Source organism: Furipterus horrens, unplaced genomic scaffold (assembly GCF_987537825.1).
Source record: "Furipterus horrens unplaced genomic scaffold, mFurHor1.1.pri manual_scaffold_5, whole genome shotgun sequence".
NCBI lineage: Eukaryota > Metazoa > Chordata > Mammalia > Chiroptera > Furipteridae > Furipterus > Furipterus horrens.
In genome coordinates this window covers 121134121-121274908 of record NW_028327175.1, presented here as the reverse complement: position 1 = coordinate 121274908, position 140788 = coordinate 121134121, and the positions used below count along the sequence as shown (strand labels likewise).

Sequence of the window (140788 nt, the reverse complement as noted above, 5' to 3'; positions counted from 1 at the left end):
CTTGGTGGTTAAAGATTTTGAGAGTTGACAGATTAAGCAGGGATTTGCCAACGGTATTAATTACAAACTTTGAAATCCTGGTCAGCAAAAGTTCATCACAGCATCTTGCAAATATGATCAAAGTCTTTTCAGTACTAATTTGATGGTGCTTAACCACAGTAGACAAAGGATGGTTTTTCATTAGCTCTGGCTGGTGTGGCTCAGTGTATTGAGTGCTGGTCTGTGGTCTGAAAGGTTAAAGGTTGCAGGTTGGATTCCCAGTCAGGACACATGCATGGGTTGCAGGCCAGTTCCTCAGTTGGGGGCCTGTGAGAAGCAACTGAGGTCTCTCGCACATCAATGTTTCTCTCCCTCTTTCTTCCCACTTTCCACTCTCTAAAAATAAATAAAATCTTTTAAAATGGTTTTCATTAGAAATTACTGATGTAATAGAGTACATTTGAAAGGAAAAAGTATTGTTGGACTATTAAAACTCATTATCTTCCCCCATGTCAGCCCCACCCACATTTTGTGGACCACCTCCCCACTGTCTCTGGACACCTGAAATGGGATTTTTCGACGGCTGCAAAGGAACAATGGTCATAACAGCATTAATGTAGCCCAGGGATGACCACTCCCATGAGGGCAAAGGTGTGGCTGGTTAAGTGATGTGTTTAAAACCATAAATGTAAACCATGAAAACCTGGGTGAACTGTAATTTGGTGAGTGAAAGAAATTTACAGCTGACTGAAAACTTGAAAAATGGAGGAGTATAGTGTGTAGCTGGTCATTGGAAAGGAGAGCAATCCTTCCTTTGGTCCTTGTTGAGTTTTAGAAAAACGATTTATTTTTGGTAGCTTTTTTTCTGGGAGTAAAAAAAAAATGCACTGGCCTCAAAACCATGAAAAATGAAATAAAATACACCCAATGCAGCACCTCCAAAATAACTGGCCTGCATCTTCTCCTCCCTTCTGCCAGGATGTCTTATTCTGCCTTCCAAAGGTTGTGAGAATACACGGGAGGCATCGGCGGTGTTCCCTGCTGTCAGTAGTAGGTGGTGGATTTCCAGCAGTAGCCAAGTGGAAGATGAAGTTGCCAATTCCACTTCCCCCTCCGCCGCTCGAAGAGTCGCACCACCGTTAAGTTAAGCATTTCAGGAGCGGTGGCCTGCTTTCAGCCTGGGGGCGGGGGGCGGGGGGCGGGTGGAGGAATGGGCCTGGAGGGGGTGGCGTAGGGTCGGGGAAGGGTGAGGGTGGAGGGATGGGGGGCGGGGAGCGCTGCTGGGGAGAACCCGGCAGGTCTCCACAGTTCACTTGCTCCGAAGTTCTGCCACTTCACTTGCTTGTGCGCACCAGAAGGTGGCACCCTAGGCTCCACGGAGGGGACAGTAGAAAGGGAGAGGGCTGCGGAGGAGAAGGGGGAAGTTAAAATTCTCAGGCTTCGGTCCGTAGCTGACAGCTGTTTTGGAACCCATCCCCGCCCCAACCCCTTTACAGAATAAGGGAGCTTCTCCCAGAGTGAATGTTACCGAGTTGGAATTTTCTAAGATGAAAAAAGGCTTGCGAGGGTTATTCGAGATCGAAGATGTTGACCCTCCTGGTCTCAGGAAATCCCGCCACTGGGTGTGGTGGTACTTGGGGGGGTGGGCGTCCAGCCACTGTGAGTGAGCCAGCATCTGATCTGTGCCTTTAAGTAGGGTTTTGCACTTGCTGGATTGTGTGACTCGGTGATGGATGATGCCCTGAGGGTGATCTCTGCCTTTAGCATTCCGCACACCTGCCTGCACGCGCGGATCGCCGGAATCACCAGCCCACTGGCCACCTGAGTCTTCTACGCGCCGCGGCAGCCCAGTGCCCTGCAAAGGACGCGCTCTCCGCGGCCCGAGCCCGGAGCCCAGTTGTAGCGGGTTTGACTGCAGGGTGGTGGTCCGCCCTCAGCCGCCACCTGTCGCGTCTCTGCTGCTGGAGCTGGAGAGGAGGCTGGGCCGGCAAGCACGGCTCCACGGAGGGAGGGTCCCGCCGAGGCCGAAGTAGTGGCGCGGGCGGGCGGCTTACAGGGACGTGGCCCAGCGCGGCGTGCGCTCCTTAGCGACAGCACGGCTCGCGCCTCACCAGCCTGAGTGGGCCCCCTGCGAGCGCGCCCCACGGCCTGGTATCACCCAAGTTCTCCCACTGACAGCAGTGATTCAGATTCCCAGTGCTTTTGAAAAAATGTGGTGCTGAGTGAAAAAAAAAATCAATGCACAGAAATCGAACACTTGCCGGCAGAGGTTCAGCTCAGGGAGCCTACGCTGGGGGCTGGTTCCGCAAAGCACCAGCTCGGTGATCCTCTCAAGACCCGCGGTGCCACGGCTGCAGGCCAGAGCGCGGAAAACATTTTCACCGTTCGCAACTGCACTCTCTTCTCTGGAAGAGCAGATGCCACGTTTAATAAAGAAATGAAGCGAGGCGAAGGCTCGCCCGAGGGTGGGGAGGCAGGCCGGGCAATACACAGCAGCACTCAGTTTAGGAACTCGAAGAGACCACACCAACTACGCCAGTGAGCCTGGCGAGTGCACTGTGTCAGAGATCCTGGTGGCCCTTTCCATCCCAGCCAGCCTTCCCGCCCTCTCCACACGTCGGGAGGAGGCACCTCTCCTCTCCGGGGGTGTCCGTAAGGGCGCCCTCTGTGACCCCAGGGGAGACCTCTTGCCCAACGCCCTTCTCACGCTACCACCCTCTGGTTTCCGGACGGTTCGGGAGGACCCCAGGAGGCTGCCAGATTGGATGGGAAGGGCTGGCGGTCGCTTGGTCTAAGCTCCCAGTGTGAGAAACGCTCACAAATAAAACACCGGGACACACGACTTCAGTAGTAACCCAGGCAGTTGTTTATTCACAGATCTGCAGCTCCTGGCGCAGCCAAATCAAAGGTGCGGGCGGGCACCCGGAGCAGGCTGGTTTTATCCTAAGGAGAGTAAACCCCCCACTTTCCCCCTCACCCTCCTCCTCCTCCTCCGTTTTTCCATGCTGGATACTCCGGAGTTACAATCTAATGCAATTAACTAAATTAACTGGGGATGATAATTAACTAAGGGTGATCTGGATATAGGTCTGTCTCCACCTCTTCTTAGAAATTTCCCTATCTTGTCTGCTGGGCTATCTAGCTACATTTTCCCATTTCCCTGTGTTTGGTGATGAATATCTTTCCCCTTTGATCTCAGAGGCATTTGTGCTGAGGTGCGGAATTCCCCTTCTTGACTTGTAAGTGGGCTAATACTGTTAACTCTGGCTCGAAGACCCCCTAATTCAAGATCACTTTTGTCCTTTGCTGCTAATTATTTCCTACTGGTTTGAGAGTCACCAGTTTCTTTGTCCCTTACACCAGCACAGCCTGGGTGGCGTAAACAGCCCCCTTCAGGCAGACCTCCTGGTTGCTTGCCAAATAGGAGCGCTTGACCGATTGCTTTCGTCAAAGCCTTTGTTTTTCAGTAATCACCAGGTAGCTAGAGCAGACCACAGCTACGGGGCGGGAGCTGCAGGGGAGCAAATGACACCATCTGGGCTTCCTTCTGCGCATTTCTGTTCTGGCCCCTCCCTGCCTCACTCAGTCCCACCGAGAGTGCGGAGCACCAGGGTGTGCGGGCAGGTTGGGGCTCCCAGAGGGCACAGCCAGTTCCATGGCTGGTTCCTGGCGCCGCACCTGAGCGGCTACTGCTCAGAGTTCACCTGTGGCCACTTCCCTTCAATCCCCAGTGGACGTTCCAAGCCACTGTCAGGATAGACCTCCAGCCTCTGCATCCAGGCCCCTGTCCTTTCACTCGGGCAGTGAATTCCCCCCGCTACCTTCCACCCCACAAGGTACACCAGGCCGTTTGCTCAGGACTCAAGGAAGATGAGCTGAGACTTTAATCTGAGGCTGTGCTGTCACGTCGCCCTTTTATATCTGCTTACAAACAAAAGCTGTCCAGACGGCCGGACAGCACCGAGTGGAACCAGAGGTGTTGGCAATGAAATTGGACCATGGTTCTTGAGTTCGGCAAAGAAAGATTTCAGAGCAAGAACTCAAATTATGAGAAAGTTTAGTTAGAAAATTACAGAGGTAGGAGAAGTGAGCCAACAGGGCTGCACAGGAAACAAGTTAACAGAAGCAAAAGAAAGCTCTTGGGGCCCTGACTGGGCTGCTCACTTGGTTAGAGCACCAGCCTCGTAAGGCCAGGTTGCAGTTGGACCCCTGTGATGGCTCATACAAAAATCAACCAGTGAATACATAAATAAGTGGGAAAAGTTGATATCTTTCTCTCTGAAATTGAAACTGGAAAAGCTGGTGTTCATGCTGCCTGTCACCTACTGGACCCCATAGCAGAGACAAGGAGTGAATCGTTGTATTCAGATGGTCAGCAATCTGAGAAGACAGTGGCTTTGTACCCTACCAAACTGTCTTAAATTCCATCATAATCCATCATAAACGGGCCCTTTTTATAAGGAGGAGAAAAGTAGGTAAAGGGTTTGGAAGTTCTGGAAAAAGTTAATCAGATAAAAGCTGCGGCATTCTCTCATCTGTGTCCTGGGCTGTGACCTTTGAGTCCTGGGTGGTGGTCATCTCACCCTGGAGTACAATGGCTCAGATGCCACCTTGATTGCTTGCAGTCCTCCTGAGGCACAGAGGTGCAACTGCTTATGGTGTCCTGGAGTCAAGGTGGGTTATACCTCCAGTTCCTGAACAAATAGCTTTGTTGGAAACTTTTGTTTTGAGTAACAGCTAATGAGCTTAGTAATCAATGTATGTAAAAAGCTATTGTCTCTGAAACTGGAGGTACGACCCACCTTGACTCCAGGACACGGTAAGCAGTTGCACCTCTGTGCCTCAGGAGGACTGCAAGCAATCAAGGTGGCATCTGAGCCATTGTACTCCAGGGTGACCGCTGCCCAGGACGCAAAGACCACTGCCCAGGACATAGGTGAAAGGACACTGCAGCTTTTATCCAATTAACGTTTTCCCTGAATTCCAACCCCCTTACCTACTCTTTTCCTTATAAAAGGGCCCATTTTATACTGGAATTTAAGACAGTCTATTAGGGTACAAACCCACTGTCTTCTCAGATCGCCGACCATCTGAATAAAGCGCCCACAAAGATTCAATCCCTTTCTTTGCATATTGGGTCTGGTAGATGACAGGCAGCATGAGCACCGGCTTTTCTGGTTTCACCATCATTCCCCCACTGTTAGTTTGAACTGTCTTATTTCTATAAGATAAATTTCATTTGGAAGTACTCATTTTGTTGTTGAGCAGGTACCTTAGCATTAGGAATACATTTAATAGCAGATCCACATAAGGGGGAACACTGTACACAACAACACACTATGATAAAGCACAAAACAGTTTTTAGCACGTTTGACAAAAGGTGCACACTCTCCAGCTGGGGCTACATTAGTGACTTTTGAGAAAAACATTTCCCTGTCTTTTACACTTACCACAGATTCCCAATTATAAATATCAGAGTAGGTTATTTAAGCAAATAAAATATAGTTTTGAAGGCTTTCCAGGGGAGTACAAACACCCATAAAACACGTAGTGAAAGTCTGTTCAACATAAGTTCATCTTGCAAGAAAAATTCAGAGATGTTTAGAACATTTTTGCTAAATATACCCAAATATTTTCATCTCATTTGAAAGGAGCAAGTTCCCCATAACATGGTGTTACAGAAACAGGGGAGTCCAAAAATCCCCAGAGTTTGCGGCTGGGGGATGGGGAGAAGGAAGCAGCTTTCAGAATGCCTCCACATGCCTGAGGCTAGTAGCTAGTGTCTTTTTTATGCAAAATGGCTTTAATGCATCCAAAGCCTCAGGTAGATGGGAGGGGTCTTGGACCAGGGGACGGTATGGAAAGCGCACAGAACCTGCGTGAGGTTCTGTGAATGGTCAGAACTGATTGCAACACCCACTGCGTCAGAGGACGTAGTCAGGGATATATAAGCAGCTGCAGACATTTTAGCGCTCTCTCTCTCTCTCTCTCTCTCTCTCTCTCTCTCTCTCTCTCTCTCTCTCTGTGTCTCTGTCTCTGTCTCTGTCTCTCTCTCTCTCTCTGTCTCTGTCTCTGTCTCTCTCTGTCTCTGTGTCTGTATGTCTCTCTCTCTCGCTCTCTCTGTCTCGCACTCTTGCTCTCTCGCTCTCTCGCCCCCTCCATGCGGCTCGGTGAAGGGGCCTTCTCCGTGCTGAATAAAGAAGCTAAGTTTTCCATGTGGCTTGGAGAAGGGGTCTCCAGGCTGCTTTAAGAGGCTCTCACCATGCGGTTTTGAGGAGAGGAGATCCATGCGGTTTGCAGGAAGAAGGCAGTTTGCAAGGAGGCTGAGAATCCAGGCGGTTCTGCATTAAGAGCTGGAGGGCATCACAGCACAGAAAGGACCTCCCCAATCAGAACTGAGTGATTGGCAGCTGCTGGTAAAGCTGAACTGTGTTTGGAAAGTAGGGAAACGGTGTTTCTGACCTTCCTAAAACTGGCTAGGTTTGGTAGGGGGGGAGGCAAGGATATGTGTTTATGGGTGTTTTAAACAATATAAGACTTAACAACAGAAATCCGCAGATAACTAAATCTATATAACTGTTAAATGAACAATTCTTTTTCTTTTCACTAAACTCTGGTATTGAGAGTTATAATTTTGGCGGCGGGCAATCGGGCCCCTGACTAAAGAGCCCGTGTGTTTCTGTTTCAATTGTAGCAGCCCAGGGGTTCTATAACAATGGGGTTAAACAAAAAGTAACAAAAAGAATGTAAGTTATTGTTTTTGAAAGATGATTTTCAGATCTTCTTGAAGTTCCATGGTCCCTTGCTCCTCTGGTGCTTTCTTTACTCTGGTGAGATGAATCCAGGGTTTTATGTCTGCCAACTTCACCACAGTTGACGTGGTGAGGAGTACATCCCAAGTCCAGTTGCTTTTCTTCTAGTTGGCTCTCTGGAAATCCTACCTTCCAGGTCTTGAGTAGCACCTTATCTCCAGGCCCAAAGATATGTAGCAAACCAGTAGAGGAGAGGCCTTTAATATAAGCAAGGTCATTAATTACAGCTAAGGTCTGACTTAAATGTTGTACATTTTCTTTACCTTCACTTCTTGATTTAAATACGTATCTCCCACCCCATTCATAGCCTGAAATGGTCATTTGTACACAATTTTATAAGGACTTAATTGAGTCCCACTTTGAGGAGTCATCCTTATCCTGAGCAGGGCAATATGTAAAGCTTTATCCCAGTGAAGATGAGCTTCTTGGCACGGCTTGGCTATTTTTCTTCAAGGTGTGATTCATCTTCTTTACCTTCCCAGAAGCCTGAGGTTTCCATGTTGTGTGGGTCTCCACTTGATTCCTAAAAATTTACTAACCTTCCGTGTAATTTCTGAAACAAAAGCAGGTCCATTTCCACTCTGTGTGCTACCAGGAAGACCAAAGCAAGCGATTGTTTAAGGTTTTCATCACCGCCAAGGATTTCCCAGTTCTAGCAGGATAGGCTTCTACCCATCCTGAAAAGGTGTCAACAAAGACTAGCAAATATTTCCATCCTCGGACCCTTGGCATCTGGGTAAAGTCTGCTTGCCAGTCCTCAAGTGGACACTGCCCTTGGTATTGTTTCCCTTTGTTTTGAGGGGGATCTGTCTTGGGGTTGTTCTTCTGGCACACAGCACATCTAGCATCTATTTTTCATATGGCTTTAGAAATTCCGGGACTTGTGAGCCACAGTTTAATATACGTGGTTAATGAATCTCTTACACAGTGAGTGGCCATATGCAAATGCTTCATGACTGACTCTATTAAATGTTCAGGAAGCAGTATAACTCCTTTCTTATTCCTTCTTCATCCACTATCAGCTCCTTCTTCATCAAAACCCCAGCTCTCAGCTTTCTCTAAGTCTGCAGTCTAATATTCAGGATCAAATTGTGACAAGTCCAAAACAGGTAGCAAAGGCATTATAAATGTTCCTTTAGCAGACTCTTTTGCTGCTTGATCAGCCAGATTGTTTCCCCTAGCCGCTTCGTATCCTCTTTCTGATGCCTGAGCAGTGCATAACTGCCACCTATAAAGGTACTGTAACAGCTTCTAATAATTTTAAATTTTCTGCTGCATGCTTAATCTCCATTTTATTGAGATTAACAATTCTTTTTCCTTTCAAATGGAACCAAATGATTGCAAAATTAGGAAAGTTTACCTTGAGACAATACACACATCCACTTTCTTTTGTGCGACAACTTCAATGCCCTCGTCAATGCAATCAGTTCAGCTTCCTGAGCAGAGGTTCCCAATGGCAAAGCCTTGGCCTCTACTACTCCTTCAAGAGTTACAACTGCATGCCCAGCCTTTTTGTTTCCTTCATCCATATAACCACTTCCATCTGCATATAGAGTCCAGTCTGCCACTTCTAGGGGATGGTCCTGTAAATCAATTCTGCTAGGATAAACGTCATCAATCATCTCAGCACAGTCATGTATTAGCACAGCCAGGTCAGGCCCCAGGAGAAGAAAAGCAGGATTTAACTTACAGAGAGACGTTGTGATGGTTGAGAAGAAAGGCATGGTATCTGCACACTCTTCCAACAGTGAGCCACAAATTTATTTCCCTTTTGCTCCAGCAGGCTCAACCGTTGGCAGGGTGCATAAATGGTGATTGCCTGTCCCCAGGAAGATTATCAGCTTCGGGAAGATTTAAGAGCTTGCAGGTGGTTGTGTGAGAAATGCTCACAATAAAAACCAGGACACAGGACTTGAGCAGCAAAGCAAGGCGTTTATTCATGAGCCTGCAGAGTCAGGCGCACCCTCAGCCAGGAGAATGTGCGCACCAAGTAGATGAAGAAAACTGGTTTTATAGTAAAATGCCCCGCCCTAAAGTGAAATTGATTGGCTCCCCCACCCTTCTCCCCTGTTTCTCCATTAATGGTTACTCCAGAGTTACAATCTAATGCGATTATCTAAATACCTCTATTATGATTTGTAAATATGCTAATGCTGTCAACTCCCTTCTCAGAGATCCTCTAATTACATTTGCTCCTGAGACCCTTTAATTACATTTGCCCTTTGTTACTACAGATTTTCTACTGGTTTGGGAGTCACTATTTCCTTGTTTCCTACAGTTGACACAACTCTCAAGCAGGCTGGCCATCCCTAGACAGTATGATTTAGTTTCTTTGACAGATAAACGATGGACTGCAAAATGTCACTAAGCATTTGGGTGGGAAATCCTAAGACAATGCTCTGACTTTCATGAAGGTATAACAGAGGGCTTTAGTAGGTTTGGAAGCCCTAAGGCTATTATAGAAGCCAGGTGTGCCTTCAGGAATTCAGAAGCCTGTATACACTCCTTTGTCCATTCTAAAGGGATATAGTCTGGTCCTTTTAGAGTTTTTTCCAGTTTAACAGATTTGATTTACAAAATGGAGTATGTGACCAATAATACCCAGAAGGCTGCCCTCTGGCCCTACTCCTACTGGAGGTTTTGGCAAAGGGTATTGCCCTGCCCTGGTAGGGGCTTTTCCTCCACCGAATTTGGTTCCCTGAAGGATTTGAGACCAGTTCAGGCTCACTTTCCCCAGTTCCCTCAACTGAGTAAGGAGGAAGGTCACCCAGGGCTGGAGGGGCCATGGGAACCCTGACCATGCTCTCAGCAGCCATAATATCTAGATCTTCCTGGTCCCTCTCCTCTGAGCTTCTGCTATCTGAATTTCCTATTCTCTGTACCATTAACTTATTTCTCTTTAATCCTGCATATTTATTATGTAAACTCATTAAAGTTTCTAGGTAAGACTTTTGTCCAACTTCCCCGATGTTTGACAAAACAATTCTAGTTACAGCATAATACAGCAATCTAAAGACCTTCATTCAGCAGCCAGTGCTCTCCTTAGTCTCAACTATACAATACATAAGCCGAACAATATTACAACAAAAAAGCATTTTCTTTTTAGTCATAGGTTTATAAACATAGGTTGACTGATCAGTCAAAATTTACCCAAAAGGGCTGCTCCCTGGAACAGAGGCCTTTCCCCTGTTCTACCAGACAGAACTCTGTAATATCACAAAAATCAGAAGGCACCTTTTAACCAGACAGCACCTTAAGGCACCTAACCCAGAAGACGCCTTCTTGTTACAGAAACAGGGGTGTCCAAAAAGAAACCCCAGAGTTTGCGACTGGGGGATGGGGAAAAGGAAGCAGCTTTTAAGACACCTTTATGTGCCTGGGGCTAGTTGCTAGTGTCTTTGTTATGCAAAATGGCTTTGATACTTCCGAGGCCCAAGAAGATGGGAGGAGTCTTGAACTGCGGGATGGTATGGAAGAAGCCTTCAGAGCCTGTGTAGGGTTCTGTGAATGATCAGAACTGGTTGCAACACCCACTGTGTCAGGACGCAGTGAGGGATATATAAGCAGCTGTGGACATTTTGTCGGGGTCTCACGCTTTCTCTGGCTCTCTCAGTCTCTCGCTCTCCCTCCATGTGTTTTGGAGGAAGGGGCTCTCCAAGCTGCTTTCTCTCTTGCTCGCTCTCGCCACGTGGTTTGCAGGAAGAAGGCAGTTTACAAGGAGGCTGAGAATCCAGGTGGTTCTGCATTAAAAGCTGGAGGGCACCACAGCACAGAAAGGACCTCCCCAATCAGATTGAGTGATTGGCAGCTGCTGGTAAAGCTGAACTGTGCCTAAGAAGTAGGGAAATGGTGTTTCTGACTTTGCTAACACTGGCCAGGTCTGGGAGGGGGAGGCAGAACTATGTGTTTGTGGGTATTTTAAAGAACATAAGACTCAACAGCAGAAATCTGCAAATAATCTAAATCTATTTAACTGTTAAATAAACAGTTCTTTTTCTTTTCACTGAACTCTACTACCGAGAGTTGTAATTCTGACGGCAGGCAATTGGGCCCCTAACTAAATGGCCTGTGGGTTCTGTTTCAATCGGAGCAGACCAGAGGTTCTGTTACATTCTTACCTAACAATCTTAGTTGTGACCAGGGATTGTAACCTGAACCAGAAAGCGCAGCAATTCAATCAAAACCAATCAAAGATGAAGATGACGGGAGGTGCTGAGAGTCGGAGGAGGAGAGTCCCTAAGTGAAATCACTTGGCAGCTGCTAGGGAATCTTCAAATCCACACCCCGGGGCCCCCAGTCCAGGCAGCCAATGGGACTCCCTGCCAAATACCCAGACATACTGGAGAGTCCCAAAGTCTGTCCCACCAGAGTCACCAAAATATGAAACTGGAAAAGCCAGTGTCTGTGCTACCTGCCATCTACCAGGCCCAATAAGCAAAGACAGGGACTGAATCTTTATGGGCACTTTATTCAGATGGTGGACGATTTGAGAAGACACTGGGTTTGTACCCTAACACACTGTCTTAAATTTCATTATAAATGGACCCTTTTTATAAGGAGAAGAAAAGTGTAGGTAAGAGGTTTGCAATTCAGAGAAAAGGTTAATCAGATAAAAGCTGCAGCATTCCTTCATCTGTGTCCTAGGCTGTGATCCTGTGCCCTGAGAGGTCATCTTTGTGTCCTGGGCTGTGGTCATCTCGCCCTGGAGTACAATGATTCAGATACTATCTTGATTTCTTGCAGTCCTCCTGAGGCACAAAGGTTACCTGGGTCAAGGCGGGTCATACCTTCAATATCTGAAACAATAGCTTTTTACATACATTGATTACTAAGCTTATTAGCTGTTACCTGAAACTAAAATTTCCCAACATTTAAGTGCCCTATCAAAATCAAATACTTTTTAAAAGACCCTTGGAGCTTAGGAGAGGGAAAAACAAAGGTAATGCACCTTGGGGAAAGAGGTGGGGCATGGGAAAGCCTCCTACTTGCTCTCCAGAGGGACAGAGGGCTAAGTTCTTCCTCCTGAGGCTTTTAAAAGCTGGGAGTCTAGGGGTGGTCTTAGGCGAGACCTCAATAGAATATTGATCAGCTTTATGCTGATGCGCCAAAATGATATTTATTCCCCTGACTTCATTAGTGCCTGAGTGTGGTTGGCACAAATGGCACTAATTGCATTTTCATTATCTGTCTCCTTGAGTGGGGTGATTTAAGCTATTTACCCTCTGGTTGGGGGGAAGTGTAAACCATTTACTCTTAAGTGTCCTTGGTTAGGGAAGATGAGATTTTGCGATTTACTAGATGGCTATAAAGTGGTTGGCAGTTTAACAATCTGTCTGTTTCTATATTCCACTTATCCTGATTTACTGGCCTGTCTCACAAGGACCCTCCCTTCCTTTAACCTTTGGCATTTTAATTATGATGTGTCTTGGTGTGGGCTTCTTTATGTTCATCTTGTTTGGGACTCTCTACACTTCCTGGACTTGTATGTCTATTTTCTTCACCAAGTTAGAGAAGTTTTCTGTTGTTTTTTTCAAATAGGTTTCCAATTTTTAGCTCTCTCTTGTAACTGGGCAGCCTGAGGTCCATGTACTAGCATAACACGAAGATTTGTGGGGAAGGAAAGAGGTTTTTATTAACAGGGTATCCAATGGGGGGTGGTGAGAGCATCTCTGTCTTAAGCCAAACTTTCTCACAAAGCATAGAAATTTCCATGTTCCCAAAAGGACTGAAATTCAAATCCATTTCCTAATGTTTCCCACTATTGTTTTTATGCCCTTTTGGACTTCACGGTGGCTTCACAAATGGGTCTTCATTTTTAGGCTTTCTCTTTTTTGAGTGTGTATATGTGGGTTCCAGAGTTGCCATTGTCCCACAGCAGCTTTTTCTCTCCCTCGGGGATTGGGGTATGCTGCCAGATTAATCCACGTGTAGGGGAAGCTCCACTTGTGGGGCCCCGGCACCCAAGGCTGCCTGTGCTCCTAGGGTCAAGGAACATTCCCAGCTCACACCTCCGTGTGCTGCTCTCAAGGTGAGAGAATGGAAGCAGTCCAAGACCCATGTGGTGTGTTGCCCAGTGTCTCAAGGGCGGGTGCCCAGCAAGGCACACATCCCAGCGTGGGACTTCACCTCTGTGAGATGGCTCCTGCCCATGCAAGGCCTAAGCCCGCAGTGGGCCCAGCATCTGCTGGTCCCACGAGCACTCCTATGAATGCTCCCCAATTAAGGGGACGAGTCAAGGAAAAGCATGGCTTCTGTGCATGTTCTGTTTTTTAAAGTCTCCTCCCCAAATCCCATGCACTGTGGGAGTGTCCATCTATTCAACCAATGTGGGCCAATATTGGCCATGTTTGTCACAGTTGTCTTTGCCCCTGCCCCTGGCCGCCACTGTGTGAAAGGGGGAAGAAGTTTCCCAGTCGTCCATAGGCACACAAGCGTCTAGTCCCCAGGTGGGGTGTCTGGTCCCTGCTGTGGCTTGCTGACCACCAACAAACACATGTGTTTTTACCTTTTTGGCCCCATGCAGCCTCAGTACAAGCTCCCCTGGCTAGGTCATGAGCTGCTCCACTGCCAGGGCTCCCAGGGCTTTACATGCTGACAGTTTACTGTTGTCTCAGGAAGCAGTCTCCTGCAACCCCTTCCCTGCTGGGTCACTCTGCTTGGTTTGGGGGCAACACTTGCTGGTTTGTTTACAGTTGCCTCAGGCAGCCTGCTTTGAGGTGGCCCCTCCCTTCTCTGGTTGCTGTTTCAATCCTCCACCTTGGGGTTTCTCTTGGCCCTGGTAGGAGAAGGCAGCCTCTTATGTCAGATTGGGGTCCCTCTCTGCTCCCCAGCGATTTGACCAGAACCCCCTGTTACATTCTCATTCTCTTCTCCTTCTAGCACCACCATGATGAGAATATTGATACATTTGAAGTTGTCCTAGAGGCTCCTTACACAAGCCTCATTTTTTGGATTCTTTTTTCTTCTTGCTGTTTAATTGTTTTTGTTTTTGCTTCCTTATGTTCCAAATCATTGCTTTGATTGGCTTCATCTACTCTACTGTTGATTCCCTGTAAATTGTTTGTTATTTTAATTAGTGCATCCTTCATTTTTGACAGGACCTTCTATGCTATTGAGGTTCTCACTAAGTTACTTGAGCAACATTAGAACCATTGTTTTGAACTCTGTATCTACCATGTTTCCCCAATAATAAGACAGTTTCTTATATTAATTTTTGCTCCTAAAGACACACTAGGTCTTATTTTCAGGGGCTGTCTTATTTTTCCATGAACAAGAATTCACATTTATTGTTGAACAAAAAATAAACATTTATTAATATACTGTAGTCATATCATCACAAACATCAGCATAACCAGCTAAACTCTGAATTCCATCAAGAATTTCTTGTGACTCTATTTCCATGTATAGCAAATGTGGCGGCTGCAGTGGCGGACCTCTTCCAGCTCACCCGTGCGCAACGGTCCTCGGAGCAGCGGCTGCAGTGTTCTCCCTCTCATGTTCTCCGGGCAGCAGATGCCTCCCACACAAGGTAAGACCTATCTAAATGATCTGCTAACGCTAATGTATGGCGTGGGGGGAGCTGTAGCAATGATCGCCACTATGTCTTATTTTCAGGGGAGGCCTTATATTTCTAAGCTTGAAAAAAAATTGTACTAGGTCTTATTTTGGGGGATGTCTTATTTTGGGGGAAACAGGGTAGTAGCTTGCATATCTCTACTTTGTTTAGTTCTTTTTCTGGAGTTTTGTTCTGTTCTCTCATTTGGGCCATGTTTCTTTGTCTCCTCATTTTGGCAGCCTCCCTGTGTTTGTTTCTAGGTATTAGGTAGAGGTGCTATGTCTCCAAGGGTTGGTAGAGTGGCCTTTTGTAGTAAGTGTCCTGTAGGGTTCAGTGGCACAGCCTCCCCTACCCTATTACCCAGGTTGAGTGCTTGAAGTGTGCCCACTGTGTGGCCTGTGTACACCCTCCTGTTGTAATTGAGCCTTGATTGCTGTTGACATGTCTAAGGTCAGCCAATTCCTGTGTTCTGTCCAGGGTCACGCAGGACAAGCTACAAAGCAATCTGCAGATGGCTGCTACTTGTGCTGTGCTTGGAGCTTCCCAGGCAAGGCCACACTGTGAACCAAGGCTGGCTGCTCCTAGAACCAGGCCTGGGGCACTTAGAGGTATAGGGCTCACTGAAGTCAGATGCTGCTTATTTGAGAAAATTTAGGAAAATCTGAAGCATAGGCCAAGAGAAGCCACTTGTGGAAAAGCCACTGGAAACAGCTTGGGTGGGCCTGAAAGTTGGGTGGAGCCGGGCCTGAGGGAATCACGAGGGTTGGGCAAACAGTGTGAGCCAGGTTGATGGAGTCTCAGATATGATGCCTGCATGCTGGCTCTGCAGCTCTGTAGAAGGAGAACTTAGAAAAGAATGAGTGGCTTCGGCCAACATGTCTGTCGGGAGAAAGCTGTCCCCAGGTCTCACCCTGATACTGAACAATTCGGTGCCTCCCCATATGTCACTGGAGCCTTTCAATCTGCTGTCCTACCATGCTGGAGCTCAGAAGAAGTGAGTCTGAAAAAGTCTGCGTGTGGACCCTTTAAGAGGAACTGCCTGGTAGTCCAGCATTTTCTGTCTTCCACAGCTTCAATCCCTGCTGGTTTTTATAGCCAGAAGTTATGGGGACTTACCTTCCTGGCACTGGAACCCTGGGCTGGGGGGCCTGGTGTGGGGCTGGAACCATTTGCTTCTGAGATTTCCCTCCTGATTTTTATCTGCCACATGTGGGTGTGGTACCAGCCTGTTTTGCATCTGTTTCTCCTACCAGTCTTGATGTGGTTTCTTTTTTAATTCTGTAGTTGTAGGACTTCCATTCAGCGTGATTTCTGATGGTTCTGAATGATGCTTATTCTATAACTTAGTTGTAATTTTGATTTTGTTTTTCTTAAAAGGATTGGATTTTTAGTTCTTTTTTAATTTCCCTATTTTACCTACTTTTCCCTATTTTCCCTATTTTACTCAGTATGTGTTCACTTCCCACCTCATACCTGGGATACAGAAAGAGGCCTTAGGAATCACTGACTGCCCTGTTCTGGTCTCTGCCCACTAAGGGCTCCACTGCTTAGTGGAAGTTCAGCATGGGAGAAAACTGAGTGGCCCTGTGGGTGTCATAAGGAGGGTGCCCCAGAGGAGGATGAGCAGCCTGAAGATCGAGTCCTGCCCAGATCCTGGACTCTGGGAGTGAGTATTGGGCAAAGGCCCCCTTCTCCGCCATGGGCCCGTGTGTTCTAGGGGACCAAGCCGTCCTTGCACCTCGTCCAGTGTGTCTAAGAGAAACTCTAGCAGTGGGTCCAGGGCTCAGGGCCTCCTCCTGAGGCTCTGCAGGCCACAGTACCTATATGGCTTATTGTGCAAGGAGTGCCCCCTCTGTTCCATGCACACACCACAGTTGCTATGGGGTGGGGAAGAGATAAGGATGCACATTGGTGTGGGGGTTGGATGTGCACACTGATGTCTTTTAAAAGTTTTCTGAGAGAGAGAGAGAAAGAGAGATTTTTGTTGTTCCACCTATTTATGCATTCATTGGTTGATTCTTGTATTTGTCCTGATTGGGGATCAAACCCACAACCTTGGTGTATCAGGCGGATCTCTAACTGACTGAGCTACCAAGCTAGGACCAGGACTGATGTTTTTTATAGAAATGGTGTTGGAAAGGTATTGGTAGGTTAGCTTACAGATTCAGAGTTTGTACTATCCAGTAGTCAGTACTTCAAAACTCCATCATGAGAGGCAATTTGCAGATCCAAAGTAGAATAAACCAGTTCATAATTTGGGGTGGTTCTCAAATTCACCAATCCACTTTTTATTGAATTTGACTGTGCATGTTTATTACAGTAACATATATATATTCCTTCCAATAACTGAAAATTCCCAAATGACATACTGTCACTAGTGACAACTAAGGAATATTTGCTTTCTTATTCCTATGAGATGGGCACAAGGGAATTTGGGGTTGCAGTCATGGGCTTTAATTAACCACTTCCGACACCTGTTTCTCTCCATCATCCACATGCTTACCACTTATCCCACCACAACCCCATGCAGTGCTCCCACTGTATACCAGATGCTTGCGCAAAAAGACCTTAAGAGATACTTGGGCAGAAATCTCCATTTGAACTACAAGCAAAAGCTATGATGGGACCAAATAATTCTATCTTGTGTATTGTAAGCTGTTGAGCAGTATTCTGCTTGGCTTCTCTCTGCCTACTAGATGCCAGTAGCACCTCTCTCTCCACCAATTGTAACCATCAAAAATGTCTTCAGCCCTGGCTGGGTGGCTCAGTTGGTTGGAGTACCATCCCATACACCAAAAGGTTATGGGTTTGATGCCCAGTCAGAGCACATACCTAGGTTGTGATTGGACCCCTGGTCCTGGTGTGTAGGGGAGGCAACTGATCGATGTCTCTCTCTCATATCTCTCTCTCTCTCTCTCTCTCTCTCTCTCTCTCTCTCTCTCTCTCTCCCCGCCCCTCTAAGATCAATAAACATATCCTCTAGTGAATATTTTTTTAAAAATCTCTCTCCACATATTGCCTAAAGTCTGGGGGGAAGGGGAAAAACTGCCCCCCAGTTGAAGAATAATAAGAATAGCCTCTAGGGAAAACTGAACATTTTCCATGGACAATCAGAGTCCTATAGTCCCAGAACTACCTCCCACCCCACAAAAAACAACCATAATACATTTATACTGCCTTGAAGAGAAGCTAATGAAGTCTTATGATTTTAAGATTCTGTTCAATTTGGTCAAATCACCCGAACATCGAGTAGAGTTGCAATGTATGTTTATTTAAGTAATAAGCATAAAAGACAAGAGGAGAGAAAGGAATAGAGAAACATGTCTGAAATCCCTCCACTGGAAACACAAATGTTAGGAAACCCCTAGGGAGAAGGTAAGCTTTTTCTTTCTAATGACATGGTGTTTAAGATAATTGTCAGACAAATAGACAACATGAGACCAGCTTTGAAAGACTTGAAATCAGGACACTGGAAGAGATGTTGAGAGAGGTACACATGCTTCAGGGGACTAATTGAGCACACCCGCCTCTACCTGGTGTTGAGCTAGGGATCCCGAAAATAATTAGATGAGAGTAAGAACTCATTTATTGAGCTCTTGCTCAGCAATTCATGCATTTCCTTTGTGTTACAGTTAATTTCCTCATCCCATTTTACAAGTATGGAAAGTGAGACTCAGAGGGGTGAGTAGTCCAAGGTTACATAGTTAATAAAATATGAAACCTGAGCGGCTTTCAAGCTCAAGTCTGAGTCACTCAGAATCTCATGATCTTAACCATTTATAAGGCTCCCTCCTGGAGTGGGTTGGCTGAGTTGCCCTTGTCAGCATGGAGGAAGGTGGAAAGGATGGGTCACCAGGATATCTGGTGCTGGGGAAGATCTGAGAAGGTGACATGTCTCTGTCAGAGGAGCACCTACCATCATCACTATGTGGAGACAGGAAGCGAAGAAGCAGCTGCCATGTACTTCACCGCTGGGCCCCTGCCTATCCCAACATGGCAGAACACTCACACAAGCCTGGGCATCAAGGCCAAGACAGATGCTGCATAAGAAGATTCCCTTCTCTCTACAGACAGCTACATGACCAGACCTTGAGACTTCTGAGCTCAAACCCAGTTCTCCTGGGACAGGCTACCCCCTGGTGCTTCTGAGAAAGACAGTTGGGAAGTGGGGCAAGAGGAAGCCTGGATATTCAGTAACCTTCAATGAGACATTTATGTTTTACGTAACACAAAATCTCAAAACCTCTTCGGGGCCTTGACTAGTTTGAATGGTTAGCACAAGGTTTATATGCATTTCCCTCCCAGATTGATCCACATCTTGTCCTTTGAGGTGCTGGTAATTTGCTTTAACACTACCCACATTCCAAAAGGGCACTTTTGTCTGCAGCAAATTACTTTTCAAATTTATTAGAGTTGAAGCTATAATTGGATTAATTAGATGAAATGAGATCTCAGATGTCAAAATTCAGAATTTCCTTCCACTCTACATCAACCCCATCAGTGGAATTAAAAAATAAATACTCTGCCAGGGTTGTCATACAATTATAACAATAGATCTTTAGAGTCTTTTTCAGTAGATCCTGCTTACCATGCTCATTTTATTATTAGAACTGGAAAAATAGCTTAATGCAAAAAAACCCTCCAAAACTTAAGTGTACCACCTATGAGTCTGTGGTACCAGAAAATTATTTAACAGACATAATTAATAAAAGAGCTATAAAAAATACAGTTTATAAAATATGGGAAGATAATCACTTAAATGTAACTAAGATATTAATCCCACACTCACACCTCCCAAATTTGTTCCTAATAGGCTATGACCTAATTTTTTTTACAGCCTTAGAAGTATAAATCATTTTTGGGAAGGGACACATACTATGGTGATTCCCAGGTACAAGGAAGTTCTTCATATTTAGCCTAAATAATTCTAGTTTTATGACAGGACTAATACCTTTTATTCTGGCTCAAAAAGAGAAAGGAAACAAATTTAGGCAATTTGTTATGCTTCAAGAAAAGAGAACCAAAGCTGACCTTGAACTTAGCAAAGTCACTTATTAGCAGAGTCACCTAGATGTCTTTTGTGAGTAGAATTTCCTGGGTGGTTACCACATGTTAAAAACTGTACTATGTTCTGGGAATAAAATGAGAATGAGACTCAATTAAGTCATGTCAGCTGGAGTCACACCTTCCAAATACTCTCTCTTTCTTGAAACAGAATGTGGTTAGAAGAACTCTTTCCCCTGCCAACTTATACTTACACACACTCCTACAAAGGTATGCAAATGCAAACACACTAAGGTACACAAACACTTGAGTACACATATCTGCCCCTCCCCACACATGCATACACACTCATGTTTCGTTCACCCCAGCATGCACTGACATATATGTACATGTGTTTCCTATCTTTTCTCAGCCTATGGACAGACCTGCAAACCTCAGACCTAATATGGGCCTTATCAGACACAACTGGGATACTAAACATCTTGACCTCATTTCTGGAACATTGGACATCAGAAGCATGCATGTTTATCCATCTCTTGTCAAAGTTTGACCCACTGGCCATTCTAAAGGTTACAAATGATCCAGTTTCCACCAGAAGGTCGGGGTCAGTCCAAGTTTTGCACATTACACACTAATTTAATGCAGTTTCTTTCAACTCATCTAATTTTGACTAACCCTTGCCCTATGGATAGACAGTATTCAGTAAGCAAGATGAAATAATTCCTGGATTTAAAAGCTTATGGCTCAGGGAAGGAAACAAACCCATATACAGGTAAGAAGACTACATTCAAGAGACAGGCATTGTGAATCATTGGTTTACTCAACACATATTTAATGAACTCTTGCTCTGGTGCCAAGTATCAGATAGATGGTGGTAAACCAAGCACAGTGAGGATGGACTATTGGAAGTTATGAGTGTGTGTGTTATTTTTTTAACTTGAAGTATAGCGTAGACTAAAGGTAGAGTGCATAGAGTACAGTTATTTTAAGTGTACAACTTTCAAATAATTTACCTATGTTAGATGCTTTATTAGCCAGTTTGGGCTGCTCTAACAAAGTACTACCATAAATTGGGAGGCTTAAACAACAGACATTTATTTTTCACAGGTCTGGAGGCTGGGAGTCTGAGATCAGGGTGCTATTTCTCTTTCTGGTTTACAGACACTGCCTTCCTTCTGTGTCCTTATATCATGGTGTTCTGCAACCTTTTGAGACCAGGCAGGTCCACTCGGGATTTGGGCAGATGGAACTGTCAGGATATCTGACATGCCTTTATTCTGAATGCTGGGGTGATCCGCACAGGTGGAAGGTCCCATCTTCCTTTTATACTAAGTGTGGACAAAGTCGGCTGTGTGCCAGAGAATGACATCACTGGTTACATAATGGTGAGTACTCTACGCGTGTGGGTTTCTAGCAAGTACTCCTGAGCCATTCGTACCTGGACATCCAGGTGAGGGAGCCTGACTCACTTCATTTTCTCCACATTCCACCCCTTCAGGGTTCCTCACTGTACAATCTACACAAGATCTCTCTTCCACGGGGGTCTCTTAGTGAGGCAGGCCAACCCCTGCACCTATAAACCACAACAGCAATAGAGACTACAGCAACGAGTGACTAACACAGCCAGGGCCCACCGCCTTTCAGAGGTTAGGGATTTCCACCATTCTTTCAATGGGTCGCCAGTCTGGCGTTCAATGCCATGTGTTTCAGAAGTTAATGCTTGCAAGGCTTGGCTAACACTGTTGTACATCAGGAATATATATACAGCATTCAGCCCCTGCTAGGGCACACACGCTGCCCTTCAAGGCTGTAAGCATGTCTCGGGCCCACTGTTACACTAGGGCCACAGTAAAATGTGTCCCCTGATTACTCCTAATAATCAGGGGTCTCCCATAAGCGGCACACAAGCACTCCAGCCCAGGAAGCACTGCTTAGCCACTGCCACTCATTGTGGGGGCAGCAGCTATACGGGGGGGGGGGGGATGCTCAGCATGCCCCCATAGAAATGCTTTTACCACCCACACTTGCAGGTGAAACTCCCCCGCAGTGATCTGCAGCCACAACCCTTGGAGCACACCAATGCCCAAGACATACTCAGGAATGGGGGACACATAAACAGTATATTCATGGAGGGGGGCAGTTTCCCAATACTCAGTGAAAGCTGCACAGCCTGCATTTTCACACTGTACCCCCATAACCATCTATATGGGCCACAGGCCCCGGAAACTTCTCAAGAGTTTCCATACAGGAGAGTATATTCTGTTCCCATATCTACTAAGGCTAGGACCCACTGGACATTTGTAGCGAACCAATGGATAGCCCCAGTCCCCACCCATCCTGTGCAGATGGGTCCCACAGCCCTCCCTCTATTCAAATTTCCAAAGTATATCTCCCTCCTCTTGGGAGGTGGCTAGCACAGCCATGTGGTCTTCAAGACGCACAGAACAGATCTCCTGGGGCACAACCGCAGACTGCCCTTGCACTTCCCTCTTCTTCTGGGGCCTCAGCCTTTGGGGATGTTCTCATGAACAGACAACACAGGTCTCCCAAGCCTCCTGCACCTCTGCTAAGGTGACAGGTAATCCCCAAGCTTTTATAGTTGACCACAAGGCCTTTTGCCTGGCATGCAAAAGGCATCGGTGCAGCCATTGGGCAGCTTTTCTTCCCAGACGGGCTTGCAGGCACTGTTTCTAGCCATCTCTCACCTTGGCTAGAGTATTGGCCTCATCATTCCTGGGGGAAGCTAGGGACACATGCCTAGTCACATGATACACAGTAGTCTGTTTTTGATTACTTAATTCCTATAGGTCTTGTCACAGAGCCTGCCCCTATAATGGTCTATGCATAACCATCCATTGATTAGCGCGTCATGTAGGGATTCACAGAGTTAACCCCCAGTACACCGCCCAACTATCTGTGCAAATAGTCAAGGACAGTGCCTCATTTGCAGCCATGAGCCACACGGGCTCTCAGCTCTGCCCATCGGCTACTTTGGCCAACTCCAGTGTCAAACCATATAGTGTCTGTCTCTGGTTGGATTGCCACAGTGGCCCACATGGCGGGCTGACCTCTGTTAGATCGATCCATGTAACCAAGCATCTGCAGGGATGGGTGCCTTCCCTTCATGGAAAGGACTAGGTTCCATTTCTTCTAATGTGGCAGGAGCAATAGCCCTTTCAACTACATAGGGAGCAGGGCCTAATACTTCCTGCAGCTCATCCTGCAAAGGACTAGTTGAGAGAATGCTCCTTTGCTGCAGATGTGCCCCCCACTTAGCTAATGTGGGCACCTGGGCTGTCCCACTCTGTGGCTTATCTATCCAGTCTCGAATTCATCCCGCAATAGAATAAGTAGTCTTTACCATCACAGGGGCAGTTTCTTTATAGCCTCCATGGCTATCAGAGCAGCATATACTGTTGTTACTTGCTTCTCAGTTAAGGAAGACCTGACTTCAGCTCCTTTCCTCAACTGGGACCAAAACCCTAAGGGTCGCTGCAGACGTTCCGAACGCTGCCAAAGGCCCCATCCAAAGCCCTCCTGTGTCACATGCACATCTAATTCACAGGGCCTATTAGGATCTAGAGTATGCAAAGCCTGAGCACATTTAATGACATGTTTTGCTCCTGGGAACGCTTGTTCTGTGGTTGGGGTTCAATCCCACCTTACTGCTGTAAATGCTTCAGCAAAGCAGGTGCAGCAGATTCTAAACCTGTAAGAAAGTCGAAAGCCAGCATAACACCATCAACATAATGACAAGTTTTCAGCTCTCACATCTGCTGTAACTCAGTATATAACTGTCATTTACCAGTTGTGGACGGCAAATCTCCTGGATTCCACTGCATACCGCAAGCAGCCACCAAAATCCGTTCCAACAGGGAGTGTTCACCAGGAGTCTCGTGTGCATTTCGGAGCTCTGAGTGCGTGATGACTGATGCAAGTGTACGCATTTCCTAGCTGGAAAGCAAAATGCTGTCCACCTCTAAATCCCAAAGATGGAGGAGCCGTGCTGCCAAGGCTCCCCAGGCCACTGCCAAAATTGCTTCCCCAAGTCTACTAGTTCAGCCTGCATGTAGAGGTGATATGTCATGTGCTCACCCATTTAGGTGGGCCAGCTGGGTCCCCCCAGGCGCCATAGACCGCTGGGATTTAATCTTCTGTATCACTGCTGGGCAGGACTGGAGGGGAACAGGCTCTTCTTCCCGCTCTTTGGAGTTGTCCCGTATGACGTGGGAGGGGGACCGCCGCAACTCCACCATCTTGAGGTCCTTCTCCAGAGTGTGGATTTGAGCCTCCGAGGCTTCTTCCTTCTCCCAGAGTTCTCAGAACTGTGTCACATCGCAAAGTGCCGCCTCTGCCTCAGCTCACATCTCTGTAAGAAATACCCAGCCTATGGCTTCTGCGGCTGCCTGGGTGCTCAGCTTTCCCAGGGTCCAGAGGGCCTTCTCTACATGTCTGGAGTACCACTGACACCAGGCCAGTCCTGGGGAGGAGCCCAAGCTGCAAAGAGACTTGCCACCAAATACTGCATGGTGGTGACAGGCCACCCCCTCTAAGCTCCCCTCTCGGGATACTGAAAGCTCCATACCGTGCTGCGATGAATCCTGCCAACTATGCCAAGTGTTCTAAAACCATTCAAGACCAGGCCAGTCCACTCAGGATTCAGGCAGACAGAAGAAGATATGCAGAGCTGTCGGGATATCTGACTCACCTTTATTCTGGGTGCTGGGGCAATCCGCACAGACAAAAAGTCCTGTCTTTTTTAAATACGAAGCGTGGACAAAGCCAGTTGAGTTCCAGAGTATGACATCACTGGTTACATAATGGCAAGTGCTCTGTGGATGTGGGTTTCTAGCTAGAACTCCTGAGACATTCAGACCTGGATATCCAAATGAGGAAGCCTGACTTACTTCATTTTCCCCACAATAGAGAGAGTGAGCTCTGGTGTTTCTTTCTCTTTATATAAGGGCACCAATCTCATCATAGAGGCCCCACCCTTATGACCTCATCTAAACCAAATTACCTCCCAAAGTTTCCACCTCCAAATACCATCACGTGGATATTAGGGCTTCAACATATGAATCAGGGGGACACAGCATTCAATCTATAACAGACACCCATGTAACCACCAACTTATCAAGATATAAGACAATGCAGAAAGTGCTCATGCCACCTCATGCCATATATTATAAGGCCATAGTAATCGAAACAGCATGGTAATGGTTTGAAAACAGACACATAGATTAATAGAACAGAATGGAGAGCCCAGAAATAAACTCACATCTTTTTAGTCAATTAATATTTGACAGAGGAAGCAAGCACGTACAATGAGCTAAAGATAGTTTATTCAATAAATGGTGTTGAGAAAATTGGACAGCTACATGCAGAAAAATGAAACTAGACCACTTTCTTAAACCACACACAAGAATAAATTCAAAATGGATCGAAGACTTAAATGTTAGACCAAAGTCATAAAAAATCATAGAAAAAAACATAGGCTGTAAAATCTTGGATGTTGCTCAAATATTATTTTATTGAATACATCTCCCCAGACAAGGGAAACAAAGGAAAAAATAAACAAATGGAACTACATCAAACTAAAAATTTTTTGCACAGCAAAGGAAAACTGACATCAACAAAATAAAAAGACAATCCACAGAATGGGAGAACATATTTGCTAATACATCTAATAAGGAGTTAATATCCAAAATGTATAAAGAACTTACAAAACTCAACACCAAAAAAAAAAAAAACAACCAAAAGCAGCCCAATTAAAATATGGGCAAAGGACCTGAATTGATGCTCCTCCAAAGAGGACATCGTATCGGCAGCCGTCCGTCTCGAGAGACGATGGTGTAGCTTCTTAAGAGTCTATCTGCACCGCCGAGAACGGTTGTGCAGTCCGACTCAGGAGTGACACGGTATCTGTCTCCTCCCGTGTTGAATCGACATCTTGCGATGACGCTGGAGTGTCCTCTCCAGTGAAGCTGAAGCTACAGAGCCTGGGCAGGGTGATATGGAGGGTCTGCTGTTGCCCATGCAGCAGACCCCCCTCTCTTCGCAGCTGAAGGGTCCAAGGGAAAGACGGAGTCAATACAGCTTGGCTTCAGGTGCGCCGCAGGAGTTGCCGGTGTTGACTACAACGTCAAACCGCCTTAGGGACTCCGGCTCCGGATTTTCTGTCGGGGTTTACTCCCTTAGCCTTTCCCCTGAAGAGGTATGCCGCAAGGCAGCAGAGGTTTTTTGGAGTCAGAGTTTTCCTTCTCTGATGTGCCCTGACTGGAAGATCGAACCAGCGACACTTAGCTCGCAGGCTGACGCTCAATCCACTGAGCCAAACCAGCCAGGACAAAAGAGGACATACAGATGGCCAATAGACATGTGAAGAGGTGCTCAACCTCACTAATCATCAGAGAAATGCAAATTAAAACCACAATGAGATATCATCTCACACTTGTCAGAATGACTATCATCAATAAATCAACAAACAAAAAATGCTGGCAAGGATGTGGAGAAAGGGGAACCCTTCTGCACTGTTGGTAGGAATGCAGACTGGTGCAGCCACTATAGAAAGCAGTACGGAGATATTGCAAAAAATTAAAAATTGATCTGCCTTTTGACCCAGAGATCCCACCTCTTGGAATATATCCAAAGAAACCCAAAACGCTAATTCGAAAGTACATAAGCACCCCTATCTTCATTGCAATGTTATTTACCATCACCAAGATACAGAAGCAGCCCAAGTGTCCATCGATACATGAGTGGATAAAACAACTATGGGACGTTCACACAATGGAATAGTACTCAGCCATAAAAAGGAAAATTTTACCCTTTGCAACAGTATGGATGGACCTGGAGAACAGAATGCTAAGTGAAATAAGCCAGTCAGAGAAAGACAAATACCATATGATTTCACTCATATGTGGAATCTAATGAACAAACTGAACTAACAGGAAAATAGAGACAGACTCACAGATAAAGAGTAGGATGAGAGCTAAGAGGGGTAGGGGAAGGTGAGGAGTTGGAGTGATTGAACAAAAAGGAAAAAGGACTCATGGGCATGGACACTGCCTTCATGCTGTGAGTGGTGAATGGGGAGAGGGAATATAAAGGGACTACATGCTAATAGAAGAAATAGAATTAAAAAAAAAAAAAAAAAAAAGAAGACATTCCCATTACTGCAGAAAGTGCTCATGCCACCTCATGCCATTGTCCACACTCCATAAGTTAATCATTCTTTTGACCTCCATCATCATAGATTAATTTAGTCTCTTTTTGATCTTCATATAAGTGAAATCATCCAATATGTAATCTTTTGTGTCTGACTTCTTTCACCCAACATATTCTCCATGAATACTCTCCTTATTGTGTGTATGAGAAGTTTGTTCTTTTCAACTGCTGTACAGTATTCTATCCTGTGTATCAATCATAATTTTTCTGCCTATTATTTTTAAGTACTTTTATTGATTATGTTGTTACAGTTGTCCCAATTTCTTTTCCCTTTGCTCCTCTCTTCCCAGTACCCCATTTCCTGCCACCCCTCTTAGTTCATGTTCATGGGTCATCCATATAAGTTCTTTGGCTTCACCCTGTCCTATATTATTCTTAACTTCCCCCTGTCTGTTTTGTACCTACCAATTATGCTTCTTAATCCCTGCACCATTTCCCCATTTCTCCCCCTTCCCCCTCCCAGCTGATAACCCTCCAAACGATCCCTTTACCTATGATTCTGTTCCTATTCTATTTGCTTAGTTAGATTTTGTTTTTATTTTTTAGATTTAGTTGTTGATAGGTGTGAGTTTGTTGTCATTTTAATGTTCATAGTTTTGATCTTCTTTTTCTTAAATAAGTCCCTTTAACATTTCATATAATAATGGCTTGATGATGATGAACTCCTTTACTTTGGGAAGCACTTTATCTTCCCTTCCATTCTAAATGATAGCTTTGCTGGATAGAGTAATCTTGGTTGTGGGTCCTTGCTTTTCATCACTTTGAATACTTCTTGCCAGTCCCTTCTTGCCTGCAAAGTTTCTGTTGAGAAATCAGCTGATAGTCTTATAGGCACCCCTTTGTAGGTAACTCTCTTCTTTTCTCTTACTTCTTTTAAGATTCTCTTTTTATCTTTAACCTTTGGCATCTTAATTATGATGTGTCTTGGTGTGGTCCTCTTTGGGTCTAGCTCATTTGGGATTCTGTGCTTCCTCGACTTGTATGTCTATTTCCTTTGCCAAATTTGGAAAGTTTCCCTTAATTATTTTTTCACATAAGTTTTCAATTTCTTGCTCTTCTTCCTCTCCTTCTGGCACCCCTATGATTTGGATGTTGGCATGTTTAAAGTTTTCACAGAGGTTCCTAAGCCTCTCCTCATTTTTTTCAATTCTTGTTTCTTCATTCTGTACTGGTTGACTGTTTATTTCTTCCTTATGTTCCAAATCACTGATTTCAACCCTGGTTTTCTTCCCTTCACCATTGGTTTTGTGTGGATTTTCCTTTGTTTCACTTAGCATAGCCTTCACTTATTCCTTTCTGCCTTTGCCATACTCAAGCATATCTATCAAGTCTGTGAGCATCTTTATCACCAGTGTTTTGAACTCTTCATCTGTTAGGTTGGCTATCTCCTTGTCACTTAGTTCTCCCACTGGAACCTTGATCTGTTCCCTCTTTTGGGCCATACCTCTCTGTCTCCTCATCTTGACAAGCTCCTGTGTTTACCTCTGCATCTTAGGTAGATCTGCTGCACCTTACCTTACGTTGTAAGGGGAGAAGCCTTAGGTATTTGTCAGTGCAGGGTGACCCGTTTCACCACGTTGTGGTGCTGTATGTGGGGGAGGGGTCTGAGAGTGAACAATGCTGCTTGCTCAGCAGTCGCCCCTTTTCCAGGCACTTCTCCCACTTCCATATGGGACTGGTGCCTCTCTAGCTGTTGCCCTGGCCATCATTCCCAGAGTGAGCGGGTCTGAGAATGTTCTATGATATGGGGACCCTCTAAACAAATGGACTCTGCTGAAAGACCAGCAGTTTCTTCCTCTACCCCAGCCCCCACTGGTTTTCACAATCAGAAGCATTGAGGCTTTATTTTCCCCAGCATTGTAACTGTGAGCTGCAGGGTCTGATCTGGGCTGGGAGCGGTCCCCAGGTGTCCCTCCCTACTTTTTTTAATGTGTGATTGTGCTTTCTGCCAGCTGGCCACAGCTGCTGTCGTTGTTGCCACTGCTGCCACCACCTGCACACCACCTCTACTCTGCCCTGGTTCTGCCCCTCCTGCCTGTCTGGATGAGTATTTCTTCTTTATATCTTTGTTTGTTGGACTTTCATGCAGCTCGATTTTCTGGAACTTCTGGTTGTCTCCAGTTTTGGGGTAGTTGTATCCCTTCTTATGGTTGTGGAGGAAGATGCAGCATGTCTACCTATGCCTCCATCTTGGCCAGAAGTCTTCTCACCTATCGTTGATGGACATTAGGGTTATTTCCAAGTTGGGACTATTACCTAGGAGGGGTTTTGAAGAATAAATAGGAATTTTTCCTATGGAACTTGATAGGGCAGCCATTAAATAGAATCCACAAACGGCCTGACCTGAGAACAACAAAGCAGTGGAAATGGGCTCATTTTGCTTGCAGAGGTATACCTGATGTTGGACCTTATTTGTGATGAGTTGGGCTGTTGACATCCTGGAGCCTCCAGATTCCCGTAGGAATTGAGGGGCCACCCAGACTTCTGTTGGCAACAGACAGCCCAGGAGCAAAAGGAGGCATTATTGACATCCTCAAGGTCAAAGGATCAGGCATGGTCTGGATTCTCTTAGGAGATTTTCTTCAAATAATTCTGTCATTCTCTGATTTAAACAAATTCTTTCTCCGCCTCCTTCCAAAAACGATTTGGTGTGGCTTCTGTTACGTGTCACAAATAGGAAAAAAAAAAAAAAAAAAAAAAAACAGATTAAAAATGATAAAACCTATTAGGGAAATACAGATTGGAGTTGTGGGGTGGGGAGACTAATGAGAACGGGGAGAAATAAAGCAAATAACTAGGTAATTCTGTACTGAGCTTCCTGCAAGGTAAGGCAATAAGAGAAATGGGAGGATTTCCATAATTTATATTGGTTCATTAGAAGTACTTGGAGAAAATTATTGCATGATTCACTAATGTTAATCATTTTTTCTAGACATTTCTGCCTAAGTCATCCTTTCTAATAAACTCCGTACATAAAATAAATTCTGTGCAAAGTGAAGCATGGGACACAAGTGTTGTTACATAACAGCTAAGAGTACTGGCTGCACATGCTGCTGCTTCTACTGGCTGGTTATGTGCCCTTGGGCGAGTTACTTACTCCTCTGAGTCAGAGTTTTGCCTTCTTTATTTTTTAAAAAATATTTTATTTATTTATTTTTAGAGAGAGGGAGAGAAACATCAGCGTGTGAGAGATACATTGATCAGTTGCCTCTCACACACCCTCAACTGGGGACCTGGCCCACAGCCCAGGCATGTGCCCTGACTGGGAATTGAACTGGTGGTGTTTTGATTCACAGGCCAGCGCTCAATCCACTGAACCACACCAGCCAGGACAGTTTTTTTCCTTCTTCAAAGTGGGGGTGATAATGCAAATTCCATGATGTTATTGTGAGAATAAAATGAGATAGAACAGGCTCTGGCAAGAATTTGGTACAAGTTAAATTTTAATAGTACTTCTGAAATGTCTACAAGGCATTTTAAGTTTTCAAAGAACTTTTCTACCTGAATTAATCTATTATAAAGCTGGTTCCAGGAGGCTAAGGGACTTAATCGAGACCACACAGCCGATGTGCAACAGTGGCTGATCACCTTCCCTTGGTGATTTAGGGTTTACTTAATCCTGAAGGTGTGTATATAAAAACAAGTCATTAAACTGGCAGAAATAGGCAGCTCAATTTGACAAAAATGTCACAAATTGATCCTTGATCTTGCCTCTCTAATGGTAGGTGGTCCTTTCTCTATTATTTTTGGCTTGAGGGTACTTGAGAATTGGGGCTCATTTGGCCTGAAATAGAAACAACAAAGAATTCAGGATTTAAATCCAGACCCTACAACGCCACAGCCCATGCTCATAAACACTGTGCATACTGGTAAATTCAGGATCTGACCTTCCTCCAGGTGCTGTCCAGCTACCCAATCAACAGCCTGGTAGGAGCACCCATTGTTTACCAAATGTTGGTACAACAGGACCTTTCCAGATGATGGGTCCCCTAAAGTCCCTTCTTGCTTGGCCACCCTCCCTCTGTATAGCCCTCCCCACAGGGTCTGGTCTTCTCTCTTCCAGTACCTGCATAATCAAGGCCAGGGAGACATACTTCCCTGGTTCTGTGAAGGACAGCCACAGTGACTTCATAGTCCTGTGTGGGACTACGACCAAGCCTCTTCATTCCCTCAGAGCATCTGAAAGTTGAAAAAGCAGTACCGATCGAAGCATAGCTGTATGTATTCAACTAGTCACTTATTAAGTGTTGTGTGCCAGGCATTGGGGATACAACAGTGATAAGTTAGACAAGATTCCTTCCCTCATGAATAATGATGATAGGTAACATTTATTGAGCACTTACTATGTCCTAGGCAGTGTGCTAAGCCTTTATAGGAATTGGCCTTTTAATCCTCACAACAATTCCTCTAGGTAGGAGCTATTATAAATCTCACTTCAGAAGGAAACTGAGGCATGGAGAGACTAAATAAGTTGTCTAAGGGCTCACAATTAACAAGTGGTAGAACCAAGCCTTGAACTCAGGCAGTCTGCCTGCAGTCCCTACTCCTTTAACTACTAACTACACCAAACTAATGATTCATCCTAGTGGGGACAAATCCTGAAGAAGTAAAGAAGTAAAACAGATATTTTCATTAGTGATAACTACATGCTACAGAGAAAGTAAGATAAAATCAGGGTGGTGGGGTAAGGATAACTGAGGGTATGTGTGGTATTCTGGACAGAAATGCACACTAAGTTGCCAAAGACCCTCCTTCCACATCGCACAGAGCTTACAGAGGGCTGGGTGGGTGCAGCTCTGTGTGTGCCCCGCATTTCAGCCTGGTTCAAAGCAGGCATGAACTGCTAGGAATGGGAAGATGGGAGGAGGGGAAGGGGGAAGAGAACGAGGGAGGGATCCATGACAGGTGCCTCCACACACACACCTGCCAGTGTCTGACCAGCTGTGCTGACTTAGAATGAACCCTAGAAGGGGGTCAGGTAGACTGTAGGAGGGATCCTTTGCCACTCAGGCTGCCTGACCTCGAATAAAGGCACTCTCTGATTCTGCGTTTTCCTTCTTGGAAAAGCGGATTGGGAGGAGAGGGCGGATAGCGGTACATCACGTGCTGGGCTCTGGACCAAGCCCTGTCACACATTGGGCGCTGTTGCTATCCTCATTTACATATGAGCAAACTCAGAACTGAGCCCCAAATCTCACTAGTAACCCAGTGTCCTGGTAGCAGAGTGAAAGACCACCCTCTAGGGGCAGCTCAGGAATTTGTGGGGGTTCTTAGTCGTCACAAAGGAGGCAGAGCAGGATAGTCACACACAGAACTGTCCCACGTCTGCACAACATTTGACTGTAACGCTAGACTTCATGAAGCTAAAAAAAAAAAACGTATTTACAATGACTGACCTGAGCCTAGAACCTACCCTATCCAATGTCATGGTAGAAGGAATTATTTACTATTGCACTTAGTGATAAAGTCTCCCACTTGCAAGAACACCCATTCCTAATCCTTCCACCTTAATTTGTCTTGGCGTGTTATCTTTGTTTAAGTTAAGGTTATTTTCTTCTTTCTCTTATCGCCTGATCTGTTATTAGTATCCCAACTCTGTTTTTATTCAAGTGCCCTCCTATCTTCACTTTCATTTCCTGGGTGTTAAAGAATTCGAGTCATCCAGATCTGGAAAACTAAAGCTAAATTTAATTTTGACACAAGCCAGGGAGAAATGCAAGCAGAAGTGTTGCTTCTTGTTAAACGGAGGGCAAGACTGGGTTATTACAGGGCGTGGTGGAAGCATGGAGTTTGGGTAAGCTTGAGACAGAATAGTGTTCCAGTAAGCTCACAGCCAAGCGGGAGTGTGAGCAAAGAATTGGCACCTGGCCGGGGCTGAGAAGGTCCTGTTGAGTTGGAACCCACAGTGTTTGTTTGTTTGTTCATCTGTTTTTTTATTTTTTTTATTTTTTTTATTTTGGTTTTTCAATTACAGTTGTCCCCTTTTCCCCTAATTTCTCTCCCCCACCCAACCCACCCCCTCTCCCGCAATCATATCCCTCCCCGTTGTCCATGTCCATGAGTCTTTTATATGGGTTCTTAAAAATATGGAACGCTTCACGAATTTGCGTGTCATCCTTGCGCAGGGGCCATGCTAATCTTCTCTGTATCGTTCCAATTTTAGTATATGTGCTGCCGAAGCGAGCACTGTTCATCTGTTTTAAAGCCTCTTTCCCTTCCCCAGACAGGAGCCTGCACTAAAGCATGTGTGGGCAACTGAGCATTATGGCCTCTGCAGAGCAAGCAGACCCACACAGATCCTTCAGTCAGGAGTGGATAATTCCACTTTCACACATTTGTGTCTGAGCCCGTTCCTTTAATTCATATGAAATCAGTACAAATATCTGCCTGCTTCATAATGTCTTCTACGTATATGCATATTTTGAAATACATATTATTTTATTATAACAGTGATTTCCTTTGAGGTCTCTCTTCTTTACCTTACAGAGAGGCATTACACTGAACTGTTTGGAAAGTATGTGATTAACTCAACGCAGTGCGGTGTAGACCATGCCGGGTACTGTTGCAAGTGGCTTTCTATGTAGTATCTCATTTGATCCTCTCACCACTCTATGAGGTAACTTCAATTACTATCATCCACATTTTACTTAGGAGAAAATCAAGGCACAGAGAGGTAAAGCGATCTGTCTGGGGTCACACTGGGAGTTTGAGATCTCTACTCTTAACCTCTGCTGGCCTTCATCTCAGGTGAAGAAAATTACCTAGGGGCCACCAGTTCAGGATATTAGGGGGCTTTCCAAGATGTTTCTTTAAAAAAAGCAGTGTTGGATGTGATGGGGAAGTGGGAGGGGGGGCGCTGACCTAGCACCTAGTATGTGGATATCCTTTCCCCATATTCCTCACTCCGTATTCTGCCACCATGACCCTGAATCTGAGCCACAACTGAGGTGAGAGTGAGGGGCAGCGGTGGGACCATGACCCCAATCCCAGAAGGGGCATGTGGCAGACAGCAGGTGGTGGACAGGAAGGAGTGGGCCAAGTGACACTCTCATGTCCCCGCTGGCCATGTTCCCAAGGACCGTTTATGCCCAGACCCTGCCTGTTTCCTCCTCCTCCCTGGGGGGAGCAGGGAGTCTCCTCCATGGAAAACACCCAGCTGGGCGAGACCCAGTGAGAGGGAGGAGGCCTGCGGGGCTGGGACTCACGAGACTAACTCTTTTCCCTCTCGTGACTGGTGTTTGCTGGGCCGGGTTCTGGGCAAGGGCCGGATTGCATCAGACATGGCCTGAGGGGCTGGAGCCAGGCTGCAGGCTGAGGAAGAGACTTGGCCTTATAAGTTGGATCCAGTAACTTGGGACCAGACACAAACAAAGATTTAGAAGACAAGAGAGAGAGACAGCGAGAGTAAGCCAGACATGACGGCCACCTTCCCCACAGCAGCCAGCTTGTCCCAGCAGCCCTCAGGCCCACAGGACAAAGACCCCAACCTGGATGAGTATGACCTCTACAGCCTGGCTCATTCTCACCTGGGTAAGGCCTGATCCTGCCACTTTCCTGGTCCTTCCACTTCTGACCCCCAACCACCCCAAAACTAGTATCCCCTCCTTGGATTTCTCCCTCCCCTTCCCCCTTCCCAACCTGTCCCCTCGACCCCTCATCCACTGAGCACTGTCCTACTCAGCCGTGGGACCTCATACATGCCTAGACTATTGGAGCAGCAGTGGGTCATCTGGGGGGGCCTCATTCCTCAGACAGGGAAGTAGGGACTATGACTGCCCCAAAGCTCTGTGGTGACACCCCCAACCTCCCTACTCCAACCCAAGCTCTTTCCACTGCTGCCTGCACTCCCAGCTTCCTTTGAGGCTTCCCATCATGTCTCCAGACACCTCACTGGGGCTCTTGCCTCAGTTGCCAGGAGTGGGAGGCTGGAAAGGTCGCGTGAAGAGAGAAGCTGCTGCCAACACCAACAGCCCCAGCCCTGGTGGGCATGAGACGAAGCTGGTGACCAAGCTCCAGAATCCAGAACGGGAAAAGCAAGGGGCACAGACCTGAGACAGAGCTGGAGGTAAGGAGTCAGGGGCCCAGAGAGCCAGTGGGGGTCCCTCTGCCTTGAAAAGACAGGACTGAATGTGGGAAGGAGGGATTAAAGAGCTATTGTCTCAACATAGAATAAAATGAGACATCTGTTTGACTCTGAGTTTCCTAGTGACTAGAGCAAAGGGGGAAATATAGACCCTTTGCTACTAGAGGGAAATCTGGTGTACAGAAGGGGAAACTGAGGCCCAGAGAGGGTGGGATTTTTCTCTGGAGTCACAGAACAAGTGAGTAGGAAAGGCAGAATTACCCAGGCCTCCATCCCTTTCACCAACTGCTTTCCTTCCCCAGATGAGGCCAGAGCATGCACACCTCACAGCAATGGTGGCAGGACCACGAAGGAATCTGTGCCCGGAGGCAAGATCCAGGCCTATCAGCCCCCCACCCCATCCCAAGGACTTACCCCAGCTGACTGAGGCTCTGAGGGGCCATCAAGGAAGCACCCCCGGCCCCAGAAAAAGGCGAAGATAGGGAGGCAAAGTCATGAAGGTACTCCAAAAAGAAAGATGCTGAGGAAACTGGAGCTTCCTGGGATGGCTGTGACAATAAAGTACAGCAGCAGCAGCTGTGTGCGTCTTTGTCCTCTCGCTGTAGTTTTGTTTGTGTGGTTCTGCATGCACCTGCCAGTGCTGGAGCCAGTGAGAATCTTTTGTGGGTGTTCGTATTAGGTTATGTACCTGGGAGGGGGTGTTTCTGACTTTGTGGGGGCCTGTAGAGGTGAGTGTGTATGTGTTTTGGTTTTGTTTGGGGAGGCATGTGTTTTGGTACGTATGTTTTTTGTGGTCTCTTCTGGGGTGCAAGGGCATTTCTCTGCTTCTTTTTTTCCCTAAGATTTGATTTATTTATTTTTAGAGAAAAGGGAAGGAAGGGAAAAAGAGAGGGAGAGAAACATCGATGTGCAAGAGATACATAGAATGGTTGTCTCTCACACACCCCCAACTGGGGACCTGGCCCGAAGCCCAGGCATGTGTCCTGGCTGGGAATCAAACCTGTGACCTTTGGGTTCGCAGGCTGGCACTCAATCCACTGAGCCACACCAGCCAGGGCCTTCTACTTCTTTTTAATGCCGTCCATGAAATAAGCCCCCTCCCCAGCTCCTCTTCATCCTTAGAATAACCATGTTGTTGATTATTTTGTATTCAGATAAAACCGTCTTTAAAAAAAAATGATGTTATTTATTTATTTAGAGGGGGAGGACGGGAGAAAGAAAGAGAGGGAGAGAAACATCAATGTGCCAGAGAAATAGCTATTGGTTGCCTTTTGCACGCCCCCAGCCAGGGACCTGGCCCATACCCAGACATGTACCCTGACTGGGAGTTAAACCTGCGACCTTTCACTTTGCAGTACAATGCCCAACCACTGAGCCATGCCAGCTAGGGCAAAATCACCTTTTTTAGAAAATGTTATTTATTGGTACCATCTGCAAAATGGAGCAAACTGAGACTTAAAACATTAAGGGACTTAGCCCAAGTTCCTCAGGGCTCAAATTCAAGGATTCTTATGGTCCTCAAGTGAGGTGGGTCCCCTTGCTGAGGGGGGAGGTTCTCAACTGGTGTCATCTGTCTTGGAACTAGGGTTTTAGAGGAACATGGAGCAAATAAGAGGAGTGATTGGAGCTAAGAGGATATATTGACTGAAATACAACTTTGGGATAGAAAGTTATCTCTGTCACATAGCAGCTCCGAGGGCAAGTACTCCTGGACTAACATGGCAACTCCACCGTGTCAGGGATCCAGTTCCTTTAGCTCATGGTTCTGCTGCTCTCAAAACACAGGTTCCACTTTGAAGCCCAAGTTAGCTGCTCCGGTACCAGTTTGTGGAAAGAGAGCAGGGAAAGGACAGGGGAGGCCACACCAATTCATTTTAAGGCTGTAATCTAAAACTAGAACACATCACATCTGCTCAGAATTTAGTTACATGACCACACCCAACTACAAGAGGTTTGGAAAATCTAATACTTAGCTACTTTGCCACATGTTAGCGAAACTCAGCAAGGGCAGGGTTTTATTATTAAAGGAAGCAGGAGAGAGTGAATGAATACTGTATAAAACTAGCAAGAGACAGTTTCCACAGACAGACTCAACATATGTGGGGGAAGAAAACCCCTAGGTCTGGCCCTGGGCAAAGCCTTTTCCTCTTCGCCTGTCCCTCCCATGTAAGATGAAGGCTACAAAACTTGAGACCCAACGGTTCTGAGGGACCCAAGAATACGGACAGGGGAACGAGGCACCTGCTGGAGCAGTAACAGATGCACAGCCGACTAAGCCCGGCTTGAACCTTTGAAATATCTGTCCATTGGCCCCCACTGAGTCCAGCCTAAGAACAGTCCCAGGGTCTCTGACTTCAGACCTTAAAAGGCTCCCAGCCCAATCCCAGCTGCTCCTACTGGAGTCACCTCTTTGCCTGAATATCACTAGAACAGGGAACTTGCTGCCTTGGAGTTGCCTGATTCCTTCTCAGGGCAACTGAAACCTGACTCTCCCACAAGCTCCTGAACAAGTTTCTGGTTTTCTCCCTTTAATCCCACCCTTCCTGAAAGGTTCAGCTCAAATGCCTCCTTCTCTTCAAAGCCCTCCCTGACTTCCCTGACCACCTGTCTCCTCACTTCCACTCAGCCAGTCGTCGCCTTCCCTGGCTCGCACGCGTGCAAGCCTGTGCCCAGAATCTCACCGTTGTTTGGCACACAGCTCCTTCAGATTTCCCCTCAAGCCCCTCTTTTCACAAGTTATTTATTCATTCAATTAATGTTTATTGGGTGCCTACTGTATTACCAGGGCCTGGCTGAAGGCATGCACTGCGCAGAGGGACAAATGGGAGCCTGGTATGATTGGAACCAGACCTTAGGGTCACTTGTCAGCTCTTGCACTCAGGAGGCAAGAGGCAGGAACAGCACAGGGCAGTGAGCTCTCAGCCCAGCATAGATTTGGTAGTCAGCTTCAAAAATCATTGCAACAGCTTCCATGTAATGGGCTATTACTCTGGGATAGGTGTTTTATAGGTATTGTTTCATTTAATCCTTACAACAATCCAATAGGTGTATGTACTGTTATCGATCCCATTTTATAGACCAGAAAACTAAAGTTCAGAGAAGTCAAGCAACTTGCCCAAAGCCACACAGCCAATACCTGCAGAAGCTGAAGTTTTGAACTCATGTCTGTCTGATTTTCTACTCTTGGGCTTTTCCCTTTATACTACATGCCTGGGAAGAACCATGAATCCTGACAATGAGGAATACTAGAAGCTAGTTAATTTCTGGTCAATGTCTCTTTCTGAACCTCAGTTTCCTCACCTGCCAAATGGTGAGACTACCCTCTCCTTTGTCTACTTCAAAGGAAAAAACAGGCTGGGAAGTTTTCTGTCCCTGCTGACTGTGACCACACCTTGGATACTGGGTTCTTTGACAATTGCCAGAAGGCCCTACACGCTATCCCCTGCCCCTATCCTCTTCTTGGTCTTCCCTGGCCTCGCCCTTCCTTGGCACAGCCTATGCCTGGGAGGCCTTTAAGTGAGCATTCCAGGAACCAGATAGTTCTGGGAATTACAGAATGTTTGGTTTGAAAGGATCCTGGCTTTACAGTCCCACTCTTTCAAGGCCTTGGAGGGGCACGTGGATCAGGGGTCAGGGACTGGCTTAAACTCACATGAGGACTAGGGTCTCAGTAGGACAAGAACCCGCTCTTGACTCTACCCATCCAGATCCCCCATCTTCTGTTTCACTCCCTTTTTTTCTACACCCTTTCTTCTTCATTTCCTGGTTACATGTAATATCTGTTTCCCCAATTTCTTGGATTCCTCCTGAGAATGAGAGAGGTGACTGACTTTTCTTCCCCCTCAGGGGCTTATGAAAATTTTCCCCTCAGGTTACCACAAATCATTCAAAGGACTCCCAGCTCCTTGCAGAGAAGAAAGGAACTTACTATGAAGCTCTTTATTTGCTTCAAAAATAACCTGGTCCTCTTCTTCCCACTCCTTTCTCAAAGGCAGCTTTCAGATGTCTATTTTTTAAATTTCAGTATCACCCAAAGTTGATTTTCAGCTAGCAATTCTTATAGATGATACTATTCATAGTAATAGTCATGGCTACCATTACTAATGGTGTGCTGCAGGGTTTTCCCAGCTTCGTCTTTTACACAGCATTTTTGTGGCTTCTGCCCTATGTCATTTGAGCTACCCCATTATTTATCTAGAATTCTAAAAATTACCTCTACCTCCTTACCTTTTGTACTCAATTGTATTTAAAAAGGAAACCACATGACCACCAAAAATGGAAACCAATACTTGTCACAGTCAGAAGATAACTGTAAAAAGAAATTCCTAACTATAACTTAAAAAATTTTTTTTATTGATTATGCTAATACAGTTGTCCCAACTGTTCTCCCATTGTCCCCTCTCTTCCCAGTACCCCTCTTCCTTCCAGAAATCCCCCCATTAGTTCATATTCATGGATCATGCATATAAGTTCTTTAGCTTCAGATTTTCCATACTATTCTTAACGTCCCCCTGTCTATTTTATACCTACCAATTTATGCTTCTTAGTCCCTGCAGCTTTTCTCCCATTCTCTCCCCCCTATCAGCTGATAACCCTCCAAGTGATCTCCATACCTTTGATTCTGTTCCTGTTTGGTTGTTTGCTTAGTTTGTTTGTTTGTTTTTTCTTTTAGATTCAGTTGTTGATAATTGTGAATTTGTTGCCCTTTTAATGTTCATAGTTTTGATCTTTTTCTTAAATATGTCCCTTTAACATTTCATATAATGTTAGCAATGATGAATTACTTTAGCTTTACCTTATCCGGGAAGCATTTTATCTGCCCTTCCTTTCTAAATGATAGCTTGGCTGGATAGAGTAGTCTAGGTCGTAGGTTCTTGCTCTTCATCACTTTGAGTACTTCCTGCCAGTCTCTTCTTGCCTGCAAAGTTTCTTTTGAGAAATCAGCTGATAATCTTATGGGAACTCCTTTGTAGGTAACTCTCTTCTCTTACTTCTTTTAAGATTCTCTCTTTATCTTTAACATTTGGCATTTTAATTATGATGTGTGTTGGTGTGGTCCTCTTTGGGCCCAACTTGTTTGGGACTCTCTGTGCTTCCTGGACTTGTCTATTTCCTTCACCAATTTAGGGAAGTTTTCTTTCATTATTTTTTCAAATAAGTTTTCAATTTCTTGCTCTTCCTCTTCTTCTGGCATTCCTGTGATTTGGATGTTGGTACATTTGGTGATGTCCCAGAGACTTCTTATTCTATCCTCATTTTTTTTAAAATTATTTCTTCTTCTTGCTATTCTATTGAATACTTTTTTCTTCCTTGTGTTCCAAAGTGTTGATTTGATACTCAAGTTCATCCCCTCCACTGTTGGTTCCCTGTAGATATTTCTTTATTTCACTTAAAGTAACTTTCATTTCTTCCTGGGTCCTTTTTATGTTGTTGCCATACTCAGTGAGTTCTTTGAGCATCCTTATCACCAGTGTTTTGAACTCTGCATCTGATGGGTTGGTTATCTCCATTTGTTTAATTCCTGTTCTGGAGTTTTGTTCTATTCTTTCAATTGTGCCATATTTCTTTGTTTCCTCAATTTGACAGCCTCCCTGTGTTTGTTTCTGTGTATTAGGTAGAGCTGCTTTGACTCCTTGTCTTAGTAGCATGGCCTATTGTAGAAGAGCAGACCTCTGTACTGTGTGGGGTGGAGCCTTAGGGGATCACCAGGGCAATGCAACCTGTTTCACTGTTTTGTGGCTCTGTGTAGGGAGAGGACTCAGAGGGGGTACAATATCACTGCCTAGCTTCTGGGGGGCTGTCTGAGAGGAAGCTGTCTCTCAGCACTTGCCCTCTTTCCATTCTCTTCACTTTCTCTTCATATGCCACTCATGCCCTTCCAGATGTTGCCCTGGTGCCAAATCCCAGAGGGGATGGGTCTGTATAAGTCTTAAATCCATGCGAGCCCTTTAAGAGGAGTTTCCTGATAATCCAGCAGTTTCTTCTGCTACCCCAGCCCCCACTAGTTTTTACAGCCAGAAGTTATGGAGATTTATCTTCCTGTTCTTGGAACTCTGGGCTGGTGAGTGGTCTGGTTTGGGGCTGGGATCCCTTGCTCCCAAGGTGTCCCTCCCGACTTTTATCCACCACATGGGAACATAAGACTATCCATCTGCCGCCTCTTCACACCACTCTCATGGCTCCGTGGCTCTCCACCTCCCTCTGTGTCTCCATCCCCTTACTGGTCTGGATAAATGTGGCTTCTTCAAATCCTTGGTTGTCAGATTTCTATACACCTTAATTTCCTTGGTTGTCAGACTTCCTTACAGCTTAATTTTCTGACAATTCTGGGTGGTATTTGTTTTGCAATCTAGTAATTTTTTCTGTAGATGTGTGAGGAGGCAAAGTGTGTTTACCTACACCTCCATCTTGACCTGCTTAACTATAACTTTTTAAGTTCACCTGTGCACTACCTACCATAACCTTGTGTACAAAATATCATAGGTGTTCACGTTTGGAGAAACACTGGCTGTTAATGAGTCAGACATTCTGCCAGGTGCTTTGCAAACATGGAAGAAAGCCTCATTGTAATCACGTGGAAGTTAAAGAAAATACTGATGCAGGGGGCCTGGGGTGGAGGAATTGAGCAAGAAAAGGAAAAGGAGAGAAAGAACTCATGAACATGGACAAGACTGTGGTGATTCCAGGGGGAGAGGGTGGGTGAAAGTGGAAGAGGGTATGGGTGGGATACACAGTGGTGGGAAAAATGAAATGAAATAAAATAAATTTCAAAAAATAAAATAAATAAAACCAATGAAAAACAGAAAGAAAGGAAAAGAAAATACTGATGCCTGGCTTCCTCTCCCAGAGATGCTGATTTCATTGCTCTGGGGCATACCTTGGGCATTGAGCCTTTGAAAAGTGACTAACATGCAGTGAAGTTTAGGCCCACTGATGCTAGGCTTTTTTCTCAGATTATATTTACCAAAGATGGTCACAGCAAGAGTTCCCGTCCCACATGCCCTCCTTACTATGTGGCCTTGACACCCTCCCACCAAACTGTGTCCCTTCCTTTGTAACATGTGAGGACCTTTACGGCTGCCTTGACAGATAAAGTATGGCAGAAGTGGTGCTATCAGAAAAATGCCGTGCACTCCCTGGGGCTCCTGGAACTCAGTTACCTATTGTGCAGAAGGCCAAGATCGAACGCATAGAGTGACAATGTAGAAAGGATACATGTTGTTGCCTTTCTGGCCTTCAGCCATGCTCAACCTCCAGACATGTGAGTGAAGAAGGGATGCTGCAGTGGTTCCAGTCCCAGCTGTCAAGTCACCTCCAGCAACTGCGTCCTCTCACACGAGGCCTGAAATATGTGGAGCAGAGACAAGCTGATTTCCAACCCACAGAATCTTGAGAGCATAACAAAATTGTTGTTTCACAGCACAGCACTTGGGGATGGTTTGTTATGGAGGAAGAGTGAGTGAAACAGCACCAGAGTCCCTCAGAGCTACGTCCACAAACTTGGCTGTGACCTGGGGCAAGTTATCATTTACCCCGCCTCTTGATTTCCACAGCTGTAACCAGGAGATGAAGAGCACACCCACCTCCTGGCATGGTTTTGAGAACAGAAGGAAATCGTGTTTTTCAAACACTTAGTGAAGTACCTGAGCCAGAAAAAGAACTTAAGGAGGCAGCAGATTAGCAACAAACAGGACAGGGTTTGGAATCTGACTCTGTGGGGTCAAGTCCCAGCTCTTTTACTGTGTGACCTTGGGCCAGTTACCTGACTTTGTTATTATCAACTCTCAAAGCCCTGTGGGAGAGAAAAGACCTATGTCATGGGTTCATCACTGCCACAGGGTGATCCAGGAGTAGACCTGGTTTGCTGACACCCATACTCAAACCTTCCAGAGAGCTCTGTGGCCTTCAGGGAGTGCCAGAAGAGACCAAGCAAAGAAGCAAGAGAACCCCAGTCCCCCAATCCTGGTGCAAGCAGCCAGTCTTGGCAAAGGAGACCTCTCCCAGCAGTTAGACCAAGAACCCAGGGAAGATGTCCACCAGAAGCAAGTGCTTCTTTTTCTTTGGAAAACAAGGTTTTCTTTGCTTTTCTGATTACAAAAGCAGTTAATGTGGTGGAATCAGAATATAACTCAACTTTGGTTTCAGCCCTCCTGACTGAACAAAACCTCCTTCCGACTTTTGCAAAACATCTAAGTTAGAGAATGCTCACACCAGCTCTGTGCAACCTTATCTTGTCTCCCTTTTCTAAAGAAGCTGTTTGGAGAGTTTTGTTTTGTTTTATTTTTAACTGTTAGAGGAAATAATAATTTATTCATTCAGCAAATATCTGAGCCAGGGAATCTTCTAAAAGCTATGTGGTAAACTAGTCCTTTCCTCATGAGCTTACATTCTAGTGAGTCAAACAAACAAGTACAAGTGAACAAAGAGAAATAAGAATGTCAGCACAGCATGAGCAATTTAAAGTACCTTGGTTAGCCCTGGCCAGATATCTCACTTGGAAGGAATGTTGTCCTGTACACCAAAAGGTTGTGAGTTCAATTCCCAGACAAGGCACATCCCAGGTTTTCAGTTCAACCCCCAATCAGGGCCTGTACAGGAGGCAATTAATTGATCAATGTCTCTCTCTCTCTCTCTCTCTCTCTCTCTCTCTCTCTCTCTCTCCTCCTCCCTCTCCTCCTTCCTCTCTCTCTAAAATCAGTGAACATCCTCAGGTGAGGATTAAAAAATTAATAATAAAATAAAAAAATAAAATGCCTTGGTTAAGGGAAGCCTCACTGAGAAGGTAGCATTTAAGCAAAGGCCAGAAGAAAGTTAGGGAGTAATTCATGATGATATTCCTGCTTATTTTCTTAAGAACTTCTTAAGAACACATAGTACCATCTGACTTATTAATTTATTGTCTGGGGTTAGGAGAGGTGATCACAGGCAGCTGAGAAACCCAAGGGCAATGAGAAGAGCTGGAGGCTGAGTGACCACAGACAGAGAGCTGGTTGGGGTGGATTGTGGGGGCTGGACAGGAAGGCCTAAGTGCCCCCTCTTTTGCATAGGCCCAACACCACCCCCCCCCCCTCGGCTGCTACTCCGTGAAGCAAATGCACCGCCCCCCAGAGGTCTCCTGCAGTTGTCTTGTGGGAAGGCCTCTCTGTCACCACTTCCTAGCATGATTCTCTATTGTTCATTTGAAACAGTTCCTTTTTTTGAGGGTGACATTCCAGGACCTCAACCACCTGCACCTTAGTCTAAGTGCCTTCTGATTCCTCTTCCTTGGGGCCAGTAGCTGGCACTGCTAAGTACATGCACAATAAAAATATGTGAATGAATGTGTCAGAAATAGTCTTGCTTCACACAACCTTTTTGCTGGGGACATGTCTCCTCGCATCCCTACCACTCCGAATTCCACTGATTCTGGATAATAACCTCACTTTCATAGTGTTGCCTTTCTACTTTATAGAGTTTCCCCTATCCGGTCATCCAACAGACCTGACTCTCCCAATCGCCTCATCAAGCAAATAGAGTCGTCATCCCCATTTTACAGACACCAGAACTAAGGCTTGAAAGGAAAATGACTTGCTAGGAGCCTTACATTGTTCGGGGGTAAAGCTGGAGCTGGAGCCCCTAAGCCAGGCCCAGTCAGAGACTCTGTCTCTCACAGGACCTCACAGGCCCCTCAGCACCTCTTGTTGCAGCCCAGCCTGTTTTAGGGCTGTCTGCTTCCACTGTGAGTTAAGAGGAAGTGAAGGGGTGTCTATATAAGTTTTTGGCTTCTAATCGAGTTGGCTGGGCTTGCTCTGCTCTCCTCCTCCAGGACCAGGTTGACAGCTGCATTCTGTGGCTCAGACCAGCAAAGGCAGCAATGAGGGCATCGAGGTCTTGACCAACCAGCTCTGCCCAAGGGGTCCTGCTGAACACAGTCAGTCTGCCCAAAGATCTGTCACCTGCAGAGGTGAATGAGTATGAGCCAGGATGGGGGCCAAGGAGGTGGCTGGGGAGTTGACCTCTACTCCGCCTCCTGCTCTTACAGCAAGGTCCCTGCCTTCCTCAACCTCTTTGCTCCTAAGCAGCTCTGGTATTTACTGAGACTGCTTGGAATGAATATTTCTACTCCCAGACAGGTGAACAATTCTGGAATAGGGGTAACGGCCCTGAGATTCCTGGTAGGGGAATGTTTGAAGTCCCTGGGGGCTGGAGACTTCCTGGGTTCCACGCTCTCTAACTTTCCCTTCTCTTCTTCTCTTCCCTCTCACTATGTTTCTGTTTCCTGCATTCTGATTTGTGCTGCTCACTATACCCATCCTGGCAAGATATGGAACTATGAGCAGGTGGCAGGGCAAGTTCCACTCTCAATGAATGTAGGAGGGGTTGTCACTTTACCAAGAACCTGGAGGCCATTAGGATGGGGCTGGGGGCAGGGGTTTGAGGGCTCAGAGCTAGGTCTCCTCCTGCCTCTTCAATTCTGGGCCTAGTTTCTGTTTTCCGGCCCCTTCATTCCTTTGTTCATTCATTAAAAGTGGTGTGACTGCTGGTTAAGGGTGTGGACTCTTGTGACTATAGTTGATTACATCGTATTATATAATCAAAATTTGGTAAGACAGTAGAACTTAAACATTCTCGCCAATAAATAAATAAATAGTATGAGGCGTGACAGAGTGTGTTAACTGACCCTAAGGGGGAAATCCTTCTGCAGTGTAAGCATATGGCAGATCATATTGTACTCTTTAAATAACTTATCATTTTATTTGTCAATTATATCTCAGTAAAACTGAGAGGTGGGAAGAGTGTGCATACGTTTTAGTTCAGATTTCAGTTGTGCTGTTGTTTAATCTCAGTTTTCTCCTCTGTAAATTGGATTGTTCTGAGGATTACATGAATTTACACGTGTAAAGCTGTCAGAACAGTGTCTGCATGTGGAGAAGTGTTGGTAAATGCTAACTGCTATACTAGGCAGTATATATAGTGGTTGAGAAAACCAGATAAGCGGAGTTCAAATTCCAGAGCTGCCACTTACTAATTCTAACACTGGGCCCAAAGCCTTAACTTCTCTGGGCCTTGGTGTCCTCTTCTGTATAAAATGAACATGAATAATAATACCTACAACATAGGATTAAACGAGCCAGTTGTTGAAAAGTGCTGGGCACATATAAGTATTTGATGACACTTCAGTTATGATTTTAATTTTACTCCATTAAGTATAAGCTCCATGAAGGCAGAACTTCCTGTTGGTTTCATTCACTGCTGTGTCTCTAATGCCTAGAGCAGTGCCTGGGACACACCGAGTTGGTGCTCAGTAAATACCAACCAAGCATTTACTCTGTTTCACCCTGTTCTTTCTGTATGAAATGCTCACTCCATCAGCTTCTTTCTACTGTATGATACTATTTGACTTTTATCATGATTTTTAGAATCCAGTCTGTGATTTTGACATGGAAATCAATTGTGAAGGTGGATCAAAGCAGGAGGGGCAACATGTGCTACAAGTGGCAAAAATGCAACTCAAAGCAGCTTAAGCCAAAAGGAAGACTGACTTGTGAAACTAAACATTTCAGAATAAATAGCTTCAGGAAGGGCTGGCCCCAGGAGCTCAAAGTAACTAATAAGCAAGATTCTTGTCTCCCTCACTAGCTCTCAGCTCTGCTTTCCCGTTGGCTCCAGGCTGAGGTGCAGTCTTCCCTCCTGGTGGCTCCCTGTACATTCAGCCCCACATCCCACCAGCTTAGCAAATCCAGGGACTAACTCTCTCTCAGTGTGTCATGGACCCATCCTTGAACTGTTCACTGCAGCAAAGGGGCCCACCACGGGGATGTCAGCCTCAGAGAGAGCATAGACAATTTCCCAAAGGAAAACCCAGATGCTTTAAAAAAAAAAACAACAACAACACTTATGTAAAAAGAAAGAATAGGTGGGCAGGTAGAAATGACAGATGTCAACTATATCCCAAGCAATGCTCTTCTCCCCTCATCCTCTCCCCTGCTGACCAGGTGATGATTTTTGTTAATAGCACTTTCCAATTTTCATATTACCAAAGCACAGGTTCATGTGCTCTCTCTTTCTCTGGGAGGAAAGTGTTGCTATGCCCATTCCCCAGGTGAAGAAATGAAGGCCCAAAAGTGGCTTGCCAGGGTCTCCCAGTAAGTTACAAACTGCCCAGCTTTGTCTTATTGTCTCCAGTTTCACATATTTGTCCAGTCTTCTCAGATAGGTAGCTGCCCCTGTGGGCAAAGACCACAGACTCCACACCTCTGTATCCAACCCCTAATTCTGTCTTCCCCTCTCCCACCCAGGTGCAGAAACACGGAAGGAGTGAAAGCTGCTTATATCAAGATTGCCAACAAGGTCCAGATGTCTGACGAGGTGGATGAAGGCTTGAGGTCTGGAGAAGACTCCAGGGGTTTGAGGAGGGCCCAGAAGGTATAGAAAAGTTGAAAGACTAAGAGACTAACATCTGGATCTTAAGCTTGTACACAGTGTCTTAATGTAGGTGGGAATGGGATGGGGCAGTCCTCAGAGCCATAGAGGGAAGAAGGCATTTAAGAGAGAATGAGACCTGAAGGAAGGACAAAGCCGGTCATTTGAAGAGCAGATGGAAGAGTGCTCTCAGGCAGAGGAAGCAGCAGGGACAGAGAAAAGCTCTCCCTGTGTAGGAGTGAGTCTGGTGTGTCAGCAGTGCAGCTGGGAGGCCAGAAAGAGAACAGAAGAGGTCAATGGGCCCTTGCTGGTGTGGCTCAGTTTATTGAGTGCTGGCCTGTGACCCGGATGGATTGCAGGCCAGGTCCCCCATTGGGGGGGTGCAAGAGATAGCCAACTGATGTTTCTCTCCCTCTCTTCCTCTCTCCCTTCCCATCTCTCTGAAAATAAATAAATAAAATCTTTTAAAAAGAAGAAGGACAGGGAGAAGGAGAGGGAGAGGGAGAGGGAGGAGAGGAAGAGGGAAGAGAGGGAGAGGGGGGAGGGGAGGGGAGGAGGAGGGGGAGAAGGAAGAGGAGGAGGAAGACATTGGGGGGGATCATGAGGACCTTGTAAATTCCTGGAAGGGTTTTTGCTTTTACTCAGAATGAAATGAGGATCCATGAGAATCAGTGTATCAGTCACACAGATAGCCCAGAAGGTCAGCAAAAACATATACATGGCATACATTCTTTTGTATGAATAAGACAGTACATAAAAATATAAGCAGCAGCTGTGTCCCATTCCCGGGCAGTGAACTGTCTACCCACCTGGGGTTTCCACACACAGTGGGCAGGACAAGCAAGGGATCTGGTGGCCAGATGTGGCTGACACTCCACGCAGGCTACCAGGTGAGAGGGCCCTGGTATTAGAGTGGGGCCCATGTCAGCCTTGGGGCTTGGGGCTACTGAAGGACCTGGTGTCACCCCAGGGCCCTGCTGGCCCTCTCAGACACCTGGCAGGGCCTTTCCTAGGGCTCAGCCCAGGGTCCATCTTCATCCCAAGTCCTCTTCATAGGGAGGCCTGATAAAGCTCCACCTGGTCTGGGATGCGAGGCATACCCAGTGGTGCTCCGTCCATGCACGGCCCAGGCCCGACAGGCCGTCTCGCTGAGATTTCTGCTTCTGGCCAAAATTCTGCTCTGATCCACAGCTCTGGATCATCAGGCTCCTTCTGCTGTGCCTCCCTTCTGTTTACTAATGACAATTAACATTTTTTGAGAGTTTCCTTGTGCATCAGGCCTTATACTACTAATAACATTAATAGCTAAAAGCTGCAGTCTTACCACATGCCAGGCCTTGCTCTAAGCCTTTACAAACAACAGCTCATTGAATCCTCTAACCTGTCTTGTGAGTTTATATTACTTTCCTCATGTTATACATGATAACACTGAGGCACAGACAGATTAAGTACCTTGCCTAAGATCGCACAGCCACTCAGTGGCAGTGCTGACTGTTTGTGTGCCTAGTCGTCACAGCAGCCCTGTCCAGCTGGTAGATGAGCCAAGCACAGGGCAGTCTGTGTCTTGGTGAAAGTCACATTGGAAAGTGTTGGAGCTGTGAAAGGAGTGCAAGTCTGTCTAGCTCCCAAATGGGCCCTGACCTGGGAGGCCTTGCATCCCCCCAAGCTTACTTTCACTGTTGGGCCGAGAGATGGGCCTCATTTTACAGATGGGAAAACTGAAACACAGTATCTGAGCGGAGCGTCCTGCTCAAGAGCGTGCATGTGGAAAGGGCAGCACAGAGCTGGGACTCAGCCCGGGACTTTTCATCCCAGGGCTGGTGCTTTTCCTCTGCTGCCCTCCTCCTGGGCTTTGAACTCTCCCTTCCTGGCACTCAGCAAACCTGGGCCCCACCTTCTCCTCACACCCAGAGCAGCTCAGTCTTCCACCTGCACATGTGTGTGGCATTTACATAGAACACCCAGGATGACCCTCTTGTCCGTGGGACATCGCCCCCCTCCCCTTTCTTTCAGCCCTCCTCAGGTACCCGCCATGGCCTTATAGGGAGAAAAGAGGTGGAACCTTTTCCCCTCCCCAGGCTCCCCTTCCCAGGGTCAAAGGTGGGTGGGAGGGGGTAGAAATGAACCCTGCTAGATCCTACGTGGGGTGTAAGGTACGGCACATGTGGGCAACAGGAGAGAGATCCAGTAATCATGAGACTCCAGGCCTCATCCACCCCACTCTCCTGAGAAGGGCTGAGCAGTGCCTAGCCTCAGGGTCTCACATCCTATGTTTCAGAGACTCAGAGGTGTGGCTCCAGCTCAAGCTGAGCCTCGTGTCCACCCCACCCAGAGCCCCCTCCTCCCACACCCAGCCTTCCTGCCTTCACCAAAGCCCATCTTGGTTTCACTTAGGGATTAGTTCCAAGCCTCAAGGCTGATGACATCACAGGGCCCAGGGATTCCCCTCACCAGCCCAACCTGAAAATGGGGGGCTTGACTTTCAGTCTTCATTCTGTCACTGATCTAGGGAGTGACCTTGAATAAGATTTTCCCCTCCCTGATTCCATCCTGATTTCCCATCTGAAGCTTCTAGCTTCTGTTTCCTGAGCTCAGGATTCCCACACAGTCCCATGGAGTGCCCCACAGGGTCAGAGCTATGTCAGGGCTTGAAAAATAATCATAAAATTGGCGTATGGCTCTTTCTCTTTTTAAAAATCATCTAGGTTTTCATTCTCTACATAATAACAGTGACAGCATTTGAAAATTGCTATCACTTTTCAATGAGGAAACTGAGGTCCAGGATAGGCTAGTGACTCACCTGAGGTCACCAGGAGGGTTAGCAACACGCTGCAATCTACAACTTAGGGTTCTTGGCTTCCTTTCCCACAGTCCCCACCCCTCACCACATCTCTCCCAGTCCCTCCTGGCCCCAGCCCAAGCCTCAGCCCACCAGTCAAGATTAGCTTTGGAAAACTGAGGCCCAGGTAGGCAGAGATGGCCCCAGGCCCATCCTCCAAGGACATGGACGGAGGCTGACACTGCCCTCACTAGCCCTCTGACTTCTTGCCAAGGATCTGATACGACCATCAGCCCAGAGTCATGCCCAAGTGCCCCCTTTACAGACTCCAGCACCCCTCCGGAGCCTGGACCAGAGTGGGAGAAGGCTGACAGTGAAAGTTCAGGGCTCGGGCTGAACTTTCCCAGACCTGCTGCTCTGCAGGGGCAGCTCACAGACGGCCAGCCATGAGCAGAACCTTGATGAGGCACTCATGGCACAAGGCAGATTTATTGGGTGAATTATTTATTACTTATTATGATTTATTTGTTATTAGCTACTGGGGATGCATCAGTGCACAAAACAGGCAAAAATTCCCACCCTTGTGGAATCTATATCCTAGATACCACAAATAAATGAGAAAATGGAAACAAATCACAAACAAATGAAAAAATGTTAAATATCTAACAATATTATATATCTAAAATGCTATATAGAAAAAAAAATGCAGGAAAGGGTATAGAGACGGCCAGGGTAAGGGTTCCATTTTTTAGTAGGGTGGTCAGAGAAGACCCTATTTGAGATGACATTTCAGCAGAGATCGTAATAGAGAGTAAGCTTTGCCAATATCTAGAACAGCGGTTCTCAACCTGTGGGTCGCGACCCCTTTGGGGGTCGAACGATCTTTTCACAGGGGTCGCCTAAGACCATCGGAAAACACATATATAATTACATATTGTTTTTGGGATTAATTACTATGCTTTAGTTATGGTTGGGGGTCACCACAACATGAGGAACTATATTAAGGGGTCGCAGCATTAGGAAGGTTGAGAACCACTGATCTAGAAGAAGGGTGTTCTAGGCAGAAGGAACAGTGAGTGCAAAGGCCCTGAGGCAAAAACATGCCTAGCACATTCTAGGAGCAATGAGGAGGCCAGTATGGCTGGAGTGGTATGGGTGAGGATAGAGTGAGTCAGGCAAACAAATATTACATGTCCAAAGGAGACAAGCTTTATGGCAGGAAAAGATAAGCCATCCAAGGAGGAAGCCTATGACAAGACCTATAAGTACAGAGAAAGTTGAGGAGAGGGAACCCAGAGAAGGCAGAGAAGGCATTCTAGGCAGAGACCAGCTTGTGCAAAGGCAAAGAAGTATGAGATGGCTCATTATGTCCAAGCATAAAGCTCCAGGGGCTGGAGCAGGAATCAAGTAAGAGTGAGTGGTGAGGCTGGAGGAGTCAGCTGCAGCCAGATTGTGAAGAACAGAGAAGCGGCAAGGAAAAGGAGGTCTCAGGAAACCTGAAGAGAAGGTTGAGAGGGCCAGTAAGTTGTGGCCAGAGAGCAGAAGATGGAGTTCAAGGTTTGAGAGGTCAGGAGTGGCTGAGGTCTGGGAGTGAGTGGAGTGGACAGCCTTTAGGATGATGGCAAGATGAGATATGCAGAAAACCAGCCAGGGCCTCTGTCTGTCCTCACCATGAGCCTCAGGATGTGAAGAACCCTCTAGCAGGGAGCCCCCGGTGTATGGGATGTGGGGGAATGAGCTGCCACCACTGAGGGGCACTGCAAAGGAAACCAGCCTGGGCTAGACAGGTGCCAGCCCTCTTCCTTTTCCTTCTCCTCCAGCAGTCCTCTGGGATTGCTCCCCGGTTGGTGCGGGTACTTCCCTGGCAGTTGGTCCCAGGCTACCCAGGCAAGGCTGAGGAAGGGGAAGCCCCCTTGGTTTCTGTCTCACAGCAGGGACACGGCAGGGAAACCCCACAGGTCCCAAAAGGAAAGTGGCAGCAATGGGCCTCGGGGAAGACCAAGAAACCCCCATCTTCTCCCTGAAAATGGGAAATCCAGGGTGGGGCTTAGGGCGGGGCTGTGCTGGAAGGGAAATCTGTGGTTGACGCAACTCTGCCACAGCAGAAACACCAGGACTATTCTGGAACCTGGCTGAGCTCCGATCCTGATTTCACACAACCTCAACCTGGTTACAGACTGGGCCTTGACCCTGCTCATCAACTGAGCTCTTATCCCAGCCCAAGTCTGAGTCCTAACCTGAGCCTTAGGCTTAGCCAAAACCTTGACCGCAAACAGAGTTCTGTGCCCTAACTGGACTGAGCCCCAACCCCACCTCATCCCAAGCAGAGCCTCAGGTCATTGATGGCTCTGACCCCAGACACAGAGCCAGGATGTTGGCCCCAGACAGAACTTTGAGTCCAACCCCAGACCATGTGTTGCTCTCGATTATAGAATGAACTCTAATTCAAGATCTGACTCTGGTGAAAGACTGGGCTCTTGGTCCTGAATGAAACTTCACATCCAGCCCTGACCCAGGCTATAAACTGATCCCTCACTCTGCCCAGACTGAGGCCCTTCTACCCCATACAGAGCCCCATCCCAGCCACCCAGTGAGCCCCAATTTCCCTTTATTTCCTTCTTCAGCCATCTAGTAAACCAGAAGAGAGGAAGACCCCTAAGTCCCCTCTGATAGGCAATCTTTTTACCTGGCCATTCATTCATCTTTTCAAGGACAATAGGCTGTTGATGGCACTAGAATGATAATAACAGAGCAGAGAAACAGGAGGGAATTCAAGTCTCTGGGACCTACCGGCAAATAGAGCAGGGTGGCTCAGCTAAGAGAGGAGACTTGAGGGGAAGAGTGGACCTGGGAGGCCAGCAGGGGTCAGCAGCCTGGATTGACCAAAACCCCAGCTTCCCGCCATCCCCCCCCCACACCTCCCACCCACTCTGGGAAGGGAAATTACATTTCCCCATTTTAGCGAGGGGTGGTGAGGAGGGAAGACTGAGTTAAAGCAAAGCTGAAAGTACAAGCAGGACGGAAAGTGAAACTGGGTACAGCCCCCGTATAAGACGCCCCCCACCCGGGAGATGGCTGATCAAAGAGGCTGGGCCCTGCCATGGGCCAGAAGGCAGGCAACCTTGGCTGGCGTGAGTTGGAGGCCAGGGCTTGGGGCAGAGGGCTGGGAGGCTTGGCTGGTGTGTATTGGGGCAAAGGGCTGAGGAGCAACTACTTGGCAGAGACGAAGGACACAGGATACAGCTGACTGGAGGATGGGAATGAGGCCGGCATGAAGAGGGACGAGGAGTTGGGCAGACAGGGTCTGTTTTAGCTGGGGCTGGGCAGAGGATGAGACAGTTTGGCTGGACTGAGTGAGGGGCGGGAGTCGAGGGCTGGTGGTTTGGCTCGGGCTGGGCAGAGCATGGGAAGTCTTGGCTGGCATGAATGAGGAGAGTTGGACAGGCAGGTTGACCAGGACCAAGACCAAGACCTGGTAGATAAATAAAGAGTTTGGTTGGGGTGTATGAGCAAAGGCCAGACAGCTGAGAATTGGGGCTGGCTAGAGGAGCAACAGGAGAAAGAGCTGGCACAGTTCGGGGGCTGTGATCAAGGAGTCAGCAGCCTACGTGGGTCAAGGGTCTGCAGCTGAGGTCTGGGGGGAGGTCCAATCTACAGTTGGTGACTGAAGGACTCAGAGGCTGGAACCAGAGCAGATGGTAGGATCCAAGGACTGAACAATGGGGACAGAACCATCAAAGTCCAGGGCAAAGGACCTGGGATTGTCTGCAGAGTTTAGGGAGAAGCCAGGGGAAGAGTCTGGGGGCTCCAGAGCTCAGGCAGGAAGTGGAGGGTTGTGGGAAATGACACAGCTCAATTCTGAGTGGACCACCAGGGCCTGGGGCACTGCTCTCCCTCAACACAGAGCTGGGAGGAACCTTATTCTGCCCAAAGTCTCAGGATGCCAGAGTGGCCCCAAGTCAGCGAGCCTGGAAGTTTGAGAGCCAGGTACTGCCCACCCCATCTGGAAGTCCATGGGGAAAGTGGACCTTCCCAGAAACTCCCCTCGGTCTTTATTGAGTAGACACTTCAAGGATCAGAGCCCAGACAGGGAAGAAGCAGGAAGAGGACTGTGAGCAGGACTAGACTTAGGCTCCGGGGCCTGTTTTGGTTTGTGTTTCAAGAAGAATTGTGTAATTCGGGTGATTGCTAGATTTCCTCTCCCTGAGGGAGAAACTGCACAACACTGACTTCTTCCCAGAGCTCCTGCCCCACCACCCCTCTCCCTTTGTTCAGGAAACACAGGGCAGAAAGCATTTTTGGAACTCAGCTGGCCCGACTCCCCCATTTTATAGATGGGAGCCCGAGGCACAGAAATAAGAGGTGACTTGCTTGAGGGAAGGACCCAAATGAGAAACAGAGGTTCTGCTTCACAATCCAGGCCCTCCTCCCCATCCTGGAAACCTTTTCTTCTCCCTCACTGCACAGTGACCCACTCACCTTGGTAGAGGGAGCACCGATCTGTCCTTCTGACTCCCTGGGATAGAGTCTCCAGCCTTGCCAGCCACCCCTGGGGCCTTAGTTTGGGCCATCAGAGCTGCCTGGCCAAGCCTAGGGAATCCTTGGCAGAACAGAATGTGACCACTCCAGGGGAGGTGGCTGCCTCATCTGAGTTCCCTGGGGGAAGCTCACAGGATCTGCATTTGGGAAGATCTGGAATCCAGTCCTGATTTCCATCACCTTCTGACTGTGTACCTTGGCAAGTCAACCGCACTGAGCCTCACTTTCCTTGTCTGCAACATGGGAAGAACAGGCTGCCACATCGAGTTGTGCAGTTAGTTCACTGAAAAAGACACTTGGCCAGGGGAGTTTGTGGGTGTTGAAATCCAGGCTAATATCTGTTTGCAAAGGTGGGCACTCTGTGCAAGGTTGTGTCTGCCGGGGGGAAAAGGCACTTTCCTTTCAGTCATACAGAGATGGCATATGGTGTCTTCAATAGCGTCCATCTCATGAGCGGTTTTGAGGGGTCAGTGGGATGATACACAGTGCTTGCCCGTAGCTTGTGTTCTTCTCAAGCTCTCCCCTCATTTAGCCCATCCTCTCCCCATCTCTCCAGGGCTCAGCCTTTTGCTGCTCTCCTTGCTCCTGGCTCGAGCTGGTGTCTGGGGATTCCCAAGACCTCCAGGGAGGCTGCCCCTGAGCCTGCAGGAGTTGCAGGAGGAGTTCAAGGTCAGCCTGCATCTTGCCAGGAAGCTGCTCTCTGAGGTTCGGGCCCAGGCCCACCGTTTTGTGAGTTTCCCTAATGCAACTGGCTCTGGGGATGGGCAGATCCCCAATCCCTTTTGGCCCCTACTAATAGACCTTGTTCTACAGGCTAAAGCTCACCTGCCAGGAGTGAACCTGGACCTCCTGCCCCTGGGAGAGCAGCTCCCCAATGTTTCCCTCACCTTCCAGGCCTGGTGCAGCCTCTCTGTGAGTGGGGGGCTGGTGAGGTGGGGAGGGTAAGCCAGCAATAAGGCTGGGCTGGGTGGTTTGAAATGAAGTCAGGGGTTGAATAGAAGATGGATTTGGGGTTAAATTGAAGGATAGAATCTGGATGAGGGTGAGTATGTCATTGGATATAAAGATGAAGCTGAATAAAGAAGTGGCGCTAGGAAGAAGGTAACAGTGAGGTGGGCATTGGAAGATGTAGGTATGGGAATAGAATGGGACCAGGAACAGGAATTAAAATGACTGGGAATAGGAAGAAGGTCGGGGGCGAGAGTGAAAATCAAGTGGAGGATGGAGAAGGGATGGGCATTACTGGTGAGGATGGGAATGGCATGGGGCTGGGTTGGAGCTGGAGAAGAGACAGATGATGAGAATAAAGCTAGACATATGGACAAGGGATGGAACTGGGGTTAGGAATAGGTATAAGGCTAGGAATGAGGTTGGAGACAGGCTGAAAACAAGTGAGGAGACGGAAATAGGAAGGGGTGGTGGAGAAAGGGATAAAGTGGGGTTATGGGTAGACAGTGATAAGACATCGGAGATGGGGCTGAGGTTAGACTACAAGTTTGGGTGTGGGACTGAAAATGAGGCTGGGAAAGGGGGCGGGATAGAGGTCACAGACAGTGGAGACTGGACTGATGATGCGTGAAGGAAGGGGGTGGGGAAGGAGATGAAGTTGAGGATGAAGACAGACATTCAGATGGAATGGGGATTGGAGTTTGGGATGGGAATGGGACCTGGAGATACATGGGATTGGGTTTGAAGTGGGTCCTCCTTGGCCTGCAGACCTTTCCTGACCTCTTCCCTTTGCTTCCACAGGACCCAGAGCGACTGTTCTTTCTCTCCATGACACTTCACCCTTTCCAAGCCCTCTTAGAAAGACTGAGCAGCCAGGGGATCTGGGCCAGCACAGAGAGGAAGCAGCTGTGGGCCATGAGGCTGGATCTCCGAGACTTGCAACGGCACCTTCGCTTCCAGGTAGAGTGACCACCCACCCTCCTTGACCCCCAGAGACCAAAACTGAGGGTCATTGGCTCCCTTGTTAAAATACCCCATGCCCACAGCTGGGGTAAGTCTGGAAGGGAACGCTCCAGATCCTCTGAGTGTAGATGTGTGAAAGGTAGAAGTGTGTGTGTGTGTGTGTGTGTGTGTGTGTGCGCGTGTGTGTGCGCGCGCGCGTGCGCGCGTGTGTATAGCTGCACCAGACCCTGGCTCTACCCCTGAATCTCTGCCTTCTCTCGGGGCTTTGGTCTTAAGTGAGAGAACAGCTCGGAAGCACCCAGCACAGCATCCAGCATCAGCAGGACCAATAATAAAGTTGGTTTCCTTCTCCCTGTCATCTTTGGACATCACCAGGTCCTCCTGAACATTTCAAAGGGAAATAAGAATTTTACCTTTACTGAAAGGAGAATTGAAAATGGAAGCAGCAGAAAAACTACCTACATCACCTTTCTGCCCATTTCTTATCCTAAGACGACCCTTAAGAGAGGAATTTCCAGAACCCCAAATGCCCAGAGCAATCCTGGATGAGTGAGCCAGCTCCCTCCATGAGCATCATCTCGCTCTGTGATTTCCATTTTTTCAAAGCCATAAAAGCAGGCAGGACATGACATGATGACATAATGGAAGATCTGAAGGAGGGGTTGTCCAGGGAAATCATAACTTTGTGGGCTCTGATGTCATTTGGCACCACTAGGCACATGAAGGGACAAGGATTCACTCAGCATCTTAGCCTGACCATTTCTGACCCATGGGCCTCTTCTCACAGGTGCTGGCTGCAGGATTCAACCTCCCGGAGGAGAAAGAGGAGGAGGAGGAGGAGGAGGGGAAAGGGCTGCTCTTGGGGACCCTGAGCGGCCCCTCACAGATGTCAGTCCAGGTGTCCTGGCCCCAGCTCCTCTACACCTACCAGTTGCTACACTCCTTGGAGCTTGTCTTGTCTCGGGCTGTGCGGGACTTGCTGATGCTTTCCCAGGCTGAGAACCCAGTCCAGGGTATCCAACACTGGCCAGCTCCCAGGCCTGATGGAGTGATTTCTTAGCCTCTCCCCTCACCAGCTGAGGTTTTAGGACTGGAGTCTGGGCCACAGGACAGTCACCAGCTCACTCCCTTAGGACAAAGCAGAGCTCTACCGACCTCCCTCCCCAGACCCTACTCAGTAACTTAAGGCTCCTCAAGTCCTTGCTACATATTTATTTCTTGGATATTTATTTATTGTTTAGGGAAACGATGGTTTATTTATTGTTTCAGGGCCTGCTGCTTGTCCTCGGGCGAGGCCACCCAGTCTGGGTGCCTAATAAAGCACTCTCACCCTCTCCTCTCTCTGCCTCGGCTTCTTTTCAGAGAAGGGGTATCTGATACCCACAGGGGGCCTAGAATGAAGTCTGCAGCTTTAGGCCACCCTGGACCACTCTCTGCTCCTCCATTTTTGGGGTTCCTGGCCCACCTTTCCCCACTCTGGCTTGCTTAGTTGGTGGTTGCCATAGTAACCAGCAGAGTTCTGAGGTTGAGCTCCCATTTTCAAAGCTCAAGGTGGCTGGACTGCTCACATCAACCTCTGATTGTAAATGGAGGCCCACAGGCCCTCCAGCCTCTTTGTTCTGGGCTGGCTTCCACCCCAGAGGTGTGCCTTCCTTCCACACAGCTCTCTCAGGGCTCGGGAAGGGGTCTGGGGAGTGGGGGCAGTCAGAGAGGGAAGGCTGTGGGAGAACTGTCTCTGTTCCCTCTCAGTCTTCCAGACAGCTGCCAGGACAGACGGGGGAGGTAGTCAGAACAGGCCATGAGAGGAGGTCCCAGTTGAGCAGGGGGTCCATCAGCTGCATTGGAGAGTCAGACTCCTAAAGTTCATAGTTCTCAAAGATGTCTGGTTCTGTCCACTCTGTGAATGAAGCACCAAGAAACTAAGGCCCAGATGGTGGGTAGGGCACTTCCGAAGTGGCCAAGCCCTCTGACCGTCACTCAGGGCCTGGCTCTCAGGTCTCAGTGCGCAGTCACTGGGGCTTTGGCTGACTCAGCTTGGCTTGGAGTTCCTGCATCATGCCAGAGTGTGCAAGGCCAAACCTGGAGGTGGAAGACAGGCCAGGGAGCTGGTCTCCAGGTGCCCACAGCCTCCTGCCCAGCCCAGCCCAGGCACCTCACCCTGAGCTTACCCATGTCCCGGGGGTCTTCTCTTGGCTGGCACTGGAGTCCCTTCAGGTCTTGGGGGGCCTGGCTCTGGGGGTCCCTCTGGCTGGAGACGTCTCTGCTCAGGGGCTGACAGCTCTTCCTCTGCTGGGGGGCTGGGAGGCTCCTTCTGCTGCTCAGGGGTGGGGATCCATCGGAAGGAGGGCCGGGAGCGACGCTGTGAGGAGCTGCGGGAGAGGAGTACACGGCTCCGCGGGACAGAAACATCCAGGCGAGACGCAGGGAGGAGGGCCTGAAGGGAAGGGAGCACTAAGTGTCATGGGCCTGGCTTCAGGATTCTGCGCTGTTTGGCCCTGGGCCCTACCTGGAGCCCTCACCTCACTCCAGCTGCAATGAGCATCCCCGCGGGCACTTCCCACAGCCTCCTCACGCAGCCCAGGCTCAGCCTCTGCAGGGCACTCATTCGTTGATGGGTCCTCCTGGCCCTGGACGTCCTCCAAGTCTTCTGGATCAGGCTCCTTGGCCTCTGCCCTCTGGCATCTAGTCGCCTCAACATCTTCCACACCACAGAGCATCTGCGCCTCTCCCTCAGGGGTGTGGGCCCCACGTTGCCCTTCACTGCCTTGCCCCTGCTCCCTTGCTTCCCCCACCCCAGCCTCTGTTTTCAACAGAATCTGCCCTCCTGGGAGCCCCTCAGCCTCCACTATGGCCATGGCTCCCTCTGCCCTTGCTGCCTGGGAAGCCGAGGCAAAGCTATCCATCCTGTAGCTTCTTTCTGCCACTATGGATTCCCCAGCCTCTGTCCACTCTTGCCCTGGCTCACCCTCCGTGGCCTCAAAAGCTTCCCCTTGACCACCTCTGCCAGTGACCTCTGCTGAGCGCTCCAGGCCAAACTCCGGCCCACCTCTGTTCTCTCCCTTGGCAGCCTCCACGGACTCCTCACCTCCGCCAGCTTCCTCTTCCCCTTCCGAGTCCCAGCATCTCCCAAATGACCCAGCCCCAGCTTCCCCAGCCTCTTTTTCAGGCCCTTCCCTAGTCCCAGCAGCCCTTTCATCTGAAGCTGTCTTGTTCTCCACAGTCTCGGCAGCCAAAGAACTGGCCCGTGTACCCTCCCTGTCCTGGAGGCTCTGAGCTGCCTCCTCCAGCCTCCAGCCTCTCCTGGGGGTTCTCTCTGCCTTCCAGGGCACTGCAGCCTCCACCTCCTCATCTTTGGTTTCTCTGGCATCTGACTCTCCCAGTGACTGGCCTGTCCCTGCTTCTGCCCCACAGCTTCCACCCAGCTCCTGGCTCTCTGCCTCACACCAAGCTTCCTTTGCTTTCCTCCACTCTCTGCCTGCCTCCGGGACCTCTGGTAGTGCAGGCTCTCCACCTCCTGCAGCCTTCCCCACCCCGTCTCCTGTACCCACTTTTTCCTCCTGGGTATTCCTTCTCTCTCCAGCCCTTCTTCTCTGGTTTTCCCAGGCTTCTGCTTCAGAGGCATCAGGCTTTACATACCCCATGTTCCTGGGGTTATTCCCCAGGCTCCTTTCTGTCTCCTCTTTGCTCAGGGACAGAATGTTCCAGAGCTCTTCCTTACCACTCTGTCCTCCTTCAGGTTGCTCTGCTGGGGTCTGGAGGCCTCCTATCAGCTCAGGTCCCCAGCCTTCAGTGACCCAGTTTTCAGGGCCAGCACATACCACTCCCAATTCTTCTCTACCCATTTGAGCTTCCTCCTCACTCCACCCCTCCCTGAACTCTTCAGGTCTGTTCTCTGGGGTTGCCTCAAAGTCAGCATCACCTTCAGCCTCCTGGGCCACCCTGTCCTGGGACAGCTCAGCCTCCGTGGCCCAGACACACTCCTTCTCCTCCTTGGCCTCCTCTGCCTGCACAGTTTCCTCCTCCAGACTGTCTCGAGCAGCTCTGATCTCTGAATCTTGCCTCTCCTTGGCTTCTATCCCATCCTGATCTGCCTGAACCTCAGAGCCCTCCCTTGCCTCCCATTCTGAGCTCTGGTTTTCTGCAGCCTCCTTCCCTGTTGTCTGGTCCTTAGCTGCTTGTCCCACTCCTTCAGTTCCCAGGGCCTGGTTCTGTTTCAGGAACAGGTTCATCTCAGCCTCTCTAATTTCGTCCGCCTCCTCCTCGTGGGCTCCCTTGGAGGCCTCCTCTATGGCCCAGGCTCTCTTCGTACCTTCTAAGATCCTATCTCCTGGGACCACTCCATATTCTGTCTCCTTGACTCCTGGGACGTCAGTCTCCTCCCTGCCCAAGCTTGTCCTTCCCTCCTCCCCGCCTGAGGCTGTCCCAGCCTCCTCCTCGCCTGAGATTGTCCTGACCTCCTCTCTGCCCAATGTCACTCCATCCTCAGATTCTGCCCCTGGCTCGTGTGTCCCCTGTGCTCTTGCGCTTTGGCCATCCCTCACCACAGCCACCACATCTTCTTCCCTCCCGGCCTCTGTGGCCCCAGTCGCCTGGATCTCCTCTGCAACTGCCTCCTTGACTGCCTGTTCTGATGCCCTGCTATCCACGTCGGTATCAGCCTTCCCCTCAGGCTCCCTGGGCCAGGTCCACTCTGACTCCGCCTCTCTGGCCCCGACTGGCTCCCTTGCCCTGACCTCTTCCTCCTCCTCCTCCTGTTCCCAGGTTCTCAGTGTCTCTTCTCTGTTTACTTCCTGCTCATTGCACTCCTGAATCTCCTGGGTTTGGCTGCTTCTGCTTCCACCAGTATCGGACCCTGCCTCAGACTTCTTTCTGGCCTCCAAGGGGCCACTTGGCTCCAGGCACCTGGAGGCCTCGATGGCCTCCCAAGCCCCAGTGTCCTGCCTATCTCCTTGAGAGCCAAAGGAGCTGCCTTCTCCCCAACTCCAGGTCTGTTCTCTAGCTGAGCTTCCCTCCTGGGGTCTTCTAGCCTCTTCATGCCCTCTCAATCCTCCACCCCCCTTCCCTTGACTGTCTCTGAGGCCCTCTAGGGCCTCCTGGGCTTCCTCCTCTATAGTTCTCCCTGGCCTTCCTGTAGCCACTTCCCCTAGTTCCTCAGCTGCCCATGCCTCCCTTCTCTCTGCAGTAGGGACCTCATCTCCCAGAAGGTAGGAGACAAAGGTGCTGAAGGAATCCTAGAAGAATAGGGGGAGACAAAGGCATTAAGGGGAGGCCCAACCCTCTCCTGGGGGCCATTGGCCAAAGGAACTCAGAATAGGAAGAGAGGTTCTGGGATCTGGGAGGAGGAAGACAACAAGATCTGCAGAAGGACTAGGAAAGAGCCTATATTAGGGGTATGTGGATATGTCTGTGGAGATGGGAAGATTGAAATCCAGAAGAGATTGGGCTAAGAGGCTGCCTGATCCTAGCGAAAGAATCTCAGGTCTGAGGAGAGACTCAAAGGGAAGAGGGAAGGCGAGGCCCCAGGGAGCAGGGTGAAAGTCTCTGGCATCTCTTTGCCCCTCTCACCAGTGCCCCCCTCAAGGCCTGATGCAGCCCAGGGAGATGTAGCCGGAGGAAATCCATCCTGTCTGTCTCTGTGTGTCCAGAAAGCTGCTAATGACCGTCTCCACCCACTAACACAAGCCAGTCTTCCCCTGGACCCAAGACACTTCCTCTTCCCCTGTCTACCTCTGACGCATCCTTACCCCAGGCCCTACCCACCTTCCGCAATGCTCAGAGCCGCTTCCAGCCCAGGCTGGGAAATGGGTGCAGACCACACAGGGAACTCAGGTGCACATTTGGAGCTAAAGAGCAAGGAGGGAAGCCAAAAAGGAAAAAAATGGGAGCTGAAGACCTCAGAATTGGGGGACGAGGGAGGGGGCATGTGGTAAGTGCAGCTCAAGTGACTCAGGCCTTGTATTCACACCTCAGTCATTTCCGTCACCCCCAAGCCACAGCCACTGTGTGAGAGGAAGCTGGGGTTTGTGGTTCCTGTTTTGCCTGGGGACAAGGAGTGGGAGGGAAGAGGGAGTTGTAAGAGCTCTGGCTTCTCGTTTCAGGGTCATTAATGCTTCCCCAAGGGGAACAAGGGGCTACATTGGTGGCTTCAATGCCTGTTCCCTCATCTGGAGTCATTCTTGTGAAACAAACTTGGCTAGGCTTTGTATTGTGGTTATTTCCGTCTAATACTCACACTCCTGTGAGTTTTGGGAGGGCAGAGACCATGCATGACATGTTGCTGAATTTCTAGAGTCCTGCATAGGTAGAAGGACCCCATTTTTCATTGGTTGAGTGACCTGAGAAGAAGACCAGAAGGAGCACATATCAAACAGTAGTCTGAAGGCCTCATGGTGAGAAAGGGCTGATACAGGTGGGCACCAGCTAATGGAAGCCCATAGGAGAGATTAGCAGGGAAAGAAGGTAACGAAGAAAATTCAAAATGCTGCCTTACCACCTAGAGGAAGGTAAGAAAATCCACTCCTTATTAGGGACTATGTAAAGGGACATTGATCAATACCTCTTCCCCTAGTCCCCTTCTGCAGCCCTACTTCCCAAATTTCCAATTAGAGAAATGAGATCACAGAATCAGAATATTGGGCCTTAGAATCATCTGGTCTAAGCACCTTTGATACAGGCAGGAATCCTGCAGCAGTCTGCTCAGCGAGCACTCCTTTCCCTGGTGCTCTATTTCTTATTGCTAAAAGGGTCTCTGAGGTCACCTTTACATCTAACTTTGTATGATCATCAGTAACTTTCCTTTTTTGTTTGCTCCTCTGTAAACCCGAGGGTTGGACTACTTCTGTGATATTCTTTGGTCCTAGAATAATCTGGGAAAGGGATCTTTTTATGCCTTGGATACTGCCAATAAATATGAAACCCTCTTAGGTGAGCGATACCTTTACATTCATTTACCTTTACAATCTAAGGGCAACAAACAGGGATAAGAATGACCTGAAGCTGTCCATCTTTGTTCTCAGCCAGAAACAGTCCTGTCTGAAACGAGGAGCTGGCTGGCCATATTTGTTTCTGGCAAATGAGAGCCGCGAGAGCTGAAGCCGTGCACAGCCATGATCAGTGGTGGCTCAACACAGCCACGGCGTTGGCGCTATTCATCTAACGTTAGGGCTCTTCTCGCTGATCCCACCCACTTCAGTTTTAAACCAGCCATTCCAGGGTTCTCCTGACCTCTCTCGGTCCCACGCACCAAAGCTGGGAAAGCCTGAAACGAACACAGAGACAAGACCCGGAAGTTGTGAGAACCTCCGAGCACGTGATGGGGGACGCGGCCGGTGCTGTCACGTGACCAGCCAACCTGTTGTTCCTTGTTGGGGACTGTTCAGCTGCTCTTAAAGGTACAGGCTGCAGGGACCCCTGCTTTAGAGGGGGCGGGGGCGGAGTCCGACGGGTGGGGCGTGGTGCGCGTGGGAGAGAGCGGGATGGGTCCCGGGTTCAGCGCAGTGGCTCGAGCAGCGCGAGTGTAGCAGAGAAGACCCAGCAGGAACTGGCAGTGGGATGTTGATCCTTCTCACATGTCGCAGACCCTCATCCGTTCCATCCGAGCCAACTCTGAATTTTCGCTGACTTTGGACCCCTCGGGGGACCTGAACTTAATGCCATGGGAGGCTGTGCAGGCTCGCAGCGGCGCCTCTCGGACTCCGAGCGTGAGTATTACTGACCGCCCTCACTGGAGTGACTGCCTCTGCCCCGCGACTACCCGACGAGCTCGGGAGCAGGCTAGACTCCGGGAGAACACGCGTGGGGTCATCCTACACCTGATAGTAGGGTAGGGATCATGCCGCCTTCTCGCCCTCCCAGGAGAGGTGTCCGCCTCGGAACCTTGGCCCATTCCGCGGGACCGGCAGGGCACCCATTGGAAGAACATGATGGGCTTCTGGTAAGTGGCCTGAAGAGTCCAGCACAAGTGAAAAGGGGTAGAAAGAGGGAAGCGACGGAAGAAAGGAGGGAAGGAAGGGGTGAGCTGTGAAAAAAGGGCTGAATCCAAATATTTACTGAACCAGTTGGTTTTCCCTGAGGCAACGTGTAAATTTCCCAATCTTAAATCATTTACTTACCACCTTCGTGTTTTGGCCAGATCCTTATGCCACCTGCAGGATTATTTACTTGTTTTTATTCCAAATAATTAAGTCTTTAAATTTGTAAATAGACGTATTTTTTAAGGAAGTCTTTAAATCACTACTCTAGACAGAAAGCCAATATTTTCCTAATGCACATTTAAGTAAATACATAACTACTTTTTTTTTAACCCTCACCCAAGGATGGGTGTTTTTATTGTTTTGAGAGAGAGAAGAAGGGAGGGAAAGGGAGAGGGAGGGAGAGAAACATCGATGTGATTGCCTCCTGTGCACCCCGACCTGGAATGGAACCCGCAACCTTTTGGTGTACCGGAGAACGCTCCAACCAACTGAGCCACCCAGACAGGGCCCATCACTACTTTTTAGAAGATCATCCATCTACCTCCTAAAGTCACATAAGTACTGAGCCTCGGGAATACTGGCACTTACCTAAACTTTGAGGACTTGGGTGGCAGACTGTGTTGAAAGTGACTTTCCATGTGACTCTAGTCACATAGCCTCTCTGAGCCTTAGTTTCTCAGCGGTGAAATGGGAACAGCAAGCGTGCCTCTCCATAGGCTCGTGAAAAGGACACATGAAATCTCTGGTGCTGGGCCCAGTTCCATTCCCATCACTGAGAACAGCTCTGGGAGATGAGAGTAAGCAAACAATATCCTTCACGGATCGTAAAGGATTTTAGTATTATCTCATTTTGATCCCTACAGCACTCTGCAAGGTACAGGATAAATGTGTATCCCTACTTTACACATGAGTAGACCGAGGCCACTCAAGTAGGAAGCAACAGACTTGGGACCTGAACAAAGTCCTTTGTTTCAAGCCCCAGGAGCTTTCTACTGTACCACAGCACATCAGAGACCGTGGATCAATGGATGAGAAATGCCCCAGGAACTGGTGGGAGCTCAGAGGAACAGTCATCAAGGATGACTTCCTTCTCTTACTGAAAGAAGTCTGGGAGATTAGATGTGAGCCCATGTCTGTGATCCCAAAGCCTGTCCGTACTTCTAACCCTAACACTGAATGGAAATGAGGTCTGGTGTTAGAGAAAAAAGTGAAAGCTGATTGAAGGAAAGGGGCAGGTTTGGTACTAGGATTGTGGATAGATTGTAGGCCTGAAAGGAGGTTAAGATCTCTTCTTATATGTCAACTATATCTCAGTAAAACTGGAAAAAAAAAATCTGTCCTGCTTACTCCAGGATCCTGGGCCTTTGCAATAACTTCTCCTATGTGGTGATGCTCAGTGCTGCTCACGACATCCTTAGCCACAAGGGGACATCTGGGAACCAAAGTCATGTAAGTGATCCTCTCTACCTCCACCACTGTGTTTAGTCCCTGTGGGAACATGAGGGACTCACGCTGGGGCAGAGGCTCCCTTGAAAAATTCATGGAATGGGGTAGCCAAAGGGTGGGGCAAAGGACCTAAAGTTCCCAGTCTTTTGGATCTCAGAGCATGAAGGGTGTTTAAGAATCAACTGATGCCAGTGAACAAATTCAGGTTCTGGCTGTGTAGAACCGTGGTTTATGGCAGTTTCTTAACCCTCACACAACTAACATTTGGGGCTGGATAATTCTCTGTTGTGGGGCTGTTCTGTGTGTTGTTGAATGTCTAGGAGCATCCCTGGGCTCTTGGCTAGATGCCAGTAGCATCCCCTGCCCACCCCTTGTGACAATCAAGAATGTCTCCAGACATGGCCAGATGTTCCCTGTGGGATGTAATCACCTCCAGTTGGGAAGCTCTTGTCTATGAGGAGCTGGAGGGTGCATGCCCAAGCAGAACAGCTGCCACCTTGCAGGTCCAACAGGGAATTTGGTCCAAGATCAGATTTTTTGGAAACCCACAATTTTTAATGAAAGCTCCTGAGTGTGTTACCCAAATAAAGTCCATTTACAGTGCCATCTTTGGCCTGTGGATCATTCTGTGGAAACCTCCTCCTTCCCATTGTACACATAGAGAAACTGAGGGTCAAGAGGCCAGTTCTGACCCAAGGCCATCCTTCAAGTTAGAGCAGAGCTGGCTCTTGAGCCAGGCTCTGTTTGTCTACCCTGTTGCCACTCTGGGTGAAAGACTTTCTTTTTTCCTATCAGGTAGACCCAGACCCAGTTCCCACCCCCCACAATAATTCATCTCGATTTGACTGCAACTCTGTCTCCACAGCTGTGAGTAACTGTCTGGTCCTCCCCTGACCCCCCCCACCACCACCTCAGCACCCAGCTAGAACTGTCTTAATTATAATGATTAATACTGCCATTTCCTGACCCCTGTTCTGTGTGTAGCTAATGTTGGTTGATTTAATCCACACAATAGTACTGTGAGCTAGGCACTGTAATCATCCCCTATTTTCCAGATAAGAAAACTAAAGCTCAGAGAATGTGAATGCCTTGACACACAGCCAAGGAGCAGCAGAGCTAGGCCTTGAACCCAGATCTGAGTTCAGAGCCTATGCTTGTAGCAGATCTGTTTAGCTGGTTTCTGTCTTTTCTTGGCCACTGGTTCAGAGGTTTGTCCCTGGGAAGGTCTGGGGTCTCACTCTGTTCTCCTGTCCCAGGCGGTGCTCCTGGCGGACATCCTCCCCACGCTCGTCATCAAATTGCTGGCTCCTCTTGGCCTTCATCTGCTGCCCTACAGGTCTGGGTGGGGTGGTGGGAGGAAAGGCAGTTAGGATCTGTGAGGAGGCGGGAGGGCAGAGGAGATGAGAGCTGGAGCCGACCTTGCCCTTCCCTCCCTCCCCTCCCCTCAGCCCCCGGGTTCTCGTCAGTGGGCTTTGTGCAGCTGGAAGCTTCATCCTGGTTGCCTTTTCTCACTCAGTGGGGACCAGCCTGTGTGGTGAGCATGAGATATGGTATCAGGCGGGGGGGCCCAGAGGAACTGCAGCAGAGCATGTGTGGGAAGTAGTCTCCCCAACTCCCCAGAGGAAATGGGTTATGTTTGTAACCCTCAAGAGGCTGCTAGGACTGCACAGGTAGGAGATAGGAGATGAGGTCAGTTTGGAGGAGTCGGTGGTGGGGGAGATGGGAGGAAATGGATGGATTAGGTGGAGACTGAGATGCACAGGGGAACCAAGACTATCACAGGGGAGGAGGAGGTGTCCGGGATGTTCTTGCTCCTGGTTTGATAACAGTGGATGTCAGTACCGTTCTCTGTGAGAGGATGTGCCAAGGAGGGTTTAGCTCCACTTCATATCTGGAGCCCCTCCCATCTAAGGATCTGTTTTTGCCCCTCTGAGCTGATGCAGGGGAGGCCATGGCCAGGTACCTTAAGGGATTGGAGCTATTGGGACAAGGCTGGGTGTGGCCACTGTCATGCTTGTCCTCCCCCCAGGTGTGGTCTTGGCTAGCATCTCATCAGGCCTGGGGGAGGTCACCTTTCTCTCACTCACTGCCTTCTACCCCAGGTAAGCAAGCAGAGCAGGGAGTGGGGAGAAGAGGTCCCGCTACTGACCTTGGTCCTTTTTAGTGCTCCAGTGTTCTCCTTCTCAGGGCTGTGATCTCCTGGTGGTCTTCAGGTACTGGAGCAGCAGGGCTGCTGGGGGCATTGTCCTACCTGGGCCTCACGCAGGCTGGCCTCTCCCCGCAGCACACCCTGCTGTCCATGCTGGGCATCCCCGCCTTGCTCCTGGCCAGGTAAGCTGCCCTCGGCTGGGTGGAAGAGGGATTCAGGGAAAGAAAACTAGATCATGATCCCATTTCTTAGATCCCTATAGTCTTGTTATGAGGGATGTAGGTTCTGGACTCTGATGGGCCTGGGTTTGAGTCTGGAGCTGCCACTTGTTAGCTGTGTGGTATGGGAAGAGTTGCTTTACCTCTCTGACCCTCAGTTTCCCCATACTTCAAATAGTAGTCATACTTCTTGCTTTCCTATGAGGTAATGTGTGTGAAGCATCCAGTACAGTGTGGTTCCCAAAGTGATTTGGGGGGTGGGGGACAAGGGTGGACTTATTAATTTTATGACTTTTCATGTGTATTAGGAAAAAATTTTAACTAGTCAATCAAACCTGTGATTTCACAGATTATTGCTTAGAACAAGGCCATGTAGAAAAAGGGAATCAAGTGAAAGGAAAGTATTAAGTAAAAAATAATATACACAGGAGGAATGTGGATATGACAAACAGCGTGAAGACAAAACATCAGTGAAATTTTGGAAGTTCTTGTCTAGCACAGAATGACCACATAATAAATGATAACAAGAGCAGTTATTAGAATAATAATGTCAAGAAAACAGCTGACTTGCTTAGTGTGAGCCAGCAGTCAAGACAGGGGCCCAGGGGTGGAAGCAACAGGCAGACAAGTTTCCGCTCCAGAGAAAGAAGCCTTTTTCTACGGTTGGAGCTCTCTGGCACAGGCTGGGGTGCCCCAGTGGAATGTAGAAATGAGGGGGGCTGCTCTAGGAGGGAGTGGCCTTTCCCTCCTGACAGAGGCTCTTGGACCCTGTCTTGTTCCACCTCCTCCTAGCTATTTCTTTTTGCTCACATCTCCCGAGTCCCGGGACCCTAGTGGGGAGGACGAGGCAGAGAGAGCAGCCCGGCAGCCCCTGATGAACAGCGAGGCCCCAGAGCAGCCGCCGAAGGCAGGTAGGAGATGCAGGAGATCCTCAGAGCGCCGCGCTCTTCTGGGTCTTCCTCTCTCCAGTGGACAGCGGGAAGGGGAAGTGGATGTGTGTGTACTGGTTACGGTAAGAGCCAATTACATTCATCTATTCAAGAAATACTGAGTACTTACAATGTGCCAGGCATTCTAGTCACGGGGGGTGCCATGGTAAAATAAGGAAATGAGGCAGACTCGTAAACAGCTGAATCAGAAACGTGCTTTTCACGTATTGATGAGTGCTGGAAGGACATAAAACGGTGATGCGCCAGAAAATGACACCTGGAGGGAAATGGAGAGGGTTCTACTTAGAGAAGGAGGTCAGTGAAGGCCTTTTTAAGTAGGTGTCGTTGGGCTAAAATGCAAATGACAAGGAATTGGCCTCATGGGCATCAGGTTGAACAGGTTCCAAGTAGAGGGAACAGCAAGTGCTGAGGCCCTGCGATGGGGACGAGCCTGGATGCCGGTGTGGCTGGGGTGGAGATGTGCAGCCATCAAACTGTACGAGAGCTGTGAAGAAGTCTCAGCTGGCTAATTCTTTTTTTTAACTCACGGTGAAATATATGGAACATGAAGTTATGTATTAATATACCAACTTAACCATTTTAATTGAACAATCCAGCGCATTCACACTGTTGTGTTGGCTGGTTGATTCTTTCCCACCAGCACTCCTTGGCTTAGTCTGCCAACCTCACTTGTCTCTCTCCCTGCTCCTCTGCAGACTCCAGCTCAGACCTCTCTTTTCAGGAAAAGTGGACTGTGTTCAAGGTATGAATGGTGGCTGTGGCCTGTCCCCATCGGTGGCCAGTGCCTGTCTCCCAGCCTTCCACTTATGTGTTCTGACTTCCAGGGCCTGCTGTGGTACATCATCCCCTTGGTCCTGGTTTACTTTGCTGAGTATTTCATCAATCAAGGACTTGTGAGTAAGGGCGAACAGGAGGGGTGTGGAAACAGAGATCGAGATGGGGACTCACATGTTCCCATTCATCTCCCCTGTCTGCTCCTTGCCGCAGTTTGAGCTCCTCTTCTTCCGGAACACATCCCTGAGTCATGCTCAGCAGTACCGCTGGTGAGAACAGTGAGGATGGGTGGCAGGACGGCAGTCTGCTGGGAGGGCCTTCGGGGGGGAGGTGCTGCCATGTGAGTAGGCACTGGAGGAGCTTCCTTCTACTCCCTGCCCCTGTGTAAGGTACCAGATGCTGTACCAGGCTGGCGTCTTTGCCTCCCGCTCTTCTCTTCACTGCTGTCGCATCCGCTTCACGTGGGCTCTGGCCCTGCTGCAGGTACCAGGCCTCTGGTCTTCACTCCATTCCCAGCTTCCCCAGGCCCCAGTGCTTGTGTCCCTCAGCAGGAAGTGTTTATTACACACTGTCATGTTCTAAGTGTGAGGAACAGAAGGCCAGCAGGGCTCCATATCCAGTATGTCCCCTGGAGCCAGGCAATCTTGGATGTAAATCCCAGTTTCTGTACTCTGGCTTTGTGACTTAGGGCAGGTCTCTGAACCAATTTGAACCTCATTTTCCTCATCTAGAAATCAGGCAAGGCCAACATCTGCTTCTCAGGGTAGTTGTAGGAAATACAGATAAGAAGGAGGTTGAAAAACAGAATAAATTATTTAATGATTATTTTGCTCAAGCCTCATGCAGAGACACAGGCTTTCAAATAACATTTCTAACAATAATAAAATGTACAGTTCTTTTATTCTGCATGTTTAATTATAATAGAATCAGTGACATTGTACTCATCAGATTGTGTATCTCAAGGCATTTCAACTATCCGTGACAAAAGTAATTTACAGCTTTAAGAAAACAAACACCTTTCCCTACGACAGTCTGAGAAAAGCACCTTTACATAACCAGCATTTATTGTTTCTACAGCCCTGACAGTAACTATTAAAATAAACTTTCAACTATTATAGGAAACTTTTTACCCTTTTTAATTTAGTTAAATCTGTAACAAAGTCTAGACTAAGTATAGATTACACTTTAATGTTATGACAGTAACATGCAAATAGCCTCTAACTTTCTCTTTTATTTAAGCAGTACCACCAGCCCAGGGCTTTGTTGCCCCCAAATCCCAAATTGTTGTGTTAACAATTCTTAACTCAGGGTTCTTCATTAGATGCTGCTGAAATGTGATTTGTGATTTTAGTTATAATTTCAACCAAGACTTCTTCATAAATTAAATGGAATCATTTAATTCCATTATGGAAAGTGTCTGGCCTAATGGCACACATGAAGTGTTTGCAGTGTTTCACAGGTTACATTAGTTTTACCAGAGTGTGGCCATTTAAATGCATATTTCTGAGCCCAGCTCAGAGGGAATGAGATGGAACCTCTGAGGGCCAGACCTGTGTGGGTAACAAGATCCCCAGGTGCTCCTCCTGTGCATCAAGCATGTGAACTGCCTTGGTGGCAACCCTTGGCACTCAAGGATGGGACAATGGGATCCCTTGAGAGACCAGGGCACAGAGGAGAGACCTACACCCTTGGGTGGGGTCAGAGAGGCTTCCTAAAAGGTGGGAACATCTCAGCCAGCGTTTGTCGACCTCAGCACTGGGGCCACATCATTCTTTGTTGTGGGCTGTCCTGTAGGGTATTGAGCAGCCCGTCTGGCCTCCACCCATTAGATGCCAGTAGCAATCTCCGTTCTCTGTTGTGGCAACCAAGAGCATCTCCCAACATTGTCGAATGTCCCCTCGGCAGCAAAACCAAGCCCAATCAAGAACCACTGGTCTAAATGTAGCCTCAGTATGGTAAACCGGGAAAACTATTCAGGCAGCCCTTGGGAGGAGAAATGAGATCACAGGATTAAGTGACACTGATCCAAGCTGACCTGTGAACAGTGTAACCAGGAGATCCCAAGTAAGGGAATGTGAGATGGCATTCCAGGGGGCAGGAGTGACATGAGCAAAGGGCTGAGGGAGGGGAACCACATGGTCAGGGGTGCTGGGACAGGGTAGGGAGAAGGCGTACCCCGGATCTCACGGTCTGGTAGTCCAGCTGGATGTTAGGATTCGATCCAAGCCTGTCAGCCCTCTCCCTCGTCAGCATCTCCACGAACTGGGGCCTCTGGAAGGGATGGCAGCCTCCTTTTCTGCCTGCCGCGGGTCCCAAGCTCAGCCCTCCACTCCACCTGCACCCACAGTGCTTCAACCTGGCCTTCCTGCTGGCGGATGTGTGGTTGAGCTTCCTGCCAAGCATCTACCTCGTCTTCGCGCTCATTGTGTATGAGGGGCTCCTGGGTGGGGCTGCCTATGTGAACACCTTCCACAACATTGCCCTGGAGGTCAGCACCAGTTGGGCAGCCCTCCTGGGGGGAGCCAGGGCCAGAGTGTGCAGCACTGAAGCCTCACCCCTGTTCCCCACCCTCCCCAGACCAGCAACAGGCACCGGGAATTTGCCATGGCCACCACCTGTATCTCCGACACCTTGGGGATCTCCCTTTCAGGGCTCCTGGCCCTGCCTGTGCACGACTTCCTCTGCCGCCTCTCCTGACCCTGGGCTTCTTGGAACACAGGATGAACTGATAGGTGGGCAGGTCAGATGCCCGGGCCTCAGCCCAGAGCCCATCCGTGAGCTCTGCCCCTGGACTTCCCTGCATGACTGGGCTGTAGAGAAGCGCTGAGTTTCCACTTTCTTTTGAGCAAGGGCGGCATCTTTCTCCCACTCCACCTCATCTTGGGGACCTTGGCATTATGCCTTTGGAATAAATGCCTTTATTATTGATTGACTCCTGTACCATTTTTCTCCTTTGAACAAAATGTATTATAGAATACCAGCTCACTTTGGAATATATACAGAGGAGTATAAAGCTAGTATTTTAGCAGATTTCTACCTAGTCTTTCAGGCTTATTTATTCACTCACTGTATGAGGCAGTCTCTACATTTTTCTCCAACATGTAAGTTTTCAAACATGCAGAGAAGTTGAAAGAATTTGTGCAGTGGGTACTCATGTAGATACTGCTTGGGTTCTACAGTGACTATTTTGCTATGACCATTGACACAGATACTCCATCAGTGCATCTTATTTTTGTAATGTACTTCAGAATAGGAGCTGGAGGCTGGCTTTTAGGCATTCTTCACACCGGGTCTCTAACTCTTCTACTGGGTCAGCTGTGGCAGCTGTGAAGACCCTAAACCCCAAGACTGATGTGGCTCAAGCCCAGGCAGTGTTGGTGGCCAACATCAGTGTGGCCTGGACACTGCAGGACATTCTGAGGACCAACTTGGGGCCTAACAGCACCATGAAGTTGCTTGTTTCTGGTGCTGGAGACATCAAGCATACTAAAGATGGCAGTGTGCTGCTTCATGAAATGCATATTCAACACCCAACAGCCTCCTTAAGAGCCAAAATAGCAACAGTCCAGGATGATGGTACCACTTGCAATTTCCTAATCATTGGAGAATTGCTGAAATGTGGATCTCTACATTTCTGGAGGTCTCATTCCATAATAATAACAGGATTTGAAGCTTCAAAGGAAAAGGAACCGGTTTTTAGCAAAGCAAAGAAATGGACAGGGAAACTTGTAGATGTGGCTAGAGCATCTCTTATGTACTGAAGTTTGTGCCGAACTTGAACTTGATGAATTCCTAGCAGAGGCTGTAGGTGACTACATTTTGATCATCAAAAAACAAGATGAACCTATTAACCTCTTCATGGTTGAGATCTTGGAGCTGAAACATAAATCAAACAAATACAACCTTGATCAGGTCTCATTTTGGACAGTAGGGCATGGCATCCTGATATGACGAAAAGAGTAGAAGATGCATACAATATGTCATTAGAATATGAAAAGTGAATTCAGGCTTTTTTTTTTTTTTTTACAAGGGTGTAGAAGAAAGGGATGACGTAGTAAAAAACTGAAAGAAAATTCATTGAAGATAGAGTTTAAAAACAGAGCTGAAAAGGAAAGTCTGTGCTGACTCAGATAAAGGATTTGTTATTGATCAAAAGGGAATTGACCCATTTTCTCCAGATGCTCTTGTAAAAGGAGGCAGAGAGCTCTCCACAGAGCTAAAAGGAGAAATATGGAAAGGCTGGCAGTGCCTCTGGTGGGGTAGCTCTAAATTCTTCAGTGACCTGGCTCCTGATTGGGTCATGCAGGACTGGTCTATGAGTATGCACTGGGAGAAGGTAAGTTCACCTTTATTGAGAAATGTAAAAGCCCTCGCTCTGTCACATTACTGATCAACAGACCAAATAAGCACACACTCACTCAAAGATGCAATAAAATGCCTTGAGGGCTGTTAAAAATGCTATTGATAATGGCTGTGTAGTTCCAGGTGTTAATGCAGTGAAAGTGGCAATGGCAGGAGCCCTGACTAAATATAAGCTCAGTGTAAGTCTGGGCAGTGCCCAACTTGGAGGTCAAGCATTTGCTGATGCTCATTCATTCATTATTCTCAAGGTTTTTGTTCAGAATTCTGGTTTTGATCTTCAGGAACCATTAGTGAGAGTTCAAGCAGAATATTCAGAATCAGGTCAACTTGTGGGTAGGGATCTCAACACAGGTGAACCAACGGTAGCAGAAGTAGGTGTGCGGGATAGCTGTTGTGTAAAGAAACAGCTTCTTCATCCTGCACTGCAATTGCCACCAACCTTCCCCTGGTCAATGAGATCTTGCAAGATGAAGTGTATTCTCTAAAAGGTTGCATTGAAGCTTTCCTTGTATCATCTGAATCAAGAATACTCTACAGAGTGATCCTAAGAATACAGCTATGGAATTTTTGTCCAAGCTTCAACTGATTTTCAAAGGAATTTTCTTTTCTCACAAGAAGAAAGGAGAGAACACTGGCACCTATTCAAATTCCAAAGTCTGAAATTATAATTACAGTATTTTAAAAATTGTACTCAGTGTGTACATATAAAGCAGACTATTTTCACCCAATAAACAGGATGTTTTGCTTTAGCTTCAGAGATATAAAAATACATGTTAGAGACACATTGTTATTTCCCTTATTAATCCTTGAAAAACAAATTTTAATGGTTTAATAATGTCTTCTAATGATTTAATTTATCCAATAGTTCCATATTAAGCATTTAAATTTTTTATGCTAATATCAATAACAAGTAACTTAAATTTTGAAAGCATCCTGTTTCCTTCATATAAGTTGCTGTGAGTAAAACTATTGGATCTTTCTGTTGGATTTTTAATGCTTTTGAAGTAGCTTTGCAAAAATGTTCCCCAGGAAAGTTAAGTGGTAGTGAGGAGAAAGATGGGTGAACTAGAGGCAAGGGAGCTGCAAGAGCTGCAAGTATAAAGTGGCAAAAATAAAAAGGGGGGTGAGGTAGAAAGATGGCTGAAGGCACAGTGACTAAGGGCTATGTGACAAGACATTTTCAGGTAGACCATATTTTTATGCCTCTGAACCTTTGCTTATACTGAAATAGCCATCCCGAAACCTCGAGTGTCATCCTTTTCTCACTCAAATTAATTTCTCCAAGTTTTCACAAAATCATTTTTATGCAGTTGGTACATTTCTATAGTCCTCAAAGGTGAAATTGTGTTGCTAAGCTTTGTATTTTGAGGACTTGGCAGTTGCCTATAGCGAGTGTGCAATAAATGTGTTTAACTTGAAAAAAAAATGTAGGCTGACTTGAATACATTTCTCTTATATGCTTCGGTGTGCACAATATTAACTAGAATCTAGTATTTTTGTACAGTCCTTTTTAATTTTTTAAAGATTTTATTTATTTACTTTTAGAGAGAGGGGAAGGGAGGGAGAAAGAGAGGGAGAGAAACATCAATATGTGAGAGATAATCGATCAATTGACTCTCACACACCCCCAACTGGGGACCTGGCCCGCAACCCAGGCATGTGCCCTGCCAGGAATCAAACCAGTGACCTTTCAGTTTGCAGGCCTGTGCTCAATCCACTGAGCCACACCAGCCAGTTCATACAATCCTTTTTTAGGTACAATTTATATACAGCAAAATGTACAAATTGTTATGTATATATTTTTAAGTAACTGAGGCAGGCTTAGCAGTGTTTTCCATGCTTCACTGTTGCTATCTCTACCATATTTGCCATCTCTATGCATACAGTACTTTTATTTAATATTTTTCATAAAGTGACTAACTTTTATTAATTGTTACTTAAAAGGGAAACAATGATGTTACTATTGAATGGCCCTGGCTGGTGTGGCTCAAAATCATGAGTTTGAAATGCTAGTTATATATTTTTCTCTGGCACATTAAAATAAATACATAACTATTGGTGTTTAAAATGAACACCCCAGCACCCACTGAGACTACCCTGTCACTACTAGTGATGGCAGTGGCCCCCACTTAGGGAAACACTGACATGACGGTTAACAGAATGGGTTTTGGAGGCACAAAAACCTGACTCTTGAGTCCCAGTTCTGCCATTCACTAGTGTTCCGATTTTGGACAAGTCCCTTCATCTCTCTGCACCTCAGTTTCCCAATCTGCCAAATGGGGATAACATTAGTACCAACATATCATAAGGTGGTTGTGGGGATTTTATGAGATTATGGGAAAGCACAGTCAGCACTCAATAAATGTCAGCTTTGATCATGCTATGGTTTGAATCCTGCCTTTACCTTTTAAAATTGTATTATGCCGGTGGTTCTCAAACTGAAGTGTGCACCAGAGGATGTCCTAAAAATACAGAATGCTGGGCCCAGCCGGGGTCTGTGACTGAGGGAGCATGGGATGGGGCTAAGAGCATTTCTATCATAACCCAGAGGATGCTGCTGCTGCTGCTGTTCAAGAACCATACTTCGGGAAATGCTTTTCCTTTTTTAACAAACTTTTGTAAGTCTTTTTTTTTTCTTTTTGGTTCAACAAACTTATGCATATATTCTTCATGCCAGGAACTTCTTTGCTGTAAATACAAAAATAGGTTTCATTTTTGATGGGAGAATATTTCATCACAATGGATCTTTACCACTTAGTCATTCTATTAATTTTGGTCATTTAACTTGTTTTCATTTATTACTGTTACTAAAAATAAACCTCTGTGTGTTATGTATTTTCTACAGATGAGTATTTCTTTAGGATAGTGTCTCAAAACTGAAATTTGTAGGGATGAGCATTTTTTAAGATTGTTGATGTCACTACATTGTTTTTTGAAAGGTTTTTCTGTTTGATTTACTGGTTTATATGTTTGTCACAGCACCTTCCTTGGCACTGGGTACAATCGTTTTGAAATCTGCTAAATGAGTTTAAAACACTTAATCTTGATTATTCTAAAAATTACTTTCAACAGGATTATTGAGATACTGTACCTCTCACACCACTGGTTTTCAGTGTAATCCAAGATATGTGTGTCCTTCACCACAGTCAAAACTAGAACATCTTCATCACCTCAAGAACAAGTCCTATAACCTTTATCTGCCACCCCCTCCCTTTTCATCCCCCCATAGCCCTAAGAAACTACCAGTCTAGTTTCTCTCTATAGATTCCCTATTCTGGGCATTTCCTACAAATGGAATCATAATGTATGGTCTTTTGCGACTGGTTTCTTTCACTTAATATTTTCAAGGTTCTTCCATGTTGTAAATCACTTTATTCATGTTATGGTTGAATATTATTCCATTGCATAGATATACAATACTTGTTTATCCATTCAACAGTTGACGGGCATTTGGGTTGTTTCCATTTATTGACTATTATGAACAATGCTGCTATAAACATTTGTATCATTTTTGTGTGGACATATGTTTTTACTTCTCTTGGGCAATACTTAGGGCCATTTGGTAATTCTGTTTGATCCTTTGAGGAACCTACAAACTGTTTTCCCAAAGTGGCTATACCATTTTACATCCCACCAGCATGCATGAGGACTCTAATTCTCCACATCCTCACCAATACTTGCTGTTTTCCTTTTTGCTTGTTTGTGTCCATTATAGCTATTTACTGGGTATGAAGTGGTATCTCATTGTGGTTTTAATTAGCACTTCCCTGAGGGCTAATTATTTTAATCATCTTTTCATGTGCTTGTTGGTCACTCACATGTCCACTTCGGAGAAAAAATATCTATTCATATCCTTTGCCCCTGTTTAAATTGGATTATTGCCTTTTTATTTTCAAGGTGTAGGGGTTATTTATATCTTCCAGACAAAATTTCTTATAAGATGCATGACTTTCAAATATTTTCTCCCACTCTGGGTGTTGTCTTTTTACTTTCTTGACGATGAAGTCCAGTTTATGTATTTTTTCCTTTGGTTGTTTGTGCTTTTGGAGACATTTCTAAGAAACAGTTGCCAAATTCAAGGCCATAAAGAATTACCCCTGTTTTCTTCTAAGAGTTGCATAGTGTTAGCTTGCATTTAGGTCTTCGGTCCGTTTTAAGTTACAGTATTCCCTCACCTATCACAGGTATTACGTTCTAGATTCCCCCGCGATAGGTGAAAATCTGTGAAGTAGGAACCTTACATTTATTTTAGTATTTATACATATTTTAAGGCTTTATAAACCCTTCCCACACACTCACAAACCATTCCCAGCCCCTTATTAACCTTTCCCACTTCCTTATTAACCTTTTCCACACTTTTATAAACACTACTTGTTATTAAACATAGTCTACACTCTTAAACCTACATAACTTTAACAACATATGTATACAGTACAGCAAAATCCTGTAATATAGTGGAAAAATCCATGATAAATAAATATTTTTAAAAATCTCGCAATACAGTGAGGCCACAATAAGTGAACCGCAATATAGAGAGGGACGACTGTATTTTCTTTTTGCATCTGGTGTGAGGTAGGAGCCTGTCCAGAAAGAGTTAACACAACAGGCTCAAACTGCTAACCTTGTAAAGGCCTGCTTGTAAAAATGGCCCCTGGCTGGAGTTTGGTAACTTAGACTTCAGAAGATTTCCCACCATTAATTCATAAAAGGGGCTTCCTGTGTCTAAACTGTTTATACAACTAATGTGGTTCAAGCTGAACACCTGCTTTCCTTCTGAAGGTCTGGAATTTTAGTACTTATTAGGCAGAGTGCCTATGTGACCAGCCCCAAGGAGAATCCTGTCACTTGAGTCTCTAATGAGCTTCCCTAGTTGGCAACACTTCACACCTGTTGTTCCAAGTCCTTGCTAGGGGGAATTAAGTATATTCTACGTGACCCCACTGGGAGAGGATCCTTGGAAGCTTGTGTCTGGTTTTCCCTGGACTTCATTCACCCTAGGAGTCTTCTTTTTCTCTTTAGTTATTTTGCTTTGCTTCCTTTCACTCGAATAAATCATAGCCACAAGTATGACTATACTGAATTGTGAGTCTTCCTAGCAAAGCATTGAAATTGGGTGTGGTCTTGAACTCCCCCAACATAGGGTCCAACTTCATTCTTTTGCATGTGAATATTCCATTGTCCCAGCACCATTTGTTGAAAAGACTTTCCCTATTAATTTGTTTTGGTACCTTGTTGAAAATCAGTTGACTGTAAATGTGGGGGCTTATTTCTAGACTTTCAGTTTGATTCTACTGATCTATATGTTATTCTTATGCCAGTAAAATGCTGTCTTGATTACTGGAGTTTTGTAGTGAGTTTTTGAAATTGGGAAGTGTGAGTACTTCAACTTTGTTCTTCTTTTTCAAAATTGTTTTATGGATTTTGAGATGTTTGTCAGTTGCTGCAAAGAAGCCAGCTGTGATTTTGATAAGGATTGCATTGAATCTGTACATCAATTTACAGAGTCTTGCGATCTTAACAATATTAACTCTTCTGATCCATGAACATGGGATGTCTTTCTACCTATTTAGGTCTTCTTTATTTTCCTTCCACGATGCTTTATAGTTTTCAGAGTATACATTTTGCCTTTATTTGTTAAATTTATTCCTAATTATTTTATTCTTTTTGGTGCTTTTGTAAATGGAATTTTCTTTTTAAATATTTTTCATTTTTCAATTACAGTTGGCATACAATATTATATTTGTTTCAGGTGTACAACATAGTGATTAGACGTCTGTAAAACTTATGAAGTGATCACCCCACAAATCTAGTGCCCATCTGACACCACACAGTTATTACAATATTATTGCCTATATTCCTTGTGCTGTACTTTATATCCCTGTGACTATTTTATAACTACCAACTTGTACTTCTTAATAACTTCCCCCTTTTCACGTGTCTCCCCAAACCCCCTCCTGTATGGCAACCATCAAAATGTTCTCTGACCCTGGCCAGGTGGCTCAGTTGGTTGGAGCATCATCCTATACAGCAAAAGGTTGCAGGTTTGATCCCTGGTCAGGGCGTGTGAGGGAGACAATCTATTGATGTTTCTCTCTCACATCAATGTTTTTTTCTTTCTCTCTCTTTCTCCCTTCCTCTCTCTCTAAAATCAATAAATATATATCATTGAGTGAGGATTTTTTTTGAGCTAATTCTTTTTTTAAAATGTTCTCTGTGAGTTTGTTTCTGTTTTGTTTATTTTGTTTTTTAGATTCCACATAAAAGTGAAATCATATGACATTGATTTTTCTCTGTCTTATTTTACTCAGCATAATACCTTCTAGGTTCATCCATGTTGTTGCAGTTGGCAAGATTTTATTCTCTTTTATGACTGAGTAATACTCCACTGTACAAGGTCTCTCCAGAGAAAGTCCAGCCATTGTTAATATGAGAACAGTTTTCACGACATCGATGTAACCTGGCAGCCAAGGAGAGTGGACTGGAATGGACATGTGTGAACAATGATGACTTCACTGTACTAGTCAGTGGGGGTGGTAGACACCATTGAGTGAGCATGTGTGCTGTGTGGCTATCACATTGAAATGACTGAGCAAGGAGAGCAACAAATCTGCATCACATTTGGCGTTGAGCTTGAATATTCCTCCAGGGAAACTATTCAGATGGTTCAGAAGGCCAAAGCTGGTGAATGACAGCTTCATCAAGATAATGTGCCTGCTCATGCATCATGTCTCACGCATAATTTTTTGGCAAAACATGAAGTCACTAGGTGACTCAGCTCCCCTACAACCCAGATTTGGTGCCCCTGCAATTTCTGGCTTTTCCCAAAACTAAAATCACCTGTGAGAGGGAAAATATTTCAGACCATCCATGAGATTTAGGAAAATACAACAGGGCAGCTGATGGCGATTGGGAGAACTGCATAAGGTCTCAAGGGGCCTACTTTGAAGGGGATTGAGGCATCATTGTCCTATGTACACTGTTTCTTGTATCTTGTATCTTTTTCAATAAATGTCTCTATTTTTCATATTACATGGCTGGATACCTTCTGAACAGACCTTGTATATATGTACCACTTCTTCTTTATCCCTTCATCCATTGATGGACACTTAATTTGCTTTCATACCTTGGCTATTGTAAATAATGCTGCAATGAACAAATGGACGCGTATGTCTTTTCAAATCTTTGGATAGATACCCAGAAGTGGAATTGCTGGGTCCTTCTTGGTCTCCTGTTATTTGTTTCAAAGTCTATTTTGTCTGGTATAAGTATTGCTACCCAGCTTTTTGTTTGTTGGTTTTTATTTTCATGCAGTATTTTTTATCATCCCTTTACATTCAGTCTGTGTATCTTTTCATTTGAAGTGAGAAGCATATATGTAAGGTTTTGTTTACTTGTCCATCGAGCTACCCTATGTCTTTTGATTGGAGCACTTAGTGCATTTACATTTAAAGTGATTGTTATTCTCCCTATCCGATCCCTCCAGAGTCTGGCATTCTAAACAAGTAATGACATAAGTTTCTTTGCATAAAACTAATAAGACCAGTTGTTAATAGAGGTTCCTTTTTTTTTTTCTTTTTTTTTTTTTGACCAAGTCTTTGACTGGAATGTCAAGCCTAAAGGAGACATGCTTGGGCTCAGGTTATTACCAAGAAGCCCTGAGGAACTGGGAATGACTTTCAAGGGTAACAAAAGCCCGCGAGATAAAAGGCCTGGTACCATGGTTGGTTGTGTGGTCCACAGCAATCTTTCCAGGGAAGGAATGAAGGTTGTTCCTGAAAGATGGCTAGAAGGGACCTTAAGGCACAATGGAAAACCAGAAGTACTTGGAAAGGACAGGTGTGTACAGGCAAGGATGAATGCCAGGCATGTGGCCCAGCTTCTGTGCCCTGAAGAGCAGACTGAGGATCACCCTAAATGTTCCTTGGGTAAGTTCCAGCAAAGCAGAACTAAAGATCATAAGTGATCATTTGCTGCTCTTGTTGTGTTCATGCAAATGAACAGGATAAATTAAAAATGGACTTAATGTAGTCCCTTTAATGACAAGGAGGGTAATCTTAGGGAGAAAAATCATTATTCAAGGAAAATCACAATGATCAGTGGTAGACTATAAAGTAGTGCAGCTAACCATCTTAAAAGTTTCTTTTCATTTAAAATATGGTTTCACTTGAAAATTAAACCATGTCTGTGATATCATTAAAGATATTCAAGTTGCAGGCAAGTAGAATGCCAACTGCCTTGCAACTGGATGTCTTCCCAATAAGATAGTCTTACAGATTTAGAGACTTGTTTGTGGGTTATGTTACATAAATTAACATGTGTTTTCTGTTTTCAAAGGGCATAAGCCTATGACCGCATTACCTGAGTGATTGTCTGTATGTATAAGCCTCACTTAATCCTGTCTACAGTGCTGCCTCCTGAGAGAGACTCAACAGTTTGGCTGAACTAAATGGTTGGGTTGGTGAAGAATGGGGTAGTCTGTGGGCTTCACTTTAAAACTGGTTTCTCTTTTCTATCCTAATGGCTTGGACAGAAAGAACCCAGAGGTCTGAGAGGGGGGAAACCTAAACTATTTCCCTCAGCCCAAACTAAGTGTAATGGGCAAAAGGGTTTTGGACAGGTGAGATGTGCCTAGCACATCTTCCTCCAAAGAAGCCCTTTATTTCTTTTTTTCCCCCTAATGTGGAACATTGAAAAATTAATCCCTGCCTTTTGTCATCTAGTGGTTATGGATTGAATGATGTCTTATAACCCTTTTTGCCAAATCTGTTGCCCCCAGAACACAACAAGGATGCCAGCCTGTTAAACCAAGCACGCCGTTGTCCGGAGACTGCCAACTGACCTGGAGTCTGCACGATCCTTCCCCATGTGGGAAGGCCACCCTCCCCTCCACACCCCCACTCTTATTAGGGTTTTCTGGACCCAAGGGTAGGTAGGACGACGACCATGTCCAGCTTGAAGCAGCTAGAGGAGCTTGAGACCTTCGCCCATTGTCCTTTACAAGATTACAAAGGGTCTTAATATCTGAGAGGGAGGGATAGTTATTTTTTATTGTTAAAATAGTTAATTAATCACATATTTACTTAAAAAAGGAGAGAGAGAAGAAGAAGAAGAAGAATATATGAAAGGGTGAAGCGGGAAAGCTTGTATGTACGAACCATGGGTATGGACTTGGGGGGGGGACATTGTTGGGGGAGGGAGATGCTGGGTGGAGGGGAGTAAAGGGGAGAAAGTTGGAACTATTGTAACAATATAATAAATAAAATACATTAAAAAATAAAGTGATTGTTAATAAATGTGTAGTTACTGATATTTTATTATTCATATTTTTTCTTCTTCTTAAAAAAGTCCCTTTAACATTTCTCATAATACTGCTTTGGTGGTGATGAACTTCTTTAGCTTTTTCTCATCTGGGAAGCACTTTATCTATCCTTCGATTCTAAATGATAGCTTTGCTGGGTGGAGTAATCGTGGTTGTAGATCATTGCTTTTCATCACTTTGAATATTTTGTATTTTTAATTTAATTTTTGGATTGTTCATTTCAAGTGTATAAAAATGCAATTGATTTTTGTATGCTGACATTTTACCCTCAACTTTACTGAACTTGTTATTAGTTCAAATGGAATTTTGTAGAATCCTTAAGATTTTCTACATACAAGATTATGTTCTCTGCAAACCTTCTAACCCATGTGTCTTTTATTTCACTTTATTGCCTAATTTCCCTGCCTAGAACTTCCAGTACAACACTGAATAGAAGTGGCAAGAGGGGACATTCTTGTCTTGTTCCTGATCTTAGGGGAAAAGCTTTCAGTCTTTCATCACTAAGTATGATGTTAGCTGTGGGGTTTTTATAGATTCCCTTTATCGTATAGAGGAAGTTCCCTTCTAATCCAGATTTGTTAAGTGTTTTTATCAGGAAGGGGTTTTGGGTATTATCAAAATAATTTTTTTTATCTACTGAGATGATCATGTGGTTTTGGGTTCTTTATTCCATTGATATGATGTAGTATATTAATTCATTTTTACATTTTAAACCTACTTTGCATTCCTAATAAATCCCATTTGATCATAGTCTGTGTGTTAGAATTTCTAGTTTTGTTGAGGATTTTTGTGTCTATATTCATAAGAAATATTGGTCTGTAGTTTTCTTGTGTTGTTTTTATCTAGTTTTGGTATCAAGGTAATACAGGCCCTATAGAACAAGCTGGGAAGTAGGCCCTCTGCTATTTTTTGAAAGTTTGTGAAGAGGTGTAAATTCTATAACTGTTTGTAGAATTAACCAGTGAAACTATCTGGATCAGGCCTTTTCTCTGTGGGTAGTTTTGCTACATGTGGTTTTTTTTTTAAGCATTTGAAATAACTGAGAAATGAAACTTCTATTTAATATTAATTCATTAAGTTAAATATAATAAGCCACAGATGGCTATTGTTTACTGTATTGGACAGAACAGGTCCGGAAGAATGGCCCTCATTGGGGCGGCACTGCCCCCCTACGGTCACTTTGGAAGTCTGGGGGTGTTCTGAATCTCACTGTGAATGGGGGCAGTGTAGTTAAGGGCCAAGCCATCCTGCCATGTGTATTATCCTGTATGAAGAGTAAGTTCCCTACACCTGAGTGGCTTTTCAGCATTCCCCCTACCCAGACATCTTACAATGTGGGCCAAGAATCTAACTTAATTTTAGGTGTGAGCCCAGAGAATATCTTGCTTGGTTTAATATATACTGAATTTTGCAGGAATTCAACTATCATGTACACTGAAGGAAGACTGTTTTTGAATTGTTTGGATCTTTCCCAAGAGCTGTTCACTCTATGTGGAAAATCCCCTCACTGAAGGCAACGCCCATAGCAAACCCCATTGTTTTCTGGTTGCATTGTAGCTACCTTGTTCATTGTGATTCTAAGTATAGAGTTGCTCCCCCTTATCCACAGGGGATACTTCCAAGATGCCCCACTGGATGCCTGAAACTGGGGACAGTACTAAACCCTATATATACTATGTTTTTTCCTATACATATACACATATGATAAGTTTATATAATAGGCACAGTAACAGATTAACAACTAATAATGAATAGAACAATTATAATAATATACTATAATAAAAGTTATGTGAATATGGTCTCTCTCAAAATATCTTATGGTACTGTACTCAGGTTTTCACTCAAGGAAACACTTTATAGCTTCTCTGTGGCATATCCAAATTGCCAGCATCACTACTCTTGCACCTTGGGATCATTATTAAGTAAAATAAGGATCACAAACACAAGCACTGTGTACTTCTACAGTCGATCTGATAACCAAGACAGCTGTTAAGTGACTAACACATACTCCTGGGATGCTGCACAAAGGCATAATTCAAGTTCCCACAGAATAGAGCGGGATGACATGAGATTTCACAATGCTACTCAGAATGGCATGCAATTTAAAACTTATGAATTGTTTTTTCCTGGAATTTTCTATTTAACGTTTTTGGACCAGGGTTGACCATGGGTAACTGAAATCATGGAAAGTGAAACCATATATAAGAGGAGACTACTGTATATAAACATAGGTTTACAGTTTTTAGTATGTGAAACAGTTTATTCTTGTAGTATTACTTGTTAATTATTGAATTGTTTTCCATATGAACTGTAAACATACTTTTGCCCCACCCTGTATATACATACCTACATACTTCAAAATGTCACATATAAAGAAAAAATCCAGCATTTTTCCATATTATAATTGTCTTATAAATCAAACTATGTCATTACAAGTGGGTGCAAATCTTTGACTTATTTGTATCTTCTAGGGAAATCATGTCTCAGAAATCACATACTTAAATATATGTTTTTAACCTTAAAAACTTCCTTTTTTTCCATTATAAATACACTTAGAGCATGGCAGCATTTACTGAAGCTGAATATATACTTACCCTATGGCCCACCTCTTCCACCCAAGAGGATAAGTATTCATGTCCACAAAAGCCTTGAAAAAAATATTGATAGAAGTTTTATTCATAATAGCACCAGACTAGAAACAACCCAAATGAAAAGGAGAATTAATACATTGTGGCATAGTCACACAGTTGAAGACTAATCAGGAATCAAATAAGAAGCAACTATAAGTACATGTAAAAACATAGATGAATTCAAAACAGTTGGTGTACTTAGTTGTATATATATTGTCTTTAAACAATAATAATAAGAATACATTGTTGAAAACATACTATGTGAAATGCATTGAGGGGGATATAAGATGTATAAGAAGATGCTATCCCTGTCTTCATGGAACTTGGGGCAATTTAGGAAAATAAAACACATACAAAATAAAATAGTGTGTGTCAGATGTTATATTATCTGTGAATTTCATAAAGTGTTTCAAGATGTTTATTTTTAAAATGAGGCATTGGGTCTTCCAACGCTGAGACCTCAGCAGCTAGAGTTAAGTGAATAAGGAAGAATGTAGTACTTAGGATTTAGTCCCAGAGATGAATCCTACTGATACCCCCATTTCTTCCTCCATGCTCCAATCTCTGCCTCCTCTCAGTCCACTCTCCTTCCACAATTACGATGCATCCTGCTCTGGTCACCATTAGAAAATAAAACAGCCCTGGCTGGTGTGGCTCAGTGGATTGAGCACCAGCCTGTGAACCAAAGTGTTGCCAGTTCGATTCCCAGTCAGGGCACATGCCTGGGTTGTGAGTAAGGTCCCCATTTGGGGGCATGCAAGAGGCAACCACACATTGATGTTTCCCTCCCTCTCTTCCCCTCTCTCTAAAAATAAATAAATAAATAAATAATTTTTTTAAAGAAAGAAAATAAAACAATACACCCAGAAAAATCTTTTGTCATCTCTAAATTAGAGGACCTAGTTTCAGGACCTCACCCTGTCACTAGCTTAGCCATTGCCTGCCCTTTCAGAATCTTGGTTTTCTCATCTGTAAAATGAGGTTAGTAATAGCTACTTTTCCTGTCTACATAAAGTTTGTCATGAGTTTCAAATGCCTTTATGCATTTGAAATTACTATCCAAATGCCAGTAATGACTATCACCTTTTTGCTTGTTGGCTGCATTATTATAGGCACTTGGAGAGAAGTACATAATCTGCTAAGGGAAATGTGACACCCGCATGAACCAGAGACAGCAGGCTGATCAAAGCTCCTCCAGGGTGTGCTTTCTGCCCTGGGAGCATTAAGGACCCCATCCAAATCCAGGCATTAACTAAACTAACCCATTCAAAGCACCTATGTTTTGCTTTTTCCAGCCAGTGCTGATCCATGGGCACCTCTCAGAACAACTGGCACAAGTGCCACAAGACTGGGTGCAGGAGAAAGCCCCAGCACAAGAAGTAAAAATATGAGCTGGGTGCCTGCTGCCAACACTGAAATTGACCCTAGCTGCACACACACAGTCGGTGTGTGCGGAGGCAACGAGAAGTACCAAGGCTTGAGGCTGGACATGGGCAAATTCTACTGGGGCTCTGAGTGTTGTACACACAAACCAGAGATTATTGATATTGTATACGATGCCTCCAACAATGACCTGGTCCACACCGAGACCTTAGTAAAGAACTGCATTATGCTTACTGACAGCACACTGTACTGACAATTGGTACCAGTCCCACAAGGCACTGCCCCTGGGCTGCAAGACAGGGGCCAAGCTGACTCTTGAGAGGAAGAGATTTTAGACAAAAAAATCTCTTTAAGGTATGTAAACAAGGAACAGAGTAACAGTTATCTGGGGGAAGAGGGGGAGGAAGAGAAGGAGGGTAAGTAGGGGAAGGGTTAGTAAAGGAACTACATAGTATAAATAACCCATGGACATGGACAGTGGGGTGGGGAATGACTGTGGGAGAAGGGGTGGGCTGGGTGGGGCGGGAGCAATGGGGGGAAAAGTGGGACAACTGCAATAGAAAAACAACAAAAATAAATTTTAAAAATTAAAAAATTAAATAAATAAAAAACTGAAGTTGAAACATCCAGTTCCAGCAATTCCACACCTTGATACACACTCTAGAGACAACACTGCCCCGTCACTCCCATTCCCACCAAGCACCAGGAGTATGTGGGATGCTTACTTTAGTACATTAAAAATGGCCACAAATTGTTTGCTGTCCCGTCCCACTAAGAGGTGGGGGGTTGAGCCCCAACCAGTATGTCTCAGTTGGTTGGGCATCAATCTGCAAAGTGAAAGGTTGCTGGTTAGGGTCACCAGGTTGATTCCCAGTCAGGGCACATGCCTAGGTTGTGGGTTCCTCACACAGGAAAGGCAACTGATCAATGTTTCTCTCCCTCTCCCTCCCTTCCCCTTCCCTCTAAAAATAAATAAATAAAATCTTTTTAAAAAAATCTCTTTAAAACTTTTTCAGAAGAAATATGATGAGGGAAGGGTCTAGTCAAGGAACAGGTATAAATGACCCATGGACATCAACAACAGTGTGTGGATTGACTATGAGAATGGGACGGTGGGTGGGGCAGTGGAGAGCAATGGGGAAAAATTTGGGACAACTGTAAAAGAAAAATTTTTTAAAGGCAAAAGAAAAGAAATGTGATGAAAGAATGGCAAAATCAGCAGTCTTCCAGAGGAGCAGTTCCAGCAGGCAAGCTTCTTGCATGCTTCACTTCAAGACCAGGCCAGCATGGCGAAGCAGGTGGCTGAGCAGGTGCTAGATGGCAAGGAGTTGGAGTTCTAGCTGAGGAAAATCAAGACCCAAAGAGGCAAATAAAACCCCTCCTCCTATTTTAGCTCATGTATAAGTGTTTATTATTATTGAAAAAAAACACCATGTTCTACTTGGCTCCAGTTACACAGTCTAGTTATGCTCATAAAGGAAGGAATTCTATGGTTTTCTTTACTCTGCTGCCATCATTCCCAACCATCCTACTCACAAGACCAAGTTGCATCAACTCAAAAATTGTTAAGGTCTAGCTCTAAAAGACCAAAGGTCTCAGTAATTTACATGGCTTCAAAATAATGTTTTTGGGGGGGCGAATACAGGCTAGCAATGTAAACTTGAGCAAGTCACCTGACCTCCTAAGAATGTCAACATCTTTTTCTCTAAAGTCGGGACAATAATATCTGCCTTACAGGATTATTGTAAAGATTTAAAATTTTTTTAATTTATTGATTTTGAGAGAGAGAGAAAGAGAGAGAGAGAGAGACATCAATTTGTCGTCCCACTTATTTATGCATTCCTTGGTTGATTCTTGTATGTGCCCTGACAGGGGATCAAACCTGCAACCTTGGTGTATCGCAGTGATGCTCTAACCAACTGAGCTACGTGGCCAGGGCTGTTGTAAAAATTTAAAAGAGGAATTCATCAATAGGGGTATGAGAGGATACATTTTATGGTTCATAATATAATGGTACAATCATCTTGTACAATACTTGTACAAATCAGTACTATTGATTTCAGGCATCCAATGGGGTCATATGCATTATAGTATGCATTGCAAGATATATGAGCAATGAAATAAGAGCACAAAGTATGTTATGATTTGTGTAAGATATATAGATATTGATAGGTCTGTCTATCTGTCTCTACATATAGCTATAGATACATAAAAGGACATAGGTACCATGGACATGGACAACAGGGTGGGGATTGACTGTGGGAGAAGGGGTGGGAGGGGTAGGGGGAGCAATGGGGGAAAAAGTGGGACAACTGTAATAGAAAAATAATAAATAAATCAAAATTTTAAAAAAGGACATAGGTATGTGTGTATATGTATTATATTATATAGATAAGGCTATATAGAGATATGTATCAGATATTTATATATAGTTTATCTTATTTTGGATATCTGTACACAATAATGTCTCCCTTTATCCAGTTTCAGTTACCTGCGATCAACTCTGGTCCAAGAATATTAAATAGAAAATTCCAGAAATAAGTTTTAAATTATAAGCCATGCTTAACAGCATGATGAAATCTTATGCTGTCCTGCTCCATCTCACCTGGAAAGTATCTATCCTGTATACACTACTCGTTCATTAGTCAGTAGCCAACTAGGTTATCAGATCCACTATCTATTGCAGTGGTTGTGTTCAAGTAATCCTTTTCTTTGTTTAAGGCTCACCTGAGGACATTTTTTCATTGCTTTTAGAGAGAGAGGAAGGGAGAGAGAGAAACATCAATGTGAGAGAGAAACATTGATCAGTTGCCTCACATGCTTGGACCTGGGATCGTATGCACCAGGACTGGGGATTGAACTAGCATCCCAGGCATGTGCCCTGACTGGGAATCAAACTTGAACCCTTCAGCTCTGGATTGACACTCCAACCAACTGAGCCACACCAAGTAATCTTTATAGAAGCTTAAGGCTATCACAAGGCCTACATCATTAACTCACTTCCTCTCATCACATAGGTGCTGTATCATCTCACATTACCACAAGAAGGGTGAATACTGTACCACGTTTGAAAGAGAAACAGACCACATTCACATAACTCTTCTTATAGTACATTGTTATATAATTGTTCTGTTTTATTATTAGTTATTATTGTGAGTCTCTTACCATGCTTAATTTATAAATTAAATTTTTTCATAGGTATCTATGTATAAGAAAAAACATATATACACATATATGTGTGTGTATATACATGGTTCAGTACTACTGATTTCAGGCATCTAATGCGGGGTCTTGGAATGCATCCCCTGTGGATAAGGGGGGATATTTTCTATATAATCTTTATATATGCATACACACATATATCTATACCCTTTTATGTACGTATGTTCATATAGAGAGACATCTGGAAGATTACACTATAAAGTGATAATTGTGTTTGCTTCTGGGGAGAGAAACTAAGGAACTGGAGGTCGGGGGTGGGGAGAAGATTCTACCCACCACCCCACCCCCATATATTTTTCTGTATTACTTACATGTTATAATCATCTATACTGATTGTTTTAAAATAAAGAGATCATCATGTGAAACAACTGGCACATGCTAGGTGCTTTAAGGTACTTGTGGATGTACAGTGAACCTTGTTTATTAAGACCTCCATTTACCTAGCATGTCCCAACTGAGGCAGGAGATGGAATAGGAATGAGGAAGTCGAGACACTGCATTTGTCATCGGTCAACATCCTGATTTCCAAGAATTGTCTTGTGACACCTGGCAAGGAGCCATGCTTGTACATCAGAAGCTTCAGTTGACTGCTGTTTTACCTTTGCTTCATTATAATAAATAATACTGTGGTTTCCTCTCCACCCCTACCCCCACCCCTGGTGTGGGCAATCAACGAGAATTATGGGACCATATAAAGCCTGCATCCTTTCAGTGGAAGGGGGCCATTCTCTGGTCAGAGGTGGTCCACGCCCATATCTTGGGAAGTGTACTTTTCTTAATCAATCTAGCTTGCTTCAGTTCTTGTTTTGCTTAACTATGTTTGTGTAGTCTGTTCAATTCTTTTTTTGCAACCACCAAGAGCCTAGACCCCATCTCCACTGAACACAAGTGTATTTTTATCCTCACCTCTTTTCATTCCTTTCTTTAGAGACAGGAAGGGAGAGATGATGGGAAAGCAAGAAACATGGATGTGAGAGAGTAGCCCCAATTGGTTGCCTCCTGTATGGGAGAATGAACCCGCAACCTAGGTATGTGCCATGAACAGGAATTGAACCCGCAACCTTTCATTTATGGGATGATGCTCCAACCCACTGGACCACACCAGCCAGGACCCCAATGTATTTTTAATTTTTGTTTTAAGAAAATAAGCCGGCATTGGCTGGGTAGCTCAGTTGGTTAGAGCATTGTCCTAAAATGCAAGATTGTGGGTTCAATTTCCAGTCAGGGAACATACAGGAAGCAATTAATCAATGTATAAATAACTGGAGCAACAAATAGATGTTTCTCTCCCCCTCTCATTCTCATCAATAATAAACTTTAAAATAAATAAAATAAATAAAAATAAAAAATGAGCCACAGTAAATGTGTTATCATATTAAGGTTTGACAATCCTGGGTGGATTATGTGTACATTGACTTTCATTAAAATTACCTTCATTGTCTCTATACATGAAATATTTCATAATAAAGACTGAAATTTAAAAAGCTTGCTGGATAGTAGGATTTCCAGTCAAGATGGAGGCGTAGGTAGACACACTTCACCTCTTTGCACAACCACAGAGAGAATTACAACCGTTTCTCAAAACAAATAACAACCAGAACCATCAGAAAAATTGAGTTGTATGGAAGTCCTACAACCACAGATTTAGGAGGGGTGGAGTCATGGACACAGGTGGAGAGACATGGAGATGAGATGTGTGACAGAGGCAGTGGTGGCAGCAGAACAGGTGGTCCCACATACATGTGGTGGATAAAAAGTGGGAGGGACACCTTGGGAGCAAGTGATCCCAGCCCCATGCGAGGCCACACAGCCCAGGGTGCCAGCACTGAAAAGATAAATTCCCATAACTTAAGACTGTAAAAACCAGTGGGGGTTGAGGCAGCAGAAGAAACTGCCAGTTTTCAGGAGAGTTCATTTAAAGGACCTGCATGGACTTAGAACATTTGCAAACTCACTCACTCTGGGATTCAACTCCAGGGCAACAGCTGGAAGGGTGCCAGTCACATACGGGAATTGGGAGAGGTGACTGGAAACAGGGCGAGTGCCAGGCACCCCTCTAGAAGTCAGGCAGCAGCATTGTCCCCTCTCTGAGCCCTCCCTCCACACACACAGAGCCACAAAGCAGGGAAGTGGATTGCCCCACCATGGCAATTACCTAAGGCTTCACCCCACACAATTTACAGGTGCCTTTTACAGGGAGTCAAAGCAGCTCTACCTAATACACAGAAACAAACACAGAGAGGCTGCTGAATTGAGCAGACAAAGAAATATGGCCCAAATGAAGTAATAGAACAAAACCGCAGAAAAATAACCAAATGAAACAGAGAAAACCATCCTAACAGATGAAGAGTTCAAAACACTGGTGATCAGGGTGCTCAAAGAACCCACTGAGTGTGGCAAAAACATAAGGGAAGAAATGAAGTTTGCACTAAGTGAATTTTTTAAAAAAATCTACAGGAAACCAACAGTAAAAAGGAGGAAGGTGAGAATCAAACCAACAATTTACAACACAAGGAAGAAAAAAGCATTTAATCAGAACAGCAGGAAGAAAAAAGAATTCAAAAAATGAGGATAGAATAAGAATCCCCTGGTACATCTCCAAATGTACCAAAATCTAAACCAGAGGGATGCCAGAAGGAAAAGAAGAAGAGAAAGAAATTGAAAACTTATTTGAAAAAATAATGAAAGAAAACATCCCTAATTTGGTGAAGGAAATAGACATACAAGTCCAGGAAGCACAGAGAGACCCAAACAAGTTGGATACAAGCAGGACCACACCAAGACACATCATAATTAAAACGCCAAAGGTTAAAGATAAAGAGAGAATCTTAGAGGCAGCAAGAGAAAAATGGAGAGCTACTACAAAGGAGTTCCCATAAGACTATCGGCTGATTTTTCGAAAGACACTTTGCAGGCAAGAAGGGACTAGCAAGAAGTATTCAAAGTGATGAAAAGCAAGGACCTACAACCTGGCTGGTTTGGCTCAGTGGATTGAGCGTCGGCCTGCGAGCTAAGTGTCGCTGGTTCGATCTTCCAGTCAGGGCACATCAGAGAAGGAAAACTCTGATTCCAAAAAACCTCCGCTGCCTTGCGGCATACCTCTTCAGGGGAAAGGCTAAGGGAGTAAACCCCGACAGAAAATCCGGAGCCGGAGTCCCTAAGGCGGTTTGACGTTGTAGTCAATACCGGCAACTCCTGCGGCGCACCTGAAGCCAAGCTGTATTGACTTCGTCTTTCCCTTGGACCTTCAGCTGCGAAGAGAGGGGGCGTCTGCTGCATGGGCAACAGCAGACCCTCCATATCACCCTGCCCAGGCTCTGTAGCTTCAGCTTCACTGGAGAGGACACTCCAGCGTCATCGCAAGATGTCGATTCAACACGGGAGGAGACAGATACCATGTCACTCCCGAGTCGGACTGCACAACCATTCTCGGCGGTGCAGATAGACTCTTAAGAAGCTACACCATCGTCTCTCGAGACAGACGGCTGCCGACGACGACGACAACCTAAATTACTCTATCCAGCCACGCTGTCATTTAGAATGGAAGGGCAGATAAAGTGCTTCCAAGACAAGGTAAAGCTGAAGGAATTCATCATCACCAAGGCATTATTACATGAGATGTTAAAGGGACTTATTTGAGAAAAAGAAGATCAAAACTATGAACATTAAAAGGGTAACAAATTCACAACTATCAACAACTGAGTCTAAAAAAACAAACTAAGCAAACAACCAGAACAGGAGCAGAATCATAGGTATGGAGATCATTTGGAGGGTCATCAGCTGGGAGAAGGAAGAATGGAGGAAAAGGTACAGGGATTAAGAAGAATAATTGGTAGGTACAAAATAAACAGAGAGAAGCTAAGAATAATATAGGAAATGGAGAAGCCAAAGAACTCATATGCACAGCCCATGAACATGAATTAAGTGGAGGATTGCTGGAGGGAAGGGGGGTACTGGGCAGCAGGGTCAAAGGTTGAAAAAAATTGGAACTGTAATAGCTAATTAATAGAATACATATTTTTAAAAAGCTTGCTGGATAGTGACCAGAGCGGGACACAAAAAGGGAGTTTTTGTGGCGGTGGTCTGGTCATGTTGTTTCTTGTCATGGGCACTGGTTACATGGGTTTGCTTTCTTTGTGACAACTCATCAAGCTGTGTACTTAATGATCTATGGTCTGTCACTCATCTGTGTTACACTTTAATAAAAAGTTTTCCCCAAAAGCCCCTTTCTGTTAAATTAAAAATTTTCATAATGACTTAGTAAAGGATTAGTAAAAAATAAAGAATTTGATATGATTTTTCCTTTGCAAATGATCAGGGTTTTGAGAATAACTGGAAACCACTCTAAAATCAGTAGCTTTTCTTTAGTATGAATTTACATTTCCTCATGTTGATCTTTGTTTCACTCAACCTGCTTTATTTACCCTTTACTTTTGGCTCCCTTGGGAATTTCAGTGCTTTCCATTTCTGTATTAGGAGGTGAAGAGGTTGATGTCAGAATCAAGTGGATCTGAATGGAGAGAGGGGGGAAGAAAAGGAGAGAAAGAGAGTGGGAGAGGAGAAAGGGGAGAAAGGGGGAAGGAGGAAGGAGAACAAGTTTAAAAGCCAGGATGTATGGAAAGGCCCTGCCACATTCTAGTCCCAATATACCAGCCACTGAACGTGCCCTGAGCTTTCTTGCTCCCACGATTTTGTTCATACTGTTTTCTCTACCTAAAGTGGCCTCCTTCTTTCTCCTCAACCTGCTAGTTCCTACCTTTCCTTTCAGAGTAGGATTGTGCCTCCAATGCTAAACTCAGGTCCAGACATGCTGAATAAGTGAAACCACCTTTAACAAATGTAAAACAGTCCCTATGCTGCTAAAATCCCTGCTGATGGTTTCTCCAACCCACCTGGACTTAAATCCACAGGCCTACAAGGACCTATATGATCTAGTATTGTCCACTTCTATACTATTAGTGCCTTGCTCATTTTGCTGATAGCACACTGGGCTTCTCTTTATTTCTATTACCTGGCCCAGCTCATTTCTGCTTGAAGGCCTTCACACTCGCTGCTCCCCTTCCCTAGAAGAGGAGTTGGGAATGTTCTTTCCCTAGACGACTTTCTGTACAGCTCCCTCCTTCCTGTCATTTGGATCTCAGCTCAGATGTCATCTCTTCAGAGAAGCCCTGACTTTTCTATCCAAAAGAATATGCCTGTCTAACCAGTCACTTTAATATCTTTATGGTGCTTATTACAACCTGAAATTATCTATTTGTTTATTTGTTAATTCATGCCAGTTCACTATAATGTACATTCCTTGAGCAATTAGGGAACTTTTGTGCTTTGTTCACTGCTGTGTCTAATACCTAGAACACTGCTGGTTCATAATAAATGCTTAGCAAACAAATATTTGTGGAATATTGAATGAATACTAGCTAATTATCTATTACATGCTTATTTTGTACAAGGCACTGTCCTAAATGCTTCATGTATACTAAGTCATGTAATTCTAATAACGCTCTATGAAGTTGGTGCTACTGATGGGGACTCAAATGTTAGAAAATTTTAGTTTTAGGTAACAGCTAATAAGCTTAGTAATCAATGTATGTAAAAAGCTATTGTCTCTGAAACTGGAGGTATGACCCACCTTGATTCCAGGAAACCATAAGCAGTTCCACCTCTGTGCCTCAGGAGGACTGCAAGCAATCAAGGTGGCATCTGAGCCATTGTACTCCAGGGTGAGACAACCACCGCCCAGGACAAAAAATCCAACACCCAGGGCACAAGGACCATTTCCCAGGACACACATGAAAGATGCTGCAGCTTTTACCTGATTAACCTTTCCCCTGAATTCCAAACCCCTTATCTATATTTTCCTTCTCCTTATAAAAAAGGTTAGTTTATAATGGAATTTAAGACAGTGTGTTAGAGTACAAAGCAACTGTCTTCTCAGATCACCGACCATCTGAATAAAGTGCCCACAAAGATTCAAACTGTCTCTGCTTATCAGCTGTGGTAGATGGCAGGCAGCAGAGCACCGGCTTTTCCGGTTTCACTATTATTGTCATTTTATAGACTGAAGCATAAAGAGAGCAGCAAATCTGCCTAAATTCACACACTAACAAGTGACCAACCTGGGATTTGAATCCACAGTCTGACCAAAGTTTGTTCTAAGCCTAGTTCCAAAACAAGGTAGCAGTTCATGAGCACCACGTGCGCGCTTTAAAACAGCAAAATCTTGGCCACGAGATTGTTATTCTGCAGGTTAAGGGTAGGGCTCGGTATCTGTGAGTAGTAAAAGATTAGGACTGTGCGCCCTAGGATCAGGGAATCTATAGGTACCGTCCTTCCGTCCAAGGTTACATCAGGCCAGTCCCGGCCTCTTTTGTGGCGCGAAGGCTACTGGGAGTTGTAGTTACCCAGTATAGTTTGTCAGTGCCGGAAGTGACGTTAAATCTCGCCGCCTTTTCTCTCAGCGTTCCTGCTGTTAGCGGTGTGACTCGCCGGCTCCTCTGGTACGTTTCTCTTGGGCCTCGTGTTTCGAGTAGGAGGACCCGGGTCGGGGTAAGCGCGGGGGCAGTGATGGGTGGCGGTCGGGAGGTGGTGGCCTGGCCCCCTGCTCGTGGTGCGGTACTCTGGTTCTCCCGCAGATCGGGCCTCGCCCGTCGCAGCCCCTCAACGCCGTCGCCATGTCGCGGTTCTTCACCACTGGTTCGGACAGTGAGTCCGAGTCGTCTCTCTCCGGGGAGGAGCTCGTCACCAAACCTGTCGGGGGTAACTACGGCAAACAGTGAGTTGGAGAGCCTGCATCGTGGTGACCACTCGCGGAGCGCGGGGTTCGGCAGGCTTGGGAAGGGAAGGGTGGGGGATAAGAAGTGGAGCGGCAGTGAGATTCTCGAGGAGGCGGCGAAAGCGGGTTTTGAGACCGTTGAGAGTTTAAGGAAGCGGAACAGTGTTGGAGGGACAGCCTTCACCTTTAAGGTGCTGTGGACTGTGGGAGTCCACCCACCAGGTACAATGGATAGAGCCCCACAGGTTTCCCACTGGCTAGATCTGTTGCGTCAGCTTTCTGACTGGCCTCCTTGTCTCCAGCCTCCCCTCCTCCGCTCGGCATCGGACGCCAAAAGTCATAATTATTCTTACCACCAAAAATCCTGCACGCAGAGTGCTCTCTTGATATCTGAGCTGTCTTTGATGTGGCGCCGAAGCCAAGCCACCTGGCGCTGCGGGCAGGTTCTTAAACATGTTTTAGTTCTGCTGTTAACCGCCACTTAAAACACCCTTCCTCACTCTGCAAATTAAAATTTTCACCCTTTGAAACAGTGGAATGTTCTCAAACTTCTGTCATACATGTGGCAGCATCATTATTTTTGCCACATGCCTGTCTACTGTTTATATATGTACACATATGTATATCCATAGGAATATGATTGCATAGTACTGCCATATGTGAAAAATCAACATCACTTGCCATAAAGTAGAAAATAATTGATGTGTTTACTTGGGCAGCACATATACTAAAATTGGAATGATATAGAGAAGATTAGCATGGCCCTTGCACATGGATGACATGAGGAAAAAAGAAAATAATTGGGAAAATTAATAACATAGAAAGAAGAGAGCTATTGACAGCTGAATGCTGTCTGTGGTCTGGTTTTTCATTATTAAAAAATATTGGCAGTGGAGGTGTTAAAGCCATTAAAACTTTTTCTTTATCCTTGGCCTCTCATACCTGGGACTCATTGTTTTCTAGGATTTAGTTCTGGTTCCACCTTCTTGAACAGTTGCCCATTCATTCTAGCCACAGTACCCCATTTCTCACCTTTAAATACTTTTTAGTGACTGTCTTCACATACAGTATTCCCTCACCACGGGTATTATGTTCTAGACTCCCCCACGATAGGTGAAAATCTGCAAAATAGGAACCTTACATTTATTTTAGTGTTTATATATTTTTTAAGGCTTTATAAACCCTTCCCACACACTTATAAACCGTTCCCAGGCCCTTATTAACCTTTCCCACTCCCTTATTAACCTTTCCACACTTTTATAAACACTACTTATGTTCTTAAACATATTCCACACTCTTAAACCTACGTAACTTTAACAACATCCATATACAGTACCGCAAAATCCCCGCGATATAGCAAAAAGTCTGCGATAAATAATTAAATATAATATTTTTTAAAATCCTGCGATACTGTGAGGCCACAATAAGTGAACTGCGATATAGAGAGGGACTGCTATAGTTAGTTTTGTGACTTAGTATACACCTTTGTTTACTTTTTTGAGAGAACGGAGATCTTTGTCAAATGTGGATTTGACAAAAGTCCTTACTTGACATAAGCTTAAAAGATTGAGTTGTATATTAGATAATGAGGGTATGAAGAGGAAGGATCAGAGGATGAGTGTGGTACAAATGGCCTGAGTTAGTCAGTTTTACCTGCCCCATCTGAAAAGAAAAATGCAGATCACTTGGAAAGACTGAAACTAGAAAGGGAGGTTAACAGTCTCTGTTCCTTCAGGCCACTGTTGCTGAGTGAAGATGAAGAAGATACCAAGAGAGTGGTTCGAAGTGCCAAGGACAAAAGGTGAAGCCATGGGAAGTCTGGAGCTGTGGCAAGTTTTATGGTTGTTGATGATGGGCCTGTTCAGTATGCTCTTGGGCTCTCAACCCAGGTTTGAGGAGTTGACCAATCTTATCCGGACCATCCGTAATGCCATGAAGATTCGGGATGTCACCAAGTGCCTGGAAGAGTTTGAGCTCCTAGGAAAAGCATATGGGAAAGCTAAAAGCATTGTGGATAAGGAAGGTGTCCCCCGTTTCTATATCCGTATCTTGGCTGATCTGGAGGACTATCTTAATGAGGTGTGACTCCTGTGGGTAAGGGGGGGTCCAGAAGGGGATTGTGGGCCTGGGGCCTGCTTCTAATCTACTTCCAGGGATCATGTCTTCTCTGGGTTGTTTGCTGTATATACAGTGTTTACCAGAATACAGGACTGGGGAGATAAACAAGAAGAGAGGCCATTTTTAGCCAAAAGTTTTAATTGTATTTATTTTTATATTACCTCTTATTTATGGTTTTTGTACTTTTAGTGGTGATATGTAAAGGATCTTTAAACAATAACAGGTGTAATTTAAAAGTAGTGCAGATGATATGCAGATAGCAAGACTCAAAAATGATGATGAAGCCTGAAGTTTAGGAAATGCTATTTAGTCTCAGATTCCTGTTCTTCCTTTTTTCTCCTTTCCTTTAGCTATGGGAAGATAAGGAAGGAAAGAAGAAGATGAATAAGAACAATGCCAAGGCCTTGAGTACCCTTCGCCAGAAGATCCGAAAGTATAACCGAGATTTTGAGTCCCATATTACAAATTATAAGCAGGTGGGTATGTTAGAGGCAGAATTTTTGAACTGTGGGGATAGTGACCTCATGACTGAGACAAAACATTTGCAAATGGGAGGTGTGACTGGAGAAGGAATCATGACAACTCTTGGGTGCAGGGGTAGAACGGGGTAGGTGGTTCGCAGGCATCCTAAATTACATAATTTCCCTCTTTTAAGAACCCTGAACAGTCTGCAGATGAAGATGCTGAGAAGAATGAGGAGGATTCAGAAGGTAAGAGAGGATACCCTTATTGTAAATGGTTAGGAAGTCTAAAGTTAGTGGTTCCCTTGGCCTGGTTTCTTGGTTGTTCTTCAGCCTAGCTCTTTCCACTAGGCTCTTCAGATGGGGATGAGGACGGAGTCAGTGCTGCGACCTTCTTGAAGAAAAAATCAGAAACTCCTTCTGGGGAGAGTCACAAATTCCTCAAAAAGATGGAGGTAAGAGCCAGGGTTATAATGAGGGGTGACTTGCTTCCCATGGATCATTCTTGGGTCCCTGGGGAGAACAAAAGACTCACAGAACACTAGAGTTAGGAGGGGTTGGGTTTAGCCAAGTCTGATTTGAGAACAGGTTCCTCTTGGATTAGAACACTGAGTGAACTGGAATCTGGAGAGCTGCATTCTGGGGCAAGTCACCACGTCTCTGGTTTTGGTGGTCCAGTCCAACTCTTAATATCCTGATTCCATGAATAACCACTCTTGTTCTGTTTCTGCAAATCCCTGAAACGTACGTGTTAGGAAGAGCAGAGAGACTAGTAAGTCTCTCCATCTTCCTGCTGATCCTTTTTTTTTCTTTCCCCCTCTAAGGATGAAGATGAGGACTCAGAAGATTCAGAAGAAGATGAAGAGTGGGACACGGGTTCAACATCTTCTGACTCAGACTCTGAGGAGGAAGAAGGGAAACAGACCGTGCTGGCCTCAAGATTCCTTAAAAAGTAAGAGAAGTCTTGATACCTTGCTACAGTGGGAAGGGTAGGATGCCTTTAATCATCTTCAAGGTTGTTGCTTCTTCCATGGAGTCCTTTCAGGGTCAAGCATATTAGTTGGCTAAGCTCACAAAACTAAAGTGTCCTAAGGATAGGAGTTGAAGGCTCCAGAGTCAAAATATTTAACCATGACATTATTCACTGAATGTGGGCTGAGTATAATTCTCACTTAGGCGCCAGTTAGCTGTGCAATACTGGACGAGCTATTTAACCTTTTTAATCTCTAGTTTCCTCATCTGTAAAATGAGGTGGTACTTGATCCTGCCTCCAAGGATAGCTGTGAGAACACAGGGAGGTGATGTAGGGAAGAGGCTTAACCCAGGACTGACATGTGGTGACCTTTCAGTGAGGGTTGCTGCTCTTTGTCACTATTCCAGAGAACTTCTTAGTATATAGCAAGCCTTCCTGAGTTATGCTGGGACAGTCACAGAATTAGAAAGGGTCTTGATCCGTGTTCTGGTCCCAGCTGTTAGTCTTTTAGTAGCTATACAACTTTGGGTAAGTTACTTGACCTCCTCAGGTCTCAGTTTGCTCCTTTGAAGTCAAGGTGGCACCTTCCCCTGTGTATTCCACACAAGTCAAATATGAAGCTCTGGTAAACACTGCTCTTTTAATAGGCAGAACTATTGCTGCTTTCTGGGTTGCTTTTTCGCTTTTAAAAGTTGGGGTTATGCTGCTTTGGGAGGTAGGGAGTTCCCTGACATGAGAGGGGTCCAGACATAGGCATTTTGTCAAGAAACTTTTTTTCACCGTGTGCTCCAGGGAACAGTGACTGATTGGGTCTGGGAAACATTGCATATCTGATTTTTTTTCTTTTTCTTTTTTTTTTTTAATTTATTGTTTTTCTATTACATTCGTCGCACTTTTTCCCCCATTGTGATTTTTTCTTTTACTCAACACTTCTGATGTGGGTTTTTTTTCTCACACCAACCAGTTCTCCAGCTCTCTGAACACCAAGCAGGTGTGTTCAACAATTCCATTCAGTTCTGATACAAACTGCCCAGAGTTAGTGCAGAACCCCACAAGTTAAATGCTCAGTTTCGAAAGACTTGCCCCCACTTCCGACACCTGTTTCAGGTTCCAAGTTTGGCACCTGTACTTCTGACCAACCAGCTATAAATGCATAGTTCCCACAGTCCCTTCCTCAGGTTAAGTAATAGGCTAGAATGACTGATAGAACTCAGGAAAGTCTTCTTACCAGACATCAGCTTAAAATCAGTAAAAAGAAAAAGTGCAAAAAAAGGTCAATCTGGACAGAGCAATTAGTATCAGAGAACAACTTTGTTTCTTATAGATTCTCTGGAAGGCCTTAGAGGTTAGCTGTGGAGCAACGTGACGGGCTATTTCTGTGTCTGCAGGGGCCTGGTTACCTCTCCCTTAGAACAGGTCATTTGCTCCTTCTGGAGTTTCTTGGTTAATGTGGAGACAGACCTTGCTAAGTAGTCTGGCATATTCAATGCCTAATAGTCCGTGTTTGGATTATAGTTAACTTTAGGTCATTCTTGTAGAGTGTGACTTGGATGCAGGATTCGGTGGGGGAGAGGAAGTTCATGGGAGGAAAAGCCTGAGGTGGGAGCGGGGCTGCTCTTTCATCTCCCATGCCCTGGCAGGGCCCCAGCCACGGAGGAGGACAAGAAGGCAGCCGAGAAGAAACGGGAGGACAAAGCCAAGAAGAAGCATGATAGGAAATCGAAACGCCTGGATGAGGAGGAGGAGGACAATGAAGGCGGGGAGTGGGAAAGGGTCCGAGGTGGAGTGCCCCTGGTTAAGGTGAGAATTTTAGAATTAAAATGAGTTTGGAAACAGTTTGGGAGAGCAGACAGGCACAGTCTGGTTGCATTGGGAGAAAAGTTAAGGCAAGAATGGATTCCTGTTGGCTTGCACGTGACAGGATATGTGTTGCTTAGGAGAAACCAAAAATGTTTGCCAAGGGAACTGAGATCACCCATGCTGTTGTCATCAAGAAACTAAATGAGATCCTGCAGGCACGAGGCAAGAAGGGAACTGATCGGTAAGATTTGTGGGTCTGTGTTGTGGGATTACAGGGTGAAAGCTTTTTCTCTAAGACACAGGGTGGTGATTGATGGGCAGATAGTGCTGGTTTGGGAAGATCTTTGTGTGGCTCAGTAAAAGGAATGGTGTATATGGAGCGTACCAGTCCATTTCCTACTGTTTACACTCCCTTTGACATTTAAGTCAGTCACTTAACCTTTTAGGATTTTTCCCATCTATAAAATGGGAATAATGCTCACCTTCTTTAGTCATTCAGTGACTAAAGAAAATGACAGATTGTTAGCATCAATGCTGTTTCTGCTTGAAATTTATGAAGGAGAAGCAAGTGTACAGGTGGTGAGGATAGGGGTTTTGGGAATGGGGCCCCCTTACTTTTCCAAAGGAAGCACATTGTGTGACAAGATGGAACTTTAGACTTGTCTTTGATGCTGCAGCCTGTTCTGTACCCTTTCAGTGCAGCCCAGATTGAGCTCCTACAGCTGCTGGTTCAGATTGCTTCTGAAAACAACCTTGGAGAGGGTGTCGTCATCAAGATCAAGTTCAATATCATCGCTTCTCTCTATGACTACAACCCCAACCTGGCCACATACATGAAGGTGAGGGCAACAAAAAGGAGCATCCCAGGACTGAGCTGGTGGGTCAGGAGAAGGTGCCTTGTGTCTTAAAACTCAAGGGCTGTGGCAAAAGTCTTAGTAGTTGAAGGACTTGTGGGTTCTTGGTGAAGGGGCACTTCGGAGGCATCTGATCATTCCACCTGCACACCTCTGACTGCTCTCTGATCTCTTGGCAGCCCGAGATGTGGCAGAAGTGCCTGGATTGCATCAATGAACTGATGGACATCCTGTTTGCAAATCCCAACATCTTCGTTGGAGAGAACATTCTGGAAGAGAGTGAGAACCTGCATAATGTCGACCAGGTAAAGAGAGGGATTCACAAGCTAATTGGAGAGGTGTATGTTTTCTGCTTTGGGAAAGCTCTGGAAGTGGAAGGTTTGAAGTTTGAGGCTGAGATGCGGACTGATTTATTTACTCCTCTTCCTTTTCAGCCACTGCGTATCCGTGGCTGTATCCTAACTCTGGTGGAACGAATGGATGAAGAGTTTACCAAAATAATGCAAAATACTGATCCTCACTCCCAAGGTGAGCCTGAGCAAGCATGGGCATCAGCAAGAGAAAAAGTGCAAAGAATAAAACAAAGGATTATACTAAACAAGGGTTTGGAAAACCAGTCCTGATCCCAGTATTCACTTGAGGACACAGGAGGGCCTAAGATACTGGATCACATTCCTGTAGGTTCTGACTCAGTAGGTCTGTGTGGAGCCCCCAAATGTGCATTTCTAACATGTTTCTAGGTGGTGCTGTTGGTCTGGGAACTACACTTGGAGAATCACTGGGGGTATGGTCTCTGTCCACTTAGCTTGTTTAGCTTGGACAGGGGCATGGGATGGGGGAAATACAGGACATTTCCTCAGTAAATGAATGCTAGCATGTGCTCACCGAATCAAGGGTATGGCAATGAACAAGGCTTTCATGCTCTTGGACTTTACATTTGGTACCAGAGAAAGGCAGTTCAACAAATAAACGAATCAGTTGTAGGTGATGTGAAGTGTGAATTAGAAATTCATATTGGGACCTGTGGCACAAGCTGAAGGAATAGCTGCTTTCGATAATGGTTGAACAAAGCATCCTTAGGTAGGGGCCTTTGAGGTGAGATCATAATGAGGCGGTAGGGGAGCTAATCAGGGGACAAATTATCAGATGAGAACGCCCAACAGGAGGGACAGAAAGTGAGCTTGGTTTGCTCCGGGACAGGGTGGTGTTTGCAGGGCACTTTCCTAATGGATGCAGAAAACGTACAAAGCTAACTAGATTGATCTGGGACAGATGGCTGGGAAAGCCAGGCATCTGGCTGAGCCGAGAGGGCGGGTGCTCTCCCCGCAGAGTACGTGGAGCATCTGAAGGATGAGGCGCAGGTGTGTGCCATCATTGAGCGTGTGCAGCAGTACCTGGAGGAGAAGGGCACCACTGATGAGATCTGTCGTGTGTACTTGAGGCGCATTCTCCACACCTACTACAAGTTCGATTACAAGGCCCATCAACGGCAGCTTACCCTCCCAGAGGGCTCCTCAAAGGTGAATGCTTGGCTGAGTGTCACCAGGGAGAGGGATGGGTCAGTCCGCCCTGCATGTCTGTCCAGGGTTGATGGCTCATTTTCCATTCCCTGGGGACTTCCTGAGGTGGAGCAGGGAGGGAAACTGGGGGCTGAGATGAGGCTGGGTGATGTCTTGTCCTTGGTTGCTAATGCCTAAGCCATTTAGAGCCATTGTCTTTGCTGTATCTCCTCCTCCCTCTAAACCAAACCCCTACCTCTGCAGTCTGACCAAGATCAGGCAGAAAATGAGGGCGAGGACTCAGCTCTGCTGATGGAGAGACTTTGCAAGTACATCTATGCCAAAGACCGCACAGACCGGATCCGCACATGTGCCATCCTCTGCCATATCTATCACCATGCCCTGCACTCCCGCTGGTACCAGGCCCGTGACCTCATGCTTATGAGCCACCTGCAAGACAACATTCAGCATGCGGACCCTCCAGTACAGGTAGGGTGAGAAAGTGCTCTGGCTTTGGTGGCAAAGGGATGACCAGGCCAGGTCCCTGTCCTCAATTGGGCAAAGTGGCTCAACCAAATTAGCCAGTTGTCTGGTTAATTTAGATATAAGTAGACACTTGGTCCTTCCCAGTTGCCAGCATTCTTTGGTCCTTTTTTAAAAAATTTTATTTTTAGAGAGAGGGAGGGAGGGAGAAAGAGAGGTAGAGAAACATCGGTGTACAATAGATACATTGATAGGTTGCTTCTCACACACGTGCAACTGGGGACCTGGCCCACAACCCAGGCATGTTCCCTGACTGGGAATCCAACCAGCAGCCTTTCGGTTCGCACGCCGGCGCTCAACCACTAAGCCACACCAGTCTTAACATTTCACTGTGCTGTTTCAGCAGCATTGGAGTCCTCTGGGATAGAGATTTGGGTTCAGCTAATATTTATTATACCTAATATGCTTCTCCTCTGGGACATTAAGAGACCATGTTTAAAAAGATGAACCCTTACAGAGTTGTCAGACTACGTAATTGGGAAGACAGGGACCCAAATGTAGTGTGATGTGTTGGGATATAACAATGGAACAACTAATTTTGTGTGTGGCTGTATTGTGAGGATATTTTCCTGTAGAATGAATATTAAAGTTGTATCTTTAAATGTGTATTTAAAATAATCAATATTCATCTGTAGAACATCTGGTGAACCTGTCTGGTGGTCGTTTTTAAATAGAACTCTTAATTGGTTCTTCTTTATTCCGTTATCTATTTTTTTCTTTTTTAATTACAATTTACGTTTAGTTATTTGAGTTTCGGATGTACAGCATAGTTGTTAGACAATGATATACAAAGTGTTCTCCTGATATTTCTAGTACCCATCTGGCACCACACATAACTATTACTGTACTATTGACTATATTCCCTATTATGTACTTTACTTCCCCATGACAGTTTTGTAACTGACAATCTGACATATAAGTGAAATCATGTGGTATTTATCTTTCTCTCACTGACTTATGTCACTTAGCATAGTACCTTCTAGGTCCATCCATGCTGTTGCAACTGGTAACATTTTGTTGTTGTTTTTTAATTTTTACCTAAGGATATGTTCATTGATTTTAAAGAGAGGGGAGGGAGGAGAGAGACAGACATCGATTGGTTGTCTTCTGTACACACCCTGACTGGGGATTGAACCTGAAACCTTTTTGGTGTACACTCCAACCAAATGAGCCACCCAGTCTGGGCCTCATTCTTTTTTATGAACAAGTAATATTCCATTGTATAAATGTACCACAGCTTTTTTATCTGTCTGGTGAGCACTTAGGTTGCTTCCCTAGCTTGGCTATTGTAAATAACACTGCAATGTACATAGGGATGTATATATTCTTTTGAAACAGTGTTTCGGGTTTCTTCAGATGTATTTCCAGAAGTGGAATTACTGGGTCATAAGGCTGCCCTCAAGACTGTAAAGGAGGAAAGAGGAAGGACATCTCTAAAATCAGAGAAGGAAAACTCTGACCCCAAAAAACCTCCGCTGCCTTGCGGCATACCTCTTCAGGGGAAAGGCTAAGGGAGTAAACCCCGACAGAAAATCCGGAGCCGGAGTCCCTAAGGCGGTTTGACATTGTAGTCAACACCGGCAACTCCTGCGGCGCACCTGAAGCCAAGCTGTATTGACTTTGTCTTTCCCTTGGACCCTTCAGCTGCGAAGAGAGGGGGGGTCTGCTGCATGGGCAACAGCAGACCCTCCATATCACCCTGCCCAGGCTCTGTAGCTTCAGTTTCACTTGAGAGGACACTCCAGCGTCATCGCAAGATGTCGACTCAACACGGGAGGAGACAGATACCGGTTATAAGCTCATCCGATTGGCGAAGGAAACGAGCGCCAGGGGTCTCCTCTGACGGTGGGAGAGGTCATCGCACCTCACTGGACAGCTACCGTCTCGCCATGGCTCGCCTGCCCCACTGGGTGCGTGGGGATCAGAGAGGCGCCTCTCGAAAAGTGGGCCACAAAACACCCGCACCAGTTAATTCCAAGCAAACAACAAGAAAGAAGCCTCCGGCTCTTCGCCTCGCTAGCTGGAACATCAGGACCATGTGCCCCGGACTTACTGCAGACCTTCCGTGGATCAAGGGTGCCAGGAAAACCGCTGTCATCGATAGGGAACTGGCACGACTAAACATCGACATTGCGGCTCTACAGGAGACCCGGTTGGCCGACAACGGAACTATCAGAGAAACCAACTACACCTTCTACTGGCAAGGGAAGTCTCCGGACCAACCAAGACAGCACGGTGTTGGGTTCGCTGTGAAGAACACGCTTGTTAACTCCATAGAGCCACCCACAGGAGGCACAGAGAGATTACTTACCCTCCGATTGTCAACAACTTTCGGCCCAGTCAGCATTCTTAGCGCGTATGCCCCAACCCTCTGCGCCACCACCGAAGAGAAAGAACAGTTCTACCATGCACTGGACGAAGCGTTATCCAAGATTCCCAGAAGTAACGCTCTCTATCTCCTTGGAGACTTCAACGCAAGAGTAGGAGCCGACCACATGGCCTGGCCCACCTGCCTCGGAAACTTTGGGAGAGGAAAGATCAATGAGAATGGTCAGCGACTGCTTGAGCTTTTGTGTCACCACGGCCTGTGCGTGACAAACACATTCTTCAAGTGCAAAGAGATCCACCAGGTGTCATGGAGGCACCCCCGCTCCCGTCATTGGCACCAGCTTGACCTCGTCATCACCAGAAGAACGGATATTGGCAGCACCCTCCTCACCCGCAGCTACCACAGTGCAGACTGCGACACGGACCATGCCCTCGTGGTAAGCAAGGTGCGCATAATGCCGAAGAGGTTGCACCACTCCAAGATGAAGGGTCGCCCACGCATCAACACCAGTTGTGCCAGCAACCCAGTTAAGACCCAGCAATTCATCAACAAGATGGAAGATGCACTCGGCGAGGGAGTGGCGGCAGATGACATTATCGAATCCAATTGGCCACGTCTCCGCGATGCCATATACAACTCCGCCATTATTGCTTACGGGAAGAAAGAGCGGAAGAACGCTGACTGGTACGAGGCTCACTGGGAAGAAATGGAACCCGTGATCGAGGCTAAGAGGAGGGCCCTGCTGGCTTACAAGGTCACGCCCACTCCCAGTACACTTCAAGCTCTACGGGCTGCCAGGAACAAAGTCCAGAAGACCGCCCGCCACTGTGCCAACACCTATTGGCTAAACCTGTGCAGAAGCATTCAGGAAGCCGCCGATATAGGCAATGCACGAGGAATGTATGAGGGTATCAAGAAGGCAACAGGCCCAATCCCCTCCAAGATCGCCCCCCTTAAGTCCAAGACAGGTGAGGTCATCACTGACCAGGAACAGCAAATGCGGCGGTGGACCGAGCACTACCTCGAGCTGTACGCAACGAGGAACACCGTAACAGACACTGCTCTTAACGCCATCCCAGACCTACCAGTCATGGAGGAGCTAGACACCCCACCTACTGCGGCAGAGCTCGGCAAAGCCATCGACCGCCTCGCTTGCGGGAAAGCACCAGGAAGCGACGGAATCCCTCCAGAAATCCTAAAGAGCGGGAAACCAGTCCTGCTACAGCCGCTCCACCATCTACTCTGTCTCTGCTGGAAGGAGGGTTACATCCCCCAGGATATGAGAGACGCCAACATTATCACCATGTACAAGAACAAAGGAGACCGCAGCGACTGCAACAACTACCGGGGCATCTCTCTCCTCAGCGTCGTCGGCAAAGTATTCGCCCGGGTCGCTCTTGCCCGCCTGCAGACCCTTGCTTCCCGCGTCTACCCAGAGTCCCAGTGTGGCTTCAGAGCTGGCCGCTCAACAGTGGACATGATCTTCTCCCTACGCCAGCTGCAGGAGAAGTGTCACGAGCAGCATAAACCACTCTACCTCGCCTTTATTGACCTCACGAAGGCGTTTGATCTGGTCAGTCGAAGCGGACTCTTCAGCTTGCTACGGAAGATTGGCTGTCCACCACATCTGCTTGCTGTGGTCATGTCCTTTCACGACAACATGCACAGCACGGTGTCCTACAACGGCGCAACCTCTGAGGCCTTCCCAGTCAGCAGCGGAGTAAAGCAGGGCTGCGTCCTCGCGCCTACGCTGTTCGGAATCTTCTTCTCCATGCTCCTCCAATACGCCTTTAAGGACTGCAGCGAGGGTGTCTTCATTCACACCAGATCCGATGGCAAGCTCTACAACCTGGCCCGTCTACGAGCCAAGACCAAAGTCAAAGAGGTGCTCATCCGTGAGATGCTCTTCGCCGACGACGCAGCTTTGACATCACACTCCGAAGAGGGACTCCAACAGCTAGTCACTTGCCTTTCCCATGCATGCAAGGAGTTCGGACTAGCCATCAGCCTGACGAAGACGAATGTTATGGCTCAAGGCACGGGGACTCCCCCATGCATCACCATCGACGGATACACCCTGGAGGTTGTCAACGACTTCACTTACCTCGGGTCCACCATCTCGAGCTCTCTGTCAGTCGACTTGGAGGTCAACCGGAGAATCGCCAGGGCAGCCACAGTTATGGCCAGACTGAACCGGCGAGCGTGGAACAATTCCAGCCTCACTGAGAAAACCAGACTGCGCATCTACCAAGCCTGCGTACTCAGCACTCTCCTCTATGGCAGCGAGACGTGGACCACCTACGCAAGGCACGAAAGGAAACTCAACAGCTTCCACATGAGGTGCCTGCGACGCGTCCTGCATGTCGCCTGGCAGGATAAGGTCCCCAACACCGAGGTGCTGAAGCGAGCCAATATGTGCAGTTTGCATGCAGTTCTTAGCGAGAGACGCCTCAGGTGGCTCGGCCATGTCAAAAGAATGGATGCAGGCCGTATCCCCAAAGACCTCCTCTACGGCGAGCTAGCAGAAGGCAAGAGGATGACAGGGCGCCCAAAACTGCGGTTCAAAGACATCTGCAAAAAGGACATGACACAATGCTCCATCAATCTCAACACATGGGAAGTACAAGCAGACGACCGCCTAGCCTGGAGGCTCGCGGTCAGGCAAGGTACGTCACGCGCGGAGGCTGCGCGCAACGAGGAGGCGGTCCAGAAAAGATCGAGGCGGAAGCAGCGTCAGCAGCAGCAACAACAGCCATCTGCCTTCACCTGTAACATGTGTGGCAGGGATTGTCACTCCCGAATCGGACTGCACAGTCATTCTCGGCGGTGCAGATAGACTCTCAAGAAGCTACGCCATCGTCTCTCGAGACGGACGGCTGCCGACGAAGGCAGTTTTATTTTTAATTTTTTGAGGAATCTCCATTCTGCTTTCCACAGTGGCTGCACCAGTCTGCATTCCCACCAACAGTGCAGTAGGGTTCCCTTTTCTCCACATCCTCGCCAGCACTTGTTTTTTGTTTATCTATTGATGATGGTCATTCTTACCAGTGAGATGGTATCTCATTGTGGTTTTAATTTGCATCTCTCTGATGGTTAGTGTAACGTTTGAGCATCTTTTCATGTGTCTGTGGGCCATGTGTATGTTTTCTTAGGAGAAGTGTCTATTCAGGTCCTTTCTCCAATTTTTTTATTGGATTGGGGTTTTTTGTTTTGTTTTCTGATTTTTTTGTTGTTGTTTTGGTGTTGAGTTGTATGAGTTCTTTATAAATTTTGGATATTAATCCCTATCAGATGTATTACTGGCAAATATATTCTCCCATTCAGTGTGTTATCTTTCATTTTGTTGATGGTTTCCTTTGCTGTGCTAAAACTTTAGTCTGATATAGTCCCGTTTTGTTTTGTATTTTTCTTTTTTTTTTTTGCTTGACTGAGGAGATATATCAGAAAAAAATACTACTAAGATTTTATTGCCTGTGTTTTCCTCTGGGAGTTTTATGGTTTTGTGTCATACGTTTAAAAGACTAATCCATTTTTAACTTATTCTTTTTTTTTTTCCAAACTGTAAGAGGAAGTTTATTTAGAAAATCACAAAGGTGGAAGAAGTGAGCCATAGAAGAATGGGCTCAGGAAATAAGCTACAGAGGCAAAAAAGCAGTGGGGGGAGTGGGGGAGCAGCATGGAGCCTAGGAGAAAGGGAGAGAGGCCAAGAAAATGTGCCTGGGGGGATGAGGTGGGGAAGGTGCAGGTAAAGGTGGTCTAGTTTCTTTCTTTCTTTTTTTTATTGCATGTATCTGTCCAATTTTCTCAACACTTTAGCTCCACTGTATGTTCTTGCCTCCTTTGTAAAGTATTAATTGACCGTATGGGCTTGGGATTATTTCTCGGCTCTCTATTCTGTTGATTATATGTCTGTTTTTATGCCAGTACCATGCTGTTTTGATTACTGTGGCCTTGTAGTATAGTTTGATATCAATTAGCATTATTCCTCCAACTTTGTTTCCATTATATGAATTTATCACAAGTTCTTGATATATTTTTCTCTTGATAGATAGCTGGTCTGTTTCCATTTTGGGCTATTATAAATGAAGCTGCTGCGAACATTAATGTAGAAGCTTTGTGTGGATATGTTTTCTCTTGGGTAAATACTTAATGAAGAGTGTAATTGCTGCATTGTAGTGTAGGTGTATGTTTAGTTTTATAAGAAACTCAAGTGGTTATTACCATTTAACACTCCTACCATTAATGTGTGAGTGTTCCTTGTTGATGTTTGGTGTTCTAGGTCTTTGTAATTTTAGCCATATTGGTGGTTATGCAATGGAATCTCATGGTGTTAAGTTGTATTTCCCTGATAACTATTGAAATTGATTACTCTTTTATTTTTGTGTGTTTTATTGATTATGCTGTTACGGTTATCCCAATTTCTTTTCCCTTTGCTTCCCTCCACCCAACAACCCCCTCCCTCCAGTTGTCCCCCACCCTTAGTCCATGTCCATGGGTTGTGCATAAAGCTCTTCTCAACATCTTCCTGTGTATTCCCCACCCTCCTACCTTGCTTCTTAATTCCCGCACTATTTCCTTCCCTCTCCCCCTTCCCCCTCCCAGCTGCCCTTCCCCCACATGCTCCCCATACCTATGATTCTGTTCCCACTCTAGTTGTCTGCTTAGTTTACCTTTGTTCCATTCCCTGGCATCTGTTGTTGATAGTTGTGATACTGTTTTCATTTTAATGTTCATAGTTTTGATATCCTTTTTCTTAAATAAGTCCCTTTTAACATTTCATATAATAATGTCTTGGTGATGATGAACTCCTTCAGCTTTACTTTGTCTGGGAAGCACTTTATCTGCCCTTCCATTCTAAATGATATCTTTGCTGGATAGAGTCATCTTGGTTGTAGGGTCTTGCTTTTCATCACTTTGAATATTTCCTGCCAGTCCCTCTGCCTGCGAAGTTTCTTTTCAGAAATCAGCTGAGAGTCTTACAGGTACCCCTTTGTAGATAATTCTCCTCTTCTCTCTTGCTGCTTTTAAGATTCTCTCTTTATCCTTAACCTTTGGCATTTTTATTATGATGTGTCTTGGTGTGGTCCCCCCTGGGGCTAGTTTGTTTGGGACTCTGTGCTTCCTGGACCCGTATGTCCATTTCCTTTCCCAAATTAGGGAAGTTTTCCCTCATTATTTTTTCACATAATTTTTCAATTTCTTGCTCTCCCTCTTCACCTTCTGGCAACCTTACGATTCGGATGTTGGCACGTTTACAGCTGTCCCAGAGGTTTCTAAGCGTCTCCTCACTTTTTTTTAATTCTCATTTCCTCCTTCTGTACTGGTTGACTCTTTCTTCATTCTGTTCCAATTCGTTGATTTGAACCCTGGTTTCCTTTCCTTAACCACTTGTTTCATGTGGATTTTCCTTCATTTCAGCTAGGATAGCCTTCATTCTTTCCCCGTCCTGTTTAATCTTTGCTGTCAGAGTTGTGAGCATCCTAATCACCAGTGTCTTAAACTGTCCCTCTGTTAAGCTCTCTGTCTCCTCATCGGTTAGGCGTGCTACCTGCTCATTGCTTAGTTGTGCCACTGGGACCTGGATCTGCCCCCGCTTCTGGGTGGTACTTCTCTGTCTCCTCATCTTTCTGTGTTTGCCTCTGATTTGGGTAAGGGCTGTCACACCTCTTAAAGGGCGCGGAGCCTTAGGTATTTGTCAGTACAGGGCGACCTGTTTCACCTCATTGTGGCCCTGTATGTGGGGGAGGGGTCAGAGAGGGAACAATGCCTGTTGCTCAGCACTCACCCCTTTTCCAGGCACTTCTCCCACTTCCTGTATGGGACTGGCACCTCTCTAGCTGTTGCCTTGGCCGTCGTTCCCAGAGTGAGTGGGTCTGTGGATGTTCTAGGACCATATGGGCCCTTTAAACAAGCGGACTCTGTTGAGAGACCAGCAGTTTTTTCCTCCACCCCAACCCCCACGGGTTTGCAGTCAGAAGCAATGAGGTTTGATTTTCCCTGGCGCTGGGACTGTGATTTGTGGGGTCTGGTCAGGAGCTGGGAATGCTCCCCAGGTGTCCCTCCCGACTTTTAAAATGTGCAACTGCTCTTTCTGCCCACCTGCCGCTGCTGCCACCACCATAGTGCATCCTCTCCACCCCGGCTCTGCCCCTCCTACCTGTCTGGATGAGTATTTCTTCTTTATATCTTTGTTTGCTGGACTTCATGCAGCTTGATTTTCTGGAACTTCTGGTTGTCTCTAGTTTTGAGATACTTGTATTCCTTCTTAGCTGTGGAAGGAGACCCAGTGTGGCTGTCTAGGCCTACATCTTGGCCAGAAGTTAAGGTCGGTTTTTCAATGTAGGGGGCTGATAGGGATGGAGCAAATCCATAATTGCATGCACTCTGGAGGCATTCAGCTACTCTGATTACTCTTTTGTTGATGTGCTCTTTATATATATTTCATTGAAATGTCTGGTCAACTTCTGCCCATTGTTTCCAAAGATCGGATTGTTCATCTTTTTATTGAGATATAGGAATTCTTTATTTATCCTAGGTGCTGGTCCTTTGTCAGATAAAGGTTTTCCAAATATTTTCCATTCTGTGCTTTGCCTATTTATTTTCTAAACCATTTATTATGGTGTAATCTGATTTATCAGTTTTTTCACTTAGTTATTTTCTGGATCCTAGCTAAAGAAACCTTTGCCTACTTGCAGTTCATAAGATATTCTTCTTCTGTTTTTTTTGAAAGTCGTTATAGTTTTAGCTTTCACATTTAAATATATGGTTTTTGCATATGTATAAAGTCGAGGTCAAAGATGTCCTGTCCCCGTTGTTTTGCTTAGGTGCCTTTGTGGAAAACTGCGTGACCCTTAAAGTGTGAGTGTATTTCTGGGCTGTGTTCTGTTCCATTCATTCATGTTTTTGTCCATCTTTATATCTGTCTAACACTGTCTGAATTGCTGTGCCTTTAGAGAAAGTCTTGAAGTCAGGGATTATGAGTGCACTAACTTTTTTTTTTTTAAACGAGTATTTTGGATATTCTTGATCTTTACATTTTTACGTAAATTTTAGAGTCATCTTGTCAGTGTCTACAAAAACACCTGCTGGGATTTTTATCAAATCTGTAAATCAACTTTGGGAGGATTTTTTACATGTTACCTCTTCATTTAATTTTTTCAGTTTCTGCAATGTTGGAATTTTTCTTTCTTGCTATATGCATCTTTTAAAAAATTATTGCTGAATATTATGTGATACTTGAAGCTATTGTAAATTCAATTTTTTAAAATTTCCTTTTCTTCCTGGCTTGTATGGCTAAGTGGATTGAGTGCCAGCCTGCTAACCAAAAGGTCACTGGTTTGATTCCCAGTTGGGGCACATGCCTGGGTTGTAGGCCAGGTCCTGAGTTGAGGGCGTGTAAGAGGCTATTGCAACCAATGGATGTATCTCTAGCACATTGATGTTTCTCTCCCTCTCTTTCTCCCTTCCTTCCCCTCTCTCTAAAAATAAATAAATAAAAATATTTAAAAATTCATTTTTGAATTGTTAACTACCATTATGTAAAAATAAAGGTAACTTTTGTTGCCTACCATTTTGCTAAATTCATTTAGCTCTAGTACAGTCATGTGCTGCTTAACCAGGGGAATACATTCTGAGAAATGTGTCATTAGGTGATTTCATGGCTGTGAGAACATCCTAGAGTGTGCTTACATAAACCTAGACAGTGTAACCTACTACACACCTAGGCTCTGTGGTATATACTGTTCTATGTGCGGTCTGTCTATTGTTGACCAAAACATTTTCAATATAACGACAGAGTTTTTTAATAATAGTTTATTTTTTATTGTATTTTTTCCGTTACCGTTATCCCCCTTATACTCTACCTCCACCCAGCCCCTCGCCCCCTGCAATCTCCATACTGTTGTTTGTGTCTATGAGTTCTTCTTCATTTTTGCTCAGTCCCTTCACCTCCATGCAGAGCTGCCAGCCTGCTTTCTATCCATGAGTCTTTCTATTTTCTTGTTAGTCCATTTTGTTATGAGATTCCACATATGAGTGAAATCATATGGTGTTTGTCTTTCTCTGACTGGCTGATTTCATTCAGCATGTCCTCCAGGTCCATCCATGCTGTCACAAAGGGTAAAATTTTCTTCTTATATCCAAGTGGTATTCCATTGTATAAATGTACTGTAGAGACAGTTTTATTACTAAACCAGTCTTTATAATTTTTCTTTCTTACTATATTAAATGACTCAAATCTCTACTGCATTGTTGAATAGAAATAGTGAGAGCAGACATCTTGCCTTATTCCCAATCTTAGCAGAGAAGCAGCCAACATTTCACTAAATGTATAATGTTAGCTGTAGTATTTTAGTAGATACCCTTTCTCAGGTTAATCCTAGTTGATCAGTTGATCCCAGGCTCTTCTGATCCTAACTGGCTGAGAATTTTTGTCAAAATAGATACTGAATTTCGACAGAAGCTTTTTCTGTATCTGTTGAAATGATACACAGTTAATTTCTCCTTTGTTCTGTTCACATGGTATTTGAATAACCATGATTTTATATTTTTATATCAGCCTTTCATTCCTGGAATATACCCTACTTGGTCAGGATATGATCTCTTTTATATGTTGCTGGTTCTGTTAATTTTTTAAGGTTCTTTGCATCTATGGTAATGACTGATACTGACCTTTATGTTTTTGTTGTTATCAATACTGTATTGCCTACGATCTTTACTGTCTTAATTAGTGGCAAGTCCATCTTTTCAGTTGCCTAGGCCAGAAACCTTACAGTCATCCTTGCTTCCTGTTTTTCTCTCACAGACTTTGCTTCCCCAGCCATTTCTATTCAAAATCTGGATCTGACCATGTATCACTGTCAGTGCTACCTTCTGGTCCCTCTCTGCTTCTGCCCTGTATCCTTTCAGGCTGTTGTTAATATAGTAGCCAGAGTAACTGTGTTAAATTAAACCAGATTGTGTCATTTATTTGCTCAGAACTTTCCCATGGTTTTCCATCTTAAAATCCTTGACATGGCTTACATAGCTGTGTGCTCGCCCATCCTCTGGTTTATGATCACATCTTTTACCAGCCCTAGCTAGCATACGTTCCTTGTTCCTCAAATACACTTGGCAAAATTCTTGCACAGGGCATTTGCATTTGCTTTTTTTTTTTTTTTTCCTACAGTGCTCTTCTTCTCAGCTATCGACATAATTTGCTCCCTCTTTTTCTTTAGGTCTTTATTTATTTAAACTTTCCATCAAAATGAAGTCTTCCCTAGTTAGCCTATATAATAGTGTGAGCTCCCACCGCTATCACTACCACACAAATGCCCTTTATTTCCTCCTTTGCTTTATTTTTTTTCTTTAGCATGGGCTACCTCCTGTATATTGTGGTTACTTTCTCTTCCTTACCTCATCCCTTGAATGTGAGCTTCGTGAAGGAGCTGGGAATTGTCTTATTTTGTTCTCTGTCCCAACCTATAGCCAAGTGCTCAGCACATCATTGTATCATTTGTTGATTATTTGTATATGTGTTGAATGAATGAGTGAAAGCTGCCTTGTGGCTTTCACTTCTGAGTGCATTATGCTTTGCTCCCAGATCCTGTACAACCGCACCATGGTACAGCTAGGCATCTGTGCCTTCCGCCAAGGCCTAACCAAGGACGCTCACAATGCTCTGCTGGACATCCAGTCCAGCGGCCGGGCCAAGGAGCTTCTGGGCCAGGGTCTGCTGCTACGCAGCCTACAGGAGCGCAACCAGGAGCAGGAGAAGGTGGAGCGGCGCCGGCAGGTGCCCTTCCATCTGCACATCAACCTGGAGCTGCTGGAGTGTGTTTATCTGGTGTCTGCCATGCTCCTGGAGATCCCCTACATGGCTGCCCATGAAAGTGATGCTCGCCGTCGCATGATCAGCAAGCAATTCCATCACCAGCTGCGGGTGGGCGAGCGTCAGCCCTTGCTGGGTGAGTGTGAGGCTCTGTAGTGGAACAAATTTCACTTGTTTGTTCCTTGATTACTTTTAACCAAAGGATTAAGAGAAGCTAAAGGAAATAATTCTCCCACAAGGTGATTCTATTTGATTTAATGACATCTTCATGGAGACTCTAAAGGCATCCTTTTTACTTAATAGTTCCTATAGACTCTTACCATAGGATACATTGTCCTAGCTTACAGTTTAAGCTTCTGCTTCCAGTTATTTCCATTTCAGTCTGTATTTGTCAGCATTATCTTTCTATCAAATTTGGTTTGTAGGCAAATATTCTTTGAACCTCTAACCTTGCCTTTTAAAATTTTTATTATTTTTAAAAATATTTTTTAAATTTATTTTTAGAGGGGAAGGGAGGGAGAAACATTGATGTGTGGTTGCCTGTCTCATGTCCTCAACCGAGGACCCAGCCTGCAACCCAGGCATGTGCCCTGACTGGGAATCAAATCAGCGACCCTTTGGTTCGCAGGCCAGCGCTCAATGCACTGAGCCACACCAACCAGGGCTAACCTTGCCTTTTTTTAACGTGATAAAATGGAAGCTAACACAAAAGGGTTGTGTGCCTTTCCTTATACTTAGTTCTGTTCATACATTTCTGCTTGAGCCTGAACTGTATCTACACTTGAGCTGTTTGTCCCTATCTAGGGTCTGCTGTGTTCATGCTTCCCTGCATCTGCCGTCCAGTTCCAGCCTTGGAGCTTTATACTTTATTGTCTACCCTGAGTTCCAGCTACTCTTGCTTGCCGTGTCTATCTGCCTGGCTTGTTTCTCAGGACTGTATTTGGGGATCCAAGTCTGTGATCAGCACTTCAAACCCATGATTTATCAGAGTTAATTTAAAGTGAGACTAAATTTTTCAAGGAAAAGGGGGTGAGCTACTTTAAAGAAAAATAAGTTGATAACAGTGTGATGATACATAGATATGGCAAAAATCATGAAAGTGGTATAAGAAGGAAGGAAGTTGGGTGACTGCCATTCCAATTGAGATGTTTATATTTTTTAAGTCAAGGATCCTTATAAGAACCCGATGAAACTATGGACCCTTTTTCTAGGAAAATGTACATAAGGATACACAATAGCACTTGTCAACGTGTTCAGGGGGCTCACTAGTTCCCTGAAGTAAATCATGGACTGATTTAGTTTAAATCTAAATAAATTTATTTTGGTATTAAGGGACTTGTACAATCACATGGCTGTTTAGTGGTGAGATGAGGGAGTCTCCAGGCTGGTTGTTGGCTCTCCTGGCCTGTGTTCCTCCTTGAACAGTGCTCATGGGAGCCAGAACCCTGGTCCCAAGTTTTCCTAGGCCCTGCCTCATTCCCAACCTTTCAGGTCCCCCTGAATCAATGAGGGAACATGTGGTTGCTGCCTCCAAGGCCATGAAGATGGGCGACTGGAAAACCTGCCACAGTTTCATCATCAATGAGAAAATGAATGGCAAAGTGTGGGACCTTTTCCCTGAGGCCGACAAAGTCCGAACCATGCTGGTTAGGTGAGCACAGAGGAAGACTTTGGTGAGGAGGGACAAAAAGACTGGTTGATCTCCTTCCTTGAAGATCTCTTCTTTCTCCCCATAGGAAAATCCAGGAAGAGTCACTGCGGACCTACCTGTTCACTTACAGCAGTGTCTATGACTCCATCAGGTAGGATGAGCCCTGGGGAAGAAGAGGGGCCCCAGCTTTGTGGTCGGAGGTCCTAGTTGCTCCCTGCCTTCTTTCTCTGCAGTATGGAGACACTGTCTGACATGTTTGAGCTGGACCTACCCACTGTGCACTCCATCATTAGCAAAATGATCATTAACGAGGAGTTGATGGTAAGAGCCAGGGGTAGTAAATGGGCAGGTGGAGTCATGGAGAGTTTGGACTGGAGAGGTCTGATCTGTGTTATGTCCTTTCCTCTGGCTCACTCCTGTCAGGCCTCCTTGGACCAGCCAACGCAGACAGTGGTGATGCACCGCACAGAGCCCACTGCCCAACAGAACCTGGCTCTGCAGCTGGCAGAGAAGCTGGGTAGCTTGGTGGAAAACAACGAGCGGGTGTTTGACCACAAGCAGGGTACCTATGGTGGCTACTTCCGAGGTAAGTGGTCCTGTTCCTTCTGTTCCCCATGGTCCTGGCTCCCTTACTGCCTCTGCCCTGGCAGTCACTCCCCTTCCATTCTCTCTCCTGTAGACCAGAAGGATGGCTACCGCAAAAACGAAGGTTACCTGCGCCGGGGTGCCTACCGTCAACAGCAGTCTCAAACAGCCTACTGACCACTTCTGTCCACATGAGCTAGACCATTCAGTAGCCTTTAAGACCTAAACCACAACCCAGTCATTAAAGTTCTGTTTAGAGTTGTTACAGTTCCTGTGTGTCTTCATGTCGCCACAGAGGTGCGTTGACATATTCATTTGCTGATTTTATTTTTTAGCTTCTACCACATGATGGGCACAAGGCTCAGGATGCAGAGATAACTTGTACATATCTTTAAGAGCTTGCTCCTCTTTTGCATTTAACAGAAAATTATAGTAACATAATAAGTTGTAACAGAAGTGTAAAGAAAAGTATAAAGAAAAGATGGTGGATATATTGATCAGGGTCTGACTATGGGGCATAAATATCAGAGAAAACATAATGGAGGAGGCAGTAGTGATGGCTGGACCTTGCAGGTGGGTGGGTGGTGATTTGCCAGGCAGGTGAAAGGGAGAGTTTGCCTAAACCTGTGTGAACTGTGATCCTTGGATCAGTGTAGACCTGAAGTTATCTTGTCCATGACAAAACAGGCACCACAGTTGGGCACTGAGAAACTTTGCCATTGCTGTGACAGTTAAGCATGTGATTGTTTTTCTGATTTGTGTATTGTTTTCAAAAGTATTGATCTACAATAGATTAGAAACTTATAAAAAGTAATCCACCACATTTGAGAAGCATTGATGTAGGCAAAGGAATAACAGCAAGAACAAAGGATTGGAGGAGTAAAAGAACAGTGTGGTTTGTATAAAGTGTATGTGGAAGGTCTCCTACCTCAAGCTAGTATGCAGACTGTGTCGGAGCCAAGCCCAGCTGGTCAGGATAATTACAGATGTGCAGCTCGCAATTTTTGCCAACATACTGGGCGTGTCGCTCTTCCTATTTATTGTTCTCTATCACTACGTGGCTGTCAACAATCTCAAGGAGCAGGAATGAAAGTGGAGCTTTCTCCGCCCCAGGGTTCCAGGAAATAGTCTAAAGCAAGACGAAGGGTGTGAGGGGCCTTCACACTTCAATTCATCCCTTCTACCCATCATGTAAAGCAACTACACCTGAATTTTTCCAAACAATTTTTATTTCCTCAAAGTCTTCCTTAACCCTATGGAGCAAGAATTTGCCACTGAGTAGGGCCCGGTATAGGGATTGCTTTCTTTTCTATTCCCTCCCCCTGATATAAAAATACAGATTTTTTTATGGTTCCCCCCCCCCCCCCCCAAGAATCATAAAAGTGTATGTGGAGTTGACAGAGGCTTAAGATGGGGTTGCCTCATGAAAACTTTAAATGCTTTGGACTTTTGGAAACAAAACACACAAATGGATCCAGTTTTAAGAATGATAATGGAGCAGCATTGTAGCATATGGAATTAGAGGCAGAGAGCCAATTAGAAAGTAAAAGCATCTAAAGCCAGGATGGTTAGGATCAGAGGTGAGGAAAGGATTGAAGAGAGATGTATGTAACAATCTGGGTTTCTGTGGCCAGTGGAATCTGAGGGTAGTAGGAGTTTCTTAACTAGAAAATGACAGGTTCTCCTGACTGGGGGTATACAGGTGATAGGACTGTTATCAGGAAGTAGTTGGAATATTCTGTGTTCAGGAACACAAGAATAGCAGATATGCAGGGTAGGCTGATAATGTTGAGTTTGAGGTGTTCAGAGCATAAGCAAGGCAACTAAACATTAAGAGTTTGGGATGCATATTAATTAGGCCATTGGCTAAGCTGCTATAAAAAAGGGACTCCAAAAATGATTCAAACGAAATAGTTAACCTTGAACAACATGAGTTTGAACTATGCGGTTCCACTACACAAACACCAAGGGACAACTTAAGTTTGAGGGGAGTCAGAAGTTATACACAGATTTTCAACTGCATGGGGAGTTGATACCCCTAGTTCCTATGTTGTTCAGGGGCCAACTGTCATTTACTTCTCATGTGATGGTCCAGAGATAGGTGAGTAGTCCAGGCTTGGGGTTTAAGCAGCTGTGTTAAACGAGATCATCTAGGGGTTCAGGGTTTCCACTGTCTTAGTGCTCCACCATCCCCCTAGGTGGCTCATCTGTGTGGTTAAAGTTGGCTCACCAGCCCTACATCCTTGTTCAAACCCATAGGAAGGAGAAGAGGAAGTAGAGGACCTGGAAAGTACACTAATGGCATTGGCTAGAACTTAGTATCATATTCTTGCCACACTGTGGGGAAGACTAAAATGCCTTTTAACTGAATAGTTGTGTATTCATTTAATTTTGGGGAGTTCTATTAATAAAAGACAGAGAGTGGACACTGGGAGGACAATGATTGGTCTATCACAGAAGGGAAAAAACAAAAAATTTTTGAGGTGAGTGGCTTATAAGTGGTAGCTAAAAGTATGGTAGTGGGTAACATTGGCATCATTGACTGCTTACATGTTATGTGCTTTACAAGCCTTACCTCATTTAATACTCTTAGAATAGCCCTATTATTATCTCCGTTTTATAGATGGGGAAACCTGAGGCCCAAAGATTTAAAGTGATTTGCCTAAGATCACAAAACTAGGCAGTGAGAGGGAGAGAGGCACGCCGAGACAGCCCGACTCTAGCTCTTGACCATTGTACTAATTATTTTTCTAGAACGGGCAGCATAGAGAAGGAGAGGACTAGGGACTGAATTCTCAACATATGGGTAGTGAGTGAAAAGAAATCCAGAGGTAATAGAACCAGAGAGGAGAGGAAATGGAGAGGCTGAAGACCTAATGCTTCCCTGGGCTGTGCTATCTTGTACTATATTTGGTTAGTTTAGCATTCCTTGGCAGGAGGCAAAGCCATTGTGTTGCCCAATTCCATGGGATACCTTTCATTTTCCAGTCTCAATGGTAACTATCAAACAGGGTTGTTGGCGCGCCCTCCTTTCAAGTGCACATCCTCAACAAAAAACAAGCAAACTAAAACCAGTGTATTAAAAGGATTATATACATAACCAAATGGATTTATCACAAAAATGCAAGAGTTGAATATAAAATGAGTCAATGGAATACACCACATTAATAGAACAAAAGAAAAAGCTGTATAATCAGCTCAATTGATTTAGAAAAGGCATTTGACAGAAACCCAATGTCCTTTCATTACAAGAACACTAGGTAATTAAGAAAGGAACTTCCTTAATGTGATAATGGGCAATTACGAAAAACTGACAGCCAACACTATACTCAGTGGTGAAAGACAAACCTCTTTCCCAAGATCAGGAACAAGACAAGCATACCCATTTTCACCATTGCTATTCAACACGAAACTAGAAATTTGAGCCAAAGTAATTAGAAAAGAAAAAGAAATATAAAGGACTCCTTAAAACAATAATAAAAAATTTTTTTCAATGCACAAAGGACTTGAAGACATTTCTCCAAAGAAGATATGCAAATAACCAATAAATACATGAAAATAAAGCTCAACATCACTACTTTAGAAAATTATAAAGCCACAATAAGATACCTCTTCACACCCATTAGGATGTTACTATCAAATAGAAAATGGAGTGTTGGTGAGGAAGTGGGGAAATTTAAACTTATGTATGCTTATAACAGGGATATAAAATGGTGCAGCTGCTGTGTAAGATAGTTTGGTGGTTCCTTTAAAAAGCTAAACAATTACCATATGGCCCAGCACTTTCATTCCTAGGTATATATCCCAAATAATTGAAAACAGAGACTCAAATTGATCATTAATACCAGTAATCATTGCAGCATTCACAATAGCCAAAAGATGGAAACAACCCCAAGTATCCATCATCAGAGAAATGGAAAAACAATGTCGCATATACATGAAATGGAATATTAGCCTTAGAAAAGGAATAAAATTCTAACATGCTACATCATGGATGAACCTTGAAAGCACTGTGCTAAGCGAAGTAAGCCAGACAAAAAAAAAGACAAATAATCTATGATTCCACTTATATGAGGTATCTAGACCTGGCAAATTCATAGAGGCAGAAGGAATAAAGGTTACCAAGGGGTTGGTTAGGGGGAAATGGAGAGTTATTGCTAATGGTTATAGAGGTTCTGTTTTGGGTGATGAAAGAAAAAGTTTTGAAACTGGATTGTGATGATGGTTACACAACATTGAAAGTGTGCCTAATGCTACTGACTGTGTTAAAAATGGTTAAAAATTACCACTATACACCTATTAAAATGACCAAAATCCAGAACACTGACAACACCAAAGGCTGCAAGGATATGGAGCAACAGAAAATCTTATTCATTGCTGGTGGGAATCCAAAATGGTACAGCCACTTTGGAAGACAGTTTGGCAGTTTCTTAGAAAACTAAATATACCCTCCAGCAGTCATGCTTCTTGTTATTTACCCAAAGGAGCTGAAAATTTATGTACACAGAAAGCTACACATGGGTGTTTATAGCACCTTTATTCACAATTACCAAAACTTGGAAACCATCAAGATCCTTTGGTAGGTGAATGGATAAATAAACTGGTACACCCGGACAATGGAAAATTACTCAGCACTAAAAAAGGATATTTACTATCAAGACATGAAAAGAAACAGAGGAAACAAATCTATGATTCCTAAGTGAAAGAAGCCAATCTGAAGTAGCTATACTATATGATTCCGACTGTTTCAGATTCTGTAAAAGGTAAAACTATGGAGACAGTAAAAAGATCAGTGGTTGTCAGGGCTTTGGAGGGAGGGAGGGAGGGATAAATAGGTAGGTGAAGAACAGAGGATTTTTAGGGCAGTGAAACTACTGTGCGTGATACTATAATGGTAGACACATGTCTATACATTTGTTGAAACCTATAGACTACAACATCAAGAGTGAACCTTAATATCAACTATGGACCTAGGGTGATGATGATTCAATGTAGGTTCAGAAATTATAACAAATGTACCACCCTTTAGGGGAGGTTGTGCATGTGTGAGAGCAGGGAGTATAATAGGAAATATTTGTACCTCTGCCCAGTTCTGCTGTGAACCTAAAACTGCTCTAAAAAATAAGTTTTTAAATGGTAAACTTTATCTTATGTATATTTTACCATAATAAAATAAAAATGGATCAAAGACATAAATGCAAAACTTTATTAGAAAAAGACATCAAAAGAAATATTTATGACCATGAGTTAAGCAAAGATTTATTAAATATAATACGAAAAGCATGCACCATAAAAGAAAAAAGATAAATTGACCCTCATCAAAATTGAGAACTTAAGAAAATGAAAAGACAAGTACAGACTGAGAGAAATATGCAAATCACATATCTGATGAAATACTTATTCAGAATATATAAAGAACTCTCAAAATTCAATAAGAAAACAACCCAATGCAAAAATGAGTAAAAGGTTTGAGCAGACACTTCACCAAAGACCTATTGATGGCCAATAAGCACATTAGAAGGAGACTCAACATCACTGGTTGTTAGGAAAATGAAAAAAAAACAAGATACACACATATTAAAATGGCATAACCACTCTGGAAAACAGTTTGGCATTTTCTTAAAAAGTTCATAGTTACCATATGGACAGAGAAGTCTCAAGAGGTTTAAAGCATTGGGAACACCCATTTGTAATACTCTCTATGGCTTGTTTGCTTTTACTGGGTTGGTGACAACCCTGTTGATAGGAAGGACAGAGTGGTGTAGCAGGTGCAGGGTCAGAACTTCGTTTTGGTTCTTCCACCACTGCTGTGGATGTGTGATCTGATCTGCAAGCAGGCTTCTTCCGACCTCTCTGAGCTTCAGTTTATTCAGGATCATGGTTACATCACTGACACACTATAAGGTTTAACAAAAATAAAACTAGCCCACCTTCTTACTCCATACACAAATAAATTCAAAACGGATTAGACTTAAAATGTAAGACTCAAAACCATAAAAATCCTAGGAGAAAACATAGTAAAATTTTGGACATTTCTCGTAGCAATATTTTTTCTGATATATCACCTTGGGCAAGGAAAAAAATAAACAAATGGGACTATATCAAACTAAAAAATTTTTGCACCCTGGCTAGTGTGGCTCAGTGGATTGAGTGCCAGCCTGCAAACTAAAGGATTGCCAGTTCAACTCACAGTTGGGGCACATGCCTGGGTTGCAGGGCAGGTCCTCAGTTGTGGGGGCGGTGCGAGAAGCAACCACACATTGGTGTTTCCCTCTCTTCCTTCCCCTCTCTCTAAGAATAAATAAATAAAAGTCTTTTAAAAAAATGTTGCACAGCAAAAGAAATCAAAATGAAGACAACCCACTGAATGAGAGAACGTATTCACCCATGATACAGCTGATAAGAGAAGTGCCCAAAATTTATAAAGAACTTATACAACTCAACACCAAAAAAAAATACAACTTTTAAATGGACAAGCAACCTGTATGTCCAAAGAGGACATACAGGTGGCCAATAGACATGAAAAGATGCTCAATGTCACTCATAATCAGAGAAATGCAAATTAAAACTACAATGATTCCTGGCTGGTGTGGCTCAGTGGATTGAGTGTTGGCTTGCAAACCAAAAGGTTGCCAGTTCGATTCCCGGTCAGGGCACATGCCTGGTTTGCAGGCCAGCTCCCCCAGGTGGGAGCGTGAAAGAGGCAACTGATAGATGTTTCTCTCCCTCTCTTTCTCCCTTCCCCCTCTGTCTAAAAATAAATAAAATCTTTTTAAAAAACACAATGAGATATCACCTGTCCGAATGTCTATCGTCAATAAGTCAACAGGTGCTGGCGAGGATGTGGAAAAAAGGGAACCCTTGTGCACTGTTGATGGGAATGCAGGTTGGTGTAGCCACTGTGGAAAGCAATATGGAGTTACCTCAAAAATATTAAAATGGGCCCTGGCTGGGTGGCTCAGTTAGTTGAAGCATCATCCTGTGCATCAAAAGGCTGCCGGTTTGATTCCTGTTCAGGACACATACCTAGGTTATGGGTTCATCCCTGGCACGGGCACAAACAAGTATGACCCCAGTCCAGGTGCTTATGATTCTCAGTCCCAACGCAGATCCTGCTCTGGGTGCACAGGAAGGCAACCAATCGGTGCTTCTCTCCTTTCCTTTCTCTCTCTAAAGAAGCAAATGAAAATGTCCTCGGGTGAGGGAAAGAAAGAATATATGCACCCTTGTGTTCATTGCAACATTATTTATAATAGCCAAGATTTGGAAGCAGCTCAAGTGTCCATCAGTAGATGAGTGGATTAAAAAAGAAAAAAAAGTGGTACATGTACACAATGGAATATACTATTTGGCTATTAAAAAAAAAGAAAAAGGAGGAAATCAACCTTTGCAACAGCATGGATGGACCTGGAAAGTATTATGCTGAGTGAATTAAGCCAGTCAGAACAAGACAGGTACCATATGATATCACTTGTATGTGGAATGTAATGAACAAAATAAACTAACAAAATAGGAACCGACTCATACATAGAGAAGAGACTGAGAGCTTTCAAAGGGGAGTAGGGTTGGAAGACTGGGTGAAAAGGTGAAGGGATTAAGGGAAAATAACACCTCATAGACACAGACAACCGAATAGTGTTACCAGAGGGAAAGGGGGTGAGAAATAGTGGAGGGTAAAGGGAAGATAAATAGTGATGGAAGAAGACTTGACTTGCGGTAGTGAGCACCCAATACAATCTATAGATTATGTATTACAGAACTCTACACCTGAAACATACAAATTTATTAACCAGTGTCACCCCAATAAATTTAATTTAAAAAAAGATTTAACAAGACCTGTGATAGTATGGTTTGTAAAAACTTTAAGCATTAGATATGTTGCCATGACCATCAGAGAGTTTTTTTTAATTACTTGCTTAGGTGACACAGTTAATATAAAAGAAATGTATGATGCTAGAACTTGAAGAGAGTTTCAGAGTGTGGTAGTTAACTTCCCACATTTGCCAGATGAAATCAAAATACAACAGAGGGGGAAAAGGGGGGAACAAAAGCAAGAAAAACAAAAAATAAATAAAATATAGCAAGATAAAGTGATTTTCCCAAGGTCTTATGCCTCCCAAACTGACTCCCACCAATGCTCACTCCATCATTCCTCAGTGAAGAAACTCCCCCAAGGTGTTATTTGTCCTGTTAGCAATGATGGATACCTCTCCTGGAAGTTCTGCCACAATTCCTGGAATGGGCTGGCATCCCCAGAAAACAAACAAGGCAAAGTTTTCTAGCCCAGGTCTTGACACATCTCAGCCTGAGAAACAAATTATGGAGCCTGAAAATAAGTGGCAGCCTTGTTTGGGGGGAAGGGTGGCTATACAGTCCAAACCTTTGCTCCAAAGACCACAGGATGTGTCAAGGTCAGGGGGAGAGAGAGAGGCACTATTAAATGTCAAGCCACCTCTTGGGTCAGGCCAGGCTGTAGGGCTCAGGGAGGCTGTGGTAGAAAGGGGCATGCAGTCCAGAGGTGTGACAGACTCTCAACTCCTACATGCAACCTGAGCGATATTTCAAAGAAAACTTTTCTGCCTATAACTAACATATTTTGGAAAACTTGGAAAATACTAGAAAGTATAAAGACAATAAAATCACCTTTAATTAAAAAATAAGCACATATCCCATTATCCATAGGAAATAACCACTATTAACATTTTGATGCTTTTTTTCTGGTGTGTATGTATTAATTTATTATCAGATTGGGACCATCCTAAAAGTTCATCACTTTGTATGTTGCTCTTTTCCTTCCTGGACATAACATTCCTTTTTATGATTAATATTTCATTGTATGTGTACACCAGAATTTGTTTATCCATTCATTCACTAATGGACATTTGGGCTGTTTCCACCGTATATTATCAAATTTTATCCATTATATCTCTTTATCCTCACCAAAACCCATTTTTTTAAAGGGGGAAACCAAGGCTCAAAACGTTGGGTGACTTGCCTAGGGTTCAGGGGGAGTTAGAAAGGGAGCAGCGGGACAGAGCTGGGAGCAAGGACAGGGCTGGTCTCCTCACTGCCTTGTCCTGTCATGGTGAGGTCTGAGTTTTTGAAGAGCTCTGTAGTGTGGCCTAGGTGATAAGAGACAGTTGCCAGCAAACGTTTCCTGGAGTGTGTGGCGTCTGAACCATATTCCCTTTGAAGGAGAGAGAGAACTCCCTCCAGGTCTGCTGAACCAGGATGGCCAGGGACCCAGGCCAGCAGGTGGGGTGGGTCAGCAGGAAGGGCTTGGTACACACATGAGTGTATTCTGTTGACTTCTGGGGAGCAGCCACTGGATCTTCCCAGAATTTCTGACCTGGCTACTGGGATTTTTTGCTCTGAGTCATATTAATTTTAAAGGTAACCTTGTTTCCTCAAGACCTGGGGTAACAGCCTATGGGACTGACATTTCACTTCTCAGTCGGTGCCTTATAGGGGGTCCTTTGTTCTAGTCTAGGAATCACAACTCAGTGCCTACAGAGGCCAGTAATGAGAAAGGGCAACTGATGTTCAACTAAGAGGCAATAGGGAAGGGTATAGAGTGTGACAAACTGGAGAGCTTATGATTTCTCTTAGGAGGCAGCCCCCCAGAACATAGGCCCAGTGTTGCCAGAGCAGATTTTTCAAGAGAAACAGAAATCTGGATTTTATTCTGAAATCTAATCTCAGTATGTTGAATTTTTATAAAACACTGTGCTGATCAATACTTCGAAGGACAAACAAAACACTTCCTAGCTAGGTTGGGCCCCCGTGCTCTCCATTTGACAATTCTGCTCTCATTGGCGTTACTGAGGGTCAGTTAAGCATTCAAGCACAAGTTATTGAGGCTTTCATGTAGGCCTTTGTGGAAGGAACTGGGGAAAGATTCTGCGAATGTCATTCATTCAAACACTCATTTATCGTGCACCTTCTCTGTGCCACCTTCATGCTCTGGAGAACTATCTGCAGTCAGAAGTGTTGAGAAAGATTGTGAGGAGAGTCCAGATGGTTTTCAAAAAGCAACCTTTTGGTCCCCTCTTCAGGGCACAGGATGTCCTTAGATCTAACCACTAGGCCCTGAATGCTCCAAAATTTGAGTGTAGATAGGCATATGTTGCTACCTTTTAGTCTCCCCTCTGACATCTTTGACTTAGGCTCTGTCTTTGTCCTCAAAGCCACCTTTATCTCCCCGGGGCACTATCCCCTCACAGAACACACCCAAAGACCCACTCACTCTTCTCTTCTGACAGAAGCAGCAAAAGGCTATCACAGCAGCTTCTGTGTCTTTAACCAACCCCTTCTTTCCCCATAGCCCTTCTCAGCCTTCCCCATCAGCAGGGCTTCGTATTCTCAACACTCTCTGGGAGGCTTTAAAAAATACTGGAGAGCCCAGAAATAAACCCACAGCTTTACAGTCAATTAATATTCAACAGAGAAAGCAAGTACATACAGTGGGCTAAAGATAATTTATTCAATAAATGGTGTTGGGGAAATTGGATAGATAGGTGCAGAAAATGAAACTAGACCACCTTCTTACACCACACACAGAATAAATTCAAAATGGACCAAAGGTTTCAATGTTAGACCCAAAACCATAAAAATCATAGAAGAAGACATAGGCAGCGAAATCTCAGACATTGCTCATAGCAATATTTTATCTGATATATCTCCCCAGGCAAGAGAAACAAAAGAAAATCAAATAAATTGGACTACATCAAACTAAAAGTTTTTGCACAGCAAAGGAAAACATCAACAAAATGAAAAGACAACCCACAGAATGGGAGAATATATTCACCAATACATCTGATAAGGTGCTAATATCCAAAATTTAAAAAGAGCTTACAAAACTCAATACCGAGAAAACCAAATAACATAATTTAAAAATGGGCAAAGGACCTGAATAGACACTTCTCGGAAGAGGCCATACAGAGGGCCAATAGACATATGAAAAGATGTTCAATGTCTCTAATCATCAGAGATATCATCTCACTGGTCAGAATGACTGTCATCAATATATCAACAAACAACAAGTGCTGGCGAGGATGTGGAGAAAGGGGATCCTAGTGCACTGTTGGTGGGAATGCAGACTGGTGCAGCAACTGTGGAAAGCAGTATGGAGATGCCTCAAATAATTAAAAATGAAGCTGCCTTTTGACCCAGTGATCCAACATCTTTGAATATATCCAAAGGAACCCAAAACACTAATTCAAAAGAATATATGCGCCCCTGTGTTTAGTGCATTATTATTTACAATAGCCAAACTATGGAAGCAGCCCAAGTGCCTATCAGTAAATGAGTGGATTAAAAAGCAGTGGTAGATATATACAATGGAATACTACTTGGCTATAAAAAAGGAAATCGTACCCTTTGCCACAGCATGGATGGACCTGGAGAGTATTATGCTAAGTGAAGTAAGCCAGTCAGAGAAAGACAAATACCATATGATTTCACTCGTATATGGAATCTAATGAACAAAATAAATGAACAAAAAAAATAGAAACAGACTCATAGTACAAAGAACAGAATGACAGCTGTCAAAGGGGAGGGGGTTTGGGGGCCTGGGTGATAAAAGTGAAGGGATTAAGTGGAAAAACAAACAAACACATAGACACAGACAATAGTGTGGTGGTTACCAGAAGGAAATGCAGGTGGGGAGGTTGAAGAGAGTGAAGCGGGAATAAATGGTGATGGAAGGAGACTTGACTTGGGGTGATGAACACAAAATACAATATACAGATGATGTATTAAAGAATTGTACACCTGAAACCTATATAATTTTATTAACCCAATGTCAGCCCAATAAATTCAAAAAATAAGTAAATAAAATTAAAATACCAATATAAAATAACTACAGAACATAAATAACAGGGTTTTAAGCGAAAAAACCAACTATGTTTTTAAAAATTTACTGAGAATAGCTTGTTTTACATTTTTGTAAACCTCTTTAATGTACAGCCTAATAAAAGAAAGGTGGCTTTTTGTCTCTGCTTCTGCATTCACTATGACTTGATATATTGTTTTGGTTGAAGTATACAAAAAAAAATTCAATCTCACACAGATATGGAGTTGGGAAAAGGAAGACTATTTTCCAAATAATTGTGAATATACTTCTTTGATACTACACCACAATTGGACAAAGAGTTGTTTTATTAAGTGGTTAGTTACAAATGTGGAATGTGAAATTATATCAATAACTATATCATACTGTTATATTAAAAGCCACTGGTCTGTCTTTACCACCAATCTCATCAGAAAAAAATCTTTATTGGGAAGTTGTTAGGATCTTGATAATGGATACAAGTTTTTGAAAAATTCTGATCATTACTTGAAAGGTTTAATTTTATCACTGGTAACAAACACTGTCAGTTTTTCCTTTTGTGTGACAGGCTTAGTTCATTTTTGAAGAAATGTCTGCTAGATACCCAACTTTAAGTAATAATAATTTGTTCTTTATTCTTACAAGTAAAAATGGTGTGTTTCATTCTTTTAAAAAGAGACCAGTTCATCTCACAAGTGACTTCCATTGAGATAAGTGCTTTATCTGCACTTTCCATTTTGACACTCAGAATATTAAAAAGCTATGCATTCAAAGGCTTGAGATTTAATAATATCAATCTTTTTACTGGTTCAACAAGGTCACTTTTATGTAAAACTGGATTTTTTAAGTACATACTAGTGAAGAATATGACTATTACTACAGTGTGCCAGTTACCAATTTATAGCCTCTCAGCTGTAAATCCATGAATTTCTGTTTCCTATTGGAGTTGGAACTGGCAAACATTTCTTCTTTGCCAGCAGAGAGCATTGGGGTTTTGTTTTCTTTTGTTTTGTTTTTTCCTCTGCTAACTGGCAGAAGGACATTTGATGGTATTTGACTTTCAGTTTGCCAGGCCCAATCTGTGGTTCCTTGCCTGACAGCTTAGCACACCAACATCCCAATAGAAGGGTCTCCTGCTTGAGGTTCCCTGGCCACTAGCCTCAGCCTGATACTAATGGATTAGCTCTGGAGGGGGCAACCCAGCAAACTTATTCACCGTTCCCTGGGCTGAAGCCACATCTCTTCAATGAGGTCTGAATGCCAACCTTAGGGAGGGCACTCCCTTTCAGGTTTGTTCCTTCCTTGGTACTCTCCCTCAGCCTTTGATATTTTTTAGAGTTCTCTTTTAGTAACACTCAGTAGTAATCCCTGTAAATCGTTCATTCGTTATGTTTAAATTTCCCTGTTTAAATTATTATGTGGTTTCTGCCTCATGATTGGATCCTGACTGATACACATAGACTAGTACCAAGACTATTGCTAGGAGATAGACTCACAAGGATGGGATTATGGGATTGATTTGGTAATGTCATTGGGTTTGAGCACTGTGCTGAGTTCCTGGACAATGGGAAATGGGATATTAGTAATTAATGACATACAGTGGCATCACACTTAATCAAGCTGTCACCACCTTGGCATATTTTAATGCAGTACTAACTAAATCACCTGCTTTGGGAGCCCAAATGACTGCTACATTTGACTGATATATCAGTAATGATGACTTTAAGTACTGTGGTGTGTGGCCAGTTATCTCAGCTGGTTAAGAGTGTCGTCCCAATATGCCAATGTTGTGGGTTCAATCCCCAATCAGGACACATATAAAAATCAACCAATGAGTACATAAATAACTGAAACAACATCTCTCTCTCTCTCTCAGTGTGTGTGTGTGTGAAATCTTTTTTTAAATTTATTATGTGCACTGAATGCTTACAGAGAGAAAATGACAAACTCTGGTCTTTTAACTCTCAGCTCATGTCACAGTCTCAGAATCAGAAAGCTTTCATAACAGCCCTAAAAGTATCTATTATTTGTCATAGCCACAGTACTGATTTTTCTTAAAATCAAGAGCAAAACTGTGTGGAGAAGTTCTGTTTCCAGCCAAGATGGAGTACCAGGGGCCAGATTTACCCACCCAAGAAGTAATTTTTTTTCCCAAAGAGTACATGATCTTCATATATACAGTCCAACGGAATCTGCAAAAATGCTATTAGAACTAATAACTTTAGCAAGGCTATAGAATATATCAGTGTACAAAAATCATGTATTTCTACATTCTAACCACAAGCAACTGAAAATTAAAATTTTAAAATGCCATTTACAACAGCATCAAAAAAGTGAAGTACTGGCTCCGCCCCTTATAGCCTGTCCAAGAAGCAAAGCAAAACACAAATCTGTCAAAATGAGGCAGACAACTATAGAAATCCCGGTGACGTAGCTCACCAGGCAGCAGATGAAGAATCTGACAAACAAATAAGAAACCTTTCAGAGGCTCAATTCAGAGCTATAGTCATTAGGTGGCTTACAGAATTAACAAAAGATTTGGAACAAGACGAGAAAGGATTGAAAGCCACTCATACTGAAAAGAACGAAAACACATACAAGTGGTGAGGAAATAAAATCCAGAGATCAAATCAACAAACTGGAACATAGGGAAGGAACAAACAGTCAACCAGTGCAGAAAGAGGAAACAGAAAGCAAGGAAAGTGAGGAGAGGATCAGAAACCTCTGGGACAGCTATAAGAGGTCGAACATATGGATTATAGGATTGTCAGAGGGTGAAGAAGAAGAACTAGAAATTGAAAAATTATGTGAAAAAGTAATGAAGCAGAACTTCCTGAACTTGGGGAAGGAAATAAACTTACAGGTCCAGGAAGCACAGAGAGCTCCAGAAAAACTGGACCCAGGGAGAACCACTCCAAGACACATTATAATCAAATTGTCAAAAATTAAAGATAAAGAGAGAATCTTAAAAGCAGCAAGAGAGAAGAAAAGAATCATGTACAAAGGGGTCCCAATTAGACTATCAGCTGACTTCTCAAGGGAGACCCTACAGGCAAGAAGGGACTGGCAAGAAATATTCAAAGTAATGAAAAGCAAAAACCTATAGCCACGAATACTCTATCCAGTGAAATTGTCATTCAGAATAGAAGGGCAGAGAAAGTGCTTCCAGGACAAAATAAAACTGAAAGAGTTCATTAGATCCAAACCACTGTTATATGAGATGTTAAAGGGACTGGTTTAGAAAAAGGAGGATCAAAACTATGAACATTAAAATGAAAACTGCATCACAAGAACCAACAACAGAAGCTAAGGAATCGAAACAAAGGCAAACTAAGTAGGCAAGGAGAGTGGAAAAAGAACTATAGGTATGGGGAACATACTGGGGGGAGGTCAGCAGGGAGGGGGAAGGGAAAAGGGAGGGGGATAGTACAGGAATTAAGAAGCATAGTAGGAGGGAATGGAGTAGACAGGAAGAGGTTGGGAACTATATGCACAACCAATGGACATGGACTAAAAGCGGGGGACAACTGGAGGGAGGGGGGCCACCGGGTAAAGGGGAGCAGAGGGAAGGGAAATTGGGACAACTGTAACAGTATAATCAATAAAACATATTTTTTAAAGAAAAGTGAAGTACTTAGGTATAAATCTAACAAAAGATGTAAAAGACATGTATACTGAAAACTATAAAGTGTGTATGACAGAAATTAAAGATAAATAATCTCAATAAATTGAGAGCTATACTTTGTTCATGGATTGGAAGACTCAATATTGTTAAGATAGCAATTCTCCCAACTAAATCCCAGCAGCCCTTTTTTGTAGAAATTGATGAGGTATTTCTGAAATGTATTTGGAAATGCAAAGAACCTAAAATAGTCAAAGCAACTCTGAAAAAGTAGAGGGCAACCACCATAGTAATTTCAAGTATCATTATAAAGCTACAGTAATCAAACCAGTGTAGTCTTATTGTAAACATAAATTAATCAGTAAAACAATAGGAAGTCTAGAAATCAACAAACATAAAAATAGACAAATGACTTTTGACAAAGGCTCTAAAGCAGTGGTTCTCAACCTTCCTAATGCCGCGACCTTTTAATACAGTTCCTCGTGTTGTGGTGATCCCCAACCATAAAATTATTTTCATTGCTACTTCATAACTAATTTTGCTACTGTTATGAATCATAATGTAAATATCTGATATGCAGGATGTATTTTCATTGTTACAAATTGAACATAATTAAAGCATAGTGATTAATCACAAAAATAATATGTAATTATATATGTGTTTTCCAATGGTCTTAGGTGACCCCTGTGAAAGGGTCATTCGACCCCCAAAGGGGTCGCAACCCACAGGTTGATAACCACTGCTCTAAAGCAATGCAATGGAAAAAAGATAGCCTTTTCAACAAATGGTACTAGAACAATTAGATATCCATATACAAAAAAAGACTTTGATCCATACCTCAGGCTGTAAAAAAAAGTAACTTGAAAAGGATCAAAGACCTAAATGTAAAACTAAAACTATAAAACTTCTAGAAGAAAATATAGGAGAAAAATTTTTGTGACTTCGGATTAAGAAAAGATTTCTTAGGTTCAACATCAAAAAAGACAATTCGTGAAAAAAAAAATGTATAAATTGGACTTCATCAAACTAAAAAATAGCCCTGGCTGGTGTGGCTCAGTGGATTAAGCGTTATCTTGTGAAGTGAAAGGCCTCTGGTTCAAATCCCAGTCAAGGAACATGCCTGGGTTGCAGGTCAGGTCCCAATTTGGGGGTGTGTGAGAGGCAACCAATTGATGTATCTCTCACACATTGATGTTTCTCTCCTCTTTCTTCCTCCCTTCCCCTTTCTCTAAAAGTAAATAAGTAAAATCTTTAAAAAATATAAAGAACATACTTTTCAAAAGACACTCGTTTTCTAAAATATATTTTATTGATTGTGCTGTTACAGTTGTCCCCATTTTTTTCCCTTTGCTCCCTTCCACCCAGTAACCCCCTTCTCTCCAGGAATCTCCCTGCCCCCTTAGTTCATGTCCATGGGTACTACATGTAAGTTCTTTGGCTTCAACCTTTCCTACACTATTCTTAACATCCCCCTGTCTATTTTGTTCCTACCAATTATGCTTCTTGATCCCTGCATCTTTTTCCCCATTCTCCCCCTTCCCCCTCCCAGCTGATAAACCTCCAAATGATCCCCATACCTAGGATTTTGTTCCTATTCTGGTTGCTTAGCTTGTTGTTGTTGGGGTTTTTTTTTTTTAGGTTCAGTTGTTGATAGTTGTGAGTTTGTGGTCATTCAGAAGGCACTCTTAAGAGAAAGAAAGGATAAGCTACTACTGGGAGAAAATCTTTGCAAAGCATGTCTGATTCAGAATGAAGAACTCTCAAAACTCAACAATAAAAAGCAAACCAGCCCTGGCTGGTGTAGCTCAGTGAACTGAGTGCTGCCCTGCAAACCAAAGGGTTGCCAGTTCGAGTCCCAGTCAGGGCATGTGCCTGGGTTGTGAGCCAGGTCTCCAGTTGGGGGCTCGCAAGAGGCAACCATACAATAATTTTTCTCTTCCTCTCTTTCTCCCTGCCTTCCCCTCCTTTTTTTAAAATAATTTATTTTATTTATTTGTTTGTTTGTTTTTAGAGAGGGGGGAAAGGAGAAAGAGAGGGAGAGAAACATCACTGTGTGGTTGCCTTTCACTCATGCCCCCAACCGGGAACCTGACGTGCAACTTAGTCATGTGCCCTGACTGGGAATCAAACCAGTGACACTTGGTCCGCAGGCCGACGCTCAATCCACTGAGCCACAGCAGCCAGGTGCCTTCCCCTCTTTAAAATAATTAATTTTTAAAAAAGCAAACCACACAGTTAAACTATGAGCAAAAGATTTGAACAGACTGTTCACCAAATAAGATATACTGACGGCCAATAAGCACATGAAAAGATGGTTTAATTGCAAATTAAAACCACATTGAGGTAGGTACTGGGAATATCAGGGGGAACATTTTGTAAAATATATGATTGTCTAACCACTATGATGTACAACTGAAACTAATACAAAATAATATTAAATGTAAACTCTAATTTGAAAGTTTAATAAAAAAAATTGAAATACCATTTTATATTATCCGAATAACTAAAATGTGAAGACTGACCATACCAAGTGTAGGCAAGGATGTGGAGCAACTCGAACTCTCCTACACTGTGGATAAAAACAGTTTGACAGTTTCTTTAAAAGTTAAGCATACACCTACCATATGATCCAGCTATTATGATTTTAGGAATTTATCAAAGAGAAAAGGAAAGATATATCCATTCAAAGACTCATACATGGCAATTCATAGAAACTTTGTAATAGTCCCCAAACTGGAAACAACCCACATGTCCATCAGTAGCTGAATGGATAAACACATTGTGATAAACCCACAACATGGAATGCTACCCCACAAAAAAAAAGTGATGAACTACTGATACAACACAGATGAATAATTGTGCTGAGTAAAATAAGCCCAACAAAAAAAATAGTGCAAACTGCATGATTCTATCTATATAGAACTCTAGAATATTATATGTCTTTCTATGTTGAAAGAAAAAAAATCTGTGAAACAAACATTGAACTCTACCTAAGACATACATGATAAAGTTTTAGGGTGAAGTTAACTTGGTTAACTTTGAAATGTATAAAAAAATTATGACTGATTAAAACAATAGATATATGGACAGATGTATAACGATGGGATAAGACAAGTATAACAAAATGTTAATGATAAAATCCTGTTCACTATAAATTTTTTCAATCATTTTGTATTTTTTAAAGTTTTTATAACAAAATTTTGGGGGGGGAAGTGCCTAGGACAATGGGTTTGAGTGGCTTATTTTTAAGATACCCATAGAATCCAAATGGAGATGTCAGATAAGCAATTGGATATGTAAGCATAAATTTCAGGATGTAGATTCTGACTGCAGGCCAGATCTAGTCTGCTGCCTGTTTTTGTATGGCTATGAACTAAGAATGGCTTTTACACTTTTAGTTGGTTGAAAAAAAACAAAAGAAGAATGACATGTGAAAATTATATGAAATTCAAATATTAGTGTCTATAAAGATTTTTTTAAATATTTTATTTCATTACCTCTAGAGAGAAAAGAAGGGAGGGAGAAAGAGAGGGTGAGAAATATCAGTGTGTGAGAAAATCATCATCAGCTGCCTCTCTCACACCCCCAACCAGGGACCTGGCCTGCAACCCAGGCATGTGCCATGACAAGAATTGAACCCGTGACACTTTGGTTTACAGGACAATTCCCAACCCACTGAGCCACACCTATAAAGTTTTATCAGAATACACCCATGTCCATTAGTTTACATACTGTCCATTGCTGCTGTTGAGCTACAACAGCAGAATTAAGTATTTGGGCTAGGGACTATGTGTGCTGGCACTCTCTTTACTTCAAACTGCTGTTAGGGGTACTACAAATCACAGTGACACAGTTTAATGTGACTGTTTCAAGTGCCATACATATTACCATACCCTGAATTTTTTTTTAAAGCATCAGTTCATTACCATCATGTCAAAATAAGAAAAGTAGCACTCAAGTGTAGATTATTTTATTATCAAATTAGATGGCAAAGGATTCTGTTTATTTAAAAACTATTGGTGTGCTAGATGAATACATTGACTTTGTCAAAGTAAGCACTCATCATAATATTCCTAACTCACAGGAAAGCAAGTCAGAAAAAATAGAAAATTTAAAGTAGGAAAGCAAGTCAGAAAAAAACAGAAAAGTTAAAGTAGAATATTTCACCACAGAAGAATTTCTTCCTAAAGATAAAAAATGAAAAAGAGAGACAGCAACCAAGTCCAAGTAGCTCTTTTACTAACTAGTCAAGGAAACCTATTTGCTGATGGTGAGTTCATTAAATCATATTCAATTACAGTAGACAAAGAAATGTGTTAAGAGAAAGTAAAACTTGTTTAAGACTATTAGCCACTAAATGAGAACAGTTGCTCAAAGAGATGAAGAAATTGAGAACAACATTAATAACAAAAAACAGGTGAATGATTTCAATTGATTTTTCTTGGCTCTTGATGATTTAACAGATATTACCAGTGCTGTTAGTGTTGTTTATCTGAGGAATCCATATGAGTTTTGAGTGACTCAAGAATTAGCCTCTATGAACAGTTTGGTGGAATAACTACAGGCAAGAATATTTTTAAAGCCAATGGGAAAAAACACTAATTCAGTACAAACTAAAGTGGAATCTGCTAAGATGTGTTACAACCAATGCTGGTAAAAATATAAGTGGAGCAGAAAAAGCCTTAGTTGGACAAATTTACAAAGCTTGTGAAAATGTAAGGTGTTTAAAGCCTATAATTATTAATTGTATTATTCATCAGCAGGTACTCTGCAGAAATTACTTGAATCTATTATATGATATTATAATAAATCAGTACTGTCATTTGTGAACTTTATTTGCTCTTGTGGGCTTAATCATCAGTTCCAGGAATTTTTGTTAGAAATAGACTTACCCTACCACATAGCAGTTTGATGTCTTAGCAGTGCTAAAGTTTTACTGTTTGTTTTGCTTGAGAAAGCTTCTTGTTTCCATTTGGTCCAGTGCATGGGTGAGGGCTCCAAGGTGGTTAAAATGATGCCAAGTGGTTTCAGGGAGAGGCTCAGGCAAAAGCCAAACACCTTTGAGGAGAGGGGCACCTCAAAGGCTTCTGGGCTCCACAGACTACTTCTCGTGCTTGAAGGTGAGCCTTAAAAGAGATACTCACCCAGCCCAGTCAGGGAAATGGCCAGCCTGCGGAGGTTAGTCAGGCAGTTGCCCATCTTCTTGATGTGTTTCACCTCCTCATC

The 140788-nt window shown here is 44.8% G+C and overlaps 6 protein-coding genes, 2 non-coding genes and 1 pseudogene across 19 annotated transcripts; 7 read left to right on the top strand and 2 right to left on the bottom strand.

Annotated features, from left to right (window-relative positions):
* Nucleotides 1-6066: 6066 nt before the first annotated feature.
* NUPR1 (nuclear protein 1, transcriptional regulator) lies at nucleotides 6067-35235 on the top strand. Of its 6 annotated transcripts, none has more exons than XM_090277502.1 (6): nucleotides 6067-6395; nucleotides 11436-11567; nucleotides 14199-14319; nucleotides 34018-34107; nucleotides 34493-34642; nucleotides 34963-35235. In XM_090277502.1, the coding sequence occupies exons 3-5, from the start codon at nucleotides 14202-14204 to the stop codon at nucleotides 34627-34629; spliced, it is 345 nt and encodes a 114-aa protein (XP_090133628.1). In that variant the 5' UTR covers nucleotides 6067-6395; nucleotides 11436-11567; nucleotides 14199-14201; the 3' UTR covers nucleotides 34630-34642; nucleotides 34963-35235. The 6 variants fall into 6 exon arrangements, with proteins under 6 accessions (XP_090133628.1, XP_090133624.1, XP_090133625.1 ...); XM_090277498.1 differs by having other exon boundaries at nucleotides 34015-34107; XM_090277499.1 differs by having other exon boundaries at nucleotides 6067-6419; nucleotides 34015-34107.
* On the bottom strand, nucleotides 32658-32764 carry LOC150009608 (U6 spliceosomal RNA). Its single transcript, XR_016511612.1, has one exon. It is a non-coding gene; the product is annotated as a U6 spliceosomal RNA (small nuclear RNA).
* Nucleotides 35236-52908: 17673 nt separating the features above from the next.
* On the top strand, nucleotides 52909-57623 carry IL27 (interleukin 27). Of its 2 annotated transcripts, XM_090277497.1 has the most exons (5): nucleotides 52909-52972; nucleotides 54937-55109; nucleotides 55194-55292; nucleotides 56130-56288; nucleotides 57079-57623. In XM_090277497.1, exons 1-5 carry the CDS (start codon nucleotides 52942-52944, stop codon nucleotides 57349-57351), a joined length of 735 nt encoding a protein of 244 aa, XP_090133623.1. In that variant the 5' UTR covers nucleotides 52909-52941; the 3' UTR covers nucleotides 57352-57623. The 2 variants fall into 2 exon arrangements, with proteins under 2 accessions (XP_090133623.1, XP_090133622.1); XM_090277496.1 differs by having other exon boundaries at nucleotides 54937-55292.
* On the bottom strand, nucleotides 57489-62038 carry APOBR (apolipoprotein B receptor). Of its 2 annotated transcripts, XM_090277489.1 has the most exons (4): nucleotides 61857-62037; nucleotides 58811-61522; nucleotides 58460-58725; nucleotides 57489-58370 (listed from the first exon to the last, which is right to left on the bottom strand). In XM_090277489.1, the coding sequence occupies exons 1-4, from the start codon at nucleotides 61911-61913 to the stop codon at nucleotides 58301-58303; spliced, it is 3105 nt and encodes a 1034-aa protein (XP_090133615.1). In that variant the 5' UTR covers nucleotides 61914-62037; the 3' UTR covers nucleotides 57489-58300. The 2 variants fall into 2 exon arrangements, with proteins under 2 accessions (XP_090133615.1, XP_090133616.1); XM_090277490.1 differs by lacking the exon at nucleotides 57489-58370 and having other exon boundaries at nucleotides 58533-58660; nucleotides 61857-62038.
* A 1047-nt stretch (nucleotides 62039-63085) lies between these two features.
* Nucleotides 63086-72727, top strand: CLN3 (CLN3 lysosomal/endosomal transmembrane protein, battenin). 4 transcript variants are annotated; one of them, XM_090277491.1, is made up of 17 exons: nucleotides 63105-63215; nucleotides 63308-63682; nucleotides 63869-63991; nucleotides 64146-64224; nucleotides 65617-65713; nucleotides 66506-66577; nucleotides 66967-67046; nucleotides 67159-67244; nucleotides 67740-67812; nucleotides 67898-68041; nucleotides 68870-68988; nucleotides 69723-69769; nucleotides 69852-69920; nucleotides 70015-70070; nucleotides 70191-70284; nucleotides 72149-72289; nucleotides 72379-72727. In XM_090277491.1, the coding sequence occupies exons 3-17, from the start codon at nucleotides 63946-63948 to the stop codon at nucleotides 72496-72498; spliced, it is 1323 nt and encodes a 440-aa protein (XP_090133617.1). In that variant the 5' UTR covers nucleotides 63105-63215; nucleotides 63308-63682; nucleotides 63869-63945; the 3' UTR covers nucleotides 72499-72727. The 4 variants fall into 4 exon arrangements, with proteins under 4 accessions (XP_090133620.1, XP_090133621.1, XP_090133617.1 ...); XM_090277494.1 differs by lacking the exon at nucleotides 72379-72727 and having other exon boundaries at nucleotides 63086-63215; nucleotides 72052-72289; XM_090277495.1 differs by lacking the exon at nucleotides 72149-72289 and having other exon boundaries at nucleotides 63100-63215.
* Nucleotides 72728-72871: 144 nt separating this feature from the next.
* On the top strand, nucleotides 72872-74749 carry LOC150009603 (T-complex protein 1 subunit zeta-like; annotated as a pseudogene).
* A 22401-nt stretch (nucleotides 74750-97150) lies between these two features.
* On the top strand, nucleotides 97151-120371 carry LOC150009601 (eukaryotic translation initiation factor 3 subunit C). 2 transcript variants are annotated; one of them, XM_090277488.1, is made up of 21 exons: nucleotides 97151-97214; nucleotides 97350-97489; nucleotides 99225-99290; nucleotides 99379-99568; nucleotides 99958-100083; nucleotides 100263-100317; nucleotides 100420-100523; nucleotides 100893-101020; nucleotides 102682-102841; nucleotides 102979-103082; nucleotides 103539-103680; nucleotides 103875-104000; nucleotides 104130-104223; nucleotides 105025-105215; nucleotides 105459-105683; nucleotides 117647-118010; nucleotides 119366-119525; nucleotides 119611-119676; nucleotides 119759-119846; nucleotides 119949-120111; nucleotides 120205-120371. In XM_090277488.1, the coding sequence occupies exons 2-21, from the start codon at nucleotides 97389-97391 to the stop codon at nucleotides 120285-120287; spliced, it is 2736 nt and encodes a 911-aa protein (XP_090133614.1). In that variant the 5' UTR covers nucleotides 97151-97214; nucleotides 97350-97388; the 3' UTR covers nucleotides 120288-120371. The 2 variants fall into 2 exon arrangements, with proteins under 2 accessions (XP_090133614.1, XP_090133613.1); XM_090277487.1 differs by having other exon boundaries at nucleotides 97161-97263.
* On the top strand, nucleotides 98193-98299 carry LOC150009602 (U6 spliceosomal RNA). Its single transcript, XR_016511486.1, has one exon. It is a non-coding gene; the product is annotated as a U6 spliceosomal RNA (small nuclear RNA).
* A 649-nt stretch (nucleotides 120372-121020) lies between the features above and the next one.
* LOC150009600 (dolichyl-diphosphooligosaccharide--protein glycosyltransferase subunit 4-like) lies at nucleotides 121021-121237 on the top strand. Its single transcript, XM_090279381.1, has one exon. The coding sequence runs from the start codon at nucleotides 121021-121023 to the stop codon at nucleotides 121198-121200; it is 180 nt and encodes a 59-aa protein (XP_090135507.1). The 3' UTR covers nucleotides 121201-121237.
* Nucleotides 121238-140788: the final 19551 nt, after the last annotated feature.

What these genes read in the sequence shown, in the direction of transcription:
- CLN3 (XM_090277491.1), top strand. Translation starts at nt 63,946, where the DNA reads ATGGGAGGCTGTGCAGGCTCGCAGCGGCGCCTCTCGGACTCCGAGC. An exon ending in CATCTGGGAACCAAAGTCAT is followed by an intron (nt 65,714 to 66,505) that starts GTAAGTGATCCT and finishes TTTTCCTATCAG; the next exon opens with GTAGACCCAGACCCAGTTCC. An exon ending in GCAACTCTGTCTCCACAGCT is followed by an intron (nt 66,578 to 66,966) that starts GTGAGTAACTGT and finishes CTCCTGTCCCAG; the next exon opens with GCGGTGCTCCTGGCGGACAT.
- NUPR1 (XM_090277498.1), top strand. Translation starts at nt 14,202, where the DNA reads ATGTGGCGGCTGCAGTGGCGGACCTCTTCCAGCTCACCCGTGCGCAAC. An exon ending in GCAGATGCCTCCCACACAAG is followed by an intron (nt 14,320 to 34,014) that starts GTAAGACCTATC and finishes CCTTCCCCACAG; the next exon opens with CAGCCAGCTTGTCCCAGCAG. An exon ending in CCTGGCTCATTCTCACCTGG is followed by an intron (nt 34,108 to 34,492) that starts GTAAGGCCTGAT and finishes CTCAGTTGCCAG; the next exon opens with GAGTGGGAGGCTGGAAAGGT.
- LOC150009601 (XM_090277488.1), top strand. Translation starts at nt 97,389, where the DNA reads ATGTCGCGGTTCTTCACCACTGGTTCGGACAGTGAGTCCGAGTCGTCT. An exon ending in CGAGCGTCAGCCCTTGCTGG is followed by an intron (nt 118,011 to 119,365) that starts GTGAGTGTGAGG and finishes CCAACCTTTCAG; the next exon opens with GTCCCCCTGAATCAATGAGG. An exon ending in GTCCGAACCATGCTGGTTAG is followed by an intron (nt 119,526 to 119,610) that starts GTGAGCACAGAG and finishes TTCTCCCCATAG; the next exon opens with GAAAATCCAGGAAGAGTCAC.
- IL27 (XM_090277496.1), top strand. Translation starts at nt 52,942, where the DNA reads ATGGGCCAGAAGGCAGGCAACCTTGGCTGGC. An exon ending in GGCAGGCAACCTTGGCTGGC is followed by an intron (nt 52,973 to 54,936) that starts GTGAGTTGGAGG and finishes CCATCTCTCCAG; the next exon opens with GGCTCAGCCTTTTGCTGCTC. An exon ending in AACGGCACCTTCGCTTCCAG is followed by an intron (nt 56,289 to 57,078) that starts GTAGAGTGACCA and finishes CTCTTCTCACAG; the next exon opens with GTGCTGGCTGCAGGATTCAA.
- APOBR (XM_090277489.1), bottom strand. Translation starts at nt 61,913, where the DNA reads ATGGATTTCCTCCGGCTACATCTCCCTGGGCTGCATCAGGCCTTGAGG. An exon ending in AGGCCTTGAGGGGGGCACTG is followed by an intron (nt 61,523 to 61,856) that starts GTGAGAGGGGCA and finishes CTATTCTTCTAG; the next exon opens with GATTCCTTCAGCACCTTTGT. An exon ending in CTCATTGCAGCTGGAGTGAG is followed by an intron (nt 58,726 to 58,810) that starts GTGAGGGCTCCA and finishes CCTTCCCTTCAG; the next exon opens with GCCCTCCTCCCTGCGTCTCG.
- LOC150009600 (XM_090279381.1), top strand. Translation starts at nt 121,021, where the DNA reads ATGTGGAAGGTCTCCTACCTCAAGCTAGTATGCAGACTGTGTCGGAGC.